This window comes from Polypterus senegalus, chromosome 8 (genome assembly GCF_016835505.1).
Source record: "Polypterus senegalus isolate Bchr_013 chromosome 8, ASM1683550v1, whole genome shotgun sequence".
In the NCBI taxonomy this organism is placed as follows: Eukaryota; Metazoa; Chordata; class Cladistia; order Polypteriformes; family Polypteridae; genus Polypterus; species Polypterus senegalus.
In genome coordinates this window covers 163,039,441-163,183,619 of record NC_053161.1, presented here as the reverse complement: position 1 = coordinate 163,183,619, position 144,179 = coordinate 163,039,441, and the positions used below count along the sequence as shown (strand labels likewise).

General features: G+C 38.7%; 3 protein-coding genes and 1 pseudogene across 7 annotated transcripts in view; 1 reads left to right on the top strand and 3 right to left on the bottom strand.

The window, feature by feature from the left end:
- LOC120533319 (gastrula zinc finger protein XlCGF8.2DB-like) overlaps positions 1–18,195 on the bottom strand; it is a 19,801-nt gene extending 1,606 nt beyond the window's left edge. Inside the window, exons 1-3 of the mRNA XM_039760159.1 lie at positions 18,074–18,195; positions 11,901–12,187; positions 1–653 (exon numbers count right to left, since the gene is read on the bottom strand). The exon at positions 1–653 is cut by the window's left edge and continues 1,606 nt beyond it. Coding sequence (XP_039616093.1) covers positions 1–653; positions 11,901–12,150 — 903 coding nt within the window. The 5' untranslated portion in view covers positions 12,151–12,187; positions 18,074–18,195. The remainder of the gene's footprint in view (positions 654–11,900; positions 12,188–18,073) is intronic.
- Positions 18,196–49,433: 31,238 nt separating this feature from the next.
- Positions 49,434–74,340, bottom strand: LOC120533326 (gastrula zinc finger protein XlCGF49.1-like). 4 transcript variants are annotated; one of them, XM_039760176.1, is made up of 3 exons: positions 74,242–74,340; positions 69,493–69,867; positions 55,357–55,582 (listed from the first exon to the last, which is right to left on the bottom strand). In XM_039760176.1, exons 2-3 carry the CDS (start codon positions 69,827–69,829, stop codon positions 55,449–55,451), a joined length of 471 nt encoding a protein of 156 aa, XP_039616110.1. In that variant the 5' UTR covers positions 69,830–69,867; positions 74,242–74,340; the 3' UTR covers positions 55,357–55,448. The 4 variants fall into 4 exon arrangements, with proteins under 4 accessions (XP_039616108.1, XP_039616109.1, XP_039616110.1 ...); XM_039760177.1 differs by lacking the exon at positions 55,357–55,582 and adding an exon at positions 58,097–58,134; XM_039760174.1 differs by lacking the exons at positions 55,357–55,582; positions 69,493–69,867 and adding an exon at positions 49,434–50,804.
- LOC120533661 lies at positions 50,712–55,036 on the bottom strand (annotated as a pseudogene).
- Positions 74,341–74,991: 651 nt separating the features above from the next.
- LOC120533251 (zinc finger protein 501-like) lies at positions 74,992–120,685 on the top strand. 2 transcript variants are annotated; one of them, XM_039760042.1, is made up of 4 exons: positions 74,992–75,293; positions 86,248–86,627; positions 88,003–90,133; positions 115,455–115,530. In XM_039760042.1, exons 2-3 carry the CDS (start codon positions 86,285–86,287, stop codon positions 90,129–90,131), a joined length of 2,472 nt encoding a protein of 823 aa, XP_039615976.1. In that variant the 5' UTR covers positions 74,992–75,293; positions 86,248–86,284; the 3' UTR covers positions 90,132–90,133; positions 115,455–115,530. The 2 variants fall into 2 exon arrangements, with proteins under 2 accessions (XP_039615976.1, XP_039615977.1); XM_039760043.1 differs by lacking the exon at positions 88,003–90,133 and having other exon boundaries at positions 115,455–120,685.
- The last annotated feature ends 23,494 nt before the right edge of the window (positions 120,686–144,179 follow it).

Here is a 144,179-nt window from a genome sequence, read left to right as displayed (position 1 = left end):
TGTCTGAAGATGGCTGTTGCTGGAGAATTGTTTTCCACATTCCGAACAAGATTTAGGATTCTTTCCCACATGACTTCTTGAGTGGGATAGAAGACTGCGTCTGTAACGGAATTGCTTGTCACATTCAGAACAGGAATATTGCTTCTTTTCAGTGTGAACTTGTATGTGGGTCTGAAGACTGATCATATGTTTGAACTGTCTGCCACATTCACTACAGAAATATGGCTTTTCACCAGTATGAACTCTTGTGTGACTCTGAAGGTCACTTAATAGTGAAAATTGTTTTCCACATTCAGAACAACAATACAGCTTCTCCCCATTATGAGTTCTTGTGTGGTTCTGAAGATTGATGATTTGTGAGAATCTTTTGCCACATTGTGAACAGCAATACGGCTTCTCCCCAGTGTGAATTCTAGTGTGGGTTTGAAGATGGGAGATTTGTGAAAATTGTTTGCCACACTCAAAACAGCGATATGGCTTTTCTCCGGTGTGAATTCTTTTGTGTGTCTGAAGATGGGAGATTTGTGAGAATCGTTTACCACATTCCGAACAGCAGTACGGCTTCTCTCCAGTGTGAATTCTTGTGTGACTTCGAAGATCATTTAAATGAGAGAATCGTTTTCCACATTTAGAACAACAGTGACGTTTGACTCCTGTATTAAGTAGAAAGATAAAACAATATTTTCAATTCACTGCCATTCTACTGCCTTTAAGTCACAACATTAAATAAATGGTGATGGAAGTTATAAATATGCAACAGGAAAAAATCAACTTGCAACTGGAAAACACTCAACTTGATCATTTTGCCCTCTGCTTTAGAACTAATCACCAATAAATACAATCACTGGAGCCAAAAAAAGTTTATGCATTAAAAACTGGAAAATAATAATAAAAAAAATATTAACATACATTGTATATATTATTAAGATCTAAGGAAAAAATACTAAAAAAGTAAAAAAAAAAAAATGTTGACTATTTATTAATGCAATAGATAATATATTTAATTGAGTGCAATGTAAGTGTTGCAGTATTTAGTGTTTGTACTGTGAAGAATGAATTAGGTTGCAAACAGCACCTTCTAGAAAAAAATATTATCATGAACTACATGTACAGCCAGTAAAGACGCTAGCATTTCTCATACCCTAGGTGAAGGAGTAAATATGGTATCATTATATTGGCATTTCGACTGCAATAATTTGTATTTGCGAGACTATTGGGAACAGAATATTCCATGCATGCAGTTTAGGGTATAATTCTGGATGGGGGAATTGTGAGTGGGAGCACTGGGCTTGACCTCGGTGTTACATGCTTGTGCTGTATACAACGTCCATCTCTTTTCTCTTCTGAGATGCTCTAGTACTGTTGGATACAGCTTATTGTCATAATGAATCCAACTCCTCCCTCCATAGCAGTTAGACTAGAGGAGTATAGCGCATCTCAAGTGCGCAACCAAATCTTACTTCAGCTTTGGTGAATCTTCCCTCTTCCACTACAAAGGTCACACCATATGTCATCCTGTTTCTTTTCTTTTGTCAAAACATCTCCATCCCACAGAGGGGACTGGGCAGTCTAATGGTCTGGAATCCCTACAGATTTTATTTTTTTCTCCAGCCGTCTGGAGTTTTTTTTTTTGTTTTGTTTTTTCTGTCCACCCTGGCCATTGGACCTTACTCTTATTCTATGTTAATTAATGTTAACTTATTTTCTTTTCTTATTGTGTCTTTTATTTTTCTATTCTTTATTATGTAAAGCACTTTGAGCTACTGTTTGTATGAAAATATGCTATATAAATAAATGTTGTTGTTGTTGTTGTTATACAGAAATTAAATTAGAGGCCACAATATGATGAGGGTGACTTAATTCCAACTGTTGTTTTTTTACCTTCTCAGAACTCCAACATAAATCTATCCAATGAAACTTTTACCTAATTGAACTGCAGATCTGATGGGTGTAAACACTTATTCACTCGTCTGTCCACACTATTGGAAAGTGGTGCTGTTGTGGAGGTGGAGTTCAACTCTCAGCCTATCTACACTAAGCAAAAAGAAATGGGGTACCTTAAATAACCCATTCACTATAACATTACTATTGATAAATACCAACAAGTGAAAAACACGTTTCAGTTAATTTTCTTTTTTCTACAACATCACCAAATTTCAATCACAAAGCATTTTTGATAATTTAGGACATTTAATTTTTCTATTGTATGAGGATTTTTTTATCCCTAAATGATAATATATCTAAATGTCCTTTATTAGCAGATAACCTAGACCTGCCCCAGACATAATGTCCTGCCAGATTTCAGGTTTTTCACAAAGCGGGAAGTAGTGTGACTGTTGATGAGCGAGTGAGTTAGTAATTTGATTCTTTCATCTTTGCATTACACAGTATATATAAAGATTACTATTAACTGTAATTCCTATACAGTTCCTCTAATTTTTAAGTACAAACCTTCGATTCCATGCAGAAATTTTATAATCTCATACCCTTTATTTCATTTCACTACTAATATGCTTAGGTAGAGAGCTTCATTAATAACACTTGTGCTACTTTCCAACTGCTTATGGGCTGCACTATGTGCATACCCACCTTACTAAAAGAACAAGGGTTGCTATGTCTCTGTCTCTCCAATAGGTGGTCCATCGCCAAACATTAACACTGCTTTTACAACTTCCATACCAAATAACATATAACAGAGAAATGTGCATTGCATGGTGAACTGCACAAGTTAAAACCGAAATCTACATTGATTACTTAGATTTTAACCCATCTTAGATGGGTAGCACAGCTAATATTATATGCAGTATCATTTCCCCTCATTTGAACTCAAGTGTAGAAAGTGTGGAAATAAATCAAACTTAACTTAGTGTCAAATGGCATGTGATTGATGTATAATGAAATACTAACTACTTCAAATGTCCTGCTAAATAGTTAAGAGTTATTATAAAGTTATATATAAAGTTAACCCCTTTTAATAAATTGCCTGAAAGTCTCATGAATGTCACAGCCTGCTGCCAGATGATAATTAAACAACACTGTAACCATAACTGGCATTCTTCAACAGTGTTGTATGTCTCAGATTACCGACAACAGCACAAAGGTACATTGTTCTTAAAAGCACAATTTGTTTATGTGGTTATAATGTACGAAGTACTAAAGGACTATGTTCTGGCAAATCCACATGATTGTTTATTAAGAAAGTCATTCACGCAATACAATTACCAGTCAGACCCTTTTGTAGCATAAGCAGAAGAGGAATTTTGCAAAAGATCTGGGCTGTTCAAATGCAAAGTAACGAGACTCACTGAAATTTTTGATCAATAATTGAGGTTTAGGGGAGGCATCTCACTTGTTCTTTAAGTTCTTCACACTTCATTTCTTAGCAGCATGGTCATTTTATTTGTGTGTTGCTAACCTGATAATTGTACATCAAAGTACAGAATATCACATTATACAATGAGTTACCAAATGCCTAGACAATCTCCACAATTGCTATATTGTCATGACGCATGTAGAGGAAGAGTGTGACATTGAACCTTGGCACTATACATGCTCAGATCAGTGTCACTGACTGAACATTTGTGATTTGCATGGCAATTTGAAGAGTCGGACATTTAACAACAGACACAATTAATTATCAATGGTGTCCAATGACAAATCACATAACATTGTGGCCAGGAAGCACACCCCAATGCTGTCATCCTTAAAGGAAGTAGGATATTCAAGAGGTGTGAGACTGAATACTTCACAGAAGTAGTACTGGGTCACAGAGGAAATACTTTCTGGCAATTGTACAGAATCCAGCCATGCCTGCCTACAGAGCTGTGAGCCTCCAAAAGGCTGACTCTCTTTTTAAAATGACATTCAGAGATCTGAAAAGATGTCATGGAAGCCTTTCTCAGTGTCTAAAAAAATATATGAGGTAAAGCCAGCCTGCTGAAAATAGAAGCCAGACCACCCACTAATCCATACACACCAACCCTGGAGAAGGGTTAAAGGTGGTCTTCTTCTTGGTCCCATAAGGGGTTGTCACAGCAGATCAACTTTTTCCATATCTTCCTGTTCTCTTCATCTTGCTCTTTCACACACATCATCTGCATGTCCTCTGTCACCACATTCATAAACCTTCTCTTAGGCCTTCCTCTTTTCCTCTTGCCTATCAGATATATCCTTTACATCCTTCTCTCAATATACCTATCATCTTTCCTCTGCACATGTCCACACAAACTCAATCTCACCTCACTGACTTTGTCTCCCAACCTTCCAACCTGAGCTGACCCTCTAATATCCTAATTTGTAATCCTATCCATCCTTGTCACACCCAATGCAAATCTTAGCATCTTTAACTCTTCCACCTCCACCTCTCTCTCCTACTTTCTGGTCAGTGCCACTGTCTCCAACCCATATAACATAATTGGTATCACTACTGCCCTGTAGACTTTCCCTTTCCGTCTTGCTAATACCCGTCTGTCACAAATCACTCCTGACACTCTTCTCCACCCTGCCTGCACTCTCTTTTTCACCTCTTTTCCACAATCCCTGTTACTCTACACTGTTGATCCCAAGTATTTAAACTCTACCACCTTTGCCAACTCTACTCCTTGAATCCTCACCATTCCTCTGACCTCCTTCTCATTTACACACATGTACTCTGTCTTGTTCCTACTGACCTTCATTCCTCTCCTCTGTAGAGCATACATCCACCTTACAGGGTCTCCTAAACCACTCCCTACTCTCGCTACAGATCACAATGTCATCAGCAAATATCATAGTACATGGGGACTTCTGTCTAATCTCGTTGGGTTTTAGAACAAATCACAGCACAGAAACTGCACTCGTTAAAGTAGTAAATGATTTGCAGGTGAATGCAGACAGAGGCCATTTATCTGTTCTCATCCTCTTAGATCTGAGTGCCGCATTTGACACCACTGATCATAATATTCTTAGAAATCGCCTTAGTCAATGGGTGGGCCTCTCTGGCAGTGTCTTAAATTGGTTTGAATCCTACCTGGCAGGGAGAAAATTCTTTGTTAATTGTGTTAATTACAACTCAAAATCACATGATATCCGATATGGTGTTCCACAAGGCTCTATCCTGGGTCCGCGGTTATTCTCAATCTACATGCTTCCGTTAGGTCAGATTATCTCAGGTTACAACGTGAGCTAACCACAGCTATGCTGATGACACACAGCTGTATTTATCAATAGCACCTGATGACCCCGATTCTCTTGATTCACTGACACAATGTCTGACTTGTATCTCAGAATGGATGAATAGTAACTTTCTCAAGTTAAATAAAGAGAAAACTGAAATCTTAGTGATTGGCAATAATGGATACAATGAGGTTATTAGAAATAAACTGGATACATTAGGATTAAAAGTCAAGACGGAGGTAAAAAGCTTTGGGGTGATTGTTGACTGTAATCTGAATTTTAAATCGCATATTAATCAGATCACTAGGACAGCATTTTTTCACTTAAGAAACATAGCTAAAGTTAGACCTCTTATATCACTGAAAGATGATGAGAAGTTAGTTCACGTGTTTGTTTTCCGTCGACTAGATTACTGTAACGCACTCCTCTCAGGACTACCCAAAAAAGACATAAATCGTTTGCAACAAGTGCAGAATGCAGCTGCTAGAATCCTAACTAGGAAAAGAAAATCCGAACACATTTCTCCAGTTTTGATGTCACTACACTGGTTACCTGTGTCATTCAGGATTGACTTTAAAATTCTGCTTATGGTTTATAAAGCCTTAAATAATCTCGCCCCATCTTATATACTGGAATGTCTGACACCTTGTACTCCAAATCGTAACCTCAGATCCTCAAATGAGTATCTCCTTAGAATTCCAAGAACAAAACTTAAAAGTGGTGAGGCGGCCTTCTGCTGTTATGCACCTAAAATCTGGAATAACCTGCCAATGGGAATTCGCCGGGCTGATACAGTGGAGCACTTTAAAAAACTGCTGAAAACACATTACTTTAACATGGCCTTCTCATAACTTCACTGTAATTAAAATCCTGATACTCTGTATATTCAACTCATTATAATAACTATTCATGGTGGCTCTAAAATCTGTACTAACCCCTACTGTCTCTTCTGTTTCCTTTTCCGGTATCCTTTTGCTTGCGCCACCACCATCTACTCAAAGTACCGTGATGTTCCAACAATGAAGGATGGATTAAAAGCCAGAAGTCTGTATGACCATCAACATCAAGTGACTCCGTGAGAACCCTAACTACAAAGAGGACTATTTCATCTATGTTAGGTAGAATGCCCAGAGGGGACTGGGTGGTCCCGTGGCCTGGAACCCCTGCAGATTTTTTTTATTTTTTATTTTTTCTCCAGTCGTCTGGAGTTTTTTTTTTCTGTTTTTTCTGTCCACCCTGGCCATCGGTCCTTACTCCTTTTCTATGTTAACTAATGCTGTCTTATTTTAATTTATGATTTTGTCTTTTATTTTTCTTTTCTTCATTATGTAAAGCACTTTGAGCTACTTTTTTATGAAAATGTGCTATATAAATAAATGTTGTTGTTGTTGTTGTCTGTCAACCAGTCCATCACCTTTGGAAATAAGAAAGGTAAAATTTGCTTACCTGTTTGCTTTCAAAAGGTGGTTCTGTTCTTATTCTTTTGTTCTTCATGTTGACTGGCTACACAAAATGACCCTCACATTGCACTGCTTGCAAGATGCCACTTTTAATCCAGGAGAAAACTTAGAAACAATCTTACAATTAGTCATGCAACCTGACAACTGGTTATTTTACCATTTGTTGTGTATTATCTACTATTGAGTCAAACAAAGTGGGGGCAATTATGCTTATGATATGATTCAAGTAGGATGTAACTAAACATCCAAATTCTTCAACATATTTGTTTCTTGTAAGCTCACACTTACTGGAGAAAGAATTTCTTAATAAGAGTGTCCCATTTAGACTCAGTGTAAACCCCCTATTCTGGATAGAGAAATCGGGTTATTAGTTTCTGAGAAACCTGATAACACGTATATTTCTCTGCAAAATAACCCAATTGGCCATGTAAACCCGTAACTGGTTTACTGTTAAGGTTTTTACAGGCTGTGTATGTATTTGCTTCTCACATACTTTCAGCAGTCATGGACAGAAGCGTCCACAAAAACAAATTTCCAGAGGAAAATTTTCAGATATTTGCATTATTCCTTCTTCTGGTTGAAATAATTTGTCTCTGTACTTCAGAAATCACTAAATTTATGTGGAGACGAACGTACAGTGCTAAACTCATCAGTACAATCTTGAGAGCAGTAGAGTAACTCGTTAAAAGTAATGTGTGTTATGAAGTCTGATTATTTTTTAATTTAACAAGTAACCTAATGCAATACTTATTTGATGGAAGTAAAAATAAAAATACCTGCATTGTTATCATTCCAGAAGCACCAAGTATAAGGCCAGAAGCACACGTACCAGATGCCTCATATATAAACAGTGTATACTCACAAAAATGTTGCGTACGTCTGTTTCCACATTCACTTTGAAATGTATAAAAACTAAACGTAGTGTAAAGCCACGCATATTTTCATAGCAGCCTCACACCATGCGTACACCCTTTTCTGCACGTTTTTGCCAATTGGCAGCATACAGCATTAAAGTAATGCTACTGTTTTGTGTTGATTACCTTTCTTTTTCATATTTACATCCATTACGTGGGCTGTATCAAATACACTGAAATCACCTGCATATCGTTCACAAATTTAAATCACTTGATTGCAATGTTTCTGTAACAATATAATGGTGCACAGAATGGCCAAACTATTCTAGCTACCACAGCTGCTTTAGCATTGTTAGAAGACATCACAATTAGAAGAATTAGAAGAGAGATATGCATATTTAGAGATGATGGTTACTGGCTTGTACATCAATTTTGATTTCTAAGTACTATACTCTTGGCGCTGTGTGCTGAACTGACGCTGGCTCTACAAAGGCAGACTTTGAGGAATTGTGCTCTACCTGCTCATTTGCAAGTTCTGTCCATTCTCGAGTTTTTAACTACAGGAGCTTTTCAACATGAACATGTGGACTGATCGAGTATTTCACAAACATCAGCTGTATAGGATGTTATTATCCGCTTGTCATGCAGGTAGATAAGATTTCCTTATACTGTGGGTGAACTGGGAAACGTCAAAGCATAATTTGCAGCAACGTCCGGTTTTCTAAATGTAGTTGGAGCGGTCAGCTGCACACACATTGCTATTGCAACAACGCTGGACAAGTTACACCAGCCAGGTATGAATCACTAAAAAGAAGGAGCTGCCATTACATTATCTATAGCAGGAAAGCCTATAAAAAGGTGCAGGTGTTTTTTCCAACTTGTACAGCAAAAGGCAAGCAATCCTTTTACGGACAGCAAGCCACCTCAGAGCAGAGAAATGGTACGTTGTGGTTCTCTGTGCTGCCAAAGAAGAAAATTAACTGCTTGCAAGCTACTTAGGGTTAATAGCTGACAAAGCCGTTTTGCTATAATGGTAGGTTATTCATACAGGCGTCTGTCATAAGACAGTGTAGTAAGCTGACCTGGGACAATTTTCAGTTTCTTTAGAAACGCGTCTATTTGACACAGGAAAGATGAGCTTTCCTTCTTTAAGGTCTATCTGATCAATGAAAAAAATAAGAACAGAGGGCCCATTAGCGTAATAAAATAAAATATGTTTATTTTTAAGAAATAAGGGGAAGGAAGAAGAAATTATAAAAAGGCAACTGAAAAAAAAAATGTAATTTGCTCTTCTGCGCGGCCACAAAGAATCCACGTAGTCATCTGTGACTGAATAAAAATCTAATTGATTGAACTTGTCCTGTCTTCCTCAGGTTTTTGTTTCTTCCACAGTGCCGAAGCTTCACTATAAAGGCACCTTCAGAGAATTCATTTTCTTATGTAAATAAAACAATTTTCACTCTATTAATGTCCTGCTTTATAGTGCATAGAAAGTGTGTCGCATTGTGCAAGCATGTAGCATGTGTGGTAAGGTGAGGTCCGCGGATGTTTGGCATTTTGAATAAATAATCGCCGTGTTCACATCGATGTGTTGGTTGGGGTTTAGGTTTGGTCATGATAACGTGACGAGAGTGGTTCCCCTGCGTGATGCGGGTGCGGATGGCCCTGCACTTAGTGCACAGGTGTAGGATCACCTGCAACCCTAATTGATGCCGGAAGCTGCTGATTGCCCTCAACACCCCCATTTTAAAAGGGAAGCGCAAGTACAAGAGAAACAGGAGAAAATGAACCAAGAAAAAGAAAAGACATAGTTTGACGGGAGAAAGAAAGTGAAAGGCAGGATGTGGAAGGAGTCAGTGTGAGTGAGCACACTCACTCGAGGGACAGAAGGCAGGCAGCTGGGAAGGAGAGCCCCTTCAAGCTGATCTTGGTTATGGTACTGACCATGTTGAGTTCAAGAGGCTCCCATAATAGAAGAGGCAGCCAGGAGACAACCCACATCTTCACAATGTGCTGCATAATGTGGCACACAATCATTGTTTGCCCGGACCTAAAGAGATGTATTATGATGACCCTGACCTTGACCCACCAAATGATCAGTCAAATCGGAAAGCGTTACCACTTCATTTGAATTTAATTAGCAGAATGTAAAAATAGGTAATCAGATGCTGCATTCATTTTTAATCAATTCATTTAATTTGTGGTCAATATCACATAGTACAGCCCTAATATTCCTTAGTTAATTGGCCACATCCATTACAGCATCCACTGTTGCATTCTGTGACTACAGAACAGCGTCCATCAGCATACAGCCAGATGTTCAGCCAATAATTCCAAAGAAGAGGTGTGTGTGCACCCAGCATCTGAAGATGGGCACAGAAGTACCTGGAGTCATGTCCTCGGCACGGGGGTCATCTTTGTAATATTGTCTGAAACACAATAATCAGACGATGGGCTGTGACTCACTTTTCACGTCGACTTTGATATCTATTTCTTTTTTATTTCGGGCATTGTGTGACTTTCTGAGTGTCTCCACAATGCTGCATCACTCCATTAATTTCCTTTTGTTGCTTATACCACTGCTTAACCCAAAAAATAATACAGTTTTCCTTGCCTCCACTTCACATTCACTGAAATCTTCTTTCTTCCATGCGTTTGTGATATTGTCTTTTAACAAAACACTGAACTGAAGGGTCTATTTATATTGATTTGCAAATTCAAAACTGCAAAATTCTGGGAGTAGTCAAGGTGTGGCTCTAGGCGCATGCATATGTGTTAAATTTCACGTTCATTGGGATTTATAACGGGAAACTGCAGAGTTTTATGCATCTGGATTTTTTTGTGCATCATGCAGTTTTGTCTGTACGCCATGTTTTAGTGTGAAGTCTACGCGTGGCCTTATACATGAGGCCCCAAGTCTTTTACAGGGGTCAATTGCCCAGCCAGGCAGAAAAGAGTCTACTGTGTGCATTCCAATAAAAAAAAAGATATGCATTGGTTTAGACCAGTGTTTCCCAACCTCGGTCCATTGGCCCCCCTGTGGCTGCAGGTTTTTGTTCCAACCTGCTTCTGTTTTTAATTGGACTCCTGTGCTAATTAAGTGAGGTGTTATTCCCAAGTTCTGTGTTTTGGGAACAATATAGAAATTATATATATTAAAATGTACCAAGCAGTTATATGGGAATACATTTTATTTTTAACAATATTTTCATCTTGATTTTCATTCTACTTTTCTAGGTGTTCTAATTGTTTAATTAATTCATTATTTACTGATTAGTGGGTCTGCTGCTAAAGTACTTGCGGCTTTTGATTATTCAGTGTTGTTTACCAGCGTGTCTGCTCTGCTCATCATTAATAAGATACAACGAAGGAGAAAAACTGCACAGAGAAAGGGCAAAATATAATGAAATCAACAAAAGAGATTTAACCATTTAAATCTACAGCAAAAGCAGAAATATTTCTAAATGTCTTATAAATGTAAAAATCATGCTGCTGTGCTTCTCTGAATGTAGAATAAAAGAAAAATAATACCAGCTAATTAAATGAGATCAGTGCTATCAGGTGTTGTCACTGATTAGGAATCTGGTTGGAACAAAAATCAGCAGTCACAGGGGGTTCCCCAGGACTAAGGTTGGAAAACACTGGCTTAGTCAAAATGTTTTTGTTTATGGACTTATATGTGAACTGCGTGTGATGGGTGAGCCTACCTGTTTAACAATATTACGCAGAGTGATGAGAGATTCAACTGAGTCAATGCTAACAGGAAAAGAGGACAGGAAAAAGCTGTATCTTGTGTTGTATTTGCTTGACAGCATAAGTAAGTAAGAAGCTGTACTTTTATTGGTTTGAGAGAGATGGGTAGGTCTGAGGTCTTTTCTTTTCAGAACTATGCTAATTATTTCCAAGTTCTAAAGTGATAGAAAACAACCGGTTGTAAAATCCCATAATAAGTTCACTAATGGCCATTTGAATCGATTTTCGTCATATTCAGCAACAATTCAACTCTATTTGGGTTAGTTTTGTAGAAATTTCATGTATGCTGGTAACAGAGATATGGGTGGGTAGTAATGAAGGAGAGGAAAACAAAATCTCCAGTTAACTGCATTAGTTGATGAAAAATGAAATTCTGTGAGGCTCTGCAGTCAATTTTAACAGAGAAGGTCCCTGGAAAAGCTCCATTATTATAAATACAAATGAGATAGTTTAATCAAAAGCTATCTGAATCCTTTGACTAGTGAATTCCAAGCTCCCAAAACCTCTGCAGTTACTTTAATAAATAGAAATGAGTTTGTATATGTTCAGAAATGAGTTACTTTACACCTTCAATTTATCAAATTCCAAAAAAAAAGTTCCCTCACTTTCTTCATAAAATGTTAAACCTAAGGCCTAAACCTACACAAAAAAATATTTATATTTTTTATTTTACACTTACTTTCTCCAGACTGACTTGAAGGTAGTGCCTTATCTTTCAGCATTCTAACAGTCCTCCTTGTGTCATATGCATCCTCAGCCTCTTCTTTAGTGCCCACAGTCACCAATTCATAATCTTCATTCTTAATGGGCAGACTCTTCTGTACATGATGTACAGGCTCCCATTCACCATTGTCCTCCTCCTTAATGCTCACCGCCATTATCGCCGCAGTATTTATGTCAGCCTCAAACACTTCCTCTTTTACATCCATCTTGGTGTTACAGTAAATGGTAGCTGCTTTCTTCTTACTGTGGAAAGAAGAAGATTTAATTCCATCAGAACTTCTCCATTAAGATCTAAAAACATTAGAATTTCTTTTTGCGTGGTATTCTCTCAGTTAACACCAAAACCACAATGCATTTTTAGTACTATAATGACCAAGGCCATGCCAAGTGGCATCTGAATCCTTTTGTTCTCACTGTAGCCCATTAATGTGACATGCTGATAACGCATCTCTAATGCCCTACCTAAAAAAGCATAGACAGCTTAAAACAGCTTAAGTGAACATAAAAAAAAAAAAACAATTTTTCTTTACCTATATTTTCACTTAAAATGTTCTAGGGTCATTTGCTGCTCATTGGGAAAATGATTGAATATTTATTGTGTGGCGGACTGCTAGGGTCCTTGCCCGGCCTGGATGCCTCCACGCTAGGAGGGCTGAAGGAGCCAGTCTATCCAGAGCGTTACCTCCCCCGGAGTGCTAGAAAGCAGCACCCATGGATTGCAGCGGTGCCTAGGATTCCCGCAGGGCTTCATGGGATCCATGGGCGCCACCAGGGGGTGCTGTAGCTGCAATAGGTCATCAACCACCTGGAGCACTTCCAGGTGCATTATAAAAGGACCCAGCAGCCACTATGGGAGCCAGAGTCAGGAGGAGGTGGACAAAGCTGGCCGAGGAGGAGTGGAGAAGGAAGGAAAAGTAAAGAAAAGAAAAGCAAAAGAAAAGTAAAGAAAGTGTGTTTGTGCTTGCTGGAACTGTGTAAATAGAAAAATAAATCACGTGTGCTTGGACTGGTCCCTCAGTGTCTGTGTGTGTGTCGGGTTATAGCGCTCTCTATCTAGCACAATCTGGTATTTACTAGGGTCATTAAAAATAAACCATGCAGGATTTCTTTTGGAAATACCTTAAAATGTACATCTACACTCACACATTTCTGTAGATATGAAAACCACATTTGTAAATGTAAGTGGAGTGTAGGGTTATTAGAAAAATCTACTTCAGCAGTCACAGCAGATTCTTGGCATCTTCTATAAGACATTGCAATATGCAAAACAGCGACATTTGCTCAGTTTTCTTTTGTTTAATTGTATGTGCATCTTCCCACCTGGCACTGTATTGTTCTGCCAGCAGCAACAAGAACCACTGTGACACAAAGTGACTTCCTAAATCAACGCTGCTGCTCAGCATAAAACCAAGTGAAAATGTAATTGTAAAAAGAATATACACACTTTTCAGTCTGCTGGGCACATAAAGTAATAAAAGAAGAAAAATGAAATATTTTAATGTTGGATGAAGATTGGAGCGGAGGATTTCCACAGTGCTTTCAATATCATCCAGCCTTCCCTATTAAGGGGTAAACCGAAGAGATAAGGAGGAGGATGAGCCAATGGTGTCTTCCTGGATAATGGACTATCCATTGGGCAGACTGCAGTTTTTGACTCTCAAGCACTGTGTTTCTGATATGAAAATGAGCAACACTGGGGAAAAATAAAGTTTTATCGATTGATCTGTATTTTTCAGAATATGCATTTAAATGTCAAATGTTTAAATGTTGTGTAGTTACACTTTAATTGTATTCCTAATAGACCATATGGGTTGTCAAACGCTTTGGGGGTGCTGTTGCCCCAAAACCCAACAGACAGACGTCCAGGACACAGGGTAAAAGCAATGAGAAGTATTTTAGTTGTTTATTCTTCTCAATTAGTGCATCCAAAGCACCACAGCCACAAGAAAGACAATTCAATCAATAATAAACACAATTCTTTTCTCCATTACACCTCCCAGCAAGCTCCATCACACTACTCCCAACTTCAGCTTGCTTTCTAGGTCTTCAATAGTCCTTTATATAGTCCTTGACCCAGAAGTACTTCTGTTGTTCCTGTCACGTGGCTTGCCAGCGCTTCCGGGTCAGATGGAGAATCCCAAGTTTTTAATCAGCCTGTAAGTACTGTGGGTTTTCCGTCTTGACTTCCAAGCACTTCCGGGCTGCAAGGGAAGCTTGACTCCCCAGGTCCTTTCACAGCTCCCCCTGGCGGCACCCATGGCACCCAACAGGGCTGAAAAACCAGACTCAAAAGTCTCACGATGCCCTGCGGGAATCTGGGGCACCCCTACACTCCAGGGGAGCTGCTATCTAGCATTTTGGGAGAGGCAGTGTCCTGAAAAAGCTGCTTTCCCCCATCCTTCCATTTCAGGGCCGTCCGCCACAGGGTATAGAATTATCATATTCTTCAGGGATCTGCAATCTGTACTATCCTCCTCAATTCTCTGCTGTTTTTTCTGGTTCTTCTGTGGAGGTGATCTGCTCTACCACCACATGATCCTCCTGAGATGATGGGTGTCACAGCTGTCCATGAGACCAACTTCATTAAATCATATCACATGAAGCATGAAAACTAGGAGGTTTAATTTAAGAACATTTATGTTAAATAGAATTTCCACTGGAGGCTTGGATGGTCTTTTAGCCTTGGAACTTCGGCACATTTTGTTTCTCCAGGTTCCTGTCCTCCTGCCCATCTGACCTTATTGCCAAATCTTAATTGTTTTTCTTTTCTCGTAACTTTCTCTTTGTCGTGAAAGTGTGCTAAATAAATAAATGTTGTTGTTGCAAGCATCTTCCCATCTGCCTCTGCACTTTATCAGAAGCTGCCACCTTGACCATCACTCTTGTGTTGCCTTAGACAGTAGGCTGGCAGCTTCCATCTTATTTGTTTACAGCACATTATGAAGCATGCATGTCTTCTTGGCAAGTAGCTTATTGGCACTGAAAGTGATGTCAACAGATTGTCAGCAGTGATATTTCTCCTGTTGCCTATGAAAGGCTAAATGAGACACATCCCCACAGTTGCAGACCGTCTTTCCCTGGTAATCAAATGTGTTTTTCTTCAAATAGGAAATAGCACTTAATAAATATTTGTTATATTTGTCAGCAGCTATACATAATTTGATGTCACACTTGCAGGTTTTACTTGACTTGTACTGAGTGACACATTCAGGGCACATAGTAAAATCTCCCACCTGGTCTTTCCCAAAAAGGATTAAAACCTGAAAAACGTCTGAAATGATATGGTTTAACTCCAGCAGAAATATTTGTAATTACATCTTTAGGAAATGGAATGGACAGTAAATTAACCGCCAGCATGTTGTAGCACACAGCAACTGGCCACCTGCATGTTCTTGCACACACTGAATAAGTTCCTGATCTTACTCTAAGTAACAGCGCCAGCATAAATTCACACCCAATCTGACGCTGTTCGTTTTCAAATAATATTGCATTAGTACAATGATGTTTTCACATATATTGTCTCTTTCTTTCAGGTATGTAATAGAAACCACAGCATAGAGAGAAGTGTGTACATTGTAACAGGTACACACATTGTAAATGTAGGAAGGACGATCCTTGCGTGTATGTGAACTGTTAACATTTGAATCTGACGATTGCATATAGCGCTGAACTTACTGTTCTGTATTATTCTTTCCTCTGCATGTCCTGGAGTACAAAAGAAAACAGCATACAGCAACATGTGGGGACTGGCAAGATCGAGGGAAAAAAAAAACACGCGGTCACTGATTACAAACCGCAAGATGTTATGCGAATGAATATGAATAATGTTGCATCCGTGCTACAAAGTTTTCCGAAATGTACTATACAGGTCATAAAATGAATAATTCCAAATATCATATATACATATGAGCAGGAACACTCAATAAAACTGAATAAAAAAAAATCAAGTGACGGTGAGATACGAAGAAGGCAGCTTTTATCCCTCCAGATGAGAGAATGTCCAGTTCCATTGTCTCAAAACACCACTCACATCTCCAGTTATTCCCAGTTTCAAATAAAACTAACAGTGTCAGATTTAGTATTTATTGGGATCGTGATTTAGAGAGAATAAAAGTGAAAAAAAAGGTAACTTTTACAAGTCCTATAAATGTACACCGTCTGTTGCAGACGCAAACCAAGTGTATGTGTGTACGGTATAATATTAACAATAAGAGCATCTCACTACTGAAAAAGGCAAATATAGGAGTGATTCGGGATCTAACCAGGGACTCTTGATTACAAGTCAGCAAATCTTACCGCTAGGCCACAGAAGCTGTTGTCTTTTCCTTGAACCTTTTGTGAAAGTGTTTACTTGATCTTTGGACTTCAGGCTTCATACATTATATAGTTCATGCCTACATTTTGTCATTTACTACTAAAACATGAAAAACGTTTCTGTTTTAAAAATGTGTTTACATAGATTACTGTGGAAACGGAACACACATGAAATGTGTATTCCAAATAACAATCTATTATTTCCACTCTAAAACCCCACTTCACTCCCAGATAATCAATCAAGGCATGAGCTGGGAGAGGTTCGTGCACGTTCTAAGTTGGTTGGGGATGGAATACCCGGCTGCTTGCAGCTTGTCTTTATCGGCACATTTAGAGGACAAAAGACGCTTGTGGACAGGTGCGAACGGATTTAAGGTGGGCCGGATCCACAAGTTTTTTCGTAGGCTCTGGTATTTCTAGTGTTAACAAGATATCCCTATGTTTGTTGGGAAAGGGCCCAGTTTCCCCACAGCCCTACTTAGGATATAGTGAGTTTGAAATATAGATGTTTAATGATGTTCATCTAAGTATATTTATCAATTTAATTTTAAGTGGATATAATTGGGATTTGACTAAAAAAGCTCAAACTTTTTAACTGATTATAGACATTTAACTAGATCTGTTTCTGATTATAACTATGCTGTATAGCTTGTAGAATAAATTAATCTTGTGGGTTAATACTATTGGATGTTATGGGACAACTGTTTTCAAAGCTTCGTGGGTTAAAGTTGTGTTTAATGTATTGGATTAATATTAAAGGTCATCATAGTCATTTGTTTGCAAAGAGAGTGTTAGGAAAATAACAAGAAAATTGTTGTTAGCTTTGTGTAGGTGGTTTCTGTGCATGCCGAATATAAGGGCTTATTGGATTTTCAATTCTACTGTGGTGTTCCTATAACAATACTCTGTACCAGTAGTAGATTTTACAATAAATAATTTTGTCATCTTTGAAAATTTGATGCTGGATCAATATATTAATCAAAATTATCATGGAATATTAACTATGCTAAATGGATCTAAAGATGAATTGATGGAAACTGCAGGAGAAAATATTGTTGTTCCTAAATTTCAGGTTTTTGTAAAGAAAGGCCTTTATAATTTATACACAACAGATTTTATTGCTATTGTTTTGGGTTTACAATGGACTGAAGAACTGTCCCCAAATACTGTGTCATTTGTTTTCTTTTCTATAGAATATTAAAACGGGTCAGCTTTCATCCGGACAGAATGTATTGATTTGAGTGAATCAGACATTGGACTGTTTATAATGCACTGGCTATAACGACATATTGTGGTATTCTACACGAAATGGCTCACATGGATACTCAACTTGCTTAAATGGAAGAATCCAAATCCACCTCTCATAACTCAAAAGGGAAAGGAATGCATATTTTAAATTGGAAAATATAAAAATGGTCTATCCGGATAACCGTTCACATTATTTATTTTTTTATTTTTATTTTTTTTTTTTGTAATTTGCCAAGAATTCATTAATGTCACAATACCGCATAAAGTTCTCTGATGTGAATAACAGAAGAAGTGTGTGTATGTGTTTATAAAATGTTCTTTTACGGTAGTACCTCTGTGTTGCATTAGCGAGTGTGGCTATGCAGGTTATTTAATCTCTTAAAAATGTAGTAATCAAAGTGTTCTTCCTATGCGAAATCGCCTCATCATTGACAATAAAAAATTCAGCGATCCCACGATGACAAACGACTGAAGGAATATAACATAAAGTGAAGTGTTATTACGCTGACTGATGAGAATGAAAAACCCACCTCCATAAAATAACGGCCTCAAACCCAGATCACTTACTGTTTGTATCTGAGTGATGGAGACTTTCCAAAGTTGGTTCACTGGACAAAAACGTGTCGTCTCATCCACTGTTTCAGACTACTGTCAACAAGCGATAAGCGAAAGACGAAAGCTTAGTACAGTTTTCGTCGCACTCAATGACGTCACGCCTCACGTCAACCATAGTTGCTAACGGATCCAATCTAAATACAGAGTTTGAGGATTCAACAGGGTATAGATCTGGCGCATGCTCTGTGTAGCAAGTTGAAATGCCGATCATGCATGCGCGTTCACTCGCTCAGGTTTACACGAACCTGCGCGCCCCCGCCAGTTTTTTCCTTCTTTGCTTCACTGTAAAACTATGAATGAAAAAATAAGAAACGTTAGTTATAAAAGACAAGGATAGACGGCTGCAGGTTTGATGAAGTGGCTTTGTTAAACTGACCCTAGAGATTGTTTGTTATGTGTAAGTGTGTTCGCCTGGTGATGGACTGGTGCCTTGTCCAGGGTTTATGCCTGCCTTGTGCCCAGTGCTTGCTGAGATATGCTCCAGCTTCACAGCACCCTGCTTAAGATAAAAAAAGTTTTTTTGTCAATTTGATGAATGGCTGGCTAGCTCTTTCTTTAAAAGTTTGTGGTATATTTTCTGCTTGTTTTAATTCTGTTACCTAAAACTGACTCAGAACAGCAAGTTGATCATTTTACTTCCTTCATAAATTATATCCCATAGTACATTGTCAATCCCTTCCACTCTACATTTAGGTAAGATTAGATAGACTTTTATGTAAAGTCACATTCAGGGATTTGATGATCTGAACAGCTTTCTTGGCAAGGCCATTGCTCAGCAGACTTTATCACAGCCTGGAAGTCTCCAAACTTAATAATAATAATTCATTACATTTATATAGCGCTTTTAACTTGTCCAAGTTGTGTTGTAGCTCTTTATCCGAAATGGTGAGGATTGATATCCAGTGTCAGTTAAAAGTTAGTTTGCAGCTGATGGATTAAAGCAGCGGAGGTGAAAGTGCTGAGATTGTCCAACTTGATGTACTTGCTGTGATATTTCACTGTGACGGCTACATTTTGAATATTCCATATGAACTTATTGGTTGCCATAATTTGCCACAGTCTTTTCTACTATCTTCAGTTTTTTAGTGTTGGACACCTAGTGTTCAAGGTATGTGCTGCACCATCCAAGCATGTCCTCAGTTTGCTTACATTTCTCCATCACCATATGACCAGTACTGCTGCACAGAGCCATTTATCTCTCTATTATAAAAAATAATCCTGGAAAGGAAAAGCAGGGCGACAAGACGTGATCTTCTCGGAAGACACATAAAAGACCCGCAAGACGCAAACAATATCAAATAAGAGCTCAGCCAGCAAAACACTCAGTCGCGTAAAGGCACGTAGCACACACAGATCCTATGCTCTCAGCACATATAAAGCGTATAAGGACAATATGTTCTAGATGAAATGTCAACGACTAAGCAAAGAAGAAAGAGCAGCGTGGAGAAAAGAGACCCAAAAGTGTTGGAGAGGAAAAAAGGCAAATAAGAGATTATGAAAGCAGTGGAATTCGAAAGGCTCAAACAAATGATGGTGCGATACACATGCAGAGAAAGGTAAAGCATATGAAAGCAGTAAAATTCAAAAGTATTGTAGAGTCCCAGCCCAGTTGAAGCCTTTTTTGTTTTAAGTGACTGTTAGGTCCTATTGAGGGAGGGTGGAGTACAGCGCGGAAGACTGATAGCGGGGTATTGATTGATGCGGTAAGGGGAGGGGAGACCCGGGGATGAGGGGTTGGAGAGGGTGCTAGAAAGTTGTGTTTGGGGTTACGAAGTCAGCAATTATTCAAGTAAAACTTTTATGACACTTTATTACATCAGTCGCTACAGTATCAAAAAAAAGATAGTAAAGATCGCATTAGCACAAACAAAAGGAAATTAATCATCAGGACCAGGTGTAATTGAAAAAATAACAAAACAAAGCGAGGTCAGAAATAAAAGGCAAAGAGCAGAAAACAAAGTCTTTTCACCTTTGCATTACTGAATGCACAAAACGTAGATTTACACAATAATAGACCATACGCTATGAGAATCTGTGGTCCCGCAATAGTTAAAGCAACGACAAGTTGAATTTCAAAGAAAACACAATTCGGTCAGGTGTATATTGATGACCACAGAGAAGTGATGCAAATTTTAACTGGTGACAAGAACAGTAATGTATATATTCCGCAAATAACATTAGACACCAAAGGAGATCTTGATATGCCATTCGTATTAAAATGTTTACAGTTTCCTGTGAAAATAGCTTTTGCTATGACAATTAATAAATCATAGAGATAAACATTAGAAAAGGTTGGATTATTTATTAGAGAAACAGAAACAATATTCACTCACAGGCAATTATACGTTGCATTGTCACAATGTGTTTCCAAAAACAGAATCAAAATTCAATGTGATCTTGAAGAAAAGGTAATTCCAAATATTGTCTTTAATGAAGCTTTAAAGTAAAAGTGCAAATAATGAAATTGAAACAATTCCAAAGAAAAAAAAAAGCTTTTAAAATTGTATATCTGATTAACCAAACACCGGGGTTGGCAAGCGAAGCGAGCAGAGGGCAGATGCCCCTAGTTTTCTAAAGTATTTTGTAATGAAGATTTTCTTCCCTTTTAGGGATAGCCATCTGTGAGACTTCGGAAGTTTCCACTTGGGTTTCTTCCAGCTCACAGTCACTCAAAGGTAAGCTATTATACATCACGTGGATTTGGAAATCCATGCCATGTCTATGTCAGACAGCATCTTCCTAGTAATTGTATCAGCAATAGCAATGTCCTTCCCAGCTGTATGGATGATGCTGTTCTATCTTTACAGTTGCAAACATGCTGGAGTCTTGGTGATGCTGAAGCTAGCAGCTTCTTGATTATGGACTCCAATGAACTCCACAATCACCTGTCAACCATAAATGTTATGATGAAAACCTCTGTATGCAAGGAAAATGGCATAAAGCTTTTTCTGGATTTGTGTGCAAATCCTTTCTGCTTCACAAAGTGATTCAGGAGCCTAGGAAATTGGATTGACAACTTGCAGAAGAACTACACTCCGCTCACATTTCAACTCATTGACTTCTAACCTCAATGTCTGGTTTAAAATACACTAGAAAGTGTCCTGTCTCTTGGATGGTGTGATCTTTCATTTGTGGTATGCCATGTCATACTGCTTATCCTAGATAAATACACTGAACTGCTTCAATAGCTAGTACAATTGCACATTTATGTGAGAGAGGCCAGGTGTGAACTTAGATCTTTAATTTGACTTGTCAAGCACTGCTTTGAATTCTGTGTGTTTCTATAGTGGCTGCATATACTTGATTGCAGGCATCTTTGTAGGATCTGGCTTGATGCTATCTGATACAAGACAATGTCCAAAATAGATGACCTCTGTGATTCCAATGGTGCTTTTGTCTGAGTTGAGATGAACACTTCTCTCTCTTTGGATCTTTTCAGCATAGCAGGAAGATTGTAGTCATGTTCCTCCTTAAGCTTACAATATATTGATGCCTTCAAATGTCTACTCTACCTTTTGTTGAAATTTACTTTGAGCCAAGTTGAAAATAAAGGTAGAAGGGAGGTATTGAAGACACCTCAGTGATATGACATCCCTCACACTAAAATGGCTAGAATGGTATCAAATGCTGGCATGGTATAGTGATGATGTCTGACTGCTGTTAGATCATGAGGATCAAGACACATCCTGAGTTTACCTTGCTGAGGTTTTTCTCAATAATCAGTGCATTGGCCCACTTAGGGCGCAGACACCATCTTAATGATTCCCCTTTTCTACGTACTTTCCAGTGCATCTTTTTGCTGATTGCAGAAAGTATATTCCTTCAGCTTAAGGGTGAATCATGCATTTAAGGAAATTATTGAAAATTATGGGGAAGTGTATTTAAGACTGAAGCCAGAAGCACTTCTTTACACAAAGAGGAGTGGGAATCTAGAATAAACTACTGAAACATGTAGCCGAAGCAGACACTTTGACCTTTAGTAAGAATCTTCTTCTTTCGGCTGCTCCCATTAGGGGTTGCCACAGCAGATCATCTTCTTCCATATCTTTCTATCCTCTGCATCTTGTTCTGTTACACCCATCACCTGTATGTCCTCTTTCACCACATCCATACACCTTCTCTTAGGCGTTCCTCTTACCTGGCAGCTCTATCCTTAGCATTCTTCTACCAATATACTCAGCATCTCTCCTTTGTTAATGTCCAAACCAACGCAATCTCTCCTCTCTGACTTTGTCTCCCAACTGTCTAACTTGAGCTGACCCTCTAATGTCCTCATGTCTAATCCTGTCCATCCTCGCCACACCCAATGCAGATCTTAACATCTTTAACTCTGCCACCTCCAGCTCTGTCTCTTACTTTCTGGTCAGTGCCACCGTCTACAGCCCATATAACATAGCTGGTCTCACTACCATCCTGTAGACCTTCCCTTTCACTCTTGCTGATACCCATCTGTCACAAATTACTCCTAACACTCTTCTCCACCCATTCCACCCTACCTGCACTCTGTTTTTCACCTCTCTTCCACAATCCCCATTACTTTGTCCTGTTTCTCCCAAGTATTTAAACACATCCACCTTCACCAACTCCTGGTAAGCCTCACCATTCCACAGACCTCCGTCTCATTTACACATATATATTCTGTCTTGTTCCTACTGACCTTCATTCCTCACTATGGATGAGATATTGGGACAACTTAGCCACTGGTTAAATAAATGCGTTTGATGGAGTGAATGGTCTCCTCCTGTCTGCCAAATTTTGCATGTTTCTTATAAGGAATTCTTCTGGGAGGGTAAACCACAGGTATTGCTTTTGGATCAAGGGGAATTGTACACTCACTCTGAAAAGAGGTAATTTCCTGTAAAAACATCAGAGATGTCTTGCATTATAGAATGAACTTGCTATACTTTTGAAATGTGAGAATGAAGCTGAACAGTCATCACAGAGTCATGCAAAAGGTCATCCTTTGTGATTCCTAGTTGTGTAATCTGATATTTTAAAGGCAGTGATATTCAGCAACGACAGTTATTAAGGTTAGAATCCCCTCCGACTAAAAGTCATGTAATGTGCTGCTGACTTTAAAGGAATACGTGACACAAAAATTATATATTTTTTTATGTTACTTAGCCCATGTAGTGTGTAGTGATGGCCGAGAAAAAAAACTCATGTTTTCATGCAGAATGGAAATAAAAATGGGTTTGATGAAACAGAAGACCATAGTGACCAATGTTAGACAATAGAAAACAATATCTAAATATCCATTAAAAAAAAAAAATTCCCATTACTCGTGTTGCATAATCCACATGTGAAGTCATCCAATCATATGCTCATAATGTCCAAAACACATGTATTGAAACTAAAATAGTGCTAAATAAATCAATTCCAGAAAATACTTTTGTAAACCAAAATGGAACAGGGTCAGATGTGCCCAAGCAATTGAATTAAAGACTTTTTGATATTGTTTGGTCACCACAGACAATTGGCACCATGGTTCTGTGCAACCCGGGTTCATGTCATTGTGATGGGGTACAGGCTGATCAGGATCTTGGCAAAATAACCAGCTCCCTTTTTTCTCCTCCTCTTCTCAACTATATTAGCAAGAAATATTGATGATGATGGTACTCACTGAAGTGTTCAGTTGCACTGAAATTTAATTACAGCCCCATCCTGATTAAATTCTAAAACCAGTGACCTTTGACTTAAACCTTAACTGAATAGGTAGTAAAACATGGTAAATTGACTATTTTGGTGCAAGTTTGGGGTCATTAAATCCTTTATTTTATTATTTCCACCAGAGGGAACTTGCCATTTACTGCAATATACAGATGGCTGTGATAGAGGAGACTTACCAGGCTCACATGAATGCCATGGGGAAAAGGTCAGCAAATATTATGGAGGAGGTCTGTGACTGGGAATCTGTCAACAGATTTAAAAAATGTATGTACAGTGTACAGTATAAGGAAAAATTCACACCAAAACCAATAAAAAGGAGAATGAATAACACATAGTGTGTTACTGTTTTGGGAGGATCTAAAGTAAGTTGATAAGATACTACAGTACTTTATTTGTCCCCAAGAAGAAATTAAAACTTTACAAGAACTCAAGAAAACATATAAAAATCAAAGCGTGTTTTTTCAGTGTTACTCTTGTCTCCAATCCTGGTCTACTTTACTGACAATAAATCACATATGCTCTTGAATGATGCTATTTTGTGAGATCAACAGACATGTTTTGCTATATTAAAATGGGAACTTTGTGGAGATTTAATGTACAACTTAATATTTTCTTCAAAATATCACTGAAAGGGTATTCTGCAATTTGGTGACAAGTATAGGGTAGACTGATACATCTTATTTAGGAAGTGTTCTTTATAAATTGCCCCTTGAGAATTAAAGCCAAATTAGCCTCAGAGGAAGAGAAATATTCTAAATTGGCCCTAGTGTGTGCTTGGTGTGTAGGTGTGTTTCTGTGTGTCCTGCGGTGGGTTGGCACCCTACCCGGGATTAGTTCCTGCCTTGTGCCCTGTGTTGGCTGGGATTGGCTCCAGCAGACCCCCGTGACCCTGTGTTCGGATTCAGCGGGTTGGATAATGGATGGATGGATGGAAGAGAAATATTTATCCCTCTTGCGAAAGGCTTAAAATGTAAAACCAAGGGGGACAGGGCCTTTGCAGCTGCTGCCCCTCGCCTGTGGAACTCTCTACCTCATCATATTAAGGAGTCGTCTACAATTGAACTGTTCAAAACAAGATTAAAAACTCACTTCTTTTCACTTGCATTCAGTGACCTTCAGTAATACTGATGGTTTTCCTCTTTGTGATCATATAACATTATTTCTATTTATTATCTATCTTATTTTATGTTCATATATTTTATTACAATTTATGTTTTATTGTTTTTGTTTTTTTTATTTTTCTTATTCTTATATTTTATTTATTATATTATATTCTTATTCTTATATAAAGCACTTTGGCCGCAGCATTACTATGTTGTTTTAAATGTGCTATATAAATAAATTGACATTGACAAAATCCAAATTTAAATGTAAAAGGGGAGAGACATTGTGCATATATTTGATTGAAAATTTTATTCCAGAATGGTGTTTGTTGATTTCAGCTCAGCATTCAATCCATTTTCTTCTGAACAACATATTGTACAACACCAAATCAGAAAAAGTTGGGATGGTATGGAAAATGCAAATTCAAAAAAGCAGTGATTTGTAAATTTGCTTTGACTTTTATTTAATTGCAGACAATATGAACCTAAGATATTCCATGTTTTGTCTGGACAACTTCATTTCATTTGTTAATATACATCCATGTAACAATAGAAGAACAGTTGAATCAGATAGAGATTACATTTTGGGTATGTATGTCGTGGAAAGGGGTACTCAGAACTATTCTTTCCATACAGCTGTTACACACAACCTGTATCTTAAGATGCTGAGGGATGTTGTTTTACCAGAATCACAGAGACAGCATGACAATGAAGACTTCTTCTTCCACTATGCCGTAACAGTGCATTAATAACTTCTACGCATGTTTCAAGGCTCAAAACAACACATGGGCATATAAGTCCACACCAACCTCTGAGGAACAGATGCTCCATCTGGACTCTGCTGATTTAAGGAGTAGCCATGGAAAGCTGCAGGACCAGACAACATTCCAGGGCGTGTGATTAGAGACTGTGCTGACCAACTGGCTGATGTCCTCACAGATATCTTTAACATCTCTCTTAGCTAGACTGTGAATCTCTATAAGCTTCAAAAACACTATTAATATTCTAGTACCAAAGAAGTCATCAGTGATATGTCTTAATAACTAGCGCACTGTAGCATTGACTCCTAAAACGATGAAGTGCTTCAAGTGGTTAGTAAAAAGACACATCAACTCAATCCCTCTCCACTTCACTGGACCCACTGCAGTTTGCTTACCATCCAAACAACTCCACTGATGCCATCTCCTATACAATGCTGTGCTGTCTCACCAGAACATAATGGATACATATCCCAGAATGGTGTTTGTTGGTTTCAGCTCAGCATTCAATTAATTTTCTTCTGAACAACATATTGTACAACACCAAATCAGAAAAAGTTGGGATGGTATGTGTTGTGATGTAGGATTTTGCATATAACTTGATAAATGTTTTGTATGTCTTTATTTATAATTTAGGCAAACCAAGTGGTGAAAGGTATTCATGTTTGCCTTCCCCCATCCCCTTTTTACGACTGTCTCTTTGTAATTTTATGACAAGATTTGGGGGGATGTGTCTTAAACCAGTTTGATCCCCCACACAAAGCCAGGTTAGTGTAATATATGGTCTTTTTTGGGCAGGAGATAAGATGTTCTATTTCACCCATTGGTCTGAGGTATGGCTGTTTGGAATTGGCTAGTCTCAGAGGCCTTTAAGTACCATGATGTCCTATTGGTTCTAGGAATTGGAGAGAACATCTATAAATTTACTTGCTCAACCACATTCTCTCTCTCTCTGACTGTCCCACATATGATGAAGAAGCATCTCTCTGACTGACCCACATATGAAGAAGCATCTCTCTTGCTAACCTGTGATGATGAAGACAACACAATGAAGAGCACAGCTCAGCAGGCATATTGAACAGACATGTGGCTGAAAGCTGAGCACCAATGATGCCTTAACTAGAGACATTTTAAGTAACTGCAAGTCTGTGTGCCACCTGAATTACACATCACCATTTTATCAGGTTGTATGGTTGCCAATATTCAAATGTACTTTGCATTTTGTTATTATTTATGAATATTATCAGTAATACATTATTTTATGTGTAACTTAACTCCTGCTTGTCTTTTTACTACATCTAATTGCCTGAGGTTATAGATATAGAAGGGAAGGTGGGGATAAGTTATATACAGTGGTAAGTCTGTGAGATTAGGTATTCTAAGGCTACATATTAATAATACAATAGGGGACAGTAGAGCAATATATATATTACTCTACCAAGATAAAACAGTATGGAAAATGTAAATTTAAAAAAAGCAGTGATTTGTAAATTTGCTTTAACTTTTATTTAATTGCAGGCAATATGAACCTAAGATATTTCATGTTTTGTCTGGACAACTTTATTTCATTTGTTAATATACATCCATGTAACAATAGAAGAGCAGTTGAATCAACTAGAGATTACAGTTTGGGTATGTATGTAATGGAAATGGGTACTCAGAACTATTCTTTCCATACAGCTGATACACACAACCTGTATCTTAAGATGCTGAGGGATGTTGTTTTACCACAATCCCAGAGACAGCATGACAATGAGGACTTCTTCCACTATGCCGTAACAGTGCATGAGTTTCTCGATGAACATCTACCTAACAGGTGGATAGGTCAACGAGGACCAGTGGAATGGCCATCGTGATCACCAGACCTCACCCCAATGGACTTCTTCTTTTGGGGTGTTGTCAAAGATAGTTGTTTCATGAAAACATTGTAACAAGGATGATATAATTTGCTACGTAAATGAAGCATGCCAAAAAAACTGATAACAATAAAGAACCCTGTGCCAAAGTGTGCTTGAGTGTAGCAAGCAGACTACAAGAATGTGTAAATAATGAAGGCAGGCAATTTGAGCACTTACAACATTGTACCGAAGTACACTGTGCCATTGTGACATTCTTTTGAGTTAATAAAGCTATTGCTATTGTAACAATCATAACCTGCATATCGTGTTCCAAAATTAACTGTAAAAATATTTTTGCCCACCCCTGTGTAACATGGTAAATACTAGTGTCATCTGCAAAAGTGAAGAAACAACTCCTGGATGATGGCCTAAGAGGAAGAGTTTAATAGAAAAAGCCATATCTGAAACTGGAAAAAAAAAAAAAAAACGTGGCTGATGGCTGTACTCTGCTGAAAGCAAGAGATGCTGCCTCCAGATCAGATAAGAAAGGGCTCTCAGATCATCGCAGGTTAAACTTTCCAAGTCCATCAGGAAAGATACACATCAATGTGCACAGAAGATTAAAAATTTGTGACCTGAAAGATCCTAAGTGCATGTGGCTGGGATTATAAAATCCTTACCACAGACCAAGAGCACTGATGCTTGCTTCCCTGACATGCTTAATAACTTCTACGCATGTTTCAAGGCTCAAAACAACACATGGGCATATAAGTCCACACCAACCTCTGAGGAACAGATGCTCCATCTGGACTCTGCTGATTTAAGGAGTAGCCATGGAAAGCTGCAGGACCAGACAACATTCCAGGGCGTGTGATTAGAGACTGTGCTGACCAACTGGCTGATGTCCTCACATATATCTTTAACATCTCTCTTAGCTAGACTGTGAATCTCTATAAGCTTCAAAAACACTATTAATATTTAGTACCAAAGAAGTCATCAGTGATATGTCTTAATAACTACCGCACTGTAGCATTGACTCCTATCACAATGAAGTACTTCAAGTGGTTAGTAGAAAGACACATCAATTCAATCCCTCTCCACTTCACTGGACCCACTGCAGTTTGCTTACCATCCAAGCCACTCCACTGACGCCATCTCCTATACCATGCATGCTGGGCTGTCTCACCAGAACATAAGGGATACATATCCCAGAACAGTGTTTGTTGATTTTAGCTCAGCATTCAATTCATTTTTCAAGTTTTGGTGAGGAATGTCTCTTCGCTGGGCCTTGACACTCCACTATGTAACAGAATTCTAGACTTTTTGATAGAGAGACCACAGTCAGCAGCAAAACATCAAATATCATCAGGCTGAGCACAGGTGCCCACCCAAGGCTGCGTGCTGACCACACTATTGTTCGTGCTGCTCACCTATGACTGCACTGCCAAGTCTGAGTCCAATGTCATCGTCAGGTCTGCAGATGATACAACCATGGTGGGCCTCATCAGCAACAATGGTAACACATTCTACAGAGAGGAGGATGGACATCTGTTGAGGTGGTGAGGTGAAAATAATCTGTCTCTAAATGTCAATTAGACAAAAGAGATGCTTGCCGATTTCAGGAGAACATCGGCTGCCTATTTCCCACTGTGCATTAATAGCTCTACTGTAGACAGAGTCAGTAGCAACAAGTTTCTTGGTGTAAATATTTTGATGACCTTTTCTGGACAATCAACACCAACTCTGGTGTTCTCAAGAAGGCACAACAGTGTCTTTATTTTCTGCAGAAACTAAAGTGAATTGGCTTGTCACAACCCATTCTTACCACCATTTACAGAGGAACTGTAGAAAGGAACCTGAAAAAATGCATCACTGTGTAGTTTGGGAACTGCAAAGCCCCTGAGTGCAAGATTCTGCAGCGAGTAGCAAGGAAAGATGAGAGGATCATAGGGGTCTCCCTCTCCTTGATCCAGGACATTTTTCAGACATGCTGTTTATGTAGACCCTCCACCATTACGAAAGAGGTATTTCACCCCTCACACATACTGTTTGATTTCCTGCTGTCAGGTATGAGATACTGCAGCATTTGGATCAGCACAACCATGTCCTAGCTTCTTTTCCCAACTCCTTCATGTCACCCAGTACCATACCCCTATTACACCCCCCAATTATGTATGGTCACCCTACACTCTGCACTTTACTATGGGTATTGAACACTGTTTGAGCTTCGCAGTCCTGCATCTTTTGTTTTCTTACATTGTATTGTTGCACAGACTTTGGTAATGTTATGGTGTATGTTAAATATATGTTGATTTGCCTATGCACCTGTGACTGTATGGAATGGAATTTCATTCCATCTTATGTGTGTCGATGAATGATAATAAAAGATGCCTTGCCTTGAAAAGACTAAATAGCCAGAAGAACACAGTCATTGGACAGAAGATCACTGCTGTAATAAGAGATGACCATTGGAACCATCGCAGTGTTTATCTCCACTTCTATTTAAAGGAAAATTCTCTGACAATCTCATTCAATGAACCCACCATGTGAAGGTACTCATCAAGACTTGAGTAGATAGGAGGGTTACATTTCACTCCTTCCTGCACTTTTTCCTTCTTCACCCAAGAACCTACTCCATTAGTGCTTCTTTCTTCTCTCCTGCGTGAACTGTAGAGTGTCTTGTAAGACTGCTTAACTGAGCAAAGCGTTTCCCACATTCAAAACAGCAATATGGCTTCTCTCCTGTGTGAACTGAAGAGTGTCTCTTAAGACTGCTTACCTGCACAAACCATTTGTCACATTCTGAACAGCAAAATTGCTTTTCTCTCTTTTGTGGCTCTCAAGATGGCTCATTCTCAAATATTTTTTGCCACATTCATTACAGGAATATGGCTTCTCTCCGGTATGAATTCTAAATTGTCTCCAAAGATGACTGCTGTGACAGAATCCTTTTCCACATTCAGAACAGCAAAATGGCTTCTCCTGAGTGTGAGTTCTAATGTGTACCCGAAGAGTACTCCTGCGAGTAACTCCTGTTTTCCACATCGCAAACAGCAATGTGACTTCTCACCACTGTGATTTCTAGCATGTCTCTTAACAGTAGTACTGTCACTGCAGTGTTTCCCACATTCCAAACAACAATATGGCTTCTCTCCAGTGTGAACTCTTTTGTGGCTCTGAAGACTGGAAGTTCGTGAGAATCCTTTACCACATTCAGAACAACAATATGGCTTCTCTCCAGTGTGAATTCTTTTTTGGTTCTGAAGGTGGCTCCTTCATGTAAAATGTTTGCCACATTCGGAGCAACTGTAAAGCTTTTCAACAGGTTCTCCTGTGTGAATTCTTGTGTGTCTCTGAAGAGTACTCCTGTTGAAGAACTGTTTACCACATTCAGAACAGCAGTGATGTTTGTCACCTATATGAAATTCAAAAGAAAAAAATAAAATACTTTTTTTAGCCCAGTACCCTATTATTCACACTAAGTCATTATATAGTTGAAATCAGTAACAAGCTTTTATAAGTGTAAGCAACTGTAAGACACAAGTCGCAAGTGGAAAGACACAGAACTTGTTCATTTAACCTTCTTTATTACAACTACTCACTCCACCACATGAGTACAATCACTGTATCCATGAAATTGAAACAGTAAACTAAAAAGACCATGTTTGACAGATCAAATTGAGAAGATTATTAGTCACATTACTGATTCAACTGATTCATCATTTTGACATTATATTCTGTCATTAAATATTATTCAGAATTACATGCTGTTCTTAATTTATTCAATTAGTTAACGTAAAAAGTGATAAACTTCAGTTATCAAGATATTGAAGGGAGTTTCATTTATAAAATAAGCACTATGCCAAGCACGTGAAATGCACCTTTAATAATCATAATGTGCCCTGACATTTCTCTCCAATTGGACTAAAGCCAGTCTGACCCCAAACAGTATATCGAAATGGTTTATTTAATCACCAAAGAAAGCAGAGGAATAAACAAAGTGAAATATTAATGCAGAGTCCTACAGGAGCTGCCATAGTCTGGGATAAAAAGTTTAGATCAGAAACATTGGATCAGCACAGTTATTTGTATCTGATCTGAAGAGGAATGTAAGGGAAAACCAGGACTGATTAGCTTTGTGACACCCCCGTCTCATTTATACTCCCCATTATAATGTTAATAGAGAAGTGCTGTCATTATTTATGCTTTACAAATTGACACTTGCTCTATTTTACAGTGGATTTAATATTTCTGTCATAGCAATAAAGCTGAAAGAAGCTGAAAACTTTAAGCACTCTAGGCCTGCAAGGTTTTCCTTTAGTTAAAGCCTATTAGAGAGTAGAGTATGAAGTGTGGTACAAGTAGAGCAGCAGATGAGGATCTGAGAGAGCAAGAAGAAGTGTAAGTCTGTAGGAAATCAGTGAGGTAGGTAAGAGCAAGATCATGGAGTGCTTTAAATGTTAAAAGCAATAGACAGGGAGCAAGTGAAGTTGGAAGAGAAAAGGTGTAATATGTTCAGTGGACTTAGAACAGGTAATTATCCTAGCAGCAGAGGTTGTAAGATGTAAGCAATGAAGAAGTTTATAGGGGATGCCAGACATTGCAGTAATATACAGTATATGTGAAGTGACTAAGGCATTAATCAATACTTCAGCACTGTGTTGTGCAAGAGCAGGACAGATTCTAGAATGTTTTGGAGATGAAAAAAGGCAGTCTGAAAAACATTATTTATGTAGGATGAAAAGAGAGGGTACTGCCTAGAATGATGCCCAGGCTCTTAACTTGGGAAGAGTTGTTTGTAATAATGTTTTTAATTAAAATGGAAGAACTGTTAACCTTAATATTGTAGATTTGGAACAATGAGGATCACCTAATTGGAGCACCTCGGTTTTATTGCTATTTAGTTGGATACAATCATCCATGACTATGACCTCAAAACATGCCGTGAGAATATTTAGAGGAAAAAAGGAGGAAGCTTTAGAGCTGTGTGTCATCAGCATAACAGTGAAATTGGATGCCATGATGTCAAAAGATATTACCTTTTGGGAAGATGTAGATGATAAAGAGAAGAGGCCACAAAACAGAGCCCTGCAGAACTCAGTGTGTAAATACTACAATTCTCTGACTTAAAGCCCTTCATTTCAACAAACTGCCTCCAATCATTGTGGTAGGAAGAAAACCATTAATGGACAAGACCACAGACACCAAAATTAGCTACACATTTCAAAAGTATTTGATGAGATATGGTGTCAAATGTGCAGCTGAGACCAAAAAATACAAGAATTGTTACAAGTCCCATGTCAACTGCCTGGAGAACATCATTTGTAATTTTGACTAAAGCTGTTTCTGTGCTATGATTAGGATGGCAGCCAGATTGAAATGGGTCAAAGAGGTTATTTTTTGAAAGATGGGACTGATGTTGGGAGGCAACAATCTTTTCGAGAATTTTTGATATAAATGAAAGATTTGAAATAGGACGGTAATTATTAAAAATATCAGAGTCTAAGCCAGGTTTTGTCAGAACTGGTGTAATATGGGCATTTTTAATGAGAGGGGCACCATACCAGTGGTATAAGAAGAGTTAATTATAGTAATCATCATGGGGAAATAAATGGCAAACAGGATTTTATGAGACTTTTAAGTGTTGTATCCAATTGACAAGTGGAAGAATTACATTTGTTATAAGTTCAGAGATTATCATTTTCAGCTGGTAAATTGAATTCTGAGAATAAGGTGGTTGGGAAGGGAATGTGGGTGATAATGGAAAGTATATAATTTTCCACCAGAATAGAAGAAGCAAGTTGCTGGTGGATTTTTCAATCATGGGGTTGAAGACATCCACAAAAGCACAGTAGTGTTTATCAGTAAACTTATGATAAACATTTTCTGGTGGTGTAATTAGCCTGTTCACTAAAGAAAAAAAGAGTTCTAGTATTTTTCTCTCCTGTATTAATGTTAAAATAATATACAGTTTTCGCAGTAGATAGAGCAGTTTTATATTGTAACATGTGATCTGAGTACATTCCCTTATGTACAACAAGACCCGTTTTCTTAGCTAGACACTCCAACTGACGGACAATGGCCTTGAGCTGTTGGTGTTTGGGTGTGAACCAGGGAGCAGTAAGAATAAATGAAGCAGTCTGTGTTTTTATAGGAGACAATATATTGAAAAAGACAGAGCAGCATTGTAATGATCCACTAGTTCAGGGAGAAGCAGGCAGTGATTTAAATAAACTAATAAAGCTCTCTGAGTTTACATGCTTAATATTCCGAAATGAAATAATACACGGTACCTTTAATTTACTGAGAGGTATGCTAACATCAACTATAATCATTTTATGATCTGAAAGGGGTAATTCAGTAGAACAAAGTTTGCTGCTCAAGCATCATACCACACAGTCTAAGTCTAAAATGTGACCTTGCAATGGGTTGAAAAGTTCACATATTGAAAATAACTAAATTATTAAATTAATTAATTAAAACAGATCAAGCATTTCATTAAAATCACTTGTGTGTGCATCAGTTGAAATGTCAAAGTGTGTGTTAATATGACGAATAAGGATGACATTAGGAGACACTACACAAAGACTTGTTAAAACAGTAAGAAGTTCTGCAATAAAAACACTTGATGATTTAGGAGGTCTATATAAGACAGAAATTACAGTAAGTGAAGGGCTACAGACTTTGCCAAATAACAGTTTAAAAGAAAAATAATCTGGAAGAGGTACTGGTGATAATTTTAGGTCTTAGTGGTGGATTTTCACAAGACTGTCTTTCCTCCCCAAAAAACGGGATTTACGGATGCAAACAAACCCTGGAGGGAGTGTTTGGTTTAAATGGAAATAATAATCTGATTGCTGCCAAGTCTCCGTAAGAGACAGACAGCCCATCTTAGTGTCTGTCATAAAGTCACTAATCAGCAGAGCTTTGTTGGAAATACATTAACTGTTAAAAATCCAAAACTTCTAAGTGTCTATGGACATATATTTCAGCGCATTCTGATCAAAATGAATGAAACAAAAACAACAACGAGATCCCCGTTGAGTATATCCTGGATGCTGGAGAATACTGTGGTGCAGCAGGAGATCAGCAGGGAGTTCATAGTTTATCCAAAGTCAATACGTGACTACAGTAGACAGCAAAGTACACAGAATAATCTGTAACAACCAATCACCCACGCAGATTTCAAATTCGCAGCCAAACCATGTGTCCAATTTGGCTCAATTAAAATGCCATGTTAGCCAGCAGACCGTGACCACTGGCATTCAGCGATACCACCACCTATTCATTAAAGCTCGACACCAGTGCAGAGAATCAGTGAGAAAGTTTTCAATTCCCTGCACAGATTCCGGCCCGCAAATAACAGTTCTATGAGGGCTCATGTTAAGGCCAAAAAAAAGATAGGGACAACAAGGGACAGGAATGTGTGATAGTAATTTTTAATCCAATGCAAAGGTGAAGAAAAATCCAATGTTAAATGTAAAAAACAAGTTAAAAAGGCAGAATAAATACAAACAGAGCACCCGCGAGCAGTGGCAGACAGAAATAGCAGCGTTCACTTCCAGTGCTGTAAATGGAATCAAATGGGTTGCCACAGGATTGTATATTATCCTCGTTAGTCCAAGTGTAAATTCTGTAGTGAGTGATATATGAGCCTGTGTTTAGTGTGGTATTTATTGTGGCAGTATGCAGTCTCAGATGTAAACAGCGCTGTTGACATAACACAAAAACTAAACCTTAATAATTATTCTGCATGACACAACCTCCTCTTCACAACGTGTGAAACAATCAAACTGAGGACAGCACAGATACGTAAGAAAGGGGGATGAGAAAAGAGAGTAGCACAGACAAACTTGTGATGTGATGGACCTAGTGCTAGAAATGTTGAAATGAAAATAAAAGGTGCAGCACAAAGATATTGCAATTTTACGGGTGTTGTGGTAGCTAAATAGATAAGGGTGGGGAAATACAGTGGGTACGGAAAGTATTCAGACCCCCTTCAATTTTTCACTCTTTTGTTATATTGCAGCCATTTGCTAAAATCATTTAAATTAATTTTTTCCCTCATTAATGTACACACAGCACCCCATATTGACAGACAAAAAAAAGAATTTTTGAAATTGTTGCAGATTTATTAAAAAAGGAAAAACTGAAATATCACCTGGTCCTAAGTATTCAGACCCTTTGCTCAGTATTTAGTAGAAGCACCCTTTTGAGCTAATACAGCCATGAGTCTTCTTGGGAAAGATGCAACAAGTTTTTCACACCTGGATTTGGGGATCCTCTGCCATTCCTCGTTGCAGATCCTCTCCAGTTCTGTCAGGTTGGATGGTAAACGTTGGTGGACAGCCATTTTTAGGTCTCTCCAGAGATGCTCTATTGGGTTTAAGTCAGGCACGGTGGTGCAGCGGGTTTGCTTGGTCATCCCTGCGTGGAGTTTGCATGTTCTCCCCATGTCTGCTTGGGTTTTCTCCGCGTGTTTTCTCCCACAGTCCAAAGACATGCTGGTTTGGTGCATTGACGATCCTAAATTGTCCTGGGTGGGTTGTGCGCGCGCGCGCCCTGCCCAGGGTTTGTTTCCTGCCTTGCGCCCTGTGATGGCTAGGATTGGCTCCAGCAGACCCCCGTGTCCCTGTAGTTAGGATATAGCGGGTTGGATAATGGATGGGTGGGTGGATGAAATATATAGTGCTGTGGAATAGTTATATACTAAATGCAGTTTCACTAGACACGGACAACTATTTATTCTCTCATTGTGTGCTCACCATTACAGCATACACCGAATCTAAACTTACAAAAAAGGTGCAAAGAAGATTTTATATTAACTTTAATGTGCTTTGGTGAGGACACGTTCCTATTTTAAAGTTGTAAATATCGTTCTAAAGGTAATGTGTAAATGGGTGTTGGACCAATGAGAGTTGTAAGAATACCAAAAAAATATCAAAAGTGAGACAAGCTGTAAAGCATAACCTTCAGCATTCGGTGAGTTGGTAGAAGTAAAAATTTTAAACAGGACTGTTCTATGAAGTCTTTATTCTATCCTTTATCCTTCATCCATATGAAAGACAAATGTTAAGAAATAATTTACAGTAGCGACACAATCAAACGTTTTACTCGATTAATTGAATAGTTAAATAAAAACCAGGATATGTTATTTTTAAAATAAATGTATAAAAATGTTATTTTAAAAAACTTGTCAAGATGGGGTAAATAAACTGCACAAATTAATTTTTCAACTACTTTATCCCTTGTCTAATTCAATATACCAAGGTGTCTGTAAAGAGAACACACAATGTGTTGCCACTTTCCGGGGTCGCGCATCAACTGAGTAAGTTAAGTGATCATTCATACGATCCTTTAAAAAATCATTTTCTTGAATCCCACCAGTATAAAGAATTTATTTCCCTTAGCTTTGCACTGGTAATGAAATACATCAGAAATCTATTCTATTTGAATGATGGTGGTTGTTTTATTAATATGCTTGTGTTCCATTTTTCTCATTTAGTAATATGCAGGTGAGAAATGCTGTAGGCGCGAAACAAACTTACCTTTTCCTATTATATGGCCATTAATATTTGTCTACATATCTGTAATGGAAGGATTTTTCTCTGTAAAAAGCAAAGGTGAAATAAAGAGAGGGAGGGGGAATCAAGAGAGCAGATGGGCGTTAGTCGCTTCAGCGCAGAATCAGCTATAGAAACTAATGTTTTGGGAAAAACAGCCGGGAATGTTCTAAAGATACAGCCATGGCTATGTAAGGAGTTGTTTTTCACTTCGAGAAGCTTTTTTCACATGTAAGCATATTACTGTGTCTTCTGGTATCAGGCACTAGTCTCAAGGCCGAGTAGAAGAAAAATAGCGCCGTGTCCCGTGGAAGGAGGGGGTAGGCTGAAACTGATCACTTCTGCATACACTGCTTCCACGTAGGCCGCTTTTGGGCAAGGACACCTAATTAGTATATAAGGGAAGGTTCCGCCCTCAGTTTCTTTGGACGCTCAACCGTGGGGAAAGGCGCAAAACACCCGGTCTTATCTGATAAAAGGCACATGGGTTGATCCTCTGACGAGACTGACATGCGGGCTCCCTCAGTCTACTGGTCTAGGATGATGGCTCTGGGTCTTTTGATGTATGTTACTGTATGTATGTATGTTATTGTAAGTATAAGTTTGTCTCTTTAAGCATATATATTTATTTCTATAACCCATTCATATGTATTTAATATGTTATAATTGAATAAGTAAATTTTATTGAAGTATCGGACCTCTTCTCTCTGATTTTTGCCCACTTATTTTAAAAGAACCCCTTGAACCATTTTCCCAAATCAAAACAATATCAGACTCCCGTTACCCTGTAGTTTGGATATAGCGGGTTGGATAATGGATGGATGGATGCCTCAGGTAATAATACACTTCATAGGTCTGAGTATGGTACTTATTTTCTTATTTGGATCCTCAGATTAAAAAGGTTAAGAACCCCTGTAGCAGAATCACTATAAAATATATTGGAAATCGATTAATGTGTTGTTTTTCTACATGGTGTGACAAAATTTATGCAAAGACCCTTACATAAAAGTCTGCAATGTGCACTTTAATCAGATCTCAATTGTCTTATTTGTAAATTTAAACTGTGGAGCAGAGGAATAAATCCATGAAAAATGTGTCTTTTTTCGAAAATTATTGTGGAAGGCGCTGTATAATGAAAGAACATCAAATTGCTAAACTTAACATTAACATGGATGAACTCTCAAACTACATTATACGCATGCATTTTATTACATTTCCAAGTCTCTCATAAACGCACAAGACCATCCTTTCAGGTTCATACCCCTGACCCTAAAATCTACACTTTTTTGTTGTTTTATACTTACTTGTTACGGACTTTCTTGCAGATGGTGACTGATCTTCCCGAGTTCTAAAAGATGAAATTTCCCCAGTCCTCTTTGTGTCAAACTGTAATGACTCAGACCTCATGGTGATAGAAGTTTCCAGAGATGAACAATGTCTACTTTGAGAAGACAGCAGCCCAGTCACCACTCCACCTTGACGCCCGTAATGAAGGTTACCTTTCTCAACACTCTCCACACTTTTACGTTCCTCTTCAGTCTCTTCTTTAATGCTCACTGACCTCAGATCACAGTCTTTATCATTAATGTATAGACACTTCTGTTCAGAGCTGGCGTACTCCCACTCACAGTCATCCTCCTTGACACTTACAGTTATTACATCCATGATGTTTATGTCAGCCTCACACGTCTCCTCTTTTACATCCATCTCAGTATTAAGTTAAATCACAGCTTATTCTTTACATTGCTGTTGAAAGTGCAGGATTCAATTCTATCAGCACTTTGTTATTCAGTCTCATCGTTCATATCCATCTGGCCATAACATTAAATGGCAGTTTTGTTTCTTTCTGTGGAAAGAAAAGAGTTTAATTCAAAAAAAAAAAAAAAAAACTGCTTCAATCAGATCTAAAAGACATTTGCATTTCATTTTACTACAACCTTTCAGTTAAGGTTTATGTCAAGTCAGACAATTCATAGCATATTGATAGTAACTAACCACTCTTCACATGAAATTACAAAGTTTGTTTTACACCTGGTAATGGAATGAAGGTCCAATGGGATGGATGACTACCATCCCACAGGAATGTGAGTCGGCAGTATGAACCACTTGAATTAAACACACAGTCTTGTTGTGGTCCCAGAATTGGATTTGCCACTTTATTTGACATTTGTAACTGATGATTCTTATCTTCTGTTTCTGGCAGTAGGATGTCAAATGTGAAAGACATTTGTCTGGTAACTTGAGAAAACTAATCATAAAATGCCATAATTCCCTGAATTACCAAGTGAGACAATCATAATACTTGATTATAGAAACAGATTTTGTAAAACCCCATGTTTCTATTATAGGGTTCTAAGTGTTTTGTTCTGGTGAACTGTGAGATTCCCTTCTGCAGAAGTAAATAGCTAATTGACCTGATGTGAGCTCCTGTGACATCCTTTGCTACACCACCTAATATTACAAGGAGGGGATACTACTATTGTTAAGAAATAAAAGTGTTGTGAAGAATGCCACTACTTTTCCTTAATGTGTTAGTTTAGTTTTGGGTCTATTAATTGAACTTGCATAGTAACTTAGTGGAAACAAAGCATTTCAGTTGGTCTAGAAAGCACTAATAGCAAATTTTCAAATAAAAGAAGCCTACATTCCATTATTTTCAATGAATAAACAAAGCAGTCCAAGCACATTCAAAGTTCTCAATCAATTGTGACAAATATTACTAAAACACTCTTAATCACCTTTAAAACAGTCCACCGAGGAGTTCTGCATTTAAAACACTAATTATACTAATCAGTCTATAGTACCAAGGTGGTGTACCGTGTTAGCCATTATGGATGTAATGAGCAGTCAAGCAAAATGACAATTTTTATTTGCTAACTGAAAAGACTACAGTATGTAATTTTTCGAAGCAACTCAGGCCCCTTCTTCAGGCAAGATGTGAAAAGCAATGAAGCAATGAACAGGAGGGTTCATACTTATGATACTTGATAACTTCAATTGATAAAGACATATAAGTCACGGAGGGGGGAGATGACACTCGAGCAAAGCTGGGTGATGTTTTGATGGGCACAAACGCGCTGCCCATCTCTGATTCATGTCACACGTAGTAAGTAACTAAATGGAGCAAATGAAAACTCACAGCCATAAAGTGACGACCCGAAACCCCGATCACTTATCAGCTGCCTCTCGGTGATGGAATTATTTATAAACTAATTGGCACGACTACCTCACTTAGTAGACAAGTGCCTTGCCTCTCGTTTATTAGCCACTAAAATACATTTGCTATGAGAAGCAGTACCTAACCACCGCGTTAGTTTCCGTCGCGTTTTGATGACGTCACGAGGCACTGCTACTTCGGTAAACATGAAAAGTTGTTAAAAATAGGCATGTGGCGTTACATTAGTGATACAGCAATTTGAGGGATCGAAACAAATTGAGGCAGCACGGTGTCGCAGCGGGTTCGCTTGGTCCTCCCTGCGTGGAGTTTGCATGTTCTCCCCATGTCTGCTTTGGTTTTCTCCGCGGGTTTTCTCCCACAGTCCAAAGACATGCTGGTTTGGTGCATTGACGATCCTAAATTGTCCCGGGTGGGTTGTGCGCGCCCTGTGTTGGCTGGAATTGGCTCCAGCAGACCACCGTGACCTTGTAGTTCGGATATAGCAGGGTGGATAATGGATGGATGGAAACAAATGGAACAATTGATTTGGCAAAACATTGTTCCCTGGTTTTGAAGTGGATAGCAATTAAATCTGCGGGCCAGATGGTACTAAATAAAAAAAATGCTCAACTGACAGCAAGACATGTTCCCGTATTTATCAAACGCCACAGAGTAGGAAAACTGTCCTAACTGGCTCAAAAATCTCAGAGTGACGCAAATGTGGTCTTACTTGTTGGAACACAATCAAAAGAATTTCATTAATTCTTTTAATTACTTATTCTTTTTAATTATCAATTAAATAATAATCCTAATTTAGGACAAAGGTCCTAATTTACCAAGAATGTAGGCACACCATTTGACCCTGGACGAGCACCTGCCTTTATTCCAGCATCACAGGTAGCTGGAAAATAGGTCGGTCAGGTGGTGGCGGCGCAAAACGCCATCACAAAAGAACCGGAAAAGAATGCAGAGAAAAGATCAGTAAAGACTGCAAATCCCTGAAGAATGTGATAATTCTATGCTTACTGTATATAATTTATTAAGAGTACAAGTAAAATTTTAAAACTACAGTAGATCCACAGACATGTAATTGTAAAGTAATTTTCAAAGAGGCATTAGATACAGTAGCCTCTTAAAACAAAAGTGATTAAAACACTTAGAAACTCACCCTTGGTTTTATTGAGAGTACTTGTGATTTTAGCGCATCAGAAACAAGTGTCTAAATGAAGAGCAAGAAAGCCACAAGTCTTCTGAACAGAATGGTCAGAGAGTTTTAAAAAGGCATTATAAACTATCTCTCTGATTGCTATTCCTTAAGAACTAAAATAATCTGTTTGAAAAGTTGCTGATCTGACAAAATGGAATTCTAAATTGTCATGCGGAATTCCCCCAAACAACAGAAAAGCAGAATTTGTGAAATTCTTTAATGTTAAAATTGACAACACAAGATTCCAAGTTTCTTTGCCATGTCAAGCCCTATCTGTCTATTGCGCATTAATATTTTTAACTTGATAACAGAACAGAAAGTCACAGCTTTAATTTTGACAATGAAAACTCCTACCAGTCCTTTAAACCAGTCCCAAGTAAACTGGCACTCATTATTATCATTATCAACAGTTCATCACCAACTGGCACAGTTCTGATGCCCTAAAAGTGTCAATTATCAGACAGCTACTGAAAGTCAGAGCTTCATCCACTTATACTGAACAGTCATGGACCCATTTCAAATCTATAGTTGTTGTCAGGTATATCTTGTATAATATTTCTAGAGAAAAAAATGGTCAATAAACCACTCATTTGTTTCATGGGGAGCAATGCAGGATCAAAAATAAAGTGTAAAAATAATATAGAAATTGAAAAGTTACAATGATACATTTCTTGGCACCCTTTGAACAATTTAAATCAGTTTGATTTTATTAACTCAGTTTTCATTGCAGTTGAATTAGTCCCAACTTCAATAAATTGCCAGGAGTCACAGGTTTTGTGTTGTCCAGACAGTCTGTTATGTATGGTCGTGCAGCTGCATCAATGCTGGCCCCACACCCATCATTTTCTTGGACCTTTTGTATCTCTATAAAAATGTGTTCTTTATCATTTTTCTCTCTCTCATTCTGTATTTGTGATTAACTTTCTTGAGTGTCTGTAAATAACTAAATTTCCCCTTGGGACAAATAAAGTAGTATCTATCTCATTTATCTCAAAGCTTCCTCTATTTGTCTGGAAGTTTCTTGTGATTCTCTGCACCCAAGAAGCAATGGAAGAGTTGCAGTTGTTTAATTTCCTAACCATGTTATTTAAAAACAACAATAACAATAACAATAATAATAATAATAATAATAATAATAATAATAATAATAATAGTCATGTGAGTGCATTACAGGGCCACTTTAGGACTGCACAGGGAGAAAGAAGATCTTAGTGCAAGTCTATGACAGCTACAGCATAGTGATGATGGTAGCATGTCTGACTGCAGGTCTGTGACATTGTGGTTCAAGATCCACCTGTAATACTTTTTATCTTGATTTTTGTACATAAATATATGCATAAAAATAATTACCAACAAGTTACAAGTGATACCACAAATCAAAAATTGTCTATAAAATTATTTCTTTTGAAAGAACACAAATCTTGCACATTGCTAAGAAATGCAATATGTTGATGACATATTGCCTTTACCATTATCCATTTTCTTTAAGATATGCATTTATGTCAAAATATTTTATTGTCTGGAATTTTAACAGCATTATTTAATTTCCTTTCCTTTCATTTCTGCATTCTGTAATTTAAACTGATTACATTACCAATGTCCTCTGACAAATCAGAACTGTTATTATCTATATCTAGTTTTGCTCTTTATTGGTTCTTAAGTCTGACTTGTTCTTGTGCAATTATTTAGCTGGTAGTTTAAAATGAACACCTCCCTTCTTAAGGACATTATTGACACTCTAGAAACATCTCTACTCCTGTATGTGCTATCATGATAACTATGTTATCCATTCTATTAGGAAAATGAAGCGGCTTGCAGAATGCAATCCACTAATTTCTATTAGAATTAAATATAAAGACAAGAGACAAGAAAAAAAATATATAAATACAAATGCAAATACATTAGCCCATTTTTCTTTAAATTCCTTTAGGCTTGTCAACAATTTGAGTCTTTTTGGGAAGCAAACATTAAACAGCAGGTTACAACTTAAGTCTCACATATACATTAAATAAATCCTGTGTTTGTCACTCGTCACAAACATGGGTTCTGTGCTACACAAAACTACTCACAATGAAGAATTCTTCTACTAGAAAATGCACTCTATTTCAAACTTGAAAGGGGAAGGTTAGACACAGGAGAACAGTTTAACAGCACAGAAAATGTGATGTTTAAAGTTCAGTAAAACCTGTAATTCCTGGTCTTCTGTCACATTCAAGCTGACCTTGGGCCAGAATGCTGAGAGAGGCAGAACACTTTCCTTTCATAAGTGCTGATTTTTATTGACTTTTGTTTTAGCATGACAGCTGGCATTGTTATATAACCTATCCTACCTGAACGGCAGTAGAATTTGTATTTGTGCTTATTTTCATGGAAGACAGTTGAGCAGTTGTGTGTTGCTCTGCAGATTCTCTTAGACTGCCAGCAGCCATGCCACATGCACTTCAGAACAGGTAATCCACCTGAAGCTATGCATGTTCAGGCCTGGCCTGGTTGCTGTTGGAAGAGGTGTTAATGAGACCATCAGGGCATGTATACCCTGTGGTCTGTGTGTGGATCCCATTGCCCTAGCCAAGTGGTGTAAAAATGGTGTCATCCTTTGGAGGAAAAGTAAAATCAAGATCCTGATTCTCTGTGGTCATAAAAGATCCCAAAGCATCCTTCATAAAGTGTGGGGTATATGCCAAACTCCAGGATAAATTGTCCACCATGGCCTAGTCATTCTAACCCTCTAGTCATCCACTGTCCCCAATTGACTAATTATCTCTCTCATCCCTTCACCAACTAATAACTAATGTGTGGCGAGCATTCTGCAACTAAAATGGCTGCCTTCGCATCACCCAGGTGGATGTTGCACAGTAGTGGTGGTTGAAGAGGCTCCCAAACCTCTATGTAAACCACTTTGAGTGGAGAAAAAAGCTCTATATACAAATATAAAAAATATTATTATTAACCTGTATTTTTCTTTCCAATTGATCAGGTAAGAATTTGAGTTTCTGGGGTGAACAGTTAATTATAAAAATACAACTTGTGTTGTACTTAATGAAATGGCTCAACATCAATTGACCATGCCAGCCATATATTTTCCTACCTACTCAATTACCGCTAAAGTAGACAGGTGTTGTTACTTGACTGACTGTGTTGTGTGATAACATAGCAGATATTTTTTGGGCCAGTTTCTTGCCTAGGCACCTCATGATTTCTATTTTAACTCTTACTTATCTCCAGATATTTACAGCTTCTTTCTTTATCCATGTTTCTTTCATCAGGGCCGATCCCTTTCATTGAGGAAATCTTTTCACTCACACATTTCGTCTTGGTAACTGAAATTGAAATTAAACATCACCATTTTCACTGTGTGCCAATAATGTTTTATATAGCTGGGTGTGCCTGAATTCCTCCACAGACAAAGGTTAATGAAGATTTGGTGGTGAGGTACGTTTTAAAAAGAGATACTAAAACAATGAGGAGGACTGGACGTCAAGACTGGTAATGGGTTAAAATCCAGGTAGGGCAGTAATGGTAACAAAGGCACCTACTGAAATATTAAATTCTTTATTTTTACATTTGTAATCCTGATATAGTCTTTGACATGGGTGTAGAATAGTGGCACATGGTAATTTCATCCATCCATATTCTAACCCGCTGAATCCGAATACAGGGTCACGGGGGTCTGCTGGAGCCAAGCCCAGCCAACACAGGGCACAAGGCAGGAACCAATCCTGGGCAGGGTGCCAACCCACCGCAGGACACACACAAACACACCCACACACCTAGCACACACTAGGGCCAATTTAGAATCGCCAATCCACCTAACCTGCATGTCTTTGGACTGTGGGAGGAAACCGGAGCGCCCGGGGGAAACCCACGCAGACACGGGAGAACATGCAAACTCCACGCAGGGAGGACCCGGGAAGTGAACCCGGGTCTCCTAACTGCGAGGCACATGGTAATTTAAACTATGTAAAAGATAAAGACATTAGAAAATAGAAAGAGTGTAGCATGCAACTTAATGTTTTTTGAATAGTTGATTCTTGACTTTCTACTTTTCTTGGAATCCTCCATAATCACTTTAAAAGTTAGTTTACCTTGAGTGGTGGTTTACTATCTAGACTGGAGTGTAGCATGTCAAATATAGAAATTACAGTCATGGGAAAAAGTACACCAGCCTACATTTATGTGATTTTACTAATTAGGGTGTAAATCACAATTATGCTGCATGCCATCACTAACTTCTATAAACAGAGAAATCTAAACTCAGACAGCTAATAAAAGATAATAGATTTCAATATGTTGCTATTATTTCCAAAAGGTAAGAAAACATTCAGAAACCGTGTTGGAAAAAAATAAGTACATCCTTCCAACTTCTACAAAAATTGACAAGAGTATTTAGCAGACTGGCATTACTAATCAAATGCACAAGATTAGTTAATTACCAGGAAGTGTGACTCCTGCTGTAAAAGTGAATGTTTTGGCAGTTTGGTATCTAGAGCACTTAAAGTAGTTGTACATCATGCCATGAAAAACAACATCAGCAATGACCAAGTGTTACTAATTATCAATTTGGGAAAGGTTATAAGGCCATTTCCTAACAATTTGAAATTCGCTCTCCTACAGCGAGAAGGATTGTTTCCAAATGGAGAGCTTTCAAGACAGTTGTCAAACATCTGAGGAGTGGACATCTCAGCAAATTCAGATCTTGGTCACACCATTTAATGCTCAGAGAAATTAAGAAAAACCTAAGAAGTACAGTACATCATGTAATCTAAAGACAATGGTGAGCGTGTTAAATAGTCAGTCACTTTTCAACCCGCTATATCCTAACACAGGGTCACGGGGGTGTGCTAGGGCCAATCCCAGCCAACACAGGGTGCAAGGCAGGAATAATTCCCGGGCAGGGCGCCAGCCCACCGCAGGATGTGTTAAATGTTCACTGAACAAATATGGCTTTAACAGAAGGGTGGCAAGGTGAAAGTCCCTTCTCTCCTAAAAGAATATGCAGTAGCAGCACAGCTTAGGTTTGCCAAATTGCATCTGAACAAACCAGATAAATTCTTATTAATAAAATTAATAGGATTAATAAAACTAAGGTGGAGATGTCTGGTAATGATGCATGGTGCCATGTTTGACAATAAATCACTACAAATTGCACATACCAACTGCCAAGTGTGGTGGTGGAGGAGTAATGATATGGGCTTGTTTTGCAGCCACATGACTTGGGAAACTAGCAGTGTACGTAATAAACCACTCCACTTTATACCAAAATATTATTGAGACAAATGTGAGGCCATCTGTGAAACTACTTAAGCTGAATTTCGACCATGAATTAGATGGAACATTACACATACATTATCTTAGCGACTTAGCCTCTGAAGCCACAACAGAACAATAATTGCAAGCACACCATCAGGTTCATGATCAGGTCAAAATCCAGACGTCAATCCCATTGAGATGCTGTGGCGGGATCTTATGAAAACTGTGCGTAAATGGATGCCCTCAAACATCAATAAACTGAAGCAACGTTGTGAAAAAGAGTAGGCCAAAATTCCTTCAAAATAATGCGAGACTGACAAACGTCTAATGAAAACAATTACTTCAAGTTATTACTGTTAAAGGTGGTACTACTACATGTTACTAAGTTATAGGGTGTACTTATATTTTCCCACATGGTTTCTGAATGTTTGCTCACCATGCCTGCTGCCACTAAAATGGACAGTCATTCAGTTTTATGTCTTCAAAGATTATTACAGTTAATCAAGGAATTCTGATGGTGTGAAATATTTTCATATGCAAATTTGGTGTTAAATTGATGCTAATGTTATTGTGAATGTTTTGGAGTTACTTGTTTCTGTTACAATATTTCCTGAAAGTCTTTCTCTAAATGAGTGCATGAATAAAGAAGATTGCAAGAGTGTTTTGTTGACGTAAGACTGCATTTTATGAAAGACTGTGTGTTTGCTGCCTTTCTTTTTGAGTTTCCTAACACCAAGTCCTGTGATGAAAACTCTTTTGAAGTCAGAGGGCTCACACTATGTTTAAGTGGATATTCTTTGATCACTGCCTTATATATTGTGTTTTAGGTTCTCATAGTGTATAAAAAGGATGGTCTAGGTGTTTATAGTCAATTTATCTAGTCTTTTTATAACCTGTTCTTTGTTAGTGTACATGGTTTTGAGTTTACCATTAAAAAAAATGTTAATTATTCTAACACTTGGTTGATTACTTTGCTGCTATCATTATAATTAATGCTAGAATAGTATAGCCCTTTCCTGCAGACAAATGATGAAAGTCAACTGCAGCAATTCATTGTCCAAAATATACATACCTGTTGAGTATTCTTTAATAGTTAGGCTTTGAATTAGATGCAACATACATTATCTTAGCGACTTAGCCTCTGAAGCCACAAATGGAAAAGGGACTACTGGTTGTAGTTGGATTGTTTTCTTGGAGATATAAAGTATAACATGAGGTGTAGTACAGTAAATGATAGTAAATCACACTTGCTGAAATTTTAAAGTAACCTACAACTAATTTCATCCCATAAAAGCAAAATGGACCTTTTAATATTAAAAGCAATAATTTTTAGTCAGATTAATAGCCTGCTTTTCTTTCTTGGGTTAAGAGATGGGAGACTGTAGTGAAGCTGGCTGAGTATACAAAATTAACATTTACATGAACTCATTATAATCACATCTGGCTTACTTCAGATAACATCTCTGTTTATTGCCTATCCAGTCTTAACATTGAATAGTCCAGGGGTCCTCAATCCCAGTCCTGGAGAGCTGCAGTGGCTGCGGGTTTTTGTTCTGACCCGGTTGCTTAATTAGAAAGCAATTCTTGCCAATAAAGCACTAACAAGCTATGAAATTAAATTAACTCTGCTATGTCAGGTCATTCTCATATCCTAGATTTTCTTTCCCTTTCTGTCATGCAAATGATTTGAAGGCTAAAATGGACGAGTAATTCTCAGTCCTTCACTTTTTTCTCTTCATTCTTCTTCCAAGTATTTAATTAAACCCAATAGTGCAGATAAATACACACAGGTGTAAATGTAAATAAGCTAAATGGAGAAATGCTGCTCTCTCTTGTCATTTGCATGTTATTGATAATAAGGAGCAATTAAAATAGCTGTTTAAGACAAAATTAAGCAATAAGGGCTCAAAATCACTACAGTGAAGCAGAAGTGTTACTTTAGCAATAAGTGCTTTTTATTAAGCAACTGGGTTGGAGCAAAAACCTGCAGCCACTGCGGCTCTCCAGGACCGTGATTGAGGACCCCTGGCATAGTCGGATTGTTAGTTTCTATCAACAAAAAACATTCTCTAATGTTTTCCTTGAAAATTAAATCCAGTATTGACTTATAGTTTTCATACTCTTTCTCCGTACATTTAGCATTCATTTGCTCAGAGGTTGATGTGCTTGCTGCATGCTGAGCCGCTCTTCTTTTCTCCACCTTAGCGGCCCACTTCTTCTCTTTTCTTGTTGGCTTCTTTTCGGGTTAAAACTGATTAAGTCAGTGTTTATGTTGCAATTACTTAGTACATTTTCCTTAATTTTTCACTTAAGGTGGCAGTTAAGTCTTCAATCTGTCTCAAGAATGATTTAAGATATGAAGAGGTAGGGAAAGTGATGGCAAATGTGTCTGGGATGAGTACGCCGGCCTTACGCATGCGCCGCATGGCCGCTGCCGAGAGTTGATTCTACAATAAAATAAAATAAAAATAAAAAGAGAAATAACCTTGGAGGTCAATCAGAACCTTGAAAGCAGATAGTAGGTGTTGCATGGTATATGTGTGTCAAATTTCAGGTCAATACTTCAAATGGTTTGCAAGCTACAGGTGATTTAAAATCCTGGACAAATAAACTAACAGCCATGGTAGCATATTATATATAAAGATAGACTTTTATTTTATATACTGTAAATCATTTGGGTGTAAACCAATGAACAGACCAGAGTAAAATGTATGCATTGACTGACACTGTATGTAAATTCAACAGTTTATAAAATGAACCTCTTTTCTTTGTTTCTCTGACTATTCTGTAACAGACTGCTTTTGAAGAATGCTCCCTCCAAGGCAATTTGCTGAGGAGTAATCTCCTGTCTGATTACTGAACTGTCCTGTTACAGGACGTTTCTTTCTTTAATAAGATGTTAGATTTCGACCAAACTGCCATGATTATCTGCTTCATTCAGAGAATGTATCATGATTTTGCTCAATGTGAAATTGTATATACATAACAGGAGAATCACCACATTATAAATACTAAGACAGATTCTTTCCATTGTGAATTCTTACATGGTTCTGGCAACGGCTCCTCGTAGAAAAGGATTTGCTACATTTGGAGCAGTAAAACCATTTCATTTGTGGATTCTCCATATAGTTTGTTTTAAACATTGTCATTACAGGAGTGAACCTCCATCTTTAGCAACAACACATTCCTGTACCACATTTGTTTTCATTCTATTAAGTTTGCCATTATTGTAGTATGTAGTCCTCACACTCTTCCCACTAGTATGAATCCTTGTGTGTTTTAGAATACCGCTACTGTCTGCAAATTGTTTCCCACATTCAGCACAGCAATACGGCTTCTCTCCAGTGTGAATTCTTATGTGTCTTCGAAGATGGCTCATTCGTGAAAATTGCCGTCCACATTCAGAACAGCTGTATGGCTTCACCCCATTATGAATCCTTATGTGGGTCTGAAGACTGCATTTAGAAGAAAATTTCTTTCCACATTCAGAGCAGCAATATGGCTTCTCACCAGTGTGAGTTCGGGTGTGTACCAGAAGACTTCTCTTTGAAGAAATTTGTTTTCCACATTCAGCACAGCAATAGGGCTTTTCTCCTGTGTGAATTCTTATGTGGGTCTGAAGACTCCTCTTTGATGAGAATTGTGTGCCACAATCAGAACAGCAATAGGGCTTCTCTCCAGTGTGAATTGTTGTGTGTACCAGAAGACTCCTCTTTGATGAATATTGTTTGCCACAATCAGAACAGCAGTATGGCTTCTCTCCTGAGTGAGTTCTTGTGTGTACCAGAAGGCTGCTCTTCTTTGAAAACTGTTTGTCACAGTCAGAACAGCTATAATGTCTCTGTCCTGTATGACTCCAGTGACCATTGTTATATCTAAATTTGTGTTTAAAATTAGTCTTCATATCTTGGCAGAGATTTTTACTTGTGCTGTGCACCCCTTGTAGATTGTTAATAGTGTCTTTACTTGTTAGTTGCACAGCAGTTGAAGATCTATACTGCAAAGAAGCTGGGGTAAAAATCTCTGATCCAGATGTTGATTTCTTCACATTGTCCTCATGTGGTGCCTGTTGTGGTCTGCACTGAAGAAAGGTTTGAGGAGAGGCAGACTGGTGGAAGCTGTGACTATCTGGTAGATCTGTGGAAACACAATGATCAACAGGTCTATGTAAATATGAGCTTTTTCTGAAAGAGATATGAAAATATGGAACCATTTAATTTTACATTTACCTATCTGGCTGACACCTTTCTCCAAGGCGACTTACATTTATGATACAATTGGTTACATTTCTTTTTGTTTTTTTAATTGGAGCATAAGCTGGTCAAGTGACTTGCTCGGTCACACAGTTTCAGTACTAGGATTTAAACTCATAATCTCATGGTTTGAATTTCAAAGCTGTAACCAGTACATTACTTAAAAGAACATAATCATGTCTTTATAAATCAAACTTTAATTCCACTGCTACAATTCACATAACTTGTGAGCTGGAGGGCTGATCGCACCCCAAATAGATACAGACGCCCCTGGGAAAACCACAAACCCTGAAACACTGACTACCACCCTCACATTGTTCCTTATCCTTGCACTATAACGCGTAATACAAGCCTCGTGCGGTACTCCGCCGACTTATAAGCCTTGCGCAGCGCCTGTCAGTTTTGGAATTGATTGTTTGCTTTTATCTCTCTCTGCTCCTAGCGGAACTGTCATCTCTGACTTGTCATGGAGCACGTTTAAGCTCATGTGTTTGCAGTGTTTGAATAAAAATCCTTCTTGTTTCTACGACCTCCTGTGTCTCTGTGCAAATCTGTGTCCCAAGCGTGACAAACTAAAAACAGATTACTTTATTTGCTCTATATACAGTTGTGTAAAAAAGTAAGCACACCTCATTGAAGTTTTTTGCATTTTAATGTATGATGTAACTGGGGAAATAATTTGACTTTGCAATAATTTATTCAACTAAAAATGAACAGATAGAACATTCCTGTTGTGGAAAAAGTAAGTCAACCCTTGGCATGAATGGCTGGTATTACCCCTTCAAATGGGCACTTCCTGTAACTGCCTAGCAGTCTCTGACATTGACTGGGAGAATGTTTTACCATATCCCACATGGAGAATTTATTTTCAGCTGTACAATGTTTGAGGGGATGTCTTGAGTGCACAGCCTGTTTCAAATTACCACACAGCATCTTAGTGGGATTCAGATCCACACTTCGGTATATTCCAGAACCATCCTTTTTTCTTTTCTTTTCAGATATTTCTTGGTAGATTAACTGGTATGTTAAGGTTCACTGTCACTTTTAAACCCCTTCTGGTATAATGCACAAAGCAGACCCAAACTATAACATTGCTGCAATTACTTTACAGATGATATTAGGTCCTTCTTTTCAAATGTTGTCTTTGGTTTCCCCAAACATAACTTCTGGAACTGCGGACAAAAAAAAGAGTATCTTGCATCATTTGTGCAGAGCACATTGTTTCAGATGTCCTCAGGCATCATGTATAAACAGTGCATATGCACAAAAATGTTGTGTATGCCCATTTCCACACTCATTTTGACATGTATAAAAAATAAACAGCGTAAAGCCATACAGATTTTCACGGCAGCTTCGGATCATGTGAACACACGTTTCTGCTTGGTTTTGCAAACTGGAGGCACCCAGCATCAAAGCACTGCTACTGTTTCTGTGTGGTCTCCCTTTTTTCATATTCACAACCATGATGACAGCTTTAAGAAATACACTGAAATTATTTGCATATTGTTTACAAATTGAATTCAATTGATTGTAATCATTCTGTAACAATATAATGGTGCATGGAAAGACCAAACTGTTCCAACTATCACAGCTGTTTTAGCGTTGTTAGAAGTCATTGCAAATGGAAGAATTAGAAGAAAGTGCGCATTTATAGCTGATGTCTGGCTTCTAAATTTATTTCGATTTCCAAGAGCTTTCCTCTAGAAGCTGTGTGCTGAACTGGTGTCAGCTTTGCAAAGGCAGACTTTGAAGTATTGTGCTCTATCTGCTCCTTTGCAAGTTCTGTCCACTTTCAGGTTTTAGCCACAGAAGCTTTTCAACGTGAACTTGCTAACTGACCGGGTATTTCACAAACATCATTGACTCGCACTATGCCAGCTGTATAGGATGGTATTATCTGCTTGTCATCCAGATAGATAAGATATCCCAACACTGTGGTGGAACTAGGAAACATTAAAGCGCAATTCGCAACAATGTCGAGTTTTCCAAATGTAATTGGAGCAGTCAACTGCATGCACATTGCTATTGCCATGGTGCAAGACAAATTCCATCTGCCTGGGATGAATCACAAAAAGAATGAGCTGGCATTACATCTATAGGCTCTCTATAGCAGGAGAGCCTATAAAATGGCAACTCTGCACTGTTGCAGGTGCTGTTTCCAACTAGTGTGGTAAAAGGCAAGCAGTCCTTTTAACCTTCCTCTTATGTTAGCTTTCTGTTACTATCTCTTATGTTAACAGGTCAGTTTTGACCCGTGTCTTTAATCAGCCATATTACCCTCAAAACAATTATTTATTTATCATCCAATTTTTTTTCCTTACCTCTTGGTTAGTTTGTTACGCTTCCTTGTCCATTAAAAGAATGTTTTTAATATTTTTGCTGTGACCTCATAAGCTTTTACTTTAACAGCATACCTCTCATTTTCAATTTTAAAAAAATGATTAAATGAACCTCAAGAGAATTAAATAAAAAAAAAAAAGGTTGTTATGTTACCGGACTATTACTGAGAGGTATTAGAACACATCTCATAAATATATTTGTTATATATAATTTTTTATCCATCCATCCATTTTCTAACCCGCTGAATCCGAATACAGGGTCACGGGGGTCTGTATATTTTTTTATTATAATATTAATTACTATAGTAACATCTATGGTGTTATGGGACAAATTTGACCCATATATATTTATTTCAAAGATTAAGGCAAAAAAGTATTTTCAAAAATAACTTTAATATAAATGGAGAGCTAAACAAGTAAATCTCAAAATGTGGATTTGTAAGGTCAAACAAACAATCAATCAAGCAAATCAAACCAATAGAAATGAGGCACTAGTTTCAAAAAACGTCTGTGTGCAAGAACATGCATGTGCATTTAGATGCATGTGTGGCAAAAAGTGACACTTTTAGTGTGTTCTTTGCAAATATATTTTTTGCAGTAGAAGCAGAGTACATTTGTCTTTCTGTCTTTACTGCTAAGGCAGACCTGACAGCTCTTTCTTTTAGAATCAGGTGGCCTCAGCGGGGTTGTGGCTGTGGTTGTGTAGGTTGATGTTGAGGCAGTGCTGGCCGAAGAGGATTCTGGCACTGATGCTCTTTGTGTTGCTGACGGTGTGGAAGGAGTGCTACATGAGCTCTGCAGCTGTCTGACCAAGGCTGCAGCGGCTGGGTCCCAGGGCACCCGTTCCTTTCGCTCAATGTGTGCCTTGACAAGGGAACTTCCTAACTCCTCAAGAAACATTCTCCGCTTGTTTTTTCTGGTTGAGTTCCACCCTAGGTGAATTTGGGTCCACAACACAAATGCATTGTATGCAGACGCATCTAGAATGTTATAAAACACAACCATTGGCCATCTCCTGGTCATTCTCTGGCAAGTGTAGGTGGCAGTCAGCTTGTCCAGGTTGTCCACCCCACCTTTGTTTTTACTATAGTCCAAGATAATTATGGGCTTTTTGTCGCTTGCTGATGACACAGCTGCGTCTTTGTGAAAAGTGGACATAAGTATCACACTCTGGTGTTTTTTGGACAATATGAAACAACTGTGGTGGTGTCTGTAAAAGCAAATTTTGAAGAAAGTGGAGCCCTGTCCTTCATCTGCAAATTTCGGCAGGCAGCTCAGGTTTATTTATTTTTTACTGTGCCCACCATGGTAAGTTTCCACCTGAGAAGTTCTTGTCCAAGGTCATAGCTGGTAAAGAAATTGTCACATGTGATATTGTGACCCCACAGTCCAGTAGTCATATCGAGGACTACACGTTTTCCTCGATTTTTCTCAGGAATGCCACTTGCATGTTTGTCTGTGTAAATCTGCAGATTCTATGCATAGCTGGTTTTTGCATCACAGGCTGCCCAAATTTTTATGCCGTATTTCCATGGCTTACTAGGCATGTACTGCCGGAAAGGGCATTTTCCACGGAAAGGGACAAAACGTTCATCTACTGTTACCTCTGGCCCTGGGTTCAACATCAGTGGAAGGAGCTGCACCCACCTTTCCCAGACATCCCTGATGGGAGCAAGCTTGTCAGATTTTTCTCTAGTTTGTTTTGTTTGTTCAGGTAAGGAGACACACAGGCAAAGAGAGAAGCCCCTCAAAGTGTGTTTATGATTTTTGTTTTGACCCTAACTATTGTTTTATAACCTTAAATTATAACTGGGTCAAAACTATTGCTGACACTACACTATAAAGGCACCTTCAGAGAATTACTTTGCGTATGTACACAGAAAGCATTTTCATTCTATTAATGTGCTGCTCTATAGTGCACATAAGTGTGTCACATGCACTGTGCTGCACAATGTAGCACGCAATCATGGCACCACCAAATGATCAGCCAAAGTGGAAAGAGTTAAAACTTCATTTGAATGTAATTTGAAGAATGTAAAAATAGGTAAGCAGATGCAGTATTTATCTTTTCACTAATCCATTTAATTTGTGGTCAAAATTACTTAGTACAGCCCTTATATTTTTTAGTTCATAGACCACATGCCTTACAGTGTCCACTATTGCATTTTGCGACTCTAGAACAGCGTCTGTCAGCACACAGCCAGATGGTCACCTAGTGGATTCTGAGGCAGAAGTGTGTGGGCACCCAGCTTCTGAAGATGGGCTGAGCACAGCAGTACCATCATCATCTTCTTGGCACGGAGGTCAGCTTTTGTAAAAATGTCTGAAACAGAATAAAGAGATTGCGACTTTGATATCGGACCACTTCTTTTGTTTATTTTGGGCACTGTGCGACTTTCTGAACTTGAACTTTTGAGTGTCTCTGCCACTCTGTGTCACTCCATAACTTCCTTTTGTTGCTTAAACCATCATTTAAGCCAACAAATAGTATGTGTTTCCTTGCCTCCACTTCACATTTGCTGAAATTATTTTTTTCCCCAGGTCCTTTTGCCATCTTTTAACAAAACACTAAACGTAAGGAGCTATTTAAACTGATTTTCATATTGAAATATGCTTCTTTTTCTTCTTTCAGCTGCTCTCATTAGAGGTCGCCACAGTGGATCATCTTCTTCCATATCTTTCTGATCTCTGCATCATGTTCTGTTACACCCATCACCTGCATGTCCTCTCTCACCACATCCATAAACCTTCTCTTAGGCCTCCCCCTTTTTCTCTTGCCCGGCAGCTCTATCCTTAACATCCTACTCCCAATATACTCAGCATCTCTCCTCTGCACATGTCCAAACCAGTGCAATCTCGCCTCTCTAACTTTGTCTCCAAACCATCCAACCTGAGCTGACCCTCTAATGTCCTCATTTCTAATCCTGTCCATCCTCGTCACACCCAGTGCAAATCTTAGCATCTTTAACTCTGCTACCTCCATCTCTGTCTCCTGCTTTCTGATCAGTGCTGCCATCTCCAACCCATATAACATAGCTGGTCTCACTACCGTCCTGTAGATCTTCCCTTTCACTCTTGCTGATACCCGTCTGTCACAAATTACTCTTGACACTCTTCTCCACCCATTCCACCCTGCCTGCATGCTCTTTTTCACCTCTTACACACTTTTCAGCTCTTCAGCACTTACACACTTCTCTCCCACTCCCGACTTCCTCATACAATACCACAGCTCCTCTCGAGGCACCCTGTCATATGCTTTCTCCAGATCCACAAAGATGCAATGCAACTCCTTCTGGCCTTCTCTATACTTCTCCATCAACACCCTCAGAGAAAACATTTCATCTGTGGTGCTCATTCTTGGCAAAAAAACCCTACTGCTGCTCATTAACCATCTGCTCAACACACTCCCCTCACTTGTGAGTACATTTCCATCTTTATTTCATATTGAAATATGCAAATATGTAAAATTCTGGGAGGAGTCAGGGAGGGGCTGTAGGTGCATGCACATGTGTTAAATTTGACGTTTATTGGGATTTATAAAGGGGAAGTGCATGGAACTTGGCGTACGCAGAGTTTTATGCACCTGGACTTTTTAGTGTGTATGCACTTTTGTTGGTATGCCATGTTTTAGTGTGAATTCTATGCGCTGCGTTATACATGCAGGACCTGGTCTTTGCCTAGGTATTCATGGGCAAACTTTAGTTTTGCCCTGATGTTCTTTCTGTTTTCTCCTGTTACACCTACCATATAAATCTAATTTGTGCAACCTCTTTCTAATGATTGACTCATTCACTTTAACTTCAACTGTGGCAAGAGATAATACCTGTAGGTATCATTATGAAATTTTGAGGTTTTTAGATACTTGGGGGCGGCATGGTGGTGCAGTGGTAGTGCCGCTGCCTCATAATTAGGAGACCTGGGTTCGCTTCCTGGGACCTCCCTGTTTGGAGTTTGCTTGTTCTCCCTGTATCTGCGGGGGTTTCCTCTGGGTGCTCATGTTTCCTCCCACAGTCCAAAGACATGCATTGGCGATCCTAAATTGTCCCTAGTGTGTGCTTGGTGTGGTGTGTGTGTGCCCTGTGGTGGGTTGACACCCTGCCCCCTGTGTTGGCTGGGATTGGCTCCAGCACACCCCCATGACCCTGTGCTAGGATATAGTGGGTTGGACAATGGATGAAAGGATGGATAGATACTTAGGGCTGAACATACTGGGGCAGTCTGATCTAGAAAGTTGACTGTTGTTTAAAATTTCCACTTGAAAATCACTGTCTAGAAGATCTACAATTGTTTGGAGATCTTTGTAGAACCTATGCACCTATAACCTTCTTTCTGAAGGCCTCTGAGAGCTCTATACACACACTTCATTAACAAAGAGTAACCTAAACTAAATGTCTGACATTTAAATAAGAATGTTTTTTTCCACAATCCTCTCTTATGATGTTCTTACCATTTACACCGGATTCTAATTTTAGGTATTTAAGGTAATGACAAATGTAGGACTGTACCACTTTAAATTTGTTTATTTAAATTATACAATGAACTACAAAATTTAAATGTGGCCCATTGAATGACATAGTAATGTTCTGGTTTTGGAAAACAAAATTAATATGTAATTGTGGCATGGTATTTCTTATATCACCTTTATCTATAGACACTGTTTAAATGAAGATCAAATCTTTAGATGTTTTTATATTATAAAAGAAAAAAAAAAAATCTTGGGGCGTACCTATTTTTCCACAAGACTGCATTTGATTGTTTGCAGTGCTAAAACACAAAAATGCAAAAATTTGTAATTACCTTTCAGACAGCCTTGGACTCACAATCCCTCCTAACCCATTAACAGCTGTGTTTGGGGTTCTTCCAGAGGGGCTTAAACTGGAGAAAGACAAACAAATTGTGATTGCATTCACTACACTGTTGGCACGCGGACTCATTCTGATAAACTGGAAGAACCCAAACTCTCCTCTTTTAAGTCAGTGGGAAACCGATGTGTTATATTATTTGAAATTGGAAAAAATCAAATACTCAGTTAGAGGATCTGTACAGACTTTCTTCAAAACATGGCAGGATCTAATCAGTAATATTTTAAAATAAGTTCATAAAGCACAGAGAATTTATTAATTTAGGTATGTTTACAAGCCTTAAATCTTAAGCCGTTTGGCTTGCTCTCTCTGTCAGGGGTGGGGATCGATCTGTTCTTAACTCAATTTTTCTTTTTGTAAAAACTTGATTGCTTTGTATGGATTGTAATAAAATTAATAATAAAAAATAATAATTAAAAAAACCCCACAAAAATGCTTCAGTTTCTAAACACCTTCAGTTTTGCCTTTCATTCACAATATTAAATAAAGTTTTTTTCAAATTACAGTATACGCATGATCTTTTAAAGATATAACATTTGCGATTTAAATTGCAATTATTTTCAATTTATGATGTAATGTGTTCCTACATAAAAAGAAGCACATAAAAAGGATGCAGTTGCTGCATACACCTTATCTTAAAGGAGTAATAACCAGAAATTCAGCCCTGGAGACCTGTTACTGTGCCTTTGGCCCAGTAGAATATTCAAAAATGATTCTGAAAGAAAATACTGCTAGATAATGTTAATGAATAATGAACTTAATAATAAAAAAACAAGATCATATCTTGGCCACATAAACTAAACAGAGAATTTGTCATTGAAGAGAGGCTAACAACAGTGTCTGGAAACCTGAGCATACACTGAGAGTACAATGTGTGCACCTGTCTGCCACTTCTCACTCCTCTTTTTTTCTGGTTCTTGGTGTTTGCATAGCCCTAGAGGGGGCTGGGTGGTCTCGTGGCCTGGAAACCCTGCAGATTTTATTTTTTTCCTCCAGCCGTCTGGGTTTTTTTTTTTTTTAATTCTTATTTATTTAGTCTTTTTTCACTTTCTTCATCATGTGAACCACTTAGAGCTACATTGTATGTATGAAAATGTGCTATATAAATACATGTTGTATCTACTTGGTTTTCTTGTACTTATTTGAGCAAATTGTATCTAACTTCATTAACTAATCTTTAAAGATTTCATTTATCATCTGTTCATTCCAGGATCAGCATTTCAACCTGAAGATTGCTGCAAAGTCAACTTCAGTTCCACAGCAGATTGGTGATCTACATCCACACTAGCATGCCTCTCTTATTTCTGAGTGGATTTCACGCTCTGCCAATGCAGTGACAGCACCACAGTGCCTTTGTGGCAGTTTCTGGGGACTGTCCATCTATGTGACATGTACTCTGCATTCAGCTACATGAAATAAATTCTTTAGACTTGCTGTCAATTGATGTTAATGAAGCAAACAGCTCTGCAACACCAACTCTTATAGTCAGTCTGATCACACCCTTATGAGTTAATGCCTGTGCTTCACCACACAGTCCATTAAATATCAGGAAAAGGGGGAAAATGAAAGGTAATCAGGTCCTACAGAACTGTTTGGAAGTAAGTGATTAGGAAATGTTCTGAGAGTTGTATGTGGAGATGCTGATGAAGTACACAGATAATAGAGGGTGAAGGGTACAAACATTTCTAAATAAACTGATCAAAACAATTAAAGGAGCACTTTGAAAACACATCAGATCTCAAATGGAAAAAAAATCAAATGCTGGATATCTACAGTATACTGATATGGACTGGGTAATCTGCTAAGAACGAAAGGATGCCATATTGTTTGATGGAAATGAAAATTATCAACCTACAGAGGGCTGAATATAAAGACACCCAGAAAAATCAAACAGAAAATATGACGCGGCAGGTTAGTCCATTTTGTCAAAATTTCAATGCAGCAACTAAAATTCGTAGTTAGTATATATGGCCCCCATTTGCTTGTATGCATGCCTGACAACATAGGTGGTGGTTGGAGGGGTTGAGGGATGGGATGTGGTCAGCTGGGGCATGCTCCTAATGAGACGACGTACGGTGTCCTGGGGGATCTCCTCCCAGATCTGGACCAGGGCATCACTTAGCTCCTGGACAGACTGAGGTGCAAACCTGGCGGCGTCAGATGGACTGAAACATAATGTCCCAGAGGTGTTCTATTGGATTTAGGTCAGGCAAGCGTGGGGGCCAGTCAGTGGTATTAATTCCTTCATCCTCCAGGAACTGCCTGCATATTCTCGCTATATGAGTCCAGGCATTGTCGTGCATCAGGAGGAACCTAGGACCCACTGAACCAGCATAGGCAGTCAAGGTGCCGTGGTCTAGCCAGACCATCACTGAACCACCACCAAACCAGTCATGCTGAACAATGTTACAGGCAGCACAACATTTTCCACAGCTTCTCTAGACCCTTTCAGGTCTGTCTCATGTGCTCGGAGTGAATCTGCTCTCATCTGTGAAAAGTACAGGATGTCGGGCCCTCAGGCCACCCTCATGAAGTCTGTTTCTGATCATTTGGTCAGAGACATTCACACCAGTGGTCTGTTGTAGGTTCATTTTGTATGGCTCTGGCAGTGCTCATCCTGTTACTCCTTGCCCAAAGGAGCAGGAGCAGATACCCGTCATGCTTATAGATTAAGGATCTACAGCCCTCTCCAGCTCTCCTGGAGTAATCTCCTGGAATCTCCTCTATGCCCTTGAGACTGTGCTGGGAGACACAGCAAAACATTTGGCAATGGCATGTATTGATGAGTCTACCATCCTGGAGAAGTTGGACTACCTGTACACCCTCTGTAGGGTCCAGGTATCGTCTCATGCTACCAGTAGTGACACGGACTGTAGACAAATTAAAAACTAGTGAAAAAATGGTCAGAAAAGATGAGGAGGGAAAAATGTCAGTGGCCTCCACCTGTTAAAGTATTCCTGTTTTGGGGGTTGTCTCATTGTTGCCCCTCTAGTGCACCTGTTGTTAACTTCATTAACAGGTGCTGAAACTGAAATCACAGTGCAACATTGCTCACAGACAAGGGTGAAAACCGGCCCTCGTATTTTTGACCATTGGATGTCCTTTAGACAACCCAGTCACAGGGGATGCACAAACCACTGTGTTTCTTTGTGCCAGTCCCAAGCCTGGGTAAATGGGGAGGGTTACATCAGGAAGGGCATCCGGTGTAAAATTTTCCAGATCAATATGCAGACAACAATACAGATTTCCATACCAGATCGGTCAAGGCACAGTTTAACAGCAATTGCCACCAGTACTGTTAGCCAACAGGGTGTTGCCGGAAATTGGGCTACTGTTGGACGAAGAAGGAGAAGAAGAAGGGGGAGATGTATCCAGTGGTAGGAGAATGGAACTGAGGGTAGGAAATTTGAATGTTGGCAGTATGACTGATGAGGGGAGAGAGTTAGCTGATGTGATGGACAGAAGGAAGCTTGATATATTGTGTGTACAAATGACTAAATGAAAGGGTAGTAAGCCCAGGTGGATCAGAGGTGGATTTAAATTGTTCTGTCATGGTGTGGATGGGAGGCGAATTGGGGTAGGGGTTATTTTGAAGAAACAGTATGCCAAGAGTGTTTTGGAGGTGAAAAGAGTGTCAGTCAGAGTGATGACTATGAAGCTGGAAATTGAAGGTGTGATGATGAATGTTGCTAGTGCATATGCCTTGCAAGTTGGGTGTAAGATGGATGAGAAAGAAGATTTCTGGAGTGAATTGGATGAAAGGATGGACAGTGTAGGAAGATGCTCACAGGCAGAGTATAGCCTATGCAGGAGGGTCAATCTGAAGTAGACTGAAGACTGCAAAGTGGTGGCAGGGGAAAGTGTAGTTAAGCAGCATAGGATGGTGGTCTGGATGATGACACAGGAGATCAAGCAGAGGAGTACAGTAAGGGCAGAGCCAAGGATCAAATGGTGGAAGTTGAAAAAGGAAGACTGCAAGATTAAGTTCAGGAAGGAGGCAAGACAGGCACTGGATGGTAGTGAAGAGTTGCCAGATAGCTGGGCAACTACAGCAGAATACTTCACACATACAGTATACTTCAGGACATTTCCGGTTCTGGATAAGAGTATGCTATGAGCGATCTGGCTGCCGCTTCTCACTGGTGTCTTTCTGCTCCATTTTGCTTTGTTGCTGTTACTACGTCCTCTGCCTTGCTTGTGGTTTTTATGTTTTATGGACGGATTCTCACTGGACTCATACTGGAGCTTTTGTAAAGTGTTATTCCGTTCATTGTCTATATTCCACAAGTCCTCTCCTCTGTACTCTGCCTGAGCCAACATGATTGGTGAGTAAGTCTTTACATTCTTAGTTGACTGGGATTAAGACTTTCTCAGCTGACTTTGTTTTCTGCTCAATTGGAGTTAGTTTATGGGTTCTGGCTAACGTGGAGGTAGCTGTTACTGCTTTTTCTGAAGATGATTTCCTACTCTACAACACAAGTATGCGCTTACCGTATGCACTTCAGACTAGACACGGTGACTTACGGCTTATGCATGAAGCATGGCGTTGCTAATCCGCGGTATATACACCGCTCCTCTCTGCGTCATTTTAATATTACCTCTGCATCTGCCGCCACTATTTCCACGATTTGGTCTGTTAAATTTTTTTTTTCCCAAAGAGACTATCTGCAAGACAATGGAGTAGGCAGACAAATTGGCTGAGACACCTGCCGTAAATGCCAGACTTGAGTAACCAAGGAGTACAATTTGACTTAACTCTCCACTGTGTACTAATGAACTGCAGATCATCAATTAATAAAATTACTTTCCTTAATGTCTTATTAACTTCTAAAAAACTGGACATGTTGCTCCTTGTAGAAACGTGTCAAAATCCAGGTGATTACTTACAACTAAATCTGCTTATCCACCGCTGGTTACAGTTACCGGTCTAAACCCCATCTGACGGGCTGAGGTGATGGATTGGCGGTGGTTCAGTGTGATTGTCTTAAAGCAACCGCTGATGATTTTCACAGCATTACGTCTTTTGAATACCTGGTTGTTAAAATAACTGGAAAGGCTTCACACCACATTATATTAATCTACAGACCTCCTAAGCTTCAGCTGGATTTTTTCTCTCAACTTTATGAAATACACACTATTGTCTGTGGCATGTCTACTGCTGTTATTTTACTTGGTGACCTTAATATTAATGGGGATTCTGACTGTCCATCTGCTTGTGAGCTACGTTCAATACTGGATTGTTTCAATTTTGTGCAGCATGTTGGTTTTTCAACCCATGCTAAGGGCCATACTCTGGATCTTGTATGTTCCACTGTACATCTGATGCTGTTATTGGTATCTCTGATCACAAGCTAATCGAATTTAGCTTCATTTATCCCCTCCCTAAAATAAGTCTAATATCTAAAAGAACCTATTGTAATATCAAGAACATTGATCAGTTACCCTTCTCTATGTCTGTTGGTGCTTCCTGTCTCCATGATGTTTCTGGGTTGTCTTTTGCCCTATGCAGATTTTATCTATATATAATTCCACATTCTCTCAAATTTTGGATTATTATGCACCTATTAAATCCTTGGTTGTCCCTACTACATGGACATCTCCATGGTTTACAGCAGAAATGCATACCATGAAACAAACTGGTTGCCGCTTGGAAAGACTCTGGAAGAAGACTGATCTGGCTATTCACGCCCTGGCTTACACCGAACACCTGAAGGAATACAGATGTGCCTTATCGGCTGCACATTCAAAGTACTATTCCACTCTTATTGACTTTGGTACTTGTCGCCCGAGATCTCTTTTGAATACAGTTAACAGACTTTGTCAACCTGCTGTTAAAATCCTTATTTCTCGGTTGAGCACTGTAATCTATTTTTGGACTATCATCAGTCAAAAAGTATGACCATATATCAAAGTTTCTCTAGTAACCATTCCTCATCTCTGTTCACTGATTACACTTCTAAATCTACAGTTTATTTATCTAAATTTAACCCTACTACACCAACATATATTGCTGAAGTAATATATAAATGAAATCAATCTACCTGTCACCTAGATCTTGCCCCTGCTTTACTGATTAGGGCTTGCACTGACAGACTTTCTGCCCCCATTTCTCACTTTATCAACTGTAGTTTCTGCACCTGTGTTGTTCAAAGTGATTTAAAAACTGCTGTTGTAACCCTAACCCCCGTTTAAAAAAAAACCTGGCTCAGATCTGTTACAGCTAAAATTTTAATCACCCAATTTCTAATCTTCCATTTATGACTAAGATCTTAGAAAATGTTGTTGCTGCTCAACTCGATGATTATTTAAATTTGCATAACCTGCTTAAGTCTTTTCAATCTGGATTCAGAGCCCTACATAGTACTGAAAATGCTTTACTTAAACTAGCCAATGACTTCCTTATAACCACAGATTCTGGGATGGCCGCTATTCTAGTCCTTCTTCACTTGAGCACAGCGTTTGATACAGTTAACCATAACATTTTACTGTCCCGACTTTCAGCTATTGGTATCTCTGGTGGTGCTCTTTCTTGGTTCACATCATACCTCAGTGGTCACCAGTATTACGTCTTCATTAGGGAATACAAATCTGCCACTACTTAACTCACACAAGATATCCCTCAAGGGTCAGTTCTAGGTCCATTCCTCTTTAACATCTATATGCTCCCATTAGGTAAGATTATTTGTCAGTATGGTTTAAGTTTCCACTGCTATGCCGATGACACACAACTTTATGTAAGTGTTGATGCAACTGCAACATCTTCACCTGTTGCACTGACTGACTGAATTTGGGAAATCAGTCATTGGATGATAGATAATTTTTTACAACTCAATCCTGATAAAACAGAAATCTTATTAGTTGGTACCAAATCTGTCCTGTCTACCCTTTGTGGGCTAAAAATTGACATTGATGGGATCCTGGTTGAACCCTCAGCATCAGTCCGTAATTTGGGTGTCATCTTTGATTAGCCTTTTTTCATCTTCACAACATTGCTTATCTGCATTTTTTCCTCAGTGTGAAAGATACTGAAACACTCCTTCATGCTTTCATCACTACCCGTCTGGACTATTGCAATGCTTCGTTTTATGGCCTCCTGACTAAATGTATTAATATATTATAGTATGTTCAGAATCCTGCTGCTCGTTTACTTACACACACTAAAAAAATCTGCTCACATCACTCCTGTCCTCTATGATTTGTATTGGTTACCAGTTTCTTCAAGAATCAAATATAAAATTATTCTCCTCAGCTTTAAAGCCCTTCATGGGTTAGCACTCATTATCTGTCTGAGCTGCTGCTTCCTTACACTCCTGCCCGTGCATTAAGATCTTCAGATGCTAACTTACTCACTGTACCTAAACACAGGTTAGTAACTATGGGTTGGAGCAGAGCTTTCAGTGTGATAGCCACTAAAATTTGGAATTCTCTTCCTCTCAGTCTTAGCGAGGAAAAATCTATTATTAATTTCAAACTTCTGTTAAAAACGCATCTTTTCGATGAGTATTATTCCTTTTCTTGTATGTAATTTCTAATGTCTTGTTAATGTGTTTATTGGATGGTAAAGTGTCCTTAAGTGTATTAAAGGCGCTAGATAAATAAAACATTATTATTAAGTAGTAAGGGTGACAGCAAGAAGGTGCTTGGTGTAACATCTGGACAGAGGAAGGAGGAAAATGAAACCTGGTAGTGGAATGGGGAAGTACAGAAGAGTATACAGAGGAAGAGGTTGGCGAAGAAGTGGAATAGTCATAGAGATGCAGAAAGTAGACAAGACTACAAGGACATAAGGCATAAGCTGAAGGCTTAAAGGATAAAGAAAAGGTGTATAATGAGTTGTATGAGAGGTTGGAAACTAAGGAGGGAGGAAAGGACCTGTACTGATTGGCTAGACAAAAGGACTGAACTGGTGATAAAGGTGATAAAGGTGGAAACATATTCACAAACGATTAGACTGTGCTGAGCAGATGGAAAGAAAGAGTTTTTTGAGAGGCTGATGAAAGAAGAGAATGAGAGAGAGGGAGAAGGTTGGATGATGTGGAGATAGTGAATCAGGAAGTGCAACGGATTAGCAAGGAGGAAGTAAGGACAGCTATGAAGAGGATGAAGAATGGAAAGGGCGTTGGTCCAGATGACATACCTGTAGAAGCATGGAGGTTTTTAGGAGACATGGCAGTGGAGTTTTTAACCAGATTGTTTAATGCAACCTTTGAAAGTGAGAGGATGCCTGTGGAGTGGAGAAGTAGTGTTCTGGTACAGATTTTTGAGAATAAGGAGGATGTGCAGTGCTGTAGTAACTACGAGGGGATAATATTGATGAGTCACAGAATGAAGTTATGGGAAAAAGTAGTGGAAGTTAAAAAGTGAGGTGATGATTAGTGAGCAGCAGTATGGTTTCATGGCGATGTTTGCTCGGAGGGTGTTGATAGAGAAGTATAGAGAAGGCCAGAAGGAGTTGCATTGCATCTTTGTGGACCTGGAGAAAGCATATGACAGGGTGCCTCGAGAGGAGTTGTGGTATTATATGAGGAAGTCAGGAGTAGCAGAGAAGTGTGTAGGAGCTGTACAGGATATGTACGAGAGAAGTGTGACAGTGGGGAGATCTGAGGTAGGAGTGACTGATACATTCAACATAGAGGTGGGATTACATCAGGGATTGGCACGGAGCCCTTTTTTATTTGCAATAGTGATGGCAGGTTGACAGATGAGATTAGACAGGAGTCCATGTGGACTATGATGTTTGCTGATGACATTGTGATCTGTAGCAAGAGTAGGGAGTGGGTTGAGGAGACTCTGGAGAGGTGGAGATATGCTCTAGAGCAGGGGTGCCCAATGCGTTGATCGCGATTGACCGGTAGATCACGTTGCATTCCAACAAAAAATGTTTTTAAATGTTAGTCTATCACATATCCTGCCTATAGCATTTGCCACTTGATTGACATACAGAGCGGCCAGTCTGAGATCTCTTTTCTTCTAACACACTGGTCATCCCACACTCACGATCAAATGCATGAGCTACTGCAAAACTCCGGCTGTGATCTAGTTAGCCTTCTAATTTATATTGACTAAAGAAGGGATTTAGAAAAAAAATTGTTTGGGGAGGGTATGGGCTGGATGTGGAATTGGAAGAGGATTTTTTTTCTTACAATGTCACAATTGAAGTGCGTTTGATCTGTCAATCCATCATTGCTATTCCAAAGAAGGAAAATGTGGAAAGGCACTTTCGAACTGTTCATAAAAACTATGAAACTGACTTCCTTCTGGAAAGCGATATGAGAAAGAGAAAGAGAAAGGAGAGGGAACTAAAATTGCAGTTAATCGGACAGTCGTCATTTTTCACTCGGCTGAATTCAAAAGCTCCTTGACTGCATTATTCGGCTCCACTTATTTATGTGAGTCAGGCTTTTCCCACATGAAGGTTATTAAATCAAAATACTGTAGTGACCATAAATGTATTGAATTGTTATTGTGCCATAAAGGTTATTCAGAAACTTTGCCAAACTTCATGAAATACAGGAAGAACTAAGCTACTTTTGAGTGGATTATAATGGTTCTTTAAGAAGCATCTACCAACTATGCTGGACTGATTATTGTAGCCAAAAATGTGATCTGAGTTGTGAGAGAGCAGTACTAACAACTGAAACACTGTGCCTCAAACAACACACATTGGCAGTGCCACAAAACAGTGGTATGGGACTGGCTCATTCCATTGTTTAAATTCACAGAACCTGACATAGCTGGAAGATTGTTTTTGCTTCCAGTCTGTTTGTGTAAATGCTTTGTGCTTTTTTCTTTCTTTCATCAAGAAGATAAAAATACCTGGTAAACAGTAATAAATCTTTTGTACTAACTGAACACCAACTTGTAAAAATGGAACAATTATTAATGTATCTGAGGAGAGGAAAAGTGTTTATTTAAAAGAAGCAGAAAGCAGAATGCCAAAATGAACTCTTACTTGCTCTTCTGTGTATTCAGTTGATATATTTAAAATATCAGTCCAATAAATTCTCAGCCACATCCACTTTCCCCTGAGAAGCAGAAATGGACAAATGGAAGCTTGGCTCTCTCTGTCTATAGCTAGATCCCTGCAAGAGGCTTTAAGATGAACACCATGTTAGTTATCTGGGATTGCCATTGGTATTCTGAAGATAGGAAATGCTCATTTCTTTGGTCAATTTAGGGATGGAGGGCCTTTGTTCCATCTCTGTATATATGGAGCTCACTGGATTACAGTGCTACCCTGAATCTCCTTCCTACTTACCTACTTTACACTAGTTTATGTGCATGCTCTCTCCCCTGATCCTCCAATTAACCTTACACTCCTGTTTTGTACAGTTCAAGGTTTGGAAGTGAAAGTAAAAATGAATACTTAAGGGTCAAGGTGACCTTTAGACAAAAAGTGAAACTAAAAAAAAAAAAGTTAGAGTTTGGCCTCCTCTCCTATACTTGCATTCCCAAGCTCATAAAATGCATTTCTCCTGAACATACAGTATATGCACTTGAAACTGACACCTTAGGGCACAGATGTTGATCTCCAGTCCCGGAGGGCCGCAGTAGCTGCAGGTTTTTCTTCTAACATTCTTCACCATGAGTGAGCTGTTTTTGCTGCTAATTAACGTCCTTTCCCTTTGTTTTAACTAACATGATTTTGGCCCCTTAGTTGTCTCCGTTTCCTTAATTAGCAGTCAAACAATAATGAGACACAAAACAAGCTGCCACCTGACCAGCTCAACTGTGCTCATCACACAATATCACAAAATAAAGAAAGGTGAAAGTTTCAGTAAGGTTTATCTCTCAGGTCACCCAAACATTTTGACAGTCTTCTTAGAAAAAACAGAAAAATCAACAGTTTTAGAAATGTCTGCTGTAGCAGAATGAGAGCAGCAACAAGCTGTGAAATTAAATAACGGGTTTAATTAACTGCAAGAATCAGTTTCTCATTAAGAGACTGGTTGGAGTGAAATTGGTTGGAGTTTGAAATCCCAGTTTAGCTGGTCATCTTTTGGCTTGTTTCACATCTCATTTCTGTTTGGCTGTCATTTAATGAAGAAAAGAATCAATTCAGAGGACTGAATTCTTAAAATCAGGGCTATTAACATGAAGGGAAAAGAAGATAATTAGCAGTGAAAACTGGTCACTGATTAGGTAAAGGGTTAGAATGAAAACCTGCAGCCACTGCGGCCCACCAGGACTCGAGTTCGACACCCCTGCCTTAGGAGATATAGTCAACAATACTAAGTCTAACTAAAAAGACCACCACTACCAATATTAAACCTCACTGCATTTACAGATTTCACATAAAAAGCATTACATCTTCCTTTCAGGCTCATACTCCGGACTCTAAAGTTAATGATTATCTTTATTTTACACTTACGTTCTTCAGACTGATTTGTAGGTGGTAGCTGATCTTCCCGAGTTATAACAGATGAAATCTCCTCAGTCCTCTTTGTGTCAGACTGCAATAATTCAGACTTCAATTTGTGCTTCACATGCTCCATTATTTTATGTGTGCGTGTTTCATCGCTGACAGGTATCTCTCCATTCTCTTCTTTAATGCCCACAGTAACCAATTCATAATCCTCATCCTTAATGCAGAGACTCTTCTGGTTAGGGTGGGCAGACTTCCAATCACTGTCCTCCTCCTTAAAACATACAGTCATTATCTCCATGGCATTTATGTCAGCTTCACACGTCTCCTCTTTCACATTCATCTTGATGTTAAAGTAACTGTCAAGTGCTTCTTTTCTTGCTGTTAAAAGAACATGATTTAATTCGATCAACATTAAACCATTCAGAACTAATAATATTTTAGTTTCTTTTTATAGCACCCTCTCAAATATGTTTTACATTATGTCAGACGGTTTAGAGAAATCACACCATAGGAAGTGGACAGCCACTCATTACTCCGCATATCAAATCATCAAGTGTAAAACAAACTTAGAAGTGTTGAGTGAAAGTCCTACAGCCATGTGGAGAACTACCGCAAGCAGATGCGACCCACCAGTATACAGCACTTGACTTAAATAAACTGTGTTTAAAACTAAAAGTGCTGTAAGGCAGGTCACAAGATTTGCTTCAATCTTTAGTCTAAGATATACTTTGTGAATTTCTATGATGTAACTTAGTGGAAGCAATGTAGCAGTGTGGGATATATTAAGGCAGATTTACAACGTGAAATCAATAAATTATTTGTCTAGATGGCAACATTAACAACAGTTGCCACCATAATTTGCTTTATAAAGTAAATATCACAGTAGAGGGTTAAACAGAACTGATTAGCATCAAGAAATCAGAGCTAAACAGTAAAAATGCAACAAAGGCAGAGATCAGACATCTGTACACATAATGAACAGTTGGAATTTTATCTCAGATTTTAGCAGCAAGGAACAAATTATGCTTTAAATATCAAAAACCTGAAGATAATTTGGATAACTGAAATGATTTTGTTAAGGCACTATGTTAAGAGTAGGACCAATCACATGCTACATGCCAGTTTTCTGCCACTTTGAAGTTATTGTAATGAAACCTGAGATAATTAAATTCAAGGAATTCAATAAACACACTGTAGTAAACAAGAATTCAATTTATCAAGATGATGAAAAAAAAACTTTTTTGGGGAGGAATACTGAGTTCTGCATTATTAAAAAGTCAAACGGCAGCTATGAAGTGGAAAAATTCATAATGATAAAAGGCTTTGTAAATTTCAGAGTATTTTCCTCCCCAAATACTTAAACATGCATTAACTTGTTTTGTGTACATGTCTAGTAAAATACCCAATAAGACAGCTCCACACAGCATAGCAAAAACATGTTTGGGTCTTTTCAGCACTTTTGGGGGTCGCATTCAAAGTTGTCTCCTAATGCTACCTCTGTTACTGCGCAGAGCTTGCCCTCCCTGACCCAAAGGATTCACACTCATGTCATTATTCTTTTAGGTAGCTCACTGTCCTGAGAAGGATGACTTGCTTAGCTGTATTAGAATGCATATCTAATGATTTTGGCAAGACTTCCCTTTTTATATGCTTCCCCCTAACTGGCCCTGAAGCTGCTCATTTAAATAATAGTATGCCAGCTGATACGGATACAGGCTGAGCAATTAATATCATCTTAATTAAGTCAGCACCATTACAAATACTGTATATCCATCCATCTTTCCACCCTGCACACACAGAGCAGAAAACAGTAACAATCTCCAGACAGGGCACCAATCCAACACAGTGTGAACATGAACACACAAGTAGGCCTTTTTAGCATTACCAGTCCACCTATCCAACATATCTGTGGGAGAAAACAGGAGCACCCAGACACTGGGAGAACATGCAGACTTCATATATACAGTAGACCCCCGCAAAGTCGCGGTTCAGAGTTCGCGGCCTCAGTCATTTGCGGATTTTTCCTTAGAACCTAACTAATAATTGTTAGCGGAAACCGCAAATATCTTCCGCAATTTTTATAGCTTTTTTCATGGAAATACTGTACTGTAGAGAGAAAAGGAAGCAGCTGTAGAGAAAACCGCGACTTGGGATGGTGAAAGTCCCTACAGTGGCTCCGATTGGTCTTCTGCTGAGGGTGCTGGGGCTGTTGAGGTCAAAGGATGTCAGACGGCATATAAAAAGGGGGCCGGTGACCAAAAGCAAAAAAAAAAAAAAAAAAAAAAAGCTTTTGTAATTTGTGTTTCAAGCTCCTGTCTGTCTGCCTTCTGTTGGGTTACCTGTACGTATTCATTTTGTTCTGGATCATTTCGTGTGTCTAGATTGTCTGTAGTCTGCCTGTGTACATGAGGACTGTAAGTGGATTCATGGCCACCTGAAAATAAAAGAATAAAAGGAGCACTCCTGAATCCATCCACCCATCTTCACCATTTCAGGAACTACCGGTAGGACTATCTTTACATTCCCATTCAACATGCGGATCTCTGGACTATCCATTTTCATCATTACATTTAATCCATTGCCGTTTTTCATTAACTTTTTCATGATTTACTGTGTGTGTTTTGTTTATGCTTTATTATATTTAATGTGTAATCGCTGTAAGGGGAACAGAGATGATATTGTTGTTTTCTAATTTAATTTGTTTTCATTACATTACATTATTTATTTGCTGTTTGATTACTGGTTTGCTTTGTTTTTGTCTCTATTTGTAAGGCCGGGTGCGTCCCTGGAATCTCCACCATAAAACCTAAATAAATTACCGTCTTCTCGATTGTGGCTTCTCTCTCTCTCTCTCTCTCTCTCTCTCTCTCTCAAAAGCATGAACAGTACCTGTCCTTTTTGGCTGATTGCTTTGTTTCTCTCTCCTCCCCCAGACATTCTCTGCTCCTGCTGGGGGTTCTGCTCCCCTATGATGTTTGTCTATTGTTTAATCGATAACTAACTGCATACTGAGCTCCTTTTACTTCTGAAAGAGACATGTTTGTTTGAAGTGATTGAATAAAGTTCCTGTCTCTACAATCTCCTGTGTTTCTGTGCAATTCTGTGACCCAAGCATGACGCCCTGCTGCATTGCAGCCTCACCCTGGGATTGAGCCGCTGCACTAAAACTAGCCTGCAAGCATCAGCGCTTACTTCTGTCTGCTTGCGTACAGCCAGTTCAAGCACAGTTGGCTCAGTGTTTTATTGAGTTTCATCCATGGTGCCAGTTACACTTTGTACATGTTGTTCCAGTAGTTTTTTAAATAAATAGTTTTTACAGTTCATTAGCAGTGTGTAAAATGATCAATGTTGCAGTAATTGTGATGCTCTTTGCATGAAAAAAAATGTGTTCCATTAAATTTTCACTTTTTCTTTGTTAATTGTGAAATTTACTTAAAATGCAGCAAAAAGTATTTGGTGTCCTGGGATGCATTAACCTCCAAGTATGTGGCAGTTTAAGGGTTAAAGCCCCAAGATGCCACTGAAACGAGCTGCATCGTCTAAGGCTTCTGAAAATGAAAACGCGCTTGCATGAATTACAGTACATATAGCGGTAACATTGGTATTTTGCATTCTAGCACTGCGGGACACATAGCAGTACAGTATACAGGTTTACCTTTACATTCTTTATTTTTAGGTAATGTATTAAGCCGAGTTTGAAATTAAAGTGTTTTCGGGGCATATTTAGGGTTTAAACTATGAAAATAGCCCTTTTTTTTTTTTAACCACATCCAAAATTCGCAGTTTTTCACAATTTTGGGGGTGTACTATATATATATATTTCTATTTATAAATTTATAAATATTGTAGCAACCCATGTAAATAAGCACAAATGGATTTGTGGCTGTAATGGCATCTCTGAGTTAATTTCTCTTATAAGTTCAATACAAATGGATTACTATTCTTGGCTTCATTCTTTTGGGTTGAGTAGTACATCACTAATACCACAAGCACTTAAGAAAGCCCGGTTAGCTGTCCAATGTCAGCTGCAACTGCATATCTGTCAAGTTTAATTGTGATCACTGTCCGTCATCTTTAGTCGCTTCACTCCTCATTGATTTCACCCTGTGCTTCTACCCCTTCTTAAGCCTTAACCTACTACTCATGCTCCAGGACCAGGAGCAAACTGCAACATATAATGAAATAAACAAAACAGAGTTAAGCATTTAGGTCTATAGCAAAAACAAATACTTCTAAATGGCTTATAAATGTAAAAATCATAAAGCTGTGCTTTTCTGAATGTTAGATAGGAGAAAGATAATCTCCTCCCAGCCCCCTCATTTCTTCAAACAATTGTCAGCAAGTGGCTGCCTGCACATTACAATATACTGTATTTTGGCCTTTTTGACACAACGGCTTCAGTATGTTAATGTACGTATTGCAATCTCCTAAATAAATTTTAAAAATGCAGACATCAGAGGGCTATTTCTCTGAGAAATCGCCTCCTCCTCAAACTCAAAACAGTCCGGTGATTCCATGAAGACGCTGAATGAAGGAATATACGGCAAGGAATTAACTTTAGTGTCGATCACTGGCTGCTTGAAGTAGAAATCAGACTCAACGAACTGAAGTGAGCGGTTGACAAATAAAGACGGTCTAAGGACATGAATGTGCCCTTTAGGAGAGAATGAAATCTTAAAGCGTAACTCTGACTTGAGCGAATCAAAAATCGCACATTCGTGAAGCGAAAGCCCGAAATATAAGATTACTTACCTACTACCTCTGGGTGATGTAGTACATTTTTAAACCCAACGCATTCAACAAAATTCCACCGTGTAGTTCCAAGTGCTCAGATGTGATAGGCGCGCGCCGACTTTATAGTTTGTCGCCCTTGATGACGTCACTCGGCATACCGATTATGCGCACTTGTTCAATGGTCCATACTGGATTCTATTCAAAGTTTGAAAAACGTTGTTGAAAAGTCAGGTAGACGCTATGAAACGATAATCTTCGCGATTATTTTATTTTCCTTTAATATTGTGAGCTCGCCCTTTCTTTAAAATGTGTATTATTCGTGTACTGAAATAAGACTCGAAACCTTTCAGTTAGAAGCGCTTCTGTTTTTCCTATTGCAAAACAGTTCTAAATGTTTCACACACAATGTCTGAAATCGCTAGTTAACCTATCTTGCTCTTGTTAGGGGATGTTAAGAGAAGACCAACACAAGGAGAGCGTGAAAACTCCATACAGATAACGCTGGATACGAGGCAGTGCGCCCTACGTTTATTTTAAACAATCCGCCCATTCGTGTAAGAGTTTATCCGTTTTATTTGTTGATTGTTTCAGGGCTCACTTTTAATAAAACTGTCATGTTCTGGAGAACCTATAGAGACTAATGATAAAAATCGAATGTTTTATGCAAATATAATGTATAGACTAGAATAAAGAATGGAACTTTTTCGGTTTTAAACGCTTTCTGAATATTGCGATATGGATCACTAAAAGAGCGAGCATCCTGTTTTAAAGTAAAATGTTCACGCATATTATATTTTTATAGCATCTACGTCACTTTACAAATGACTTTTCGTAGGATTTATTTTATCCTTTTAAAGAGGAACAGAGACAGAAATGGGAAGAGGTGGCGCACAGATTTATGTAAAGCAGAGCGAGGGCGTGCACGTTAACAGCAGGCAACGCGACGTGTCTTGTGACGTCATCAAGAGCGACGAACACAAGTTGACGCGTTCCTCGTGTACCTCTCTCGCTTAAGAGCTGCAAACAAGAAGCCCTGGATTGGTTTTTATCATTTTACTTAGAGGCAGGAGGTAAGGCGATCCAAGTTTTGCGGTTTTATGGATGTTGGATTTTCTCATTCGTTTCATTCAGTGTTACGAGACTTGAAACACATGCAAGTGCAGTCTAAGGCTCTGCTCGACTTAATTCTCTGTGTCGTGCACAACTATTTATTATACTCTGCCTGCGGTTCAGTTGAAGTCATGCTGTTAAGTTCTGTTTATGCTTCGAAGCGGCCAGACACGGTGTTTAATACAAAAGGTGTACCGTATGTTTCTCGTGAGATTGCTGAACCTTTTGATATCGAAAAGGTGACGACTTCTCGAACAAATCACGCTTTGATTATTTGCATTTTTATTGAAGAGAGTAAAACAGCTGCGGTTACAGAAAGTTCAGTCAAAAAGCACCCACTGTGTTAAAAATCCATCGAATAAAAAGAAAACAGTTTATTGGAGAAACACGTAAGTTAGTTATGAATTTTATTTCAGTTTTAAAAGGTTAGGTTTCATTTTCCCCATTGAGTTTTGAGAGGTGCATTTGGATTTTTCCAGTTAAGCAAGGTGAGTATTTATGTGAACCATATCGTTTAGGTTACTTATTTCTAGAATATATAACAAACCTGTGTAATGTCTTACTATTTCATATTCAGAATACAAAAGAAAAAAACGTGGGGTACAACTACAATTTAAAATTAAGGTTGAATAGCTTTGATGTGGCATCGCAAAATTAAAAGTATAGCTGAGTTATTTAATAAGTCATTCTCCACAAACAACAATTAATAGTATCTTTCTGAGGGACTGTTTCCTGCAGAGGCATTAGCTCTCTTGGAAATGTGTTCTTTTAATATTGTGGCTTATTAAATAATTAAACAATATCATAATATACCAGAAAAGGCGATATCCCTCCCATAGTGATTACGCGTACAAGAATCACATGAGACAAAATATCTTTTAGCTTACATTTACTGACGTTTTACGCAGTTACAGACGGGGAGGCATATGGACAGACTTTATCCAGGTGGGAATCTGGATCAACACAGTCAGCCATTTTCTCCGTCCCTACGCTGGGAGGGTTTCCAACACCTATGTTGGCACAGCCTCGAAGGGTCTGGCCACTGTCCAGACCTTTTATATGGTTCTTGCTTCATTTGCTGGTCTTCTCGTTTCCAAACAAGGGCTGAATTCCTCTCCCACAAAATACAGAAATATCATAGTGCTTACATGTCGATTCTCATTCTCCCAAGAAGGAAAGAAGGTTTGTGCTGATAGAGGACAGAAATACCCTAACCTGTGTTTAAGCTGACTATACAAGCCTCCAGTTGTCTTTGGCTATCTAATCCAATGCTTGGTCAGCAATTCTAACTGCTGAACCCCTGTGTGCCACAGTTAACATGCACATGTGAATAAAACTCATAACAGTACTCTCCAGATACAGTGACATAAAGAAAAATGTAGTATTACAAGCCACCCTTTGTCACTGGATCTGTGACAAAAAACAATATTTGAAAGTCATATCCACAAAACAAAAGGTACTTGATCCCCCATCACAGTGTCAATATTTCAAGTCATTTACGGACATGTGAGATGTAATATCACTATAGCTTCTGTACCATTCATCTAAAACCAGCGTAAACATGGACAAACAGTTACATTTAACATGCTGTTATCAAGTAGTGATCAGTGTATCTCATCAATGGTGTTAGTGGAGATGTTTGCCCTGTTATTTCTTACATAGTCTGTGTTGTGTCTACATATTACTGAATTCATGCAGTGGGTGTCATAGCATCAGATTATATTACAATCCTATATAGCATCTTGATGGATTACTATTCTTTGGCACTCCTATCATTTCTAGCTTCAACATACTGCTATATGTGCCCACCCTTTGGTGTCTGATCCCTTTATGAGTTACAATAGTTGTAACATAACTCAGATGCTATTCTAGCTTCATTGCTATGATTATTAATTGTTCTTAACTAGTATTATTGCATAATTGTTCATTCACTATCTGTTATCCTCCCCAACTTCACTATCAGATGTTCTATTCCAAGTTAACAATTTACAAGTTCACATCATTGATAAATCATGCATATCCTCATACCTTTGAGCCCTTCTTATAATAGTTTCAAGTATTTTCCTAGACTTGCTATATATATATATGCCTTGTCCAACCCAGTGGTTTGTTAACAAAGTCGTTTTCTTGGTGGCTTTGCAGATTGGTAACTTTGCAGATCCGTCTGAACAAAGTGTGACTGCTTCAAGGCACTAAAGTTTGTTGTTACTGGAACAGAAAGTAAACAGTCCTTTTATCATTAGGGAGCTCATAAGATGAACACATGGTGACTGTCCCTTTTAGCAGAGGTTCACTTCCCTCTAAGCTTGCACTGTATTCAGTGGTCATTCATGGGAGCCTTCAACAGCTGTCACATCACCTCAGTGGCTACAGCCTGTCCCTGCCACAGTCCATAAAACTTGTCTTAGTTCATGGCATCAAATCTGAGTAGCTGGACTTGCAATCTTTCTTTAGTTCTTTACTCCGTTCCTCTGAAAAGCAAGTGTTTCTTCACCAGCTATTCTCAGGTATGTGCAACAGATTAAAAGTCATTAGCGCAGTACAGTCTCTGTAAATCTTCGTTTGTATATACACCACCTGTTACTTCATTCATGAAACTTTACCACTGAATGGAGAGGCTTTAACCACTAAATTTAGTGGATAAACTTAAGCTACTTGCTATGCTAAACTAGCGAAGGGTGGAAGGTAGAGCAAATACATAACATAAAGCAATTATTTCCCAATCATATGTATCATACAAATGCAGCATTATAAATGACAATTCTAGACCCGCAGTTCAGTCTCATAAAATAACAGCAAGAAATAGAGTAATACATTTAAACTATGCTAGTGACAATGTTTCTTCAGTAGGATCATCATACATTACACAAAATTCACACATTGCCTACATTATAACAGGATGTTACATATAAGATATTTTTGTTTAACACTTAAATTCAGATAACATCCATATCATATAGCTCATCTTATTAAAAGACAAAATCTGTAAGATTTTATAACAGTTCATATAGACTAATGCTTCTAATGTATAACTGCATAATCCATTTAGCTGTGTGCATTATCACTGAGCATTAACTTAATACATTGATGCAATAACAACTCTTCTTAAAATTAATCACTTACAGAAACAAATCAATACATGTATGTCATTTCTAATACATTTTGTAATTACTGAAGTGATAATAATAATCATTTGTCATACATCAAAATATGTAAACCCTCTATACTGTTTTTTCAAAGAACGAAATCAGTCTAGTGTTTTTGTTTGCATTTTTCTTTAAAAACATTTTAACACTTGCACTAAATCAGCATGCAAGAAAATTATTCTAATAGCTGCTGTTCATTAATTTATGATTGATAAATATTCACTATCCTTCGATTAGATTACTGTATTTCCAATTGCTCTGCCCAAACTTGCTATTAAGCTATTTTTTGCAACTTGTATAGAAACATAGTTTGTGTTTTCATCCGTTGGTCAGTGGATTTGCTGAATCTGGAGAAAAAGAACATCTATAGATTTAAATTAAACTTTTATGCTTATAATACTTTTCATGAAATTCAGAGTTTAAATTCTTCTCTTTAACTGACCATGTTACAAGCTATTTTGAGATTCGTCGAGGTCAATAAGTCATGGCGTTATTTAAACTCTGCATCTGTTTGCAGGCTTCAAAAACACAGACCAGGCACAGATTGTGTTATCAATCACCAGTCATGATCACTATTGATATTCACATGTATTACATTTAACTTTGAATATTATTATATGGGACGTCTCCCATTTCTACAGTTTATTTAACATTCTAAGTCAGCTGACAAACATAGAAAGACAGACTTACAAATGACATAAACACGCATCTGCCACCCCAGACTCTGAATAAAAATAATTTATTCGTCTTTTCTTTTCTAGATTCTAAACTCTGCTTCATGTCCAAGTAGAATTACTTGGCTAAAGCAGAAATTCGTTCACTAGAGAACAGACAATCAACCTTCACTCGTTTCAGTCATTTCTATACACAGTAGTTGGCAATTGCTTCATTCTTTCACATATATTCACGTTCTCTTTACAACAATACTTCATTCACAGAATAAAGTTCTCGATTTCTAGCAACGTGCTATAAACTCACTCGAGGTTGTGCTTTTTGTTTATCTATAGGGTTTCACCATGCAACATACTTAAGCACGTCTTTTCCTTCATGCTTATTATTAATCAAACAACATCTCAGGCCGCAAGCTGATATTACTGAAAATATTAGGAATGCTTCTTACCTCAGTTTCATACGTGCTATTTTCCAGATCATGGAATTTTCGTAACATCACGACTCAGCGCAAGAGGGTAACGTATTACCCGTTGGCGATCCGTAAATTCTGCGACAACAAGAAAATCCACGCGCGAGGAAATCACGCAGCACAATTCCACAACAAGAAAGTGTTCCCAGAAAAAGTTATGCGGTCACAAAGAATATTCTGACTTAACAAGGAAAACATACATGCTTGAACCTTTATCTCATATCACCGGGCAAGTGTGCTAACCACTGCGCCACCATACATTCCCTTAAGAGTTCCCAAAATACATAACCTCCATTCATGCACAATCGGGCACATGCTACATATCCCTGAGAACTTGTCTCCTTATTATTTAGTATTATTAAAGAGTATTTTTCCTTTAAACTTGATCAGGGTTTAAAAGAAAAATGTTTTGCACGTTTATAAGTTTTAAACAAAAGTGGAGACATTCTTTTTTGATTTGCTTTAAACCAATTGTTCTTATGAGAAACTGCCTCATGTTTTTAACTTCATACTTATTTAAATAATCCCTTCTTAAAACAAAGTTTGGCCAGTACTTACCAGAAGGTACAAAGGCATGTTTCTTATTGTAAGTTTCATCCCCAAATGTATTTATTCTTTTTCCACTTTGTTGTTAGAGCTCTTTTGCATTTTAGCTATATGTGTACACCGTTTTACAAATTCTTTTTAAACATTAGCTTATAAAGTATGTTCGTTATTTAAGCTATATTTAAAAGGCAATTCAATTATTTCTGTGTGTTTAAACACACGGCAATTTCTTAAAAGTACCAAAATAGGTGGGGGTTTTGCCAAAACCTTTAACCTGTAACCTTTACCCTTGTAGGTAGACTGATAGAAACAGCTGGCATCTTTTAGACTGCTTGTAACACGTGGACGAAGCTTGTATTTTTGCATCGAGCTGCTTGGATGCCATTAAAGATTTCTACAAATTATTTTAGCGATCGCGATTGAGACGTTATGGATTCTATCGCTGTTGCTTTGATTTCATCTTTAAGTTTTTTTCAGCTCCGCTGGATTACCACGCAAACGGCAAGGTGAGTGCAATGCCTGCATGTCTTGTCTGCCTGCTCGCAACTAATATACAATAACGCTACGTTCTTTATAGCCTTCAATATTGTTTTCTAAAGGCTAGCGATGTAATTTATTTTAAATACGTGTTTCCCCAACACGGCATTTACTTTTCTAGGTAGATTTTGGGCTTGACGGCCATTAATTAATCTGTGCTGCCCCTGTGAGTGCCGTTTCATTTTACTGGACAGCCAGTCTCGTGCCATCAGTTTCAATCTTGTTGTATTCCATTTATTTTGTCCAATTTTAGTCCCACTTATGCGTTAAACTTAAAAGTCCAACCTTAAAAGTTCACTCGATACCGTAGGTAGCAGACGCTACCACGATTCGCCGACAGATGTCGGGCTTTCTTTCCAGCCTCATGCACTGTGCCGAGTTTGACAAGTCCGCCTCTTGTCTTTTGATGGGATAAATTAATCAGGCCAGGCATGTTAAGGCAGTTTTTAATTCTCGGCCGGGAGTCCATGACAGTGCGCGACCTCCATTCAAAACCGAGCCTCCCATTCATCAGTGTAAGCATATTTTTAATATATATATAAAATATTATAATTAATATATAATAATATAATTATTAATGTAGCCACAATCCTGCCGACTACGCCATTATGTTTCCTGCAGAGGCATTAGCTCTCTTGGAAATGTGTTCTTTTAATATTGTGGCTTATTAAATAATTAAACAATATCATAATATACCAGAAAAGGCGATATCCCTCCCATAGTGATTACGGTACAAGAATCACATGAGACAAAATATCTTTTAGCTTACATTTACTGACGTTTTACGCAGTTACAGACGGGGAGGCATATGGACAGACTTTATCCAGGTGGGAATCTGGATCAACACAGTCAGCCATTTTCTCCGTCCCTACGCTGGGAGGGTTTCCAACACCTGGTGTGTTGGCACAGCCTCGAAGGATCTGGCCACTGTCCAGACCTTTTATATGGTTCTTGCTTCATTTGCTGGTCTTCTCGTTTCCAAACAAGGGCTGAATTCCTCTCCCACAAAATACAGAAATATCATAGTGCTTACATGTCGATTCTCATTCTCCCAAGAAGGAAAGAAGGTTTGTGCTGATAGAGGACAGAAATACCCTAACCTGTGTTTAAGCTGACTATACAAGCCTCCAGTTGTCTTTGGCTATCTAATCCAATGCTTGGTCAGCAATTCTAACTGCTGAACCCCTGTGTGCCACAGTTAACATGCACATGTGAATAAAACTCATAACAGTACTGTCCAGATACAGTGACATAAAGAAAAATGTAGTATTACAGGGACCTCCTCCTATGTAAAGAACATTTAGACAGTATTATAATTCATTGTGTAGTGTCAATCTGAGCTAAAGAAGGCATTATCAAAATGTAATCATATATAGCAACTTTGAGAGCGATCTCCCCACTAATTTGTCAAGTTTAAGCCAAGAGCTCTCCAAAAAAATGGCACATGCAGAAAAAAAGCAGTCAACTGATTATGTAACCCCTTTACAGAACACACAAGCATCTCTTGCATCAGCAAATTCATGAAGTGTTTTCTTAACTAAATGGTTTCTGCAGTGTTTTAAATGGCAATTCTCTCATTTCTTATTGGAAGGAAAAGAAAGAGGGGAAAAAAAAGAAATGTCCGGATTGAGTTGACAATATTTTCTTTGGCGAGTTGACAAATGTCACTGGATGATCAGGTTTATAACATTAAGCTCCTTATAAAATTATTTCACTTATTCTCTTTTATGTTAACCCTTTTTATAGATGGTACATAATTCAATGAAAAAGTATCTGCAATATTGTTATGTCCTTCAATAAAAGAGGAAAAAATTTAGCGTAGAGTCACATAGCTTTTTATAGTCTCTTATTGAAGAGATATTTCCAAATTTTGAACAAGTCAGAATGGGCAACTATATGAGGGTCCGATACTTTTTTATTATCGTGATGCAAATCATATTATCATTTTTAAGATTAGGCACCCATAGGGGACATTAACATTAGGGACCTATAGGTAACTGCTCCATACCCACCAACTTTAAAGTTAGTATTTGTGGTTGGGATAGGCCAGTCTAATAATTTAAAATCCAAAATTCAAGTAACCAGGGTGGCGGGCCCACTGATTTATGTCACAATAATAGAAAAGTACAGAGGGTCCTTATCAATTAACTGGTGAACAAATACAATTTGTGTTTCCATCCTTTATCTAACAATAGTTACCTTGTTTTTTGGGTGATAATGTTCATTGTGCCAAAGAGAAAAAGCCTGTTTTATTTTGGAGAAGTCAAGGACAAGTCCTCAATTTGGTTTTCTGTTCTTAAGCACACCCTTTTCAACTTTGAGGCTTCTTCTTTATGGAATTAAAAGTAATGTTGGACATATTTGTATACCATTTTACCTCAAATCACCTCTTGTCAATATCATTGACATAATTAAACATTGCTGCTCAAGTGTGATTTGGTGTTTCTGTACTGCAGATAATTAGAATAGAATTCCAAAAAAGTGTCACACTTATAAGCCCTTATAATTCTTCACTACATATAATGAAAAAAATAGGCAATTCTAGAAAACCGTTGGCACTCTGATTATTACAAATAGGTACAAAGTAACTATAAACTTTCTTGAAATGGCATCACAATGTTTTGACACAACTTGGAATATGAAGTACATTACCAGTATCCATTTGACATTTGGAAGGTGAACACGTAAAATGGCACATTGAGGACAGAGCATGCCACAAGTTGTTGAGGGCGGCATGCTCACAGCATTTTCGATGACACGGTAGACCTAACAATGTGTATTAAAGATGCTTACAGCTTTGCTGCTATATTAGACACTTTGGCATAATTTGTATAAAACTACATCGTGTGTTCAGTGCAGAACATAGGTGTGAATGAACTGTTATTCATGATGAAATGTAGATACACTTTCATTAAGTACAAGTCAATCATGTCCAACAGATCTGGCATCACATTTATGATGTGGACATTCTAGTGTTAGATAATTGTCCCATTTCAGCAACTATAGCTGAAGCAGGGGACGATTTAACAGCATTGTGGCATAATCTTAAAAACTTTGCCTCAGTTGTATTAATCTCTTTCCAGCCCTCCTCCCCTATACAAGTCACTGTCTCTAAAGATACACACATTGTTAAACTCACTTAATCTACTGAGTTTGCAAGTCGGGCTGAAAAGTCATCTGTTCCCTTGGTAATATTCTTTAAGGTGATAGGCTCATATGTTATACACAGTTCATTCACATACAGGTCCGTAAACAAAGCCATTACTTCAAAGCACGCCACCTGGCTGAATGGTGAAAGCTTGACTTAAAAACTGATTCAGGCCAGAAATGGACTGGAGATACTTAGAGGTCAAGAAATTAAGATTGGCATGGAGATATTACTGTTAAAATGGAATATTTAAAAATAAAGTAATGAGCTGAACATGACAGCAAGGTATTCACTTAAAACCACAAAAAAATCAGGTTCTGTTTTATTATAGTACAGTTTAAAATGAACTGTTGGACCAAGAAGTTTTATGCTTTGAAAGCTAGATGATTAGTTGAACATGATTATACTTTATAAGATAATAGTAAGCCTGAAACGATTGATAAATGTAAATGCAAATTAGTAGAAATATTAATTTTTCAAAGAAACATATGTTAATTGTGTGAGTTACTAAACTTAAAATGATAAAGAGAAGTATTAAACCATCCTAGAATTGTATGCCCTTTTTAGGACAAACGGCAGTAAGAAAGTACAGGTATGAGTTTCTTTGCAATTCTAATCAAGACTAATAAATAAAAAAGAAGATAAATTCAAGATCTGAACATTTGTCCCTGCTGCCTAATTATTGTAATACTTTTATTTATTACTTACTCTGCATTATATAAGCTAGTATTTAAATCAGGGGGCAAGCTAAAGTATTATTGTATGTTAAATAGCTTCTGCACTTAATATTTTACCTTTTACATTTAGTTTTGTCTTAAATAAATGTTGTAATATTAATTTGGTCTAGATTCTTGCATTTTTTATATGAAAAGTAAACTTTAGATGTGGCGTGATGAGGGTATCAAACCAGATGTTTATTTTAAGGATTAAGAATGTTTTGGGATGTCAATTCCAGGTCAGTGGAGCAATGCCCTATGATATGTAATTCAAACCTTTTAAAGTCTCAGGACCAGGTGTGGGGACCAGAGGTTTGGAACAGCAGGGTGAAACTGCAGGTCTCCATATCTCTCATCTCTTAAACATAACCTTGGTTCCTCCAGACCAAGTTCTAGACAGCACAGATAAAAAACTGTTTCATTTTACTTGCAGTGGTTTGTGTGTTTTATGAAAGGGCATGTTTCACATTTAAATGTGCAAGGTTTCCACTCATTTTTAGCAAATCAGTAAAATGATGTTCTTTTTATGTGTTTTTTTAAAGTATTTCTTATTTTATCTTTTATCCATACTGCAAGAAGAGTTTAATCCAATATACCAGAACAACTGGCTTATCATTCAGTTTTAGGCGGCAGTATTAAATAGATGTTCATAACTGACTTAAACAAATTAAGATTTCTTGTGTGAAACATTTCATTCTACAGGATGATATTGGTAAATAGGAAAGTTTTTTTTTTTGGAGTTGTTAGAAACAGTTGAGATTTTGCTTTAGAGATTTTAAAGAAAGACTACAAACACTGATTAATGCTCGTATCATTTAGATGCTGTACTCCATCATTAAGCATCTTTTTCCATACAGTCCTATCTGTAAATCCTCTGCTGATGCCTATTGCTCCTATTATACATGACTATCTGTGAGTTGTCAAATTGTGAGGGCAAAACTGCTGTTATGGCTGTGCACAAGCTGATTGAAAAGAATTGGAGTGAGTCAAAGGACGGTATGCTAATAAATTAAAGGTACACAATGATGTTGGATATTGGATATTTTTAGATCTTTGATTTAAGATGGCAAGTATTTAGAATTTTTTTTTTCTTTGGTAATATGAAATAATTTTACTTTTTTGAAGCCGCAGTCGGGATGTTTGGTGATTTAGGGTGCAAATTGTTTGTGCTGAACATTTCAATAAAATGCAATTCAGTTCACTAAAGCACTCATCATTACGTTTATCTAATTATCTTGAGCTCTTTTACAATGGCAGCAAACTCTCATCATGTAGGCAAGCATTCCAACAAGTAACCTACTGGCTTAACTGAGTTCAGACCCTTTAATTATCCAGAATGTCATCTAATTGCTTCATATGTAAAATGTAAAAATCTTTTTGTTGCTCAGTATTTAAACTTGTAAGGAAGAGTTCTCACTCCACTTTGTCTGTCCTTTTCTTCATTGCTTATTCATTTTGAACCACATTTTTGCCACACTTAAATTTGTTTTACACCCAATAATTTGATACAAAGAGTGCTAAGTGACCATCAACATACTGCATTGTGATTTTTATAAAGTGTTTGACTTGATGTTAACCTTAACTGATGTTTTAAAAGTAGATGAAATATTATTAGATCCATTTTTAGATCTAGTTGGAGCAACTGTAATGTGATTTGATTGATTCCTGTTCTTTTAACAGTAAGGAAGAAACCGCTGTAATTTACTATAACACCAAGATGGATGTGAAAGAGGAGGTGTACGAAGCTGGCATTAATACCATGGAGGTAACAACTGGAAATATTAAGGAGGAGGAGCATGCATGGGAGTCTGTCCATCATGAGAAAGAGGGTCACCTCATTAAGGATGAGGATTGTGGAGTGGCATCATCAGACATTAAAGAAGAGGTAGAGGAGACTGCTGTCAACACTGAGGTGCACAAACATAAAATTGTGGATCCTGTCAACCTCAAATTGAGGTCTGAATCACTACAATCTGATCCAAAGAGCACCAAGGAAATTTCATCTGTTAGAACTTGTGAAGATCCACCTCCACCACCACCTACAAATCAATCTGGAGAAAGTAAGTGTGAAATAAAAATGTGTTAGTTTTAGCTTTTGAGGCACAGACTTAAGGTCTTAAATATTTTAAGTGAGTCTTGGAAATGCAGTGAGATTTAATTTTTTTTATTTTGGAAAGACGTGGTAGTTTTTAAGAAGCATTACTGACTTAGCAAGTATATGGTAAATAGTTTTTTCTGCACTATAAGATTTTGTTTGTTTTTATTAAAGTAACACCACATATTTATGCATAGGATATACTTTTCAAATGTCTGTGTCTCTTACTAGACTGTCCAGCAGGTGTTTATGATATTACAGAATGTCTAGCTAGGCTAGGAGTATTCAAAACTGTGACTTGGTTAGTTCACTCAGTAATAGAGGGCCATTTTAAAGTCTTAGAGTATAGAGGAAAATCAGTGGACACAGAACACACACACACAAAAGAACATGCCGACTTCACACAAAACTTAATCCAAAATCCTGGATCTATGAGGTTGTGTTGCCAACCATGGTGCCATTCTAGCATTAAAAGAAAATAATTGCAGTATTCAACAAATGTTTAAATATAAGGAAAAAATGAAAGCTATTTGAAAAGAAATATAGCAGTCATCCCAGTTACTCTGTTCAGCATAAATGCTGTATGAGCTGCTATTTTACAATTTTAATAACGCACAAGCTGTGATACAATGTGACATGAACAGTGCATCTCATTTGCTTTTGAACCGCACATTGAAAAAAATTATGGGATAGCCTTTATCTCGTACATATGGGCAGGGACGTGTGATCATGGGAGGCATGTGAAGTAAAAAATCTTTTCATAACATAAAATAAATTTGTCCACTGATCTGGGCTAGAAATTTTGTTTTCTGTACGATTTCAATAATTTTGATAATTTTTATAGTCAAAAATCACTGAATTTGCTCATTCCCTGTTCAAATGCAGGGGAGAAACGTGAGGTACGGCAGCGACAAGCAGAGACTCACCTCACCTCGGACCGTTGTCTTTCTCACACACTGGGTTGATGCATGCAATTGGCGGGTGCCTGTTGCTGTCTCTCTGTATGTCGCCAATATAATGTTTGCAGAACACGTTTATTGTACACCCTGACTTTCCACAGTCTGGCTAATATCTTTAATGAATGTGTGTGACATATTTAGTCTTGCTAATCGGACATAAAACTGCAGCGAAAATGCACATAGTGAGGCAGACAGTACCATGCTGCACCAAAGGGGGTGTATGTATGCCCAACAGGTGCTTGTTGCTGCTGTTCTTCTACGCAGGCTTTAGGTGCCAATAAGTTAGTGATATCAGAAAGTCAAGTGCACTGCAGTGGTCCGTTTTTATTAAATATAAAACTTTTTTTTTTTTTTTCCCCTGACTGACTGCCAAAATGGAAGGTTATATCTCCAAGCTTAAAAATTTCTCAAAGCTGGACTTTAAGTCAAAACAGGAAGTGATAAATAACAGAAGACCAACACCGGAGCTAAAAGGTTTGCTTCAAACTAAGGGACAGAAGGCAAATCGCTCTTTTCAAACCGAATGGTACACCCGAAAAGACTGGCTGTGTGGCTGTCCTACAAGGAACCGCCTTTACTGCTTTCCGTGCCTTTTGTTCTCAACTTGTGACAATGTCTGGACTAACACGGGATATTGTGACATGAAAAATTTACCAAGAAGCCTCTGCAAACACGAAAGATCGACTACTCACATTCAAAGCCAGATTGCTTTAAAAACATTTGGAACCACAAGGATCGATTTGGCCTTGAATGAACAGCGGAGACTAAATATTAGCATCCACAATGCTAAGGTAAAGGAAAACCGAGAGATTTTAAAAGACCTAATTAATGCAACCTGCTTCCTAGCCAAACAAGAGCTGACATTTCATGGTAACGATGAGAGTACAAGCTCTTCTAATCGTGGTAACTATGTAGAGCTATTACATGCCTTTGCTGAGAAAGATGAAAGGTTAGCTAGACATTTGGAGACATCCACTGTGTTTTCTGGGTTGTCAAACAGAATACAGAATGATTTAATTGAAGCAGTCAGTGATGTGATTAGAAATGATATTAAAAAGGAGATTAATGCAGCCCCATTTGTTGCTGTAGAAGTAGATGAGACAACGGATGTCACAAACAAACCCCAGATCTCTGTCATTTTGCGCTATGTGGCTAAAAGTGAAGTGGGCTGTGAAGTGAAGGAGGCGTTTTTGGGATTTGATGATGTGAGTGATGACAGACGAGCCCCTGCTGTAGCCAAGTATGTCTTGGGAATGTTGGAGAAATATAACTGTGTTGAAAAGCTAGTAGCTCAAACGTATGATGGAGCTTCTGTGATGGCATCGGAGCTTAATGAGGTGCAGGCCAAAATTAAAGAAAAGGCACCCACGGCCATGTTTACCCACTGTTACGCACACGAATTGAATGTCGTGCTGTTGCATTCAGCAAAATCCATCCCTGAGTGTAGAACTTTTTTTAAAACAGTTGAGGGACTAGGGTCATTTTTTTGTAACTCCACAACGCGCACCCATTTACTGAATAATGTTGTGAAGCGACGTTTACCAAGATCAGCGCCCACAAGATGGTGCTCCAACTCTCGACTGTTGCAGACAATAAGCTTGTATCAATCTGATCTGCGTGCTGTATTTCGTATTATGAGTGAAAATCCTGACAGTTGGGATAATGATACTCTAATGATGGCTGCTGGATATGATCGGTGGCTGTCAAATGCATCAACGTGCTTTTTAATTATGGCATATGAGGGCATTTTCAGTGACACCGATGCACTTTTTAGAGTACTGCAAAACAAAGTCATGGACAATGTTTATTGTTGTGCGCGGATCCGCGACACAATCGGAGTTGTTGAACGTATGAGACAGGAGTTTGACACATTCTATGAGCGATTTGAGCAGAAATGCACCACACTTGGCCTAACAGATATTGGAAGTAAACAGTCTGTCAGAGATAAGAGGAAACAAATGTTTTTTAACATTCTGGACAACATCAGTGTTCAAATGAAAGCTAGGTTTGATCATTTTGGTGAGCTAGCTTTTCTTGGTTTGGTCAATTGTACAAAATTTAATGCATTGTCACTACATTTTGATGACACCAAACTGCAGAGCCTGTCAAAATATGCAAGGTTCTTTGACTTTGTTAGACTAAAGGCTGATCTCGTCGGACTGTACAGCTCACAGACAATAAGGAATGAATGTAAATCTCCTGGACAGCTTCTTAGCTTTTTGGTCCAGAAGGATCTGATGCAGACTGTTCCTGAGGCGACAAAGTTACTTCAGCTGGTGCTCACTGTACCAGCTACAACAGTGTCCATGGAAAGGTCATTCTCTGCATTGAAAAGACTGAAAACATACAGTCAGAATCGGACAGATCCAGGACAACTTTCCTCCTTAGCGATAATCTCCATTGAGGCGGAGAGACTTTTAAAACTAAAGGAAAATAAGGAGGACTTTTATAAGAAAGTGACGGAGATTTTCGTGGAGAAGGATAGGCGCATGGACTTCATTTATAAATAAAGGTAAGACCATAAACAGTTTTAAATTTTTATAAAAAATGGGATCAGACTAAGAAAAAAACAATATTTAAAAACTAAATTTTGACTTTAAATAAAACATTCTTTTGATTTTCTTGTTATCCTTTTGTTGAACAGCATGTATTTAAATTGATTAAAGCATCAGAAAAAATTTTTTTTTTTGTTCCCCACTCAATACTTGAATTTGTATTGAATGAGTATAAACTGTGGAATTTCTTTTTTTTTTTTTTTTTATTTATTTATTTATTAATTTTATTACAATCAATACATAGCAATCAAGTTTTACAAAAAAAAAAGAATTATGCTAAGAACAGATCGATCCCCACCCTTGAGAGAGAGCAAGCCAAACGGTGTAAAATTTAAGGCTTTTAAAAATACCTAAATCAACAAATTCTATGTGCTTTATGAAATCATTTCAAAATATTACTGATTAGATCCTGCCATGTTTTGAAAAAGTCTGCACAGATCCTCTAACTGAGTATTTGATTTTTTCCAATTTTAAATAATATAACACATCAGTTTCCCACTGACTTAAAAGAGGAGAGTTTGGGTTCTTCCAGTTTATCAGAATAAGTCTGCGTGCCAACAGTGTAGTGAATGCAATCACAGTTTGTTTGTCTTTCTCCACTTTAAGACCCTCTGGAAGAACCCCAAACACAGCTGTTAATGGGTTAGGAGGGATTGTGAGTCCAAGACTGTCTGAGAGGTAATTAAAATTTTTTGTCCAGAATAATGTTAATTTGGTGCAGGCCCAGAACATGTGACCTAGTGAGGCTGGGGCTTGATTGCAGCGTTCGCAGGTTGGATCATGTCCTGGAAACATTTTGGAGAGTTTTAGTCGAGACAGATGTGCTCGATATATAATTTTGAGTTGTATAATTGTATGCTTTGCGATATGGAGCTTGAGTGAATTCTCTGCATTGCTACTTTCCACTCCTTTTCTGATATATTAATTGAGAGATCTTTTTCCCAGTGTCCTCTTGGATCTTTGAAAGGAAGGGATTGTAAAAGGATTTTATATATTGTAGAGATGGAGTCTAACTCCTTGAAATTGAGCAATAATTTTTCCAGCGTGGATGAGGGTGCAAGATGAGGAAAATCTGGAAGGTTCTGTTTAACAAAGTTCCTGATTTGAAGATAGTGAAAGAAATTTGTAGCTGGAATGTTAAATTTGGAACGTAATTGTTCATAGGATGCAAAGACTGTGGAATTTCAATGGCAAATTTAGAACATATGGAGGGTGCAGAGCAAATGCTCTATGTCCGCTCTCTCTTGCCGCTATCGATATAACGTTTTCTTAGTTAAAATATGTACCTTACCTATGTATGCCTAAAGAATGCTGATGGGATGTGAAACATAACCAGTAGTCAATGTGCATGCTGGCAATTGAATAGTGAATAAGCTAATCTGTCTGGATTCATGTATTTGTAAATCTGACTCTGAAGGAGTTAGTGCCTTACCAGCCATGAACCTCGCCACACGTCACTGCGTAAGGGATACTTACACTTACATATGAAATATTTTCATGTTTGTACGGGATACTTTCGCATGCGTACAAGATGTTTTTATGTACGTACGTACATACAAGGATAAAGTTAAATTAAATCAATACAAAAGTGCGCTTTGGGGCTACCTAATTACGCCTTTACAAAGGCTAGGTGCTTTAGTTTGATGTCACTCCCATCTCTTGTAGTGTGGTGATATAAAAAGCAGATGGGTGGGCTTTTATTTATTAAAGGAGTGTGGGATGGTTGTCTCAAGATAGGTCTAATTGCAGTCTGCAATACATAATATGTACGTCAGGTAATACCCACGATGTCAGTCACAAAATGTCCATCACTTGTCCCGTTCTTCTTTTTCTTCTTCTTTCGGCTGCTCCCGTTAGAGGTCGTCACAGCGGATCATCTTCTACAATATCTTCCTGTCCTCTGCATCTTGTTCTGTTACACCCATCACCTGCTTGTCCTCTCTCACCACATCCATAAACCTTATCTTAGGCCTTCCTCTTTTTCTCTTCCCTGGCAGCTCTATCCTTGGCATCCTTCTCCCAATATACTCAGCATCTCTCCTCTGCACATGTCCAAACCAACACAATCTTGCCTCTCTGACTTTGTCTCCCAACCGTCCAACTTGAGCCGACCCTCTAATGTACTCATTTCTTATCCTATCCATCCTTGTCACACCCACTGCATTTCTTAACATCTTTAACATTGCAACCTCCAGCCTTGTCCCCTGCTTTATCTGGTCAGTGCCACAGTCTCTAACCTATATAACATAGTTGGTCTCATTACTGTCCTGTAGACCTTCCCTTTCACTCTTGTTTATATCTGTCTGTCAAATCACTCCTGACACTCTTCTCCACACATTCCTCTCTGTCTGCATTCTTTTTCACCTCTCTTCCACAATCCCTGTTACTCTGTACTGTTGATCCCAAGTATTTAAACTCATCCACCTTCGCCAACTCTACTCCCTGCATCCTCACCATTCCACTGACCTCCCTGTCATTTACACACATGTATTATGTCTTGGTCCTACTGACCTTCATTCCTCTCCTCTCCATAGCATATCTCCACCTCTCTAGTGTCTCTTCAACCTTCACCCTGCTATCGCTACAGATCACAATCTCATCAGCAAACATCATAGTCCATGGGGACTCCTGTCTAATCTCGTCTTTCAACCTGCCCATCCATCCATTATCCAACCCGCTATATCCTAACTACAGGGTCACAGGGGTCTGCTGAAGCCAATCCCAGCCAACACAGGTCGCAAGGCTGGAAACAAACCCTGGGTGGGGCGCCAGCCCACCGCAAGAAACCTGTCCATCACCATTGCAAATAAGAAAGGGCTCAGAGCTGATCCCTAATGTAATCCCATCTCCACGTTGAATGAATCTGTCACTCCTACCGCAGACCTCACCACTACCACACTTCCCTCGTACATATCCTGCACTACTCTTACGTACTTCCCTGTTATTCCCGACTTCCTCATACAATACCACAACTCCTCTCGAGGCACCCCGTCATATGCTCTCTCCAGGTCCACAAAGACACAATACAACTCCTGGCCTTCTCTATTTTTCTCCATCAACATCCTCGGAGCAAACATTGCATCTGTGGTGCTCTTTCTTGGCATGAAACCATACTGCTGCTCACTAATCATCATCTAACTTCTTAACCTAGCTTCCACTACTCTTTCCCATAAGTTCATGCTGTGGCTCATCAATTTTATTCCCCTGTAGTTACTGCTGTACTGCACATCCCCCTTATTCTTAAATATCGGCACCAGTACACTTCTTCTCTACTTCTCAGGCATCCTCTCACTTTCCAAGATTCCATTAAACAATCTGGTTAAAATCTCCACTGCCGTCTCTCCTAAACACCTCCATGCTTCCATAAGTATGTCATCTGGACCAACGGCCTTTCCATTTTTCATCATCCTCATATCTGTCCTTACTTCCTCCTTGCTAATCTGTTGCACTTCCTGATTCATTACCTCCACATCATCCAACCTCTTCTCTGTCTTGTTGTCTTCATTCATCAGCCTCTCAAAGTACTCTTTCCATCTCCTCAACACACCCTCCTCATTTGTGAGTATGTTTCCATCTTAATCCTTTATCACCCTAACATGCTGCACATCTTTCCCTGCTCGGTTCCTCTGTCTGTCGCTACAGGTCCTTTTTTCCCTCCTTAGTGTCCAGCATCTCATACAACTCATCATACGCTTTTTCCTTAGCCTTCGCCACCGCTCTCTTCAACTTGCGCCTTATCTCCTTGTACTCTTGTCTACTTTCTGCATCTCTCTGACTATCTCACTTCTTCTTTGCCATCCTGTATACTGTCCTGCATTTCCTCATTCCACCACCAGGTTTCCTTTTCCTCCTTCCTCTGTCCAGATGTCATGCTAAGCACCCTTCTTGCTGTTGCCCTTACTACATCTGCTGTAGCTTCCCAGCTGTCTGGTAACTCTTTACTGCCAGCCAGTGCATGTCTCACCTCCTCCCTAAACTCAACCTTGCAGTCTTCCTTTTTCAACTTCCACCATTTGATCCTTGGCTCCGCCCTCACTCTCTTCCTCTTCTTGATCTCCAACGTCATCCTACAGACCACTTTCCCCTGCCACCACTTTGCAGTCTTCAATCGCCTTTAGATCAACTCTTTTTTCATAGGATGTAATCTACCTTTGTGCATCTTCCTCCACTCTTGTACGTCACCCTATGCTCCTCCTTCTTCTTAAAATACGTATTCACCACAGCCATGTCCATCCTTTTGGCAAAATCCACTATCCTCTGACCACCTTCATTCCTCTCTTCGTCTCCACTGTTCCCTTCACCAACATGCCCATTGAAATCCGCTCCAATCACCACTTTCTGTCCCTTGGGTACACTGTTCATCACTTCATCCAACTCACTCCAAAAATCTTCTTTCTCACCCATTGCACACCGAACTTGTGGTGCATATGCAGTAACAATGTTCATCATCATACCTCCAATTTCCAGCTTCATAATCATAACTCTACCTGACACTCTTTTCACCTCCAAAACACTCTTGACATACTGTTCCTTCAGAATAACTCCTACCCCATTTCTTCTGCCATCCACACCATAATAGAACAATTTGAATCCACATCCAATCCACCTGGCCTTACTCCCTTTCCATTTAGTCTATTGCATGCACAATATATCAGCCTTCCTTCTCTCCATCATATCTGCTAACTCTCTCCCCTTACCAGTCATACTGCCAACATTCAAAGTTTCTACCCTCAGTTCCACTCTCTTTACTTTCCTCCCGCCTCCGGACACGTCTTCCCTAAAACAATTTTGTGCGTACAACTTACTATCTCATGCCTGCCATTTATATATCTCGTGCCCACCACTTACCATGGCTTGCGCGCCAGTTACTTTAAGGTCGCACCAACAAATACTATGTGTGCTCCGCATGCACTCAGATGAGCATCAAATACCATTGCTTAGTACTATATATCATTTTCTGGAAACAGGAAATATTACCGAACAGCTTGTTTTCCTCACACAGTTAAATTCCATACAAATAGATTTTGACAAGTTTATAAATGCTGGCAATGCATTTAAGCTCCGATCTTTGGATCCATGAAGCAGCAGCATTTGCACTGCTCTACTTTATAGTAAAAGTAAATGGCATTAGTTAGCCATCTACTTACTATCCTGCAGCTTCCTATTCGCACAATTTATGAAAAGAAGAGATGAGAGTGATGTCAAACTGACGCGCCAAAGCCTTGGTAAAGGTGTAATTTATGTTACCCCTAAGCACATGTCAATACCCGATCTGCGTGCCTGCCTGATTTGTGCGCGCATGTGTATTGAAAGCCTAACATGCCGTAAAGTGTTCATGCATGCAGTAGGTTGGGTTTATATGTGACTCGTGCCTGTTAACACTACTGCTACGTAAGCAATGAACTGTTTATACTTCTTTGCCTACTTTATGTAAATCTGGAAGATTCCACTAGGTGGCAGGGTGAGATATCATCATGGTGAGAAAACGTTCGGTTTGGCAGTGTTGTGAATTGCTGAAACTCCCATTTAATTCCGAGGACACCTTGCCACAAAATCTCTGAAAATGATGGATGTTTAATGATTAAATCCAGGGATGTGTCCATTCCAGCTAGCACTGGGCAAGAGGCATAAAACATTCCCTGGACTGGTAATCATTTGCTCATTGCAAAGTGAACACAAGCACACACATACACTAGCATCATTTTACCATTGTCAAATCTCTAAACTTTCATATCTTTGGAAGTAAAGCGAAGCACACTGTGGAAACTCGCAGAAAAAGCATGCCAACTCCAGCTAGGGAACACGAGATGTGACTCTCTGCGAGACAGCAAGGCTACCGCTCTGCCACCATGCCGCCACAACATGTGTAATTATTATCAGTATTCATTATTTAAGTGACTTGACGGCTTATCTGTAAAATGTAACATACTATACATACTTTGATGCATTTCATCATAAAAGTTATATCAAGTATAAATGTAATGATTCTAAATGTGCAGAGAGCTGGAATATCATAAATATAATGTGTTCTGTGTGGCAATTGCTGCTGCCAGTTCAGGAGGAAGCCCAAGAAACACATAGCAATTAACAACTTTAATCACAAAATAGACCTTTTCACTGTGTCCTTATTTTTTTTTTCTCTGTTGCTCAAATACACTACTGTACATTCTGATATGCTGTAGTGAAGATGCAAATAAATAAATAAAAGACAGCACAGAAGATAGTATATGAGACCTTTTAGAATGTATTGTGTCATTACGATTGGGAATATGTGATGCTTAAATATAAAAGCACCACGAATGCATTTGTATGTCGGCATTTTGCTGTATGTAGCGTGTAACAGTTTGCTATGGTGCATGCGGTCGTGCGTTGTAACCGAAAACTCAGCTTTTAAAGACTGCTTACTTCATTGTGTTTTAACATCAGTTGTAAAGGATTGTTTTAAGGATCCCATGAGATACCCCTCGCAAACTGTTTTACACGCTGCATATGGCGACTCACATCCGTGAGAAACATGCCTCTATGAACAGTCAAGGTGGCTCGGAGGTACATGAGGCCTCTACGACAGACGAGCGCTCAAATTGGTGGGCAAGGCTCTGCGAGTTGTTGTATTCAATGGCCTAGGAGCTGGTGGGCGTGGCTCCTCCCTGCGTGCGCCATAGGTATCTTACTTGTCGGCGGCTTAGTGAATCCATGCCCCTTCCGGCGTGCTTTCCATGGGTATCTTGCCTTAGTGAATTATATATATAGTTGTTTAAAAATAACAAAAGTGAAATATCTGTGAACAATGTTTGTAAAAAAAAAAAAATTACACACACTCAAATATATAAATAAAAAAAAAAATAATATATATATATATATATATATATAAATTTATTATGAGTAGAACATTCAGTAATCATAAAGATGTATAAATGGTAAGTGCATTTAACTAGAACACAAATACAATGAAAATGGCGAACAATGACGAGGTGTTAAAAACTATTAGGGAAAGGGAACACAAATATATTTACAGATTTTTACCTTGGTATTAAAAAATGTTAGCCCCGGTTTTGAACACAGTAAAAGTGAATCATTAAATTTGTCAAAAAAGGAAAAAAATGCTACTTTAGCTTTATGAACAAGATACTACTCAGAGTCAAAGAGTTATTATCCAGCAATATTCCATAAAAATGTGTTCTGTTTAAACTGACATTTTTCCTGATCTGTCCCTTAACAGTTGTTCAGTAATAATATTTCTGTATCACTTTTGCTTACAAGTGTAGCTCAAATTGCTCTACAAAAATGACAGTTACAAAGAAAATTTAAGGTATTATAAAAGTAAATAAGAAGCAAATGGAGGGGTCCTTGTCCTTTGTAATAAATACACTGCATGGTCAAATGGCTGGGGACAAAGACAAACTTGCAGCTTTCAAGGTTGCCGGAGGTAATAAACCTCTGGGGGTCCCAAGCCAAAGCCTGCACAGCTCCCATCCAATCTCGCCATCTCAGTCCAATAACAATTCCATTTCACGACGTCTTGTGAACTTTTCTTTTCTCCAGCATCACAGACAGTTTGAGTTGATGTAACAGATGGTGGGGACGCAGGGTGGCACCATTGCAATAAACTGGAAAAAGACAACCGAGAAGCACAGCATAAGTTACTGCCCAGTGCAGATCTTACAAACTGTACACAGTACCATTTCTAATTTATTACAACCAATGCAAGTAATTTAGAAAAAGCCAAATTATAAATTTTGAAATTATCGACATTTGTAGCCTGGCACTTCTCTATTGGCAAAGCATTCCAGATTTTGTTGCGCGAGTACAGAAAGCTGCCAGTTTTTATGGTTGATCTTGGAATATAAAGCAAAGCAAAATTTGAGAAAAGAAATGTTGGGAGCAGACACTCCAAAATACAGGCAGTGTCTAAAATACTCCAAACCTTCTAATTATTTAATAGAACCTTGAAATCAATTCTATGTGAGACAGGCAGCCAGTGTAATGAGACTGAGACCATTTTCAGAAGAGGAAAAAAAAAACAAAACAAAATAAGCCAATACCTCGTGATCACATGGCAAAGGCACTGCAGATCCAGACCAGAGATTGAGAGGGAGGATTCTAGAAGTGCCAGGCAGAAGGGTCACCCAGTATTTCAACATGGCACACATCCCTCCTTCCTTCTTTCTTTAACTACTGCCCCATAACACGACTGGACTCTTCTGCTTCACTGTAACTGTTAAAAACATAAACACAGTAGATACACAATGTTCACTAACGAAGTTCAAACATTAATAAAGTGTACACTTCTTGTTCTGCCTCCTTCCTTGGTACACCTGCAGATCAATTATTACCAAAGTAAGCCATAAAAATAGATAAAGTTCTGCTTAGAGTAAAGTCTAACTAATAATAATAATAATTACTGTGGTTTTTTTGTTGGATTTTGAAAGAACCCCAACTTAATTGTCATTAAATGTAGCATATTTTTTTTCCTTTTACATTATGCATACAGTAGACATTATGTTACAATCGCTGTATATCTGAACTTCTAATGTGACGTACTCAGGTGTTGTTACTTACATGAAAACATCTTTGTTTTTCTCTCCTGCCTTAGTTTTGTTTTAATTTAAAATCAAGTCTTGGTTCTTCTTTCAAAATCCTTTTTAATGACTGCTGGTACTGATGCACCTCAGTCCTTGTGTTTGTGAGGATGCACACTCTGAGGCTTTCCTGTCTAAAATAAAAAAGCCCATGTTAAGTTACTGGACAGAGTGAGCAACCATACGGTACAGTATTCAAGGCAGCAAAATATTACAGATCAAATAACAAATATAGGGAGTCTTTGCAGGAATTGTGCACAAATGACTTCTGAAACTGAAAGCCTTGGTAGTCTTAACTGTAGAAATAGCAAATCTAACATGAACTGCACATCATCTCGAATTGGAAATCTTAAAAGCAGAAGAAAAGAACATCCAGTAGTGTCTCAGAATTCGGGTACACTGGCATCTGTTCAGCCACATGGAAGGCTGGTTACTACCGGGAATCCTGTAGGGTCAAGAAAAAAAAAATGCAATAAAGGGGCATTGTTTTTCTAACTGCAGCAATAAGAAATAAATCATTTCTGAAGAGAAAGCCTTCTCTTATTCAGTTAAGTGTGTGTGTGTGTGTGTACTCCTTGTAAACCAACAGCTTAAATGATTAGCTAAGAACAAGTGACAACAGTAGGTGCCCAGCCTGTCACTGTGCCACATCAGACGCACACCACACTTCTCTGATAGCTTTGGATGTACATTTTAAAGTTGCCTGTTTTCTGCAATAGAAGTTTTTCCACCAAACAAGGTTAAAGAAATCCATTTCAAAATTATAAATAAATAGTACCCAACTAAAAAATTAATTCATAAGTATGACATTAATATATTGCCAAAATGTACACTGTGTGCACAATTATTAGGCAAGTGAGTATTTTGACCATATCATCATTTTTAATGCGTATATTCCAACTCCAAGCTGTATTAACTTGAATGCTTATTGGATTTAAGCACGTCAGGTGATGTGTATTTGTGTAATGAGGGAGGGTGTGGCCTAAGGAGATCAACACCCTATATCAAGGTGTGCAGAATTATTAGGCAGCTAGTTTTCCTCAGGCAAAATGGGCCAAAAAAGAGATTTAACTGACTCTGAAAAGTCAAAAATTGTAAAAAGTCTTTCAGAGGGATGCAGCACTTTTGGAATTGCTAAGATATTGGTGTGTGATCACAGAACCATTAAACATTTTGTTGCAAATAGTCAACAGGGTCGCAAGAAACGTGTTGAGAACAAAAGACGCAAATTAGCTGCCAAAGATTTGAGAAGAATCAAACGTGAAGCTACCAGGAACCCATTATCCTCCAGTACTTTCATATTCCAGAGCTGCAACCTACCTTGAGTGCCCAGAAGTACAAGGTGTTCAGTGCTCAAAGACATGGCCAAGGTAAGGAGAGCTGAAACCCAACCACCACTGAACAAGAAACATAAGTTGAAACGTCAAAACTGGGCCAAGAAATATCTGAAGACAGATTTTTTTCAAAGGTTTTATGGACCAATGAGATGAGAGTGACTCTTGATGGACCAGATGGATGGACCTGTGGATCAGTAATGGGCACAGAGCTCCACTCCAACGTGGAGGTGGGGTACTGGTATGAGCTGGTATTTTTAAAGATGAGCTAGTTGGACCTTTTGCATTGAAGATGAACTCAAAATCAACTCCCAAACCTACTGCCAGTTTTGAAGACACTTTCTTCAAACAGTGATACAGGAAAAGACCATGATTTTTATGCAGGCCAATGCTCCATCACTTGCATCGAAGTTCTCCACTGCGTGGCCAGCCAGTAAAGGCCTTAAAGATGAAGGAATAATGACATGGCCCCCCTTCCTCATCTGACCTAAACCCTATCGAGAACTTGTAGGCACTTCTTAAACGCTAGATTTACGGGGGAGAAAAACAATACACCTCTCTGAAGAGTGTCTGGGAGGCTGTAGTCACTGATCCACAAAAAGCTGATCGTCAACAGATCAAGAAACTGACAGACTCCATGAATGGAAAGGCTTATGACTGTTATTGGAAAGAAGGGTGGCTATATTGGTCATTGATTGATTGATTTATTTTTTTTGAAATGTCAGAGATGTTTATTTGTAAATTTTGAGGTGTTTATTATTCTCACTATAACAGATGAAAATAAACAAGTGAGATGGGAAAATTTTCATTTTTCCTTTAGTTGAATAATAAATCTGCACACTAATAGTTGCCTAATAATTGTGCGCACATATGTATTCCCCTGATGATGTTCACACTCACATTTCCGTTGTGAAACATTCAGGTTTCAGGTTTATTAACATTTTGGATTGACTGATAGCACTGTGTTTGTTCCATATTAAAATTAATCCTCAAAAATACAACTTGCCTAATAATTCTGCACTCCCTGTAGTTTATGTACAAATGAAGATAAATCCCCTCTCACATTTCTTTTTACTTCTGCTCCTATTCCAAAATGTTTTCTAAAGATTTATTTCTGTTACTGTGTTGAATGACAAACCAATATCTCACTGTTTAAGTATTCTTCTTTTTCTGTATACAATTTTGAAGACTAAATGTTAGAAAATGCAGTAACTGTGGTTGCCTTGCTTTGTAAACTTCCTATTCATAAGTGTAAAGTTCAGAATGTTAGACCCTCTGTTACATCTTTCTGTATGGACATTAATATGCTAGACATAGCTTTTAAAAACGGAAAACACACTAAAGTAATTCAAACGTGTACGATTCTGAGCTGCTTCATTAACTATTTGTAATGCTATTATCTGCATAACTTCGCTGTTGCTACTCTTGTCTATACTAATAAAAGGCAAAGCCCTCACTGACTGACTCACTCACTGACTCACTCATCACTAATTCTCCAAGTTCCCATGTAGGAAGAAGGCTGAAGTTTGGCAGGCTCATTCCTTACAGCTTACTTAAAGTTAAGCAGGTTTCATTTCAAAATTCTACACGAAACCGTTATAACTGAATCCTACTTACATACATATATACGGCCATAGCCTGCAGCTCGGTCGCCGTGTGAGGTGGAGTTGCGTCCCCCATCACCATGCCTCCCACGTAGTTGGCTGCCTGTCTATACTGCGTCCCCCATACCCACGCCTCCCACGTAATTGAGTGCCTGCCCATATAAGGCCGTCCATCAGCAGCAATCCAATAGACACGCTGCCGCTAAATATTCGCAGGCAAATCAAAAAGTTAATACTGGGAATGCCTGTTAAACATCTTAGATTCACGAGTAGCGATTTCCTTTGTAGACATATCAATAGGAAAGCAAGGTGTAAAGCTTAAATTTAAATTAAGTTCATTGACACGCTGGCGTTTGTCATGCCTAAGACGAATACAATATTCATGAGATACAAGTTTAATGAGAAGACGCAGGGTATAAACGAGACTTTTGATCACTTTGTAACGGAGTTAAAGTTGCTAATGAAGGACTGTGCTTATGCAAACGAAGATGAGATGGTCAGAGATAGATTAGTGTTTGGCACAAACTCAGCGAAAGTGCGAGAGAAACTTTTAAGTGCCGGGTCTTAGCTAACATTAAATAAAGCTGTGGACATCACAAGATCGCACGAGATCGCACAAGCACAGCTGAGAACCTTCGATGCAGGTACGCCAAGTGGCTCACGTGAACTGACTGAACGCAGTACGCAGACAACAAGAAAAAGCGCCAAAGAGCGCTGAACAAAAAAATCACATTACACAATTGAGAAGGCAGCAAAAGAATATGAAGCGAGTGACGCATACAAGCATATTCATAAGTGCAGCTACTGCGGAAACAAAGCACACAGTGGAAAAAGTCAATATCCAGCTAATGGAAGACAGTGTAAAAAATGTGGTAAATTGAACAACTTCACTAAAGTTTGCAGGACTGGGAAAGTAATCCCGTGAATGCAGTGTGTGAAGTCTCAGATACAGAGGAAGACAAGCTGTTTATTGATGCAGTAAGAAACGAACAACACTCTGAATCTGAACAAGCCTTTGTAGACATATCAATATATTTGCAGGCAAATCCACAACTTAATACTGGAAATGCCTGTTAAACATCTTAGATTCATGAGTACCGATTTGGGTAGTGAACACTTCAATGAATGAAACCTGTTATCTTTACAATGGTTGACAAACACGGAATGTAACTTGAACACAACACATCCTCCAAATACAAACCTGATTGGAAGAAATAATGATAATCAAATCCTTGATGACCACAACACTCATAACAGTGACAAAACAATTACATTGACAATCATGTTAAGTTATTTTTAAAATGTTTCATTTCTTTTTCATAACTTCTTTAACACACTACTTCTCCACTGCGAAGCTCAGGTATTTTGTATGTAATATAGCCATCATTGTATATTTGTTAACTTTATTATGGAAAAACTATTGTAATAATGTAATCTGATATCAACATAATTAAAAAATACTGATGGCTTTGGAGGGCACACTTTACACCAGTCGAGTGTCAGTCATGTTCTCCTAATTCTATTCCTAATTCGACACCTAAATTAAATTGTTTTGCTTAATTACCATTCAGTTCACTCTTTTTAAGGTCAAAAAATGTGGACAAATGTTTAAAAAAACATGCCAGCAAATGCTAATAGGATGTTATGAAAAAAATAAAAAACATCCATTAATTTGTTAAGCCTAATATGTAAAACTAGCAAAATACCCGCGCTTCGCAGCGGTGAAATACTGTCTGAATATTTTTATTAATAAAAAAGTAAACATTTTTAGACTGAAGGAAAATATGTAAAAAATTAATTGTTAAGGATCTCTCTGTATACCACGTTGTCAGTTCGGCCCTCTGGTTGTAATATGACTAAGCTGTGTGCTGAGCTCACTCTTGACCATGCAACATACAGTTGGCCATGTGAAAAGCAATCCTGCCTCCAAATCAATGCCAACCTTTTGTAGTGTTTGTCCCTGAGACTTATTAATTGTCATTGCGAAGCAGAGCCTTACTGGAAATTGAACGCGTTTGAATTGAAATGGGAGATTAGATGGTATAACGGGGATGCGAGGAATAAAAACTGTGTCACCTGAGGCACTGTTCTTGCGGATATCAAAAGTGAGCCTGATATGTCCGTGCAATATGTAACACAGAGAATGGAAAAGACAGGCGCCATCTCCGGGCATAGACATTCTTTCATTGATGTTAATCACGTCGATAGACATTTTAATAGGGGTATAGTTGGAAGAATAAAGGGAATGATTACTTGATCAGTAAACAAAGTATAAAATACCTATATAATAAGTATAACAATCGTAATAAACGAACAATAAAACTGCGGAGAACCCGTGGATTAAATAAAGGAAATGGGTATTTGAACAGTAAAGTAAGTCTAAAATAGCTACACAATAACTGTAACAATCGTAACAAATGAACAATAAAATAGAAGAGAACCCGTGAATTAAATAAAACGGTTGCTTCGTTGGTGAAGCAAGGAAAAAGGACTTTCTTGTATGTGGTTCATTTTTAAAACCGGGCAGAAGCTGTGAGAAAGCTGCTTCCTTGGCAAAGGTCGTAAACTAAAGAAGACACCGCAGTGAACACAGAAGAGAACCCGTGGATTAAATAAAACCTACACAATAACTATAAAAATCGTAATAAATGAACAATGAAACAGCGGAGAACCCATGGATTAAATAAAAAGGCTGCTTCGTTGGCGAAGCAAGGAAAAAGGACTTTCTTATATATCGTTCGTTTATAAAACAGTGTAGAAGCTCTGAGAAAGCTGCTTCCTTCGCAAAGTAAGGAAAAGACTGAAGAGACGACGGGGACGCGGTAAGTGTTCGGCAAGGCAGCTGAAGCTCTGCATTATGGGATCTGTAGTTTATTGTGTTACCAGTGCTTCATATCCCCGGGCCATTAATAACAATAATACAGTATATAAAATGATCTCGCGCGGATATAATTACACGCCGGGCCAGATGTTGCCTGCGGGCCTTGAGTTTGACACATATGGACTAAATAGAACTTGAAAAGATATATTTTTTCGTACATCAAGCCCGCGTGCTATTGTGGTTTTGCTTGCATGCCTCAATAAGTCATCCTCCCCTCGCTCTTACTTTTTTACCGTTCATCTAATGAATACACTAAGTATGGCTTTACCAAAACAATCATTGATGGCGAATAAAGTATCTATTATTCGAATATGTAGATCGGGGTATATATATACATATATATATATATATACCCGCGTATCGCAGCGGAGACGTAGTGTGTTAAAGAAGCTATGAAAAAGAAAAGGGAACATTTTAAAAATGACGTAACATGACTGTCAATATACAGTAATTGTTTTGTGAGTTTTACTGAGTGTTGCTGTCATCAAGGATTTGATTATCATTATTTCTTTCAATCAGGTTCATATTTGTAGGATGTGTTGTGTTCAAGTTACATTCCGTGTTTGTCAATCGTTGTAAAGATGACAGGTTTCATTCATCGATTTGTTTCTTACTGCATCAATAAACAGCTCGTCTTCTTCTTTATCTGAGACCGACACACTGCATGCACGGGTTTTTTTTACACTGTCTTCCTTTAGCGGGACATTGACTTTTCCACCGTGTGCTTTGTTTCCACAGTAGCTGCATTTATGAATATGCTTGTATGTATCAGACGCTTCATATTTTTTGCTGCCTTTTCAATTGTGTAATTCGTTTTTGTTCAGCGCTCTTTGGAACTGTTGCTTTTGTCTGTGCACGCGTCAGTTCACGTGAGCAGCTCAGTGTACATGCATCGAAGTTTCCCAGCTGTGCTGGTGCCATGTCGTGCTATGTCCATGGCTGTATCTAATGTTACCGAAGTCCCGGCACTTAAAACGTTCTCTCGCAGTTTCGCTGAGTTTGTGCCAAACACCACCCTGACCATCTCATCTTCCTCTGCATAAGCACAGTCCTTCACCTGTGAATATTTACCCGTGGCAGTTTGCTATTGGATTGCCGCTGACGGACGGCCTTATATAGGTAGGCACTAAATTACAAACGCCAGTGGCAGCCTGTCTATGAACTTAATTTAAAGTTTAGGTTTACATCGTGCTTTGTTTCCGAAGTAGCAGAACTCATGAATATGGTTGTATATGTCACTCGCTCGCTTCTTATTGTTTCGCTGCCTTCTCAATTATATAATGCATGTTTTCTTCAGCGCTTTTTGGGCCTCTTCCTGGTTTTCTACGTACTGCGTGATTACGTGGAAGGCGTGATGATGTCACACAAAACTCCGCCCCCACGGGTTTCAAGCTCATCTCCATTACAGTAAATGGAGAAAAACAGCTTCCAGTTATGACCATTACGCGTAGAATTTCTTCTTTTGTAAGGAAGCTGTAAGGAATAACCCTACCAAATTTCAGCCTTCTACCTACACGGGAAGTTGGAGAATTAGTGATGAGTCAGTCACTCAGTGAGTGAGTCAGTGAGGGCTTTGCCATTTATTAGTATAGATACTGTGGCTTTTACCTTTAAACCACGAGATTCCAAAGATGATATTGCAACTAAAATTGAAAATCCTTATTGCATTTTTCATTAATATAGTGTACAGTGCATTTGGAAAGCATTCACAGTGCATCACTTTTTCCACATTTTGTTATGTTACAGCCTTATTCCAAAATAGATTAAATTCATTTTTTTCCCTCAGAATCCTACTCGCAACACCTCATAATGACAACGTGAAAAAAGTTTACTTGAGGTTTTTGCAAATTTATTAAAAATAAAAAAACAGAAATCACATGTACATAAGTATTCACAGCCTTTGCTCAATACTTTTGTTTATGCACCTTTGACAGCAATTACAGTCTCAAGTCTTTTTGAATATGATGCCACAAGCTTGCCACTCCTATCCTTGGCCAGTTTCACCCATTCCTCTTTGCAGCACCTCTTGAGCTCCATCAGGTTGGATGGGAAGCGTCGGTGCACAGCCATTTTAAGATCTCTCCAGAGATGTTCAATCGGATTCAAGTCTGGGCTCTGGCTGGGCCACTCAAGGACATTCACAGAGTTGTCCTGAAGCCACTCCTTTGATATCTTGGCTGTGTGCTTAGGGTCGTTGTCCTACTGAAAGATGAACTGTCGCCCCAGTCTGAGGTCAGGAGTGCTCTGGAGCAGGTTTTCATCCAGGATGTCTCTGTACATTGCTGCAGTCATCTTTCCCTTTATCCTGACTAGTATCCCAGTTCCTGCCACTGAAGAACATCCCCACAGCATGATGCTGCCACCACCATGCTTCACTGTAGGGATGGTATTGGCCTGGTGATGAGCGGTGCCTGGTTTCCTCCAAACGTGACACCTGGCATTCACACCAAAGAGTTCAATCTTTGTCTCATCAGACCAGAGAATTTTGTTTCTCATGGTCCGAGAGTCCTTCAGGTGTCTTTTGGCAAACTCCAGGCGGGCTGCCATGTGCCTTTTACTAAGGGGTGGCTTCCGTCTGGCCACTCTACCATACAGGCCTGATTGGTGGATTGCTGCAGAGATGGTTGTCCTTCTGGAAGGTTCTCCTCTGTCCACAGAGGACCTCTGGAGCTCTGACAGAGTGATCATCGGGTTCTTGGTCACCTCCCTGACTAAGGCCCTTCTCCTCAGATTGCTCAGTTTAGATGGCCGGCCAGCTCTAGGAAGAGTCCTGGTGGTTTCGAACATCTTCCACTTATGGATAATGGAGGCCACTGTGCTCACTGGGACCTTCAAAGCTGCAGAAATTTTTCTGTAACCTTCCCCGATTTGTCTCGAAACAATCCTGTTTAGGAGGTCTACAGACAATTCCTTTGACTTCATGCTTGGTTTGTGCTCTGACATGAACTGTCAACTGTGGGACCTTATATAGACAGATGTGTGCCTTTCCAAATCATGTCCAATCAACTGAATTTACCACAGGTGGACTCCAATTAAGCTGCAGAAACATCTCAAGGATGATCAGGGGAAACCGGATGCACCTGAGCTCAATTTTGAGCTTCATGTCAAAGGCTGTGAATACTTCTGTACATGTGCTTTCTCAATTTTTTTATTTTTAATAAATTTGTAAAGATCTCAAGTAAACTTTTTTCATGTTGTCATTATGGGGTGTTGTGTGTAGAATTCTGAGGAAAAAATGAATTTAATCCATTTTGGAATAAGGCTGTAACATAACCAAATGTGGAAAAAGTGATGTGCTGTAAATACTTTCCGGATGCACTGTACTCACAAAAAGCTTACGTATTCATTATAAAGTTCACAGTTCGCTCGCTCTTCATTCGACTGGAGTTACATTTTTCAGGTGATAAATATTCTTGCAAGACGTTATAAATTGAAAAGTCCCCCTCTTTTTCAGTAAGAAGTCCACTTATTGATGGAGATAAACTGAAATACAAAAATGAGTCACAAGTACAATTTGAATCTGACAAGTGATGTGTGTCGTAAAACATTAGACATGCGCAGCACAAATCGGGCAGTGTTATGAAAGTAATTTTATTAAGCAGAGAGCGCATGGATGGGAACTCGTGTTGCAAAATAAAAAAAAAATGCTGATCTGTCACTGTCATAACAGTAAATTTCTGCACATGTTGCGCAGCTCGGTCACTCCTTCTGTGCATGCGCACGTGGATCAGGCAGGCACTGAAGATTAGGTAGGAAAATACACTTTTTTACTTTTTTTAATCTATCTTTATCTCATGTATGTGAAAAGATTTTGTACATACGTAAAAGCGTCCTGTATGTACCTGAAAATATCTCAAACATATGAGATAAGGGCTATCCCATATATTTTTTTTTTTTTTCCACTGTGCAGTTCATAGCTTCCATACATTGTTCCCCAGAACATCCCCTTAACATGCACACGTACCGGTCCCGGTACATAACGACGATTTTACGACGTCACAATCATATCACAGCCATGTGTGCATGCCCCTCTGTCATGCACCTCGACATACTACACATCAAATGAAAATTCAGAGTCTCGTCTTTCCGATGATATAAACACACAACAACCACAGCACTGACACTAAATCCTTTTTTACAGAGAAGTAATAGTTTTTAAGAGCTGACTTTTCCTACCTTTGACTACCTTTGAAGGCTCTCTGCAAGTCAAACATCAATATTTCCGAGCAATATTGATCTCATTCTGTCCGTAAGGCTCCAGGGAATATAATCCAGTAAAACGATTAGGTCCAAAACACACGATAGATCCTCAAAGGGACAAAAACTCCAGAAAACTTTTTTTAACTCGAGACTAGCTCCGACATTTTTTTTCATCTCTATTGATCATATCAGACGTAATTTGTTTCTGTCGGCAATAACCATGCTAAAGCATGTTACACGGAAGTGTTAGCTTCTGATTGACACCTAAGTTGGCCAATTACGATGGGTCTGGGGGGTGACTGGCACCTCGTATAGCCAACGAGTGTCACAGACAGCTGAACGATGACGCACAACTCCAAACCCTGGTATAATCTACCTGTTTGATTGGACGCTGTGAGTGTCACTCCAAACTTAGAGCCAATGAGCAGCTGAGCATTTCGATATGTAACTTGCCATACCAACTTGTAAACAAAACCGATCGGAGCTGCGCGAAGCTGGCATTTGTGCCAGTCTGCAGAGTTGGTGCATAGTTGTTTATTGTGATTTCACCTAGTTTTTTTTGCATTTTAAATATGGATAAAAGTACAGATATACGTAAATACACTCTCGATTAAGTAATAGAGGCATGTACGCGGCGTGACAGTGATCTATCGTACCAGGAGACGTCTAATGGCAGAGAGCGACATGTGATACGCCCTTGTGCTTTCTGCCTGATAGGGATTGCTACAATCAGTGGCACATGGAAAAACACTGAGCTGTATTGTAACAGTTTGTAAAAAAATTTATATAGTTTGTGTGCAAAAAAATATGTGTGTATATATATATATATATATATATATTTTTAGCCCATAAGACTTGTTTTGACTATTTTTATATTGAAATGTGTATTTTTTATTGTTTTTATTATGGAATATGAATTTCCATACTAATAGAGTGACACTGTATGTAGAGATAGATTCCTTTAGGTGAAAGCTTTCAGTAGAGTCCTCATTGATATATGTGGGTCGAAGCATTCAAAAGTTATTACACTTTTTCCATACGCTCCAAAATGTGGATAATGGATAAACCATAGGTCCCTCTAAAAAGCACCTGGACATGCCCACATAAAAACTGGTGTAAAATGTCATTTTACAGGTATTCTTTTCAAATTTGAAATGTGAGTAGTCAACAAGTTATTCTGTTGGTACATAGTGTGTTTTTGTCCCCACCTACCTACTGCAGCTATAGAGGCCTTTATTTTCACAAAAAAACTTAGGCGAGAACAAAAAAATTCATTTTTTCTGTGAGTTCTAATGTGCATATCTTTTGATCAGTCACACCTACAGTGATTCTGACTGCTAAGGGTGAAACTAGAGAATGTTACCTTTACAAAGAGACCAAATATGTGTTTATACTCCAGATAGTTCAATAACAGCAATGATTCTAATTTGGAGAGGTCAAATTACAGGCGATTTAGCAAAAATGACCCCGCTTGATAAAATGCTTGTCCTAGAAAGAAGAGGCAGGAGTAAGTGGAAACTAGAAATGGTATAGGGTATGTTTTGTGAATTCAGAGATATCGATAAATATAAAACATGACCCTACTTGAGCGTAAAAATTATTAGAGAACATAGCACAATGAGGCTAATTTGAAATTGTACTTGATGTAAATTCTTTGAATCTTCTATTAATTTTATCACTATGTATAAGAAAGCAGTGCACAGAAGCAATTGAATTTTTTAATAGGTGAGTTATTTAGCACCTAGAGTGTGTAGCATTCAAGTTCAAAGGTGGTACAAAAGTTGTATAACAGTCATGAGTCCTAGTTTAAAAATGAGTGAACTGCAGTACTTGACCTGAAATATTGAGGGAACTTGAGTGATGTTAGACTGAGCCAATGAAGATTAAGAGAAGATGTGAAGAGGCTTTTTTAAATTAAAGTCAAATTAAATAAAATAGGGACATGGGTTTGTGCACAGTTGAAGTATTTCATTTGTTACTGACTTGACATTGTCAAGATCTGTTTGTCAATCAAATTGAAATGGCTGTATACTTAATGTAGTTTAGGTGTTTGTGCATTTGAATATTGTTAGGTTTAGCAATTTAACATTGTTGTATTAAACAGTCTTTTTCTCTTTAAAAACATTGCATTCTGGAAAAACTCTACATAAGACTTGTCTCTTGTAATTCAAAAACATAATCCCCAGTAACTTCAATGGGAAATAATACATTCCTAAGTCTTATATTATTGATAGCCATTTTTCCTATACAAAAATGAAATACCATTACAATGATCTTTTAAGTAGTTACTAGTAGTTATCAAAACCCACTCGAAAGTGTCCTTTTCTCTTCATTAATTACTTCATTATAAAGATTTTTTCCAATGTTCCCAAATAAACTCTCTAATAGCTGCCGTACTACACAGCATACCCTTAAATTGCCATTGTTTATATGTGCACAGTGTTTCTAGTTTAAATGAAAAGCAAGAACCAAATGGCAACTGTATGGTAAAGAGAGAATGAAACAATGCAATCAGTATCAATGTTGGCAAACAAATTGGAAAATAGGTATGGGGTGGTTGGTTATTGCTCTTGTAAACAGGAGGATAGTATAATATCATGTTAACCCTGGAGTAGAATAAAACTGTGCCACAGTGTCACATTGATTCATGTAAGGAAAAAGAACTGCCTACTCTGTAACAACATCAATGCAAGCCTGTGATACCACCCACTCAGGATGCAAGATTGCCCTGACACAGGGACATTTCAGTTGTTGGCACGATCAGGTCCCAACAAAGCTAGTCAGCTTTCTGAAGAGTTGCATGATGGGAACGAATAATACCTTCAATCTAGCAAAACCCAAATACATAGTATTCATCAAGCCAGGTGGAAACTTATAAGAGAATGCGTTAGGAAAACCCACATCCCTAATCAACTCTGGCAAGGCGTGGGAAATGTGCTCGGATCTCGAGGGAGCAGTTAGGTTTTTCCAACCAAGATCACTGAAACCACCCTGAGACCAGGGTGCAGGGGGTTTGTCAGCACAGCAACCATCTAACATCTTTGTAGTGCTGGCAAGACCGGGTCTAAAATAAGTGAGATTACTAGAGAGCTAGCAGGGAAAGCAAGCTAATGGTTGTGGGTATAGAGAAAGAACAGAATTTAGGGGTCAACACCCCTTTAAAGGCATCTGTGGAGAATGTTGGGGAGATGTTTCCATTGAACCACTGCTCCCCTGCTGGGGAATATGCCCCCTTGCTCACTACAACATCAGTAAATGGTGAATCCCAGCTAATAACCCTGCAGCTTGACCCATGTGTACTAGTGGAGTTGTGGTAGCCAGGAATACCAAAACAGAAACAAGAGTCTCTGTATGATGAGCTAACTGTAAAGGTACTGCCTTGTAACACAAGAAAACACTAATGGCGCTTTTCCACTGCATAGTACGGCACAGCACGGTTCAGTACAGCTCACCTTAGTTCGGCTCAGTTTGTGTTTCGACTGCAGTTTAGTACCGCTTTAGAGTGGGCGGGATTATTCACGTGTTGTTATAGTTGCGCCGCCTCTACTGCCGTGACACCGTGGAACTTTTACAACAACACGCAGACAACGACAACACTTTAGCTCGACGACGCGCAAGGGTGAGCATCTAAAAAAAGCACATCACTAGCTAACTTTTATCACTGTTGCAAAGCATAAAATGAACTTAACTGTCAGTGTAACATTAAAATGCTGATTCTGTATATTACAGATCTTCCACATTTTGTAACAGACCATCTGTTTGGACATTTAACCGTGCTTCAGAGTGGTGGGATGTGATTGTTCCCGGTTTTACAAACACTCAGTGGGTGGAGAACTTTCGAATGTCTGAAGAAACATTCATCCACTTATGCAACAAACTGCGTCCAGCGATGGAGAGGTGGGACACAAACTTCCGCGTGTGTGTACCTTTTAAAGAAAAGAATAGCCAGTGACGCAGTAATGACTATTTTCTCCGGCCAATCAGTGACCAGCAGAGTTTACACGTCACGTTTTGGTAACGGTTCGGCGCGTTTGGAACCTCGGCTGAGGTGGTACTAAAAAAAGGACCAGGTACTGTTCCCAGTGGAAAACCCCCCAAAAGTGAGCTGAACTGAACCGTGTTGTGCCGTACTATGCAATGGAAAAGCGCCATAAATGAAATTCCTTTTAAGCACAACAACTTATGATACAAACCCGGAAATCTCAAAGAAAACCCATAATTGTAAATATGTTCTAGTCATTTAAGCTATTATTTCATAGTGGTCTCACTTGTAGGTCTAACACTGACATGTATCTGTAACCTTACAACATTTTGTACCACTTGCTCTCCATGTCTATCCTGCTTGTTGTTAACTTCTCTGGTGTGAGTATAAACATTAGCTTCTGCATACGGTTGAAAGTATTCTTTCATGTAATGTTATCAGGACAATCTCCTAATGTGACTGAAATGAACCAAAAGATGGCAGTCACCTGTCATTTATTAATGAAAACTTACTAAAAGAATGCATTACAAAGACTTGTGCTAATGGCAGATTTAGGAACTTTGTTCAATTTATTGCTGTTGTTATTTTTATTTGTCTTGTTTTGTATAGTGCTTATCATGACTTGGAGTAATTGGAGGTTCCAGTTATAATTCTGACAGAAATAGTTAAACAAGACAGCATTTATATTCATTGATACACAAATTAGATTAAAAATGGAATTTAACGGAAAATTTCAATTTGATTAACATAATATACACTCATGGCCGAAATTATCGGCACCCCTGGAACTTTCCCAGAAAAATGCACCATTTCTCCCAGAAAATTGTTGCAATTACAAATGTTTCGGTATACACATATTTATTTCCTTTATGTGCATTGGAACAACACAAAAAAACAGAGAAAAAAATGCCAAATCTGACATTTCACACTATTTTTCAGAAAAAATTACTGAAATCAAGCGCTTCCTATAACCATCAACAAGCTTGTTACACCTCTCAACTGGAATTTCTGACCACTCTTCTTTTGCAAACTGCTCAAGGTCTCTCAGATTTGAAGGGCCTTCTCCCAACAGCAATTTTGAGATCTCTCCATAAGTGTTCAATCGGATTTAGATCCGGACTCATTGCTGGCCACTTAAGAACTCTCCAGCACTTTGTCTTCAACCATTTCTGGGTGCTTTTAGAGTTATGTTTGGAGTCATTGTCCTGCTGGAACACCCATGACCTCTGACGCAGACCCAGCTTTCTGACACTGGGCCCTACATTGCACCCCAATATCTTTTGGTAGTCTTCAGATTTCATGATGCCTTGCACATAGTCAAAAGCATCAGAACTTAGAACGTTCACCATGTTTGACTGTAGGTACTGTGTTCTTTTCTTTGTAGGCTTCATTTTGTTTTCTGTAAACAGTAGAATGATGAGCTTTAACAAAAAGCTCTACCTTGGTCTCTTCTGTCCATAAGATGTTCACCCAGAAGGATTTTGGCTTCCTCAAATACATTTTGGCAAACTCCAGTCTGGCTTTTTTATGTTTCTGTGTCAGCAGTGGGATAATCCAGGCTCTTCTGCCATAGCGTTTCATTTTGTCCAGATGTCGACGGATAGTTCAAGCTGACATTGTTGCACCCTGAGTCTGCAGAACAGCTTGAATATGTTTTGAAGATGATTGGGGCTGTTTATCCACCATTCGGACAATCCTTCGTTGCAGTCTTTTATCAATTTTTCTCTTCCGTCCACGTCCAGGTAGATTAGCTAAAGTGCCATGTGTTGTGAACTTCTTGATTATGTTGTTGTGCACAGTGGACAAAGGAACATGAAAATCTCTGGAGATGGACTTGTAGCCTTAAGATTATAGATATTTTTCACAATTTTTGTTCTCAAGTCCTTAGACAATTCTCTGCTCTTCTTTCTGTTCTCAATGCTTAGTGTGGCACACTCAGACACACAACAGAAAGGTTGAATCAACTTTTCTCCATTTTAACTGGCTTCAGGTGTGATTGCTATATTGCCAGCACCTGTTTCTTGCCACAGGTGAGTTCAAATGAGCAGCATATGCTTGAAATAAAACTATTTACCCACAATTTTTAAAAGGTTACAATAATTTTGTCCGGCCCATTTTTGGAGTTCTGTGTGACATGATGTCAGATTTGGCTTTTTTTCTCTGTTTTTTTTTTGTGTTGTTCCAATGCACATAAAGGAAATAAACATGTTTATACCAAAACATTTGTAATTGCAACAATTTTCTGGGAGAAATGGTGCATTTTCTGGAAAAATTCCAGGGGTGCCGATAATTTCGACCATGATTGTATGTGTACTGTCATAACATAAGATTATAATGATGAGCATAAATGTCATTGGTGCATCAAAAAGCTGAATGGTCCTTGTTTCTCCTGCCACTGCTTATTCAGAGTAATATAATTTTGAATAATATTATAAGAGCATGATGATCTATAATGTAGTTAATAAAATGTTACCAATAATCTTTTTAGTTGGTCTGTCTCGCACAATCTATTTAGTATACTATTTCAGCTTCTTGGCTACAGTGATTATATTCATGTGGTGAGTAGTTTAAAATGCAGAAGGCAAAATTTAATAAGTTATGTATATTTTTGTGCATTTGTAATGCTGTAACTTGAAGTTAATACCAGAAAAAAATGTGAAAAAGCTTTTTTTTTTTTTTCTTTTTAAACTTCATACAGGAGAAAATCGCCACTGCTGCTTTGAATGTGGAAAAGAATTCTGTCACAGGAGTGCTCTTCAGAGACACAATAGAATTCACACCGGAGAAAAGCCGTATTGCTGTAACGAATGTGGCAAACAATTTTCATTGAAGAGCAGCCTTCTGGCACACACAAGAACTCACACTGGAGAGAAGCCATATTGCTGTAGTGAATGTGGTAAGCGATTTTCAAATCTGAGCCAACTTCAGAGCCACAAAAGAACTCACACTGGCGAGAAGCCATACTGCTGTTCTGAATGTGGCAAACGATTTTCAAAAGTGGGCAATCTTCAGAGCCACAAAAAAGTTCACACAGGGGAAAAGCCATTTGGCTGTTTGGAATGTGGGAGACGATTTTTGAAAATGAGCAATCTTAAGAGCCACACAAGAATTCACACGGGAGAGAAACCGTTTTGCTGTTCTGAATGTGGCAAACAGTTTTCTCATATGATCAGTCTTAAGAGACACACTATAGTTCACACGGGAGAAAAGCCGTATTGCTGTTTAGAATGCGGCAAACAATTTTCATGGAAAAAGATTCTATTGGCCCACACAAGAATTCACACAGGAGAGAAGCCATTTTCCTGTTGTGAATGTGGCAAACAGTTTTCGCAAAGTAGCCATCTTCAGAGTCACAAACGAATTCATACAGGAGAGAAGCCATATAGCTGTTCTGAGTGTGGTAAGCAGTTTTTGAAAATGAGCAGTCTTCAAAGCCACAAAATAATTCACATTGGTCCCACTACTATAGAACGGACAAGTCAACACAGCAGTACTGTGAGTAAGAAAATAAGAGCAGGAGGAACAATCCAGTGGTCAGTTGAAGACAAAGAGGAGATCATGTACTGCTACTTCTATGCAACTGATCCTAAGTTCCCAACTAAAGGATATGCCAGTAGGGCTCGTGAAAAACTGCAGTACAGAAATATAATTTCGATTTCCAAATTGGATAAGGTGACAGATGCAAATTTAAGATCCCTAATTGGAATAATTAAAGAAAGAAAACAAATAAGTCATGAGAAATTAGAATACCTCCAAAGAACAGCAAAAGAAGAAATAATACAAGAAACAAAGCAGCATTTACAACATGAACACACTCATAGCCAAATTGAGTAAAAGGGAAGACAGATTTGAAGACAAATTCAGAACTCAACATCCAAACATGAATGAACTGATAAAGTGATTATCGGCCAGAAGCAGAATGTCCTTAAAAGCAACTGATTCTTAAATAGTGAAATACCAACAATAATGAGGAGTTAAGAAAGGAATTGAGTAAGTTATGTCAGATTGTAAGTGACAATGAAACTTAAACTCCAGCGTAACCACCCAAAAGCACAAGATCTGATGAACCCAAACACCAAACAAGCTAAGCATCCAGAATTAGAAAACAAAAACAACAAAAAAGAAAATCTGCAGTCATCCAGATCCAAAAGAGAACAAAACAAGCAAAATAAGCAACCCAGCAAGAGCAGAAATGACAACATGGTTAAAGGACAAAGAAGCCCAAGAAATGAAAGAAGAACTCTTGGACTTAATCATCAGATAAGAATACAAAAGTTGATTGAAAAGACAAGTGACCAGGGCTGACGTTCCAGTACTGCAAGTGAGGTGAATAAGGCCAGAACTGAGAGAGAGAGGAACCCAGCACTATGCAATGAATTAACACAAAACATGATTAATTAGTGAACAGAAAAAACAGAAGAACATAAAGTTAAGAAAACATTAACAAATTTTCACACCACCCAAGATGAAACTGAGTGAAGAAAAGAAAAAACGACCTGTTGGAAGTGGTGGCATTAATCAAGGTATATATGAAAGGAGTGAAATCACAAAGTTCCAGGAAAAATACAACAATTAAAGAAACAAATGTGTATTAACACATGAACTTCACCATATCAAACAAGAAACTTAGAATTCAGACAGAAACCCAAAGCTTATGAGAATTTAAATAGAAACCCTAAGAAAGGGTGCAGAACAGACTATTTAGAGGCAATCCAAAGAAGTCTTATGGAAGTTAAGTCGGGGGCACCCTGGAAGTAACTTCACCATTAGACCAAAAAGACACTGAAACATTTTGGAGAAAAATATAAGACAATGCTCAAGAACACAATAAAGGAGCAACATGGATAAGCAAATTATAGAACAAAAAACACCCAAATGAAAGAAATGAAATGGCATGCAGTAAAGCCAAAGAAATGGAAAACAAACTCAGAATGGCTCCTAACTGGAGTGCACCCTGTGCAGATGTCATACCCAGCTTCTAACATGTGAACCTAAATTTGCAGTGTCACAATATGACTGAGTGTAAAAGTAAGTTAATGGAACAACAACAGACAACAAAACAATGGTTTGCTACAGGAAAAATCTTCATGCAATCAAACTCGGGAAGAAAATAATCTCCCCTTTGCCTTCCTCTCCCCTGTACATAAATTCTTTAAAGCAAAAGATATTGATAGAATTCTAAGCACCCAGATCAAAATACTTCATGTGCAACAGTACAAAAGGAAAATAAAGCAAGGTCATATGGAAGAAAAGACCAGCTTTTATAAAGTTATGCAAGAAAGGCAGAAGCTGAAGTGTGGTGTGGATGGACTATTAAATACCTGTAATAGTGTATCAGACTCCTTGATCCACAAATGCTTACAATTATATGTAAACAACTGTTTTTGAGTTTCCCTATTAATGCTATGTAATTTCAAACATATCGGCAGTTTCACCAAATATATAATAAGGGGAGAAACATTCCAAGGAGACTCTTGTTCTGTCTGGCATCAAACCCCCTAAGTGCCCTCCTCAATAATGTTGGTCATGGGTGGTTCAACATCAGCACTAAAAATCAACTGAATTGTTAAATTGTCACTCCACTGTTCTTTAGGGATACCTTGAGGCTACGGCTCCAACAACTGGCACCTTGAAGAGCATCTGCACTTGGTTACAGAATATTTCAATAACATCTAAATGACGTTTGGAGTTGACCGATGTGCCAGATTGACCTTCACAAATGGGTAATTAACATCAATTAAAAATATTGACCTCAATCATCACTGTTATCAGTAAATTGGAGCCAGAAGAACCTTTTGGAGATTAATGAAGGAGCAGATCTAAACCTTAAGACACTAAGGCAGACTGTTGGCAAAGAGTACATTTGTAGAGTGATTTTAAAAAAATAAAAAAGAGAGAGAGAGAGAGATCTCTAACGACATAAAAAATCACACCAAAATCAACTGGCAAGACCTATCCAGTTTGATAAATTTGGATAATTAAACTGATGTAAGAAAGGTGTAGCGAAATTAATTAATTGATGATAATCAACTAGTCCTCAGTTTTGCATGTGCTATACCAGTTAATTAGATACATCAGTCAGGCTCCTAATTTATTTTCTTTGCTTTTCTATGTAGGTGGGCATTCATGGCTGTTAAGACTTATAAAAAGGTTACTAAAGCCCACTCATTTTAAGAAACGGGCTACCATTTATTGAAAAATACAAGGATTATAGAAATATGAAAAATGTTTGTGTAAGACATAGGATGTGATGACAAGACAATACCGAAGAGGCTGACTGAGTTCATTTACTGGTCTTCTTGATATTCTTGGTTTTACTGTAATTTTGGTTCAACGTTTCACTGGGACATCCCACTGCAAAGGGCTAAACTGTAATGTTGTAATTCAAGGCTTTTGTTTCCGATCTAATGGCAGGGTGCTGTACCGTGTTGGCCATTATGGATGCAATGAGAAGTCCAGCAAAATTACACCTTTTTATTGGATAACTGAACAGATTACAATGTGCAAGCTTTCGAGGCAACTCGGGCCCTACCAAATGCCTGAAGATGGGGCCCGAGTTACCTTGAAAGCTTGCATATTGTAATCTGTTCAGTTTTCCATTGTAATGAAAATCATGAGGGAAAAAAAAAAGCTAACCTGATAGTCCTGTGCCTGGTACACAGAAACAATCAAATGTGACAAAGGAGGTCTAGATGTGTACTATTTAGAGCTATGTTTTATCTTGGTCCAGATAAACAGATTAACAACACCAATTATTTAAGGATGAGGTCCATTGTTGTGTGGAATTGGGTCCCTTGTCTTACAGTTTGAGCTTGCAGTGAAGGGCACACTGTATTGTTTTGCTACATGGTCCTTTGTCTGTGGTTTGGGGTTTGCCTCATAAACTCTTTGCCATTTCCTTTGTAACTTCAGTAGGATAGTGTGAGTCTTTCTTGTACAAGAATGTAGGCAGTGAAATTTTCATCTTAAATTAATGATACTTCTCCCTTTCTACTTTGCCTGACTGGACTTGGTCACTGGCACAGAGCTTAAGTATTGTGGAATGGATCTTGGAGCTTGATAACAGCGTTCAGCTCCAAGGCTGTATGGAAAGGAGCTTCCAGGCCCATGGAAAAATTGTTACTTTTTTTGCTCCCAAGAAAATAAGTGGCTTACTGCTCCAGAAGAGGCTGAAGAGGTGCATCTGATTTTAATGGAAGGCGTAGCATCTTGTGATTTCAGTTATTGATCCAGCATGGGTTTATAGGTCCATCAGAGTTACCTAGATTTTAGCTTATGGTTACATGCCTAAAATGAATAAATGATTTGGGCACCATTTCCATGAAAATAGTCTTGGCAGACATGTCAGTGATTTACAGCTGTGTTATCAGATGAAATTTGGAGTTAATCAAAGTGTTGGTAGAGCTGCAATTTATCCATTTACTTTGGTGTTTTTTCTGTCACTTTCCAATAATGTTTGTTCAGCGTATTGGCCTACAATTATTCTGATCACGTTTTTATGTTAAAAGATGATATTTGTTGGTGTTCAGTCCTTACGAATTTCTCCAATGTGCAGTTAGTTCTAAAAAATGTGTCATGTATTTATATATTCATTCACTATTCCAGAAAGTTAAAAAATCCTGTAATATAAAGTAAGCCTCTGTAATCATGGCACTTGGTTACTGTGTTACTGAATCAGAGGTTTTTTTCTTGGTGTTGGTTGAAGCAGGCCCAATTTGAATTTGTCCTGCATTACCTCTTCAATAGGAAAACCTCAGGCCTGTCAAACACTTCCTGATACTCCAGTACTTAGTGCATCATTTGTGTTAAAGGTGCAGACCACCTCTCAACCTCCAGTGCTAGGACCAGCATAGTCTCTGAACATTTCATTGATACAACTGTGAAATATGCCACATTAGTTTTTTAATAAAATTAAACTAATCAAAAGATTTTACATTGCTTGCTTTATGTATGTATGCGTTTATTTATTGTTTTGGGGGATTAAATGAAGTCCACTATACGGAATGGTCAGAGTGTGTGCAGGAGTGAGCAGGCATGGGTTTTTAAAAAAGGGATTAAAAAAAAAAAACACATGTTGGTTCCTGTGATGGCCCAGGTTGGCTCAATGCTTCCTGGAGCTTCCAGAAGTCTCTTGAACATGTAACCATCGACAGTCATAGACCAAGATCAGCCAGGCAAAAGAGGACACATACATTCAACATGGGGTTGTTGAAAAAGTGTACAGTGCTTTATTTAAAACCAAACAGAAAAGTGTTTTAATTGTACAGTAAAAAATGTTTTCATAAAATAATTCATAAAATAGGTGAACGTGGAGGTTAAAAAGTTCAATAAGTAATCCTGTAAATCGAGGTTAAAAATCCTGGTCAGAAAAATCATGTCCCTAAAAGTGCAATCTGAGCCATGGTGCTTCCTTCTAAAATCTGACGTCGCCCTATTTTACCATTTTTGGATTCCTCAGTAGGAGATGTCCACCGGCAGGTGCAGACAACCATTAATCCAGCTCTGGCCCCTGTTGCCATTCTGTTGGCGTTTTTACAGGGGGGCGCTGCTCCAAGCTTTGCTCCATGCTCTCTTCATGCCACCATCCATCTGACTTTTGTGGGAGCTCCCCGGGGTATTTGGTCACTCCTTCTCCATTAATGCTCAGCAGGAGTGGCCCCTCTGCCCCTCTCTTGAGTATTTGGCCACATGCTCCTCACTTGGGGCTCACTTTCTCATCTGCCTGTTTTCATTCCCCATTGCACTGGCTTCATCCCATTTCTGCCCTTTTCTCTGTTTCCATTAACCTCCATTCCTTCCTGTTCATGTTCCGCTTTCAAAAATCTTTTACTGTTCTCCCCTTAACTGCCACACAGGCTCCTTTTATACGCCCAAATTGAGTGCAGGTGTGGTACTCTGCCTCCTCCGAGCTGTGAATGTCCGTCAACCCTAAAGCAATGAGTGCTTACACCCACCCGCACTTGATCAGAGCTTGCATGCTCCAGGTTCCAAATATTTACTTAAAAACTGCACTTTGCCACAGACCTCTAATATCCGTTCCTATATATATATATATACATATATACACACACACACACATATATATATATACAATCCCTAAACACTAACCTAGTAGTAGAGATCCCATCAGTTCCAAATGTTTAATAACCTGCACACCCTCCATTGTACATCACAACTTCACCCATACTTTAAAACTGATATTCATCTTGCCATTTGTGCACCTCAGCTTAGCACTTGCCTTCTTAAAGGAATATTCCACTCGAAAATGCTATATATATTTTTTTAAATGTTACTTTCCATATGTAGTTTTCTGTGGTAGCTCATAAAAAAATATAATTCATGTGTTTTTGGAGAAATTAAATATATATTTAAACTCAACAGGGCCCTGCCACTCCCCCTCATTCAGTGGTCAAGTGTCCTGTCTTCAATTGAAGTGCACTGCATTGTGGGAATGACACCTTACCATGATGTAACTGTTTGTAATTTCAGGACAAATGCACATATTTTGCGCATTTTGACCATACAAATGGATATTGGACATGTGGATTATTTGACATAAGTTTATTTTTTTTTCACATTGTTTGCAGTTGTCCAGAATTGGTCACCACAGGGTCCCACTGTGTTTGAATATTCAATATATAATTTCTCCACAAAAATGGGAGATTAAACTTTATTTGTTGGCCCCCACTACAAACTACATGGGGTAACATTTAAAAATGTCATTTTGGGTGGAGTATTCCATTAAAGGTGTTCTGCAGAAATGGCAACCTATCTGTGCTTATGTCATTTGTTCTAATTTAGACAACAAGAAATAGACCCACCCCAGCTATGGCCAAGAGCTTAGCCTCATGCCCAGGTAGAACTCTCACCAGTGTACCAGAAAGGCATTATGCCATTTTTGAAAGAAACCTTTGTCTTAAGTCCTTAAATAATTGAGCCTCTCCTATCACTGCTCGTTCTGGGATTTTGTTTTGAACTTGATCTCGAAGCACTACCTCAGAGATACCAATGTTACTGTCCACTTCCACAAGGTCCTCAAAATGGTTAGACCCCTCTGTCTCTGGAGTTGATGCCCCAGGTCATTGTGAGGTCTAGTCCTCCTTATGGCACTTTTCAGGCACACACCATCTCTGTTAAGGAATCCTGGGCAAACTCCTCCAATTCTCTGTAACAGTGCAGGCCACTGACCACCTCCTGAAATTCAGAAACCCTTTATTCAAACTGATGGATGAGCTTTAATCTCTCCCAGATGTAGAAATCCTGAAAAAAAAACTTCAAGAAAGTTCCACATTAAACAAGATTGGAGGTGTGTAGTTTGTATGAAACTGTTTCTTTTTATGATATATAGTAAGTTAAATATTCAATGTATAAAGCAACTGCAGTGGTTGTTTTACACTTGTGCACTGAGCGGAAGACATTTGGGCTGCTTATAATACTGTAATATGTCTAGACATTTGTTTCATCTTACAGACATTTATTGCTGGTGACTCTGTCTGCAGGGACATCTGTAGGGACTCATCCTGTTCACAGAAACAACAACCTCTAACCCTCCTTTTCACTTCCCTGCCTCGATATGTCTCCTAATCCTTAGTTGCTGCTTTGCGCTGTATTTTATTTTTCAGCACAAATGCTGGAATTCCTTTCTTTTGAATGTATATTTTGGCCTTGCTCTACTCCTAATGCATAGGCTCACCAGCTTGAGCATAATGAAACTGATTTGTCCAGTGTTGTGTGTGGTTTTTTTTTTTTTGGCAGGGGTAGTGAAGTCAATAAGGGTGAGGTCAGTCAGGTTGGGGAGCGTGCACTACTACAGCATGTTGCTTCACCCACCACTGGCGAGACCCCTCAGGCAAGCATGCAGTCTATTCCCACCCTGGATATGACCAGCTGTCTGCCACAGCCCCTTGGCCGGGTCCAGCCACTCGGGTCCTCAATAATGAGGACCATGTGAGTCAGATCACCATTGGGGAATCGTGCCACTCCCTCAAAATGCAGGTAATGCACCTCATTCAGGACTTCTCATTCAACACAAAGTCAAACCAATGGTATCCAAGGATTTTCCGGAGTGACGCCATACTGAAGGAGTCCAGTCTTCATCTTAAGTCACTGGATAGTGTTCATGTCTCGCAACAATATAGCAAGACCGGAACTATCTGGTCTCTAAAGACTTGGACCTTCGTCCTTTTGCTTAGATATCATTAGTGCCACACACCCCTTTCCAGCGACCTCATGACCCCCCCCATGCTCTCCCAATCCGTCTACTGACTTAATAGGAAGAGTCACCAGAGACATGAATGTCACTGCCGAGGTAAGTAAACCTCTCGACGAGGTCAACACTCTCTCTGCAAACAGACACGCTGCTGATGGCTGTGCCTAAGAGATCATTAAAGACCTGATCTTGGTTCTTATCAGGACACTTGAGAGCCCCGATCAGAGCCTCCATTGACTCTGCAAACATCACTGCATCATCAGCAAAGTCAAGATCAGTGAATCTCTCTTCACTAACTGGTGCCCTACAGCTGCTGGACTCCACAACCCTGCTCAACACCCAGTCCATGCAAGTATTGAACATTAACAATATAAACAATTTAAAATTAAAGTGGGTTAATATAAAAAATTAGAATGCTTGTCAATTTGAAATTTTATGTCATTTCAGTCCAATGTCAACAAAAGTACAATATATAGAATTAATAGTTCTGCACTTGTTTACGTGTTTTTCTCCTCTCCTTACCATTCTTGAACTGGTGAGTGTTGTGTGTAAATGACCGCAAAATTATTCCGCACGTAGGGGACATAACAATATACAATACTGGAAATGTGAAGAAACTGTAAGGAAGTAATGGAGGTCAAATGGTGGCCGTTAGAATTGTTGTGGGTGGCATGGAGGCGCAGTGGGTAGTGCTGCTGCCTCACAATTAGGAGACTCGGGTTCGCTTCCCGGGTCCTCCCTGTGTGGAGTTCTCTCCGTGTCTACGTGGGTTTCCTCCTACAGTCCAAAGACATGCAGGTTAGGTGCATTGGCGATTCTAAATTGTCCCTAGTGTGTGCTTGGGGTGTGTGTCTGTGTGTGTGCCCTGCCTGGGGTTTGTTTCTTGCCTCGCGCCCTGTGTTGGCTAGGATTGGTGATAGCAGACCGCTGTGACCCTGTAGCTATGATATAGCGGGTTGGATAATGAATGGATGGATAGAATTGTTGTACCCCTTGTGGTAAGTGGAGCGAGGTATGCAATTAACTGTATGTTGTTTGATTTGTTCATTGTTCATAGAATGTAAAAAAATGCACATTTATATTTTTTGTTTACAGTTTTCACAGTGCACGTGACAACATAACTTCAATAAAGAACTTAAGTTTAAGACATAAATAAAGATAAACACAACAGTCTGAGACTCTCTGCGTGTTGTTTCAATTAAACCAAGGGCTGCTACATTGTGAACCCAAAATGCTGCAAGTGTGGTGTTTTTGTAGTGTTATTTTTAAGATTTCCTGAGCCATGGATTTTTGTACTTGTCCTTTGCAAACAGAAGTATCTTGGTTTCAGGCAAAATTTCATGACTGGGAGTAACCAATCATGGATCTGTTACAAACAGAAGTGCACTGTACAGATAAGTTCCTTAAATTTAAATGTCCAATTTTCACTTTCAGATTTCAAATGCGTAATACTCTTGCTTACAGAGATCCATTTTCATTAGCTAGCTGGCTGTGTGTGCAGTGCGGTAAATTACTGGATGGATGGAGCTATTTGGCACCTTTGCCTCTGGAGGTCCACTTCACCAGTCAAATATTAAATGTCTTTAAAGGGATGTTTAAATATAATGATCTACATTTCACCTTAATTAAAAATTATGTAAAATGGGACACATATTTACCAGCAGGCTGGATCTGGCCTGCAAGCCACCTATTGAGACAACTTCCTGTATGCTACTGCCACCTTGTCCACAGCTCGCTTAACAAAGGCCATTTTTTTAAATAATCACCACGCTCGTGGCCTAGTGAGGGGGAGTTGGGCCATAGCAAGCCACGGGGCGATCTGCGGTGTGGGCGTTTCTCGCGAGTGCACAGGTGAGGAACTGCCCGCATCCGTGATTGTTCCCGTGGCTAATGTGCTGCAGCTGCTATGGCCCCTCGCTGTTTAAAAGAAGCACGAGTCATTTGGGAAACAGAGAACGAATGAGAAGATTGGAGAGAGAAAAAAAAAATCAGAAAAAGAGAAAGAAAAGGACGGAGGTTACAGGGAGCGAGAGAGACACATGGAGTGTGTGGTGAGCGAGCGAACGAGCGCTCATGGGCAGCTGCGAGGAAGTTGGGTGTTAGGCCGACACCCAGGCGTTAGAGTTGATGTCGCTTCCGCTGAGCGAACATGTAGTGGGAGTGACCAGGGAAAGGCAACTGGCCGCAGAAGGCCGGAAAGGCAGTGGGAGTCGCGAGGCTTGGTGTTGTAGTCCTTGGTGTGAGCATCCTGGAGACTAAGGAGTCCAAGTCTCAGGCCTGGGATGAGTGCCAGACCGAAGCCAGGATCGGGAGGTCTCCAGACCTGTGCGTGTGAGAGTTGAAAACGGCAGCTACAGAGAGCGTTTCGCCTGCTGCAAAGCCTAGTCGGGAGAAGCAGGTGAGACACTAGCATAGAAGAGCACTGGACTTGTTGTTTTTAAAGATTGCTTCCTGTGGAACGTTTTAACCTCAGGTTTTAAAGGATTGTTTTTTCTATTGTTTTAAACCTCCACATGTCTTTTATTGGATTTTTTATTGAACTGTTTTTGAAGCACTGCACTTTATTTGAACAGTTTTTGTTTGATATTTTTAATAAAAGCACTTTTGCACATTTTTACCATCCCTTGCTCAATTATTATTGCCTCAACTGTCTAGCTCATCGGTGACATTACCGATGGTGTTGGGTTCAAGGGCTCCCGAATAACGATGGGAGCGTGGAGCCAAACCCACATCGTCACACACCTTTATTGCCACTGCCTTCATTTCCATGTGCTGCACAATCAACACAAGCCCTTATCATCTGTTGTCACATGATCAACATTTCTTGCTTGGAGCTGAAAAAAGAATATAGGTAAAGAAAAGTTGTAAAATTTACTACACAGCCCCATGATGAGACTTGCATAAAGAAGTAATATGCACCTTCAAAAAAAGGAGTCTGTCACGTGTGCATAGGAGGCAGCTGAAGGGCCTTATTGAATGCAATTCTACCACTATCTCAAGGTTTGGCACAGTGTTCTAATGCAGGGGTCTCCAGCTCCGGTCCTGGAGGACCGCCATAGCTGTGGTTTTTCATTCTAACCCTTATTTTAATGAGTGCCCTGTTTCTCTTGCTAATTAAACTCTTCTTGTGAATATCATTTTGATTGAATTGACTTTTTAAGATTTGTTCGCCTGAATTTCTTTATCGTTTCTGAGTTGCTTCATTTCTTTCCTTAAATGGCACCCACACAAAAATGAAATTTGAAGTGAGTGAGCCAACAGAAGACCAGCTAAGTCAGGGCCTCAAACTCCAACCAGCTGCTTAATGAGGTGCTGAGTCTTGTTGTTCGTATGACCCGTTCTTTAATTCTGCGGCTTGTTGCTGCTCTCGTGGTACAGACATTTCCAAAATTGTTCATTTTCCCTTTCTAAGAGCAGCACTGTTAAAATGTTTTGGGGACCTGAGCAGATCAATATTCCTGAGACTTTCACCTTTCTTTATTTTCATATATTATATGATGGACACCAGTTGTTTTAGCTCATTTTATATCTCATTATTGTTTGGCTGCTAAGGAAAAAGAAACAATTAAGGGGTCTGAGTCTTCAAGAGCAAGTCAATTAAAATTAGTTTAAAAGAAGTTAATTAGCAGCAAAAACAGGTCACTCATTAAGAAAGGGTTTAGAATGAAAACCTGCAGCCACGGTGGTCCTCTAGGACCGGAGCTGGTGACCCCTAAATGCATTACTCTCTTCCTCCCTCTGCAGACCAGTGGATTGATGGCTAGAATACCTCTGATGTCACTTCCAGTGTCTGTCCACCTGGATCTGCCTCTTCCTGGCTGGAGGGCCCAAAACCAGAAGCTTCCCCATCTTGAAACAGTTCTCTCTTGAACTTATGTCTACAAAGACAACTTCACAATAACTGCATGTTTGTTTGTTCTTATGCTGAATCTAATTATATTGTTTTGTATATTTTGTTTACAGTTTCAAAGTTCAGAGCAATTTACTGTTGGTTTAGGTTTGGTTATGTTTTCCAGACAGAAATTTTTTGAAGTAGGCAATTTACAAAACATAGGACATTGTTGCACCATTACAAGAAGCAACACATGTTAACTATTGTTGTAATCAATACACACATCCATATGATTAATACAGATAAGAGTAATCAGTTCTAACTATACATGATGATAATTCTGAACTCTGCAGGATGCCTTAAACTACTAGTGTTCAAAATGCTTTTGGCTCTAGGAATGAGAAAGTTAATAAATGTGTTGTATTCCTACCCTGGTAAAAGAACGCTTCAGACTGAAGGTAACAAATGAAGTTGGAGACATGATGGCATCTATCTGTCACAATTGGGTTGGTATGTTTGGGATGAAGTGCAGTGAAAGAGTACTGCTGGAACCCAATCTACTTTAGTACTCATTTTGACAATGATGTTCAGACAGTTGATATTATTAATGAGAAGGTTTAAAGAAACTCAAAAAAATTAAAGGAACACTTTTTAATCAGAGTATAGCATCAAGTGAATGAAACTTCTGGGCTATTGACCTGGTCAGTTAAGTTGCAGAGGGGGTTGTTAATCAGCTTCAGCTGCTCTGGTGTTAATGAAATTAACAACAGTTGCACTAGAGGGGTAACAATGAGAAGACCTTCAAAACAGGAATGGTTTAACAGGTGGAGACAGGCCACTGATATTTTTCCCTCCTCATCTTTTCTGTTTGTTTTTCACTTGTTGTGTTTGGCTATATTCAGTGTCACTACTGGTAGCATGAGGCGATACCTGGATCCTACAGAGGTTTGCCAGGTAGTCCAACTTCTCCATAATGGCAGACACATCAATATGTGCCATTGCTAGAAGGTTTGCTGTGTCTTCCAGCAAAGCCTCAAGGGCATGGAGAAGATTCCAGGAGACAGGCAATTACTCTAGGAGAGCTGGACAGGGCCCTTCGTAGAAGGTCTTTAACCCATCAGCAGGACTGACTGGTATCTGCTCCTTTGGGCAAGGAGGAACAGGATGATCACTGCCTACAAAATGATCTCCAGCAGACCACTGGTGTGAATGTCTCTGACCAAACAATCAGGAACAGACTTCATGAAGGTGGCCTGAGGGCCCGACGTTCTCTAATGGGCCCTGTGCTCACTGTCCAGCACCATGGAGCTTGATTGGCATTTGCCGTAGAATACCAGAATTGGCAGGTCCACCACTGGCACCCTGTGCTTTTCACAGATGAGAGCAGATTCACCCTGAGCACATATGACAGACGTGAAAGGGTCTGGAGAAGCCGTGGAGAATATTATGCTGCCTGTAACATCATTCAGCACGACCGGTTTGGTGGTGTCTCAGTGATGGTCTGGGGAGGCATATCCATGGAGGAATGCACAGACCTCTACAGACTAGATAACGGCACCTTGATTGCCATTAGATATTGGGATGAAATCTTTGGACCCATTGTCAGAACCAATGCACTTCTTCCTGGTGCACGACAATGCCCGGCATTATGTGACAGAGAGTATGCAGGCAGTTCCTGGAGGATGAAGGAATTGATACCATTGACTGGCCCTCATGCTCACTCACCTGACCTCAATCCAATAGAACAGCTCTGGGTGGGAATTATGTTTCGGTCCATCCGACGCCACCAGGTTGCACCTCAGAATGTTCAAGAGCTCAGTGATGCCATGGTCCAGATCTGGGAGGAGATCCCCCAGGACACCATCCATCATCTCATTAGGACATTGTCAGGTATGCATACAAGCACGTGGAGCCCATACAAACTACTGAGTACGATTTGGAGTTGCTGCAATGAAATTTCAGCAAGATGGACTCGCCTGTCTGCCGCCTCATTTTTTCCCTTTGATTTTCGGGGTGTCTTTGAATTCAGCCTTCTGTAGGTTGATAATTTTTATTTCCATCAACCGATGTGGCATCCTTTCATTCCTAACACATTACCATATCAGTAGAGATATCCAGCATGACTCTTTTCCCCATTGAGATCTGATGTGTTTTCAAAGTGTTCCTTTACATTTTTGAGATTTTTATAATATATATACACTGTGTGCACAATTATTAGGCAAGTTGTATTTTTGAGGATTAATTTTAATATGGAACAAACACAGTGCTATCAGTCAATCCAAAATGTTAATAAACCTGAAACCTGAATGTTTCACAACGGAAATGTGAGTGTGAACATCATCAGGGGAATACATATGTGCGCACAATTATTAGGCAACTATTAGTGTGCAGATTTATTATGCAACTAAAGGAAAAATGAAAATTTTCCCATCTCACTTGTTTATTTTCATCTGTTATAGTGAGAATAATAAACACCTCAAAATTTACAAATAAACATCTCTGACATTTCAAAAAAAATAAATCAATCAATCAATGACCAATATAGCCACCCTTCTTTCCAATAACAGTCATAAGCCTTTCCATTCATGGAGTCTGTCAGTTTCTTGATCTGTTGACGATCAGCTTTTTGTGGAGCAGTGACTACAGCCTCCCAGACACTCTTCAGAGAGGTGTATTGTTTTTCTCCCCCGTAAATCTAGCGTTTAAGAAGTGCCCACAAGTTCTCGATAGGGTTTAGGTCAGATGAGGAAGGGGGGCCATGTCATTATTCCTTCATCTTTAAGGCCTTTACTGGCTGGCCACGCAGTGGAGAACTTCGATGCAAGTGATGGAGCATTGGCCTGCATAAAAATCATGGTCTTTTTCCTGTATCACTGTTTGAAGAAAGTGTCTTCGAAAAACTGGCAGTAGGTTTGGGAGTTGATTTTGAGTTCATCTTCAATGCAAAAGGTCCAACTAGCTCATCTTTAAAAATACCAGCTCATACCAGTACCCCACCTCCACGTTGGAGTGGAGCTCTGTGCCCATTACTGATCCACAGGTCCATCCATCTGGTCCATCAAGAGTCACTCTCATCTCATCGGTCCATAAAACCTTTGAAAAAAATCTGTCTTCAGATATTTCTTGGCCCAGTTTTGACGTTTCAACTTATGTTTCTTGTTCAGTGGTGGTTGGGTTTCAGCCCTCCTTACCTTGGCCATGTCTTTGAGCACTGAACACCTTGTACTTCTGGGCACTCCAGGTAGGTTGCAGCTCTGGAATATGAAAGTACTGGAGGATAATGGGTTACTGGTAGCTTCACGCTTGATTCTTCTCAAATCTTTGGCAGCTAATTTGCATCTTTTGTTCTCAACACGTTTCTTGCGACCCTGTTGACTATTTGCAACAAAATGTTTGATGGTTCTGTGATCACACACCAATATCTTAGCAATTCCAAAAGTGCTGCATCCCTCTGAAAGACTTTTACAATTTTGACTTTTCAGAGTCAGTTAAATCTCTTTTGGCCCATTTTGCCTGAGGAAAACTAGCTGCCTAATAATTCTGCACACCTTGATATAGGGTGTTGATCTCCTTAGGCCACACCCTCCCTCATTACACAAATACACATCACCTGACGTGCTTAAATCCAATAAGCATTCAAGTTAATACAGCTTGGAGTTGGAATATACGCATTAAAATGATGATATGGTCAAAATACTCACTTGCCTAATAATTGTGCACACAGTGTATATATATATATATATATATATATATATATATATATATATATATATATATATATATATATATGCGAATGACGCTGCACAGTTCAAATTATTCATGTATATTATACAATGAAATTTTCATTTTTCAGTTTGCATATCTCCTCAGGACAGTGATAGTAATACAATACCAGCAATGAGCACATGCATAAAATATATATACTGTATATAAAATACAACTTATAGATTGACAATAAAATTCGAGTGGAATGTGCCCACTTGGCTGCACAACTCCCCATTTTGTTCACTATTGGGTCCACAGGTGTATTTCAACACAGTCAAAAGGCTGGTCCTGAGATTTATTTATAGTTACAGCAAATGTTAAAACTATTGGAAACTGTCATATATGCAAGATGAATGATAATCTACTTGTTAAACTAGCGCCAGTATCTAACTTAATATATAGAAGGAATACAACTTCTCCTGCATGATAAGCAGTCAGAATTTTGCCAGCAATTGAATGTTTCTACAGTTTTACAATTTGTAATTGTGTGCCACTACACTACACACAACTGAACTACTACTGTTCTTAGTAGGAGTAGATGCGTATATGCATTTTGTTTGATGTGTTAAACTGGTTGTATTGACATGAATGATAAAAAAAATGATATATAGATGTGTACTATATGACGTACAGTTTGTAGAAAAATGAGCATTGCATGATAACGTTGCATGATTCCTCTAATTTTTATAGATATATAGAGTAGATATATACGAATATGTCCAGTGTTAATTACAATGACTGGATGCTAACCTTGAACACTTAAAAACAGAGGTGTCAGAGTGGTTCTTCAGAGCAATTCTATGATGTTTTTGGTCCCCAAAAGACCCATTGACATGAAGGTTTCAGACAGAATCTTTATTTATTTAAATCCATAACAGCCTCAATACAGTAAATAACCATGAAGAGGTGGTATCAGATGTGTGAAATACCAGTGTCTCATGTTTTTAAGAGGACTCTCACTGTGTATAATAATAACAAAGGTTATGCTTAAGTTTTCTTAATCAGTTAGTGTTCTGCTAGATAACCTACCATACAATAAAGATTTCAGGTTTCTTCTATCTATTAGGAACTTTTTCAAAGCATAAATAACCAGCTTCATAGGCAAAGAACCCTCCCCACAATCAAATTGCTTTGTCAAGCAGTTGTTCTACAAGGAATGGCACAACCCAATAAAGAACCGTAAAGTGCCATTAAGTAACCATTTTTTTAAGAGTGAAGGACATGACATTTTTCAAGTGAGGAAGGGCGGAGTTTCAGGTTAAGGTAGTTCTATGCACTAATCAGGGAAGCAGCAGGCAGGCAGTGTGGCGTAGCCATTAAGGCCTTGTGCTTCAAACCCTGGAGATGTGGGCTCAGATCGCTAACACTGTGTGACCACAAGCAAGTCATTTGACCTGCTTGTGCTCCAATTTGAAAAACAAAAAAAAAATGTAACCAATTGTGTTTCAAATGTCACTCTGGAAAAAGGTGTCAGCCAAATAATTAATAATCATAATTAATAACAATAAGTGACAGCATGTACTCTGTACTTTTGACTATAACAGCCCTTTTATATCTCATTGTGAATTTGCTGTCTCTGCTGTATGACATCTCCTTGCTAACAGTAGTTTTTGTGGTGAACAGGAATACATACAGGAAACTCTTTCTTTGTTACGGAAACACATCAAACTAATCTTTCTTTGTTTCTTTCTTTTTTTCTTAGTTCACATGTCTCCTGTAAACAGCAGCTAGTAACAGGGCAGCTATGGAAAATGTGCTTGTGGCAACAGGAAAAGCTGAATACGGGTACGTAAAGCATGGAACAAGAAAAAGATTCACTGTGTGATAATTCCAACATTTCTTCAGAAATTGCTAATGACAGCATGATATTCTAGCTTTAGTATTAGTGAAGCATACCAAGGTGATGGTTTTGCTCACCCAGTAAACTATGGTGCAAGGTCTGAGGGTGCATGGTTGACAAGAGTGCTGGACAACATTCAAAGCTGCTGTTCAGTGATGTGCAGGGTTCAAGTTAGATGTATCATATACAGAAAATCCATTACAGAATATTAGTCTTCTGCCCTCACCACATGTTTGCGTACACAGTTATGGAGCAAGCTAAGCACTTCTTCAACAAACAAACACCCAAGGCACTCTTGATATTCAGGCATTTAATGAAAGTGGTGTGAAACTGTAAAGTAAAAAGCAATACCTATCAGAATTTGTTAACTTAATATACATTTTTCCTTAAAAATGCCTTCAAATTTAATACAAACTTCTTGGTTATTATTTCCTAATGAAATTGCATAAATATTACAAAACAGATTCTTTAGCGCAAAGAAATCCTGCCACTTCATATTCAAAGGAATAAAAATAGGCCTGAACAATCGTATACATACTGTATATATTTACATACACATTAAACATTTGCAAAGTAGTAAAAAGAACAACTAATTCTTTTCGCGTTTGAAACGGAAATTACGTATGACCACAGAACATATTATAATGCACTCGCACACTCACGTTTGAAATGGAAATTAAGTATGACCACAACAGTCAGGTTACACAGAGAAAGTGAGACAGAAGCAGATCGAGAGAGAAGGCTCTCTGATCAACATATACGACAATCACAATTGAGTGCTGAACAGAATCGCATTTGACGGATACACTATTCACAGGCTACCACGTCACACAGGCATCAGGGTCTGTATATGGAAAAATTCAATTATAATATTGAAAAAGATTATTGCCTACATCCAAAAGTTACAATAGGAGAAATGAACATCATGTGTGAGTACTGCCAAGCACAAAGGGTTAAATTTGAATCACGTGGGATGTGTTGTTCAGATGGCAAGGTCAAATTAACACCTTTAAGCCATCCACCTGAACCGTTGCTGTCTCTTATTTCTGGTGCAAATCCACATTCAACTCATTTTCTACAAAACATTAGGAAATACAATTCGTGTTTTCAGATGACATCGTTTGGCACCACGGCTGCTACCGACTATTCTGGCATTATGCCGACATTTAAAATGCGGAGGCAAATCTATCATAGAATTGGGTCATTATTGCCGTTGCCTCATGAGAACCACACATTTTTCCCTACCACTCAGTGAGCAAAGCCACTGGATAATCTGCTAGTAGCAGTATAAAACAATACCTAATTTAGCCACTAAAGGTCCCCTATGAACACATTTTAATAGAGGACAGAACAATTACTGTAGTCTGTTTTTAAATTACAACACATAATTGTGACTAAGCCTAACATATCTGCACAACAACTAATTCAGCTGCACACATTAAAGGCTGCACATGAGGTCTGATATCTGCTGTGGTTAGCTGCTCATTTTCTTTGCACTTTTTGTGCATCAAGTCATATTTCAAAAGCTTGAAGTCTAAAATTTGCTGGTGAACAAACCTTTACCTCAAGGACATAACGCCACTTGTACTTTAGAACAGTCGTTTGGCAATGAAGCAATACAAAACTCATACAATGACAGAGTTGGCTCAGGGTCTACTGCACTACAGGTAAATTTTATTGGTAGCTTGAGAAAAGTGCAGAGTCTACAAAATGGTAAAAACTAAACCAGCTAATGTGTGTTTCTTAAAATGTATTTATTTTCTTAGATTTACATTCACAGCTGAAAATACCTGATATTGTAAAAAAAATGTGGTGCCAGAATAATACTTTAAAATAGCTTCCCTCCCTCTTTTTGTTCTCTCTCTCTCTCTCTCTCTCTCTCTCAATATAGATAGTTTAAGGGTAACACTCTCTTTGATCTTGATATCTGATATGTCACTAGTCTCATATATCTACTCGATATATATAAAATCCTAAACCTAAAAGTGCAACGGTGACATATTTATGTCACGCTTTAAATCGGGTTTATTTTAAAACCTACATATATATGTTTGGTATCATTCTTTTCAGAATTTATCAAACTTTATTGTGATGTTGTTAGATTTTCAGATTCTAATTCCGTTTTTAACTTAGAAACTAAAAAATATGAAAAATTCACGTCTCGCAAGACGGGACTTTTTGCCAAAATATTTAACCACGCCCAGGGCCGGAAATAAAACAGAAAAAGTGGGAGAGCTGCTGCACAGGCTTTTAAATGTTAAAATCAAAAAGCCTTTGTTAAAACTTACCAAAGTCTTATTAAGTGCTTTCCATCTCTTTCTTTTGAACCAGCATTAGACAACAACTTTGAAATTCTGTACTGCCACCTTGTTCTGGGCTGCTGCTTCTGGCCTTGTGTCCATTGCTGCCAGGAAAAGCTTCAACCCAAACAACACTAACCCCAAACCAAGGAACAATGCATTAGGTTAGCTGAGTTTTAGAATGTTAAGTTTTGTTTTATTACAAATTACATGTAGTAATTATATATTATGGTAATATATGTAAAACAAATTACAAATAAACCTAATACTACCAAGCTAATCTACCATATAATTAGAATACTACAGTGTGAGGAAACATATAAAAAAAAACCAAAAAAAAAACTCAAAAATGTATTAAAGGCATAACAAACAGCACTACTTAACAGGCATTGCACATGAAGTGTTACCTTCCAGTCACCATGGCCCATTTGATCAGTGCCCCTTCCCTCTCTGTTATTCTTTTTGCACTGGGTTCTACTCACTCTGTGGCACAGGTAGGTTGTACTTATTGGAATGTTTCCAAAGGAGCAGCCAGTGTGAGAGTTCCGGTAGAATCTGAACCTAACTATTCCACCATTTGAGTGCAGACCACTGATCAAATCTTCATTGACCAATCTCAGTCCACCAATTCTGTGTTAGCTATATTTTGACATACTGAAGTAGGAGGTCGGCGTAACAAGAATATAAGTTTAATGTCACTGAGCTCTGTACAAGGAATTATTTTATAAATTCACTCACATGTGCAGGCCAATGTTAGCACACAGGGGCTGTCAGCATTTAGGAACTGCTAGTCTGGCATTTGGAGTGTAAAGGGGACAACTGCGAAAATAGGCATTGTACTGTTCCTGTATGTTAGAGATGAAATTGAATCCTTTCCTTTCCTTGTTTGGAAACCAAGGAATGGCCTACACTTGGAGAAGACAGTATATAAATACTTGGACAGCAGCCAAATGCTTCAAAGCTGACGGATGAATGAGTGATATTGCCATTCGTCCTGAAAATCTTTTCAGCGCAGCGACAGAAAATGGCACACTGTATACATCTAGTTCCCACCTTGCTATTGTCTGCTATGGCTTCCTCTGTTTGTAATGCCACGTAAATCGTCAGTAAAGAAAGTTATTTTCTCTTATGTGATTTTTACCGCCGTATCACTATGGGAGGCATATCGCCTTTTAATATCATATTTCTATATTTTTCGGTTGCTTAAAATGCCGCAATTATAAAAGAACTTATTCCAATTAGGGAGCTACAGTATATCGCCCACTAAAGGAAACAGTCAGCCAATTAGTATGTTTAGTTTAACTAAAGTTCTTATTCAGGTCCTCATTACTGCTGAGCATTTGTCCAAGCCTTATGATGGAAGTGTTTTTGGGTGCTTTTCTTCAGACTGGAGTACTTGGTGTGCCATCTTGAGAATTCAAAAGGAGAGTCCACAGTTCACGGATTGTTGACCCATGACTGCAGTCTCTTTCTGTTGAGCCAAACACTACCTTCTGAACTTGAGGGATTCACTCTAAGAAGCACTAATTTTGTACACTAATTCATTTACATGGAGTCAGTTTATTGTCTTGTATCCCAATTATTCAAATATTTTTTGCAACATAGTGATTGTTCTAAAGCTGTTTAATGAGGAAAGGATTGTATGTTGATGCTCTGTTTAGAGCCACGTGTTTTTTTGTTTTCTAGGCAATCATCCATTCATTAAACAACCCGGTATATCCTAACACAGGGTCACGGGGGTCCCAGCCAACACAGGGCACAAGGCAGGAACAAATTCTGGGCAAGGTGCCAGCACACCACATGGCACACACACCCACACACCAAGTACACACTAGGGACAATTTAGAATCTCCAATGCACCTAACCTGCATGTCTTTGGACGGTGGGAGGAAAGCAGAGCACCTGGAAGAAACTCACGCAGACACGGGGAGAACATGCAAACTCCTTGCAGGGAGGACCCGGGAAGCGAGGCAGCAGCGCTACCACTGAGCCACTATGCCGCCTTTCTAGACATTCATTTACCCATTTGTATTTATTGGTTCCCTTTTGGTCTACGGTTCTGACTGCACATTGGTCATCAAACGCAAATTTCCTTTTTTAGTGTTTTGATAGTTTGGTGTGACACATATCAAAACCAAATTTGAGTGTCCTGTGAGGTGGGTTTGAAGTACAGATTATTAAATTGAAGACTCCCAAATCACACTCTTGTCAAGAATAACAGCAGTATTGGCAACTATTAAACTGACATGCCTAACCTTTGATTGTAATTCTAAGCTTTCTTCATGTGCAAGTGGCAGCAGTGCTGCCTCACAATAAGGAGGTCTGGGTTTGCATCCTAAGTCATCCCTGTGTTTTGCCTTGGTAAAGTAATATATTCCTCTGCTTTCCCCTTTGTATTATTAAGATGTACCCTCTGTCAGAACGCCTCAAGTCTCACAGGCTTACCACTGTTTATAAGGTATTATAGTATTTAACTTCTCCCCACCTTCCCTTCTGTATCTATAACCTCAGGCAATTAGGTATAGTAAAAGACAAGCAGGAGTTAGGTTACATATAAAATAATGTATTATTGATAATATTCATAAATAATAACAATATACAAAGTACATTTGAATATTGGCAACCATACAACCTGGTTAAATGGTGATATGTAGTTTCAGGCGGTAACAGACAGTTAGTTACTTAAAATGTCTCTAGTTAAGGCATCATTTGTGGTCAGCTTGCCGCATGCCTGTTCAATATGGCTGCCGAGCCGTGCTCTCCATTGTGTTGTCCTTTCAGTTCATCAGTTTGGTAAGAGAGAGAGATGCTCCATCATCAAATGTTAGTAAGAGAGAAAGTGTGAGGTTAACCAAGAAAATTTTATAGATGTTCTGTCCAAGCCCTACAGCCAATAGGGCATCATGGTACTTAAAGGCTTCTGATACAAGCCAATTCCAAACAGCCATACTTCAGACCAATGGGGAAATAAAACATCTTAACACCTGCCATCCTCCGAAAACCATATGTTAAGGGAAAGCCTGGCAGTTAGGCAGCCTGGCTTTCTTGCGGGGGTTGAAAGACTTTAGCAGAGAAACACTTGTCCCCCCCGAAACTCTGTCGTAAAATTCAAATAGAGCTTTTCCACTGCATAGTACGGCATGACACGGTTCAGTTCAGCTCACTTTTGGGGGGTTTTCCACTGGGAACAGTACCTGGTACCTGTTCCTTTTTTTAATACCACCTCAGCCGAGGTAACAAGCGCGCCGAACCGTTACCAAAACGTGACGTGTAAACTCTGCTGGTCACTGATTGGCTGGAGAAAATCGTCATTACTGTGTCACTGAACTTGCGACACGAGACACAACAGACCCGCTAGATTTTTAGCACAGCCAGCGAAGGTTCGGACGCACCATTTTGTTTTAACCAAAAATGGCTGTTTCGTGGTCTATTGAGGAAGTACAGACGCGTTCCTCTGGTTGGTAGCCGAGAAGCGGATCCAGCGAGAGCTGGATGGGGCGACGCGGAATGAAAAAGTTTTTCAGGAGGTCGCTAAGCTCTTGGACGCACACGGCTACCATCGGACTTACAAACAGTGTAGGGACAAGTTAAAAAAAATGAAGAGCGACTACAGGAGTATAAAGGACCACAACAACTATAACGCAGGCGCAACTATAACGACACGTGAATAATCCCGCCCACTCTAAAGCGGTACTAAACTGCAGTCGAAACGCAAACCGAGCCGAACCAAGGTGAGCTGTACTGAACCGTGCTGTGCCGTACTATGCAGTGGAAAAGCGCCAAAAGAGACCCATTCCTGGTGGTTGTTGTTTAGGGCGGTGGGGGTTGTAAACATGAATGCTTCTCACATAATGTAACATTAAAATTACATTGCTTTGCCTAAGTTACAAATAAAGACATACAAAATATTTATCAAGTTATATGCAAAATCTCACATCACAACACCCTGTGTCTTAGTGGGTTTCCTCCCACATTCCAATGACATGCAGACATTAGATGGATTAGTCATGCTAAATTTGGCCTAGTGCATGGTTGGGGGGTGTGTGTGTGTTTGCTTTATGCCCTGTGGTAGCTGGAAAAGGCTGCAGCAACCCTGTTCAGGACAAAGCAGTTTCGAAAATAACTGACTTTCTTGGTATGCTCACTGGTAGTGCTGACTGGCATAATTCGTCAAAGCCATTTTCACAACAAACATACAGTATGTGCTGGTGATCTTGTTCGACAAACATTTTCTTTAAAATTCACCATTTTTTCCCCCCAGTACCCTATGATGCTTTGCAAGGTCAGCGTGACATCTCAAAGCTGCAGCAGCTATACACAGAACTTTTATACATGCATACAGTACAGTGAGATCATTGCTGATCTGCTTCGCGCATGCCTGATGCCATGACACAATCAGTACTCCAGCAAAACAAAAACACCTCGCAGTATTTTCATTTGAGGAGTACATTAGCTAACCATGATGAAAATATCATGAGTACTGCCGCTGGATATGTAACACTGATCTCTATGCTCTGGCCATCTTAGCACCACATGGCTAATTTGAAGGCATCATTTGTCATGTGCCGCAAGTTTCAGTTAAAACCAGTCTTGAAGGAGTCCCCCACTTCCAGCAGAATACACAGTGAAATTAGATTACAGTAGATTAGATAAACTTTATTAATCCCATGGGGAAATTCAGACAATAATTGTAATTAAATATTGATTACTGCTTGCAAGGTGCTTCTACATTTTTAATGGAAGGAAAAAAGCGTGAAGTGTCTGCATAGATACAAAAATGTTCTGGATGAGCCAAGAGCTGCGACTTCAAACAATGGAATTCGCCAGTCACACAACGCTGCTTTGTGGCACAGCCAGTGTGTGCCCCATGATTGGAACTCTATGAGCACAAATGGCTATTTGTATTTACTTATTGCTAGTTTGTGGACATTTGTTGCATTTTTGTTTGTGTTACTCGTTCCATCTGCATCTTATTGTGTGAGGTATAATGATGTAGTGGTTAGCATTTCTGCCTTGCAGCACAGATTGCATTTTTGGCCACAATCATCCATCCAGAATAGCTGGCAAATACTTCCCTAGCCTTCAGGAACACTCAAATGACCATTGCACCATTATAATCCACTCAAAAATGTTTCATTTTTGCAGAATTCAGTGAAGTCTCCAGACACTTCTATGATCTCTCCAAACACATGTCGATGTGAATTTCATGGAGTTCACTCATCACTACTTACTATAAAGACAGGAGTGAACCTCACTCTCTTTTCAAAAGGTATCAAAATATGTAAGCATCAATTGTAACATTGTTAAAAATTGGAGCAGCTTCAGCAACAGACTGCTGTCACCGTCCTACTCCACTGACAGACTGAGGAGATCGTTCCTCCCTCGCACTATGCGACTCTTCAATTCCACCCTGTAAACGTTAACATTATACAAAGTTACTGTGTGTTATACCTGCATTTTTATCACTGTTTAATTTAATATTGTTTTTTATCAGTATGCTGCTGCTGGAGTATGTGAATTTCCCCTTGGGGATTAATAAAGTATCTATCTATCTTGAATGGTATAGATTCTACAGTCTACATTATTAATGCACTTGACTTGCAGCTCCTCTTCCATCCACTCACTGGTGTTGGTAAGATGGCAACTTCAGCACTGTCAGGGCCTTCACCTGCATACTTAATTGATAAAGAGGCCAGTTGGGGTGGGGTCTGGAAATACTTTGGCTTTATGCCAAATTGGGATGAAAAACCCACAAGATACATGCAAGATTTGCTGTCTTACAATACCTACTGATGGGCCTACCAAAACCAATTTCGCTGAACAATTGAAGGACCAGCATGAAAGTCAATACAAAAAATTTTGACACCACCACCCCACTGGTTAAAGCTTTTTTATTTTTTTTCAGTAAGTTAAACTCTTATTGCAAGGGTTCCCAAAGTCGATCCTGGGGACCAACTGTGGCTGCAGGTTTTTGTTCCAACCAACTTGTTTTTCATTGACTTTAACCTAATTAAGTGAGTCATTATTTCCCAGTTTGTGTTTTGGAATCAATGTAAAAATTACAAACTAAGTTTGGTAGATTTTTATTAAAATGTAATAAGCAGTCATATGGGAAATATGTAGTTTTTTTTTTTCTGTCTTTAACAGTATTTTCAACCTAATTTTCTTTCTGCTTTTCCAAGTGTTCTGGTTATTTAATTGATTATTTACTAATTAGTGGGTCTGACACTGAAGTCATTGCTGCTTTCATCATCCTGGGTGTCTGCTGTGCTGGTTGTTAATTGTCACTATTAGGGTTAAATGAAGGAAGAAAACTACACAAGAAAAGGGGAAAATAATAGGAAAACAACAAACGAGAGTTCAGCATTTATAGCTTTAGAAAAAAAAAAGTATAGAAATATTTCTAAATGTCTGTTAAATGTAAAAACCATACTGTTGTGTTTAGCTGTTTGCAGAATAAGAGAAGAGTAAAAAAGACCAGCTAATTAAATGAGATCAATTGTTATCGATTATTATCACCAATCTGTTTGGAACAAAAACCTGCAGCCACAGTGGGTCCCCAGGAATCGAGTTTTGGAACCACTGTCTTATTGCATTAAGACAGCGGTCTTCAATTAGTTTTACCTGTGAGCCAATTTTATTCTGCACTGTTCATTCATTTGCAACACTCTTTAGCACTAGGGCTCCATCACTCTCTTGATTTTGAAATCCTCACCACAAATTGCACTGTCATAACGTGTTACTTTTTTTAATTGACGTGCAATTTTAAAATTGAATTTCATCACATTTACATGGCAACTAGAAACAGCAGCTTAAAAATACACTGAAAAAGATCTGAGACAAAGCTATGATAGGCATCTGCAGGTGATTATTAACACATCTGGGGCTTCATGTATAAACGGTGCGTACGCACAGAAATGTTACGTAAGAATGTTTCCACGTTCAAATCGTGATGTATAAAACCTAAACTAGCCGTAAAGCCACACACATTTCCACGGTAGCTCATACCCTATCGTACGCAAGTTCTGTGCTCGGTTTTGCAGACTGGCAGCACCCAGCATCAAAGCAGTGCTACTGTTCCTGTGTGGTTTATCTTTCTTTTTTAGATCCAAATTCCTGACGTGGCTTTATAAATACACTGAAATTAACCACATATTGTTTATTAGTTTAATGCATCTGATTGTAATTAACTAGTAACAATATAATGGTCCACAGAATGGTCAAACTATTCTAAATAGAATAGCCGCTTTAGTGCTCTCACTGCACCTTCTTTCAGCTGCTCCCATTAGGGGTTGCCACATCGGATCATCTTTTTCCATATTACTCTCACTGCACCACTCCGTGTATTTATATCACTGTATCTGAGTGTAAATCACAGGAGTACAGCAGCTGTTTGGAAAGAGAATTATCGGTATACAGCATCAAGCACACACTGCCCCAGCCATTCGCTGTTTGAACTGGTCTCATCTGACCAACGCTTCAAAGCCTTTCCTGTTCAGACCTCAGGGTTCACAAACAGTTTCATCCCAAGAACTACACATGCACTCAATCAGTACATCAAGTGCTCCTTGTAGAACTGTTTGTACTTGCAAGTTTACAGTGAGGTAATTGTACTTATGATAATAAGTTATAATATTGCACAACCTGAGCCACTTTATAAAGCGCATATTTACATATGATGACAATATCATTTTTAAGATGAAATGCAGCAAAATATATTATACAGATAAAACTTTAACTACACGGTGCCGCAGCGCTAGCGAGTAATTTGAGCTTCGTTCATGGTTTGTTCCAGCCTTGCGCTGTATTCTTGTTGTGGCTGGTGCGAAACTGGAAGGATAGATGGATAGAATAATTAAACATTACGAAGATATTTCAATGTTCCTTAAAAGTTTTGAAGAATCGGCATTCTAAGCTTATAGATGGCTTAAAGTCTATTACAGAGCTGACTGTGTGGCGATTGGGTACTTGGAGAAAGAAAAGGAAGGACAAGAATTGGGGGTTAGTACGTTTGAAAGAGACAGTACTGCTGCAATAATGCATTTCATTGAAGGTTGCACATGGCGCAGCAAGCATCTTGCGTGAGACATGAACAATCACTGCGCCACCGTGTTCCCATGTTTAATAACATGCTTTAACTCCTATCATCATGAAAATATTGCGAATACTTCTCAATATTTTAATTATTCAGAGTGCTGTAATATCACGAATGTAATGGACTCTGTGTCCTGTTGGAGGAAGAGAAAGAATGGAAGCACATAGTGATTCACACACACGGAGCACATAGAAGACCAAATACAAAACAAAGCATTTAACGTGCTACTTTAGTTACGATGTGATTTGAGAAACTAGTAAATTAAGCGATTTTAAGATGAAGTTTATAATGTTCTACTTTAATGACAAAATAAACTACATGATTAAAGTTGAAATTTAGAGATTAAAGTTGACATTTCGTGCTTTCCCCACCCCACTGAGTG

Excerpts from the sequence above, each read along its gene's own strand:
- LOC120533326 (XM_039760174.1), bottom strand. The coding sequence starts at position 50,571 with ATGAAGACTAATTTTAAACACAAATTTAGATATAACAATGGTCACTGG.
- LOC120533251 (XM_039760042.1), top strand. The coding sequence starts at position 86,285 with ATGGATGTGAAAGAGGAGGTGTACGAAGCTGGCATTAATACCATGGAG. Across the intron at positions 86,628-88,002 it reads TACAAATCAATCTGGAGAAA|GTTATATCTCCAAGCTTAAA; the intron begins GTAAGTGTGAAA and ends CCAAAATGGAAG.